Here is a 133,907-nt window from a genome sequence, read left to right on the forward strand (position 1 = left end):
CAGAACGTGGGCTTGCTTAGAGAGGGATATATAACACAATCTAAGGCTAATTGATCTTTTTGGCTTGATCCACTTAATTAGGTTCCATCAAAGGCTTGCCTTATTAAATCCGATTTGACCAAAATCGAAAAAAGAGATATTTGGCCTGAGTCGACCTGGATCAATCAATGTATCTAGTCCTAAATAAACGGACTCGGCCAACAATGGATGAATAGGGCCCAACAGGAATACAACCCATAATAGATGAGTAGGGCTCAAAATGAATGATCACGGCCCAAAATAAAGAATTGGGCCTCACAAGGCCCAAAAGGAATATGCCCCGCAATGGTGAACATAGCCCAAAATGGGTATGGCCCAAAAGGGATGAACATGGCTCATCATGGGTATGGCCCAAAAGGGATTAACAGGGCCCAATAAGACTCAAAAGGAATACGACCTATAGTGGACATGGCCCAATAAGGTGAACAGGGCCCAAAATGGGCATGACCCAAAGAGTGGACAGGGCTCAAATGGGCATGGCCCGATAGAGTGAATAGGGCACAACAAGGCCCAAATGGGTACGACCCAAAAGGGCCCAAAACGAATGAACTGGGCCTAGATGAATAATCAAAGCCCAATCACAACCCAAAACAGGGTTCTTCATCCTGTTGAGAAAACAAGGAAGGAGGAAAAGAAGGAAGAGAGGAAGGAGGGAGGAGGAAGTTCCGATGATGGCTGGGCCTGGGTGGCCGGAGGTTGACGGCCACCCGACCGCAGTGGCGGCCGGTGGCCACTGTGGTGGCCGAAGGGGAGGAACACTACCAGAAAACACGCGTATAGTGACGGAGATTCCCGTCACTATACCGTGTTTCCAGTTACTAATACGGAATTTGTGACCGGAGCTCCCGTCACTGAATTAGTTACAAAAACAAGCGTCACTAAATTCTCAATGACGGCGGTGATTCCCGTCACTAACCTTTGTGACAGAACCGCCGTCACTAAGCCGTTACAAATTCAAGAATTAAATATTTAAGAAATTATGTATTTTCCGTCACTATCCAGTTGCGGCGTTAGTGACGAAGGTAACTTGGTCACTGTTTTTGTCACAGAATACGGTCACAAGTTTGGTCACTGATCTGTCACAACCTTCAGTGACAGATTTAGTCGTCACAAACATGGTCACACATTTTGTCACTACATTTGTCATTAATCCCGTCACTGACCCTCAAGACAAGGTTACCGTCACTAATTTGTTACAAACGCTCTGAGCAAAATCAATTTTTATTAACCAAAATCCTGTCACTAAGTTTATGACTGCTCGTCACAATACTTGGTAAACAAGTTAGTAACCAAAATTTGGTCACTGATCACAATCTAATAACCTGGTATATTTGGTACATTGATTGGCTCATAATAATAATAATAATATCATTAACAGCAAAGTCATTCAACATTACGCAAAAGTCATTTAAAATATCATTCAAAATAGGCATCAACATGTCCTAAATCCATCAAAATCAAAGTCTAAAAATATGTCATAGAGATCAACAGAGATTTCATTCCTCCTAGGAATGCAAAGACCTATCATCTAAGGCAAAAGCAATCATAATGAAGCATGATCAGCAGAACCAGAATCACCATTACTCCCGTGATCTACATGCCTTGGTCCAAAGCCAATCTCTTCTCTCATCTTTTGAAGAACCTCCTCTTGCCATTTTTTCTTTTCCTGCTCAAGAATACGTAGAAGGTCTTCACGCGTGTACAGCTCTGGAGCTTGACTTGTAGAGATGGAAGAGGATGATGCTTGCCCAATAATTCCAGTGAGATCCTCTAGGGGACTAAAGCCATAGACATCTGAGGAGCCTCTGAGGTGGAGGCATCACCATATTTTTTGGAGTATTCAGCTGAATACTTTACCTGCCAGTTGATTTAAAAGAAGAGAAAAATATTATGGTGGATCAAACAAGAGATAAACATGAGCAAGCTCAATAATATTTATGAATCATAAAAAAATTATACTTACCATGACAGCTTTCTCTAAAAATCAAAAAAATAAAACAACATAAGAAAGCCTAGAAAATATTAGAGAGATGATAAAAAAGAAAACAACATAAGAAAAATAGGACCATTAAAAACACGAAAGGCAAGATCATAAAAAATGTAAAAGAAACAAAAACACTGTTGAAATATTTATGAAGATGAGAAGTTATCATAAGCATGACAAAAATAAATCATTCAATCTTGTCCCAGCATCATTGACATTAAAAAAGCATTCAATCTTTACAAAAAGCTGAACAAAAGAAATTAATCTTTACAAGTTATCTGTTCATTCATCTAATACCAGCAATATTCAAGAAGCATTTAATCTTTACAGAGACAAGGAATACAAGTCAAATCATCCAAATTTACATATGGAATACTATCTGCTTCACATAGAACAAATGTCAATATACATGATCGCCTCTGATGCTAAGAAAGCATGGTACTTCTTAGCAAGCTTTTTGACCAGCTTCTTGATTGCACACTGGAAATAAGTCACAACCATGAAGCAACACCACTTTCCACCACTTTCCATTTTTCCTTGCAGATGAACAATGATTGTAGAAATGAATAACATGACGAAGAAATTAAAATCCATGAACTTTACAGAGTCCCAACCCATCAACCCTCAAAATTACAACAGCTTATTTTTCAACAGAGCTTATTTTAAGATTACAACAGAGCTGGCAAATGGGTTTATTTTAGACATCAAAGGTCTAAAATCCATGAGCTTATTTTAAGATTACAACAGAGCTGGCAGAAGAAACCATCAAAGGTCTAAAATCCATGAGCTTATCTTCATATGAAATTACAACAGAGCTGGCAAATGGGTTTAAGATTTTTTAAACAGAGCTTATTTTAGACAAGTCTCTCCACTTACTATAATAATCTACTGATTCAACATGTAAGGTTGCAAGCAAGTTGGGCTGCAAATGGGTTTAAGATTTATTTTTTTTTGTTAAATAATTCATTGGGTTTTCAACTCGAGTTGCATCAAGAATAATCCCAGCATATTAAAATGGGAGGGGGGCTTCGACGGATCCACAGGCGGAGATGAACACATATAGTCTTTCTTTGTACGCTATGCCAGATAATGACTAGATGAAGATGAACACAAAGAGATGCAAACACAGGATCATGTATATAATCGAAAAGCGTGGCGATCAAGCGCGACGTCGGATCCACAGGCAGAGACCCTCGGTAGGTTCCTTCCCCCTTCCTCTTCCTCTTCTTCGTTTCTTTTATTTTGTTATCATGGGGTAAAAGGAAATGGGGTTAGGGTTTACCTCCCGGAAGAACCAGTTGTGGGTTCTGAAAACCCTAGCTGACGAGCAAGAAGGAGGGGGGCGTCGACGGGGTGATGTAGCCGCGATGATCTCATCCCGGGTGAGAAGGAGATGAACACAGGCGCCGAGCAAAGAGGTAATGAAACCCTCGGTAGCTTAGGGTTTACCTCCGGGAAGAACCAGTTGTGGGTTCTGAAAACCCTAGCCGACGAGCAAGAAGGAGGGGGGCGTCGACGAGGTGATGTAGCCGCGATCGGGAGGCGTGATGTAGTCGTGGTCTCTATCGACGGGGAGGCAAAAATGGTCGGCAAGGGGGAGCCGGAGAGGAGAGGCCGGAGGTGGAGGAGAGGAGAGGAGATGGGAAGCCGCGATGCCAAATCCCTAACCCTCCAATCGGGACGATGCCAAACTTTTAATCGAGACCGAGGATAGGGAAGTGCTTCGAGTCACAGCTCCAAATCGGGACTCGACTAAGTCGGTCTGCAAGCCAAATTTCATATCAAACTATTTTTTATCTATAAGGCTGATTGGACGGAACTTGCAGGAAAAAATATTTTTGAACTATAAAGTATGGTAGAAAAATCCCAGACCATCTTCCAAAATCCAATCCCATTGCAGGAAAGTAGCAATAGGGGTGCAAATGGGTCATAGCCGACACCATGAGATTTGAAAATGAGAAGAAGAAATTTGAGTTTTCTGGAGAGCGATTGGAATTTGGGTTATCGAAGAAATTTGGGCGGGACGGCGGGCACACTTAGTTTCATTTTGGATTTTCCTCCTTTTATCTTTTTTTTAAATTTAGAATTACTCAAAAATAATATTTTTAATATTTTTGGAATTAAAAATTAAATTTGGTGATGGAAATTTTTGTCAATAATCTGTCACCGCCAAAAATAATCTTTTAAAAATTTATAAATACTTGGGTTACGATATTTGTGACTGCTGAATTTGTCACTGTTTGGTTGCAATTTCGGTTATCATTTTGCTGACAGATACCCCGTCACTATGAGGGTCACTAAGTTTTGGCGCCCATCCTACCCACGCATTCTGTGACCGGTCTGTCACTAATCGGTCACTAAGTTTACATCACGGTGACCAAATTTCTGTCGGTCACTAATCAGTCACAAATAGTGACTGATAACGGTCCGTCACTAATTTGCCGTCACTATACGCGTGTTTTCTGGTAGTGAAAGAACCAAGAACAATCTCGGTTGGGTCCGAAATAGATTATCTAAGAATAGAAGAACAAGGAAATGGGAGCTCATCGGCGAGTCTATGGAGGGAACGTATCTCGGCCGAGGGTGGCTCAGTCCGGCGGTCAAGCGGCGAATCTCATGGTTGCGGCAACGATAGCTCGAAGTCGATCTCAAAACAGAGGAAAACATGGTTCATAGAAAGGTCTTTGGATGACGCTCGGTTGGGGTGGCATGCTGGCCACCGGAGGAGGAGAACGAGCGGGAGAAGAGGGAGGAGAGATTGCTTGGCAGTGATGGCTCGGTGGCAGAGATTTATAGGTGGATTTCGGCTCATCACCATCGTGATTCTTGTGGCGGTTGAGCGGAATCGACGGCCGTTCAAGAAGCCGCGGGGCGGCCGTGGGGCTGTTGCGGAGCACCCACCGGGCTGCCATGGAGCGCCCGCCGCGCCTTCGCTCCATCTCGCCCAAGAAAGGTCGAGCAGGGGATCGCGATCGTGATCTCCTATTTCGATTCTTCTATTGGGCCAAGGGCTAGAGTGGATTGGGCCTGCCGACTTCAACCCATAAAGGCCCTATTCTCACATTCTGCCCCCTCATCTCCTTAAGAGAATTTCGTCCTTGAAATTTGAGAGATCTAGGCCTTCCAAATGTAACATGCTTAGCCTATTGAGTAATATAAATTCAAGATCTGATTCTTCTCGATCATAATTAGTGTGATAGATAATTTTGCATCAATCATAAACTAGCATGATTGGCACTAGAGAAATGAATAACTAAAATCTAAGATTGAAATTATCATCTTGATGTAAGTTCACTTAGATCGGATTGGGATCAATTTAGAACTAGGTAGATTAACATTAATTATATTTAGGATAAAACTTGAAATAAAATGGATTTGATACACATATTATGGTAGGGTGTTGATCCACAAAAGATAATGACCAACCTTAGAGTCAAATCCTTATATGGCTAGAAATGTGATTCACAAAATGAACATGTAATGATGATTATTAGACAACAATGCTCTATCTCAAAAATGATTGACATCAAATTACAAGAGGAAGTCTGAGAAGGCAAAGTATTGATATCATGATTCAATATGTCACAAGGCTTAAAATTTAACTTAAATTTGTAAATCATAAAGAGGGAGCGAATGATGCATGATTTATTCAGATACTTAACAAATTAGACCATTTTTGATCAATAATTAACTAACCTTGGTCATGATTTTTTTTTCTTAGCATACCAATAATAAAAGAATCTACCAAAACATAGTCCACTTTTTTTTGACCAGTTTAAAATAACTTAGCTCACTATGCTTTCGCTGTGCAATTTTGATCAATATTTTTCAAAATTTCTTAATGATTCCAGATCATCCACATTTTTTTTAATAAAATTCAAACAAAATTTTATCCTTACTTTCCAAGTACACTAGATCATGATTAACCCGCAAGATAATTGTTATATTTGTACCATCGTATGATCAAATAATCATATACTAGATCCAATATAAACTAAGCCAGCTCTAGATTTTCTTGACAATAAACAATTTGCTATTGATTTCTCTTTTAAGAATATCAATTCTATGCCCCATAAATTAAAAGATTCTATATTAACTTACTCATGAGCATATTCAACTATCTCAAATATTTTCTTTTATGTTAAACTAATTTGGACCTCTCATGAAATCCCCCTAGCATTTCTCCTATGGTGATGCAAAATCCATAATCAACTCATGGCCTTGATTTATAAATATTTAACTTACAAAAATCTAATAATCTGGTTCAAAGATTTACAAAAAATTCCATCAAGATTATGCTCTATGATTTTACATTGAGATCAATTCCTCAAATAAGTAAAATATTTTTATTTGCAATACTGCAAACATTTCAAGATCTTGTAATTCTACTAGACTTAGAAAATCTACTCAAAATACCATAAACTCATTAACTATTTCATCCTTTTAGTAATAGTCCCCTTTTTTTATTTTATTTTTTATATCTCAAGCGCATCCATCTAGAAATTATCTTTGAGTCAATGGATACATTCAAGTAACTATAATTCAAAATGAATTGAGTCTTAATTTAAGTAGACGATTCCAAATCAACTCATATAAGTAAAACTATCTAGAAGAATTTACTCATTGCTCTACCAAATTATAAGACCTTAAATCAGCACAAATGAGTAAAACCAACTCAATCATCTCTCCAAGAGTTTTCTTTACCGAGATCTTTAGCATTTATCAAAAATCTTCCATCATAACCATGTAAGCCTCTAAAATTTAAATTCTTCAAGCAAATCTAGATTTTATCAGCAACTGCAGCAATATTGACAAAAGATCCTAGATCAACTTATAAATCCAAACTTTGAATTGAAGTTTCATATACATCACATAGTCTCCGATAGATATGAATAAGTTCTATGATTTGGATCCAAAAATGATAATTAAAATAATTATTGATTCTACCAAGATGAATACTTTACGATCTGCAATAAAATCAATTATTCAAGATTGATATTTATTCTTGAATTCTTTCAAAAGCATAAATTATAAATTTAAGAGCAAAGAGATCTGTTGTGGTTGAAATTTGGCCTGAGGGCGACCACGCCGGAAGGGAGCCGAGGAGACGCCGGCCGGGGATGGAGGAAGAGGGCTGCCTCCGGTGGTCCGGGGTACCTCCGAGAAGACGCTGGCTGAGATGAAGAAAGAAGGTCCTTCCTTTAGTGCCAAATGTTGTAGTTGAAATTTGGCCCGAGGGCAACCACACCAGAAGGGAGTCGAGGAGACGCCGACCGGGGATGGAGAAAGAGGGCTACCTCCTACGCTCCGAGGTACTTGCACAAAGCCTTGGCTGGGGATTCCGGCGAAGGCCTTCTGATGGCTAAGTTAGCCGAGCTTTTGGAGAGGTTCTTCATGGCTTAGATGGCCTCTTGTAGCTTAAAATAGCTTATAATGGCTTACCGAAGGCCTTTCCTACTCCCTTTTTATAGGGTGAGAGTCTCGGCCATTACCTAAAATTTCAAGTCGATTTGTGATCAGCTGGCCATCAATAGAAGACGGCGTACAGTACGGAGATCAATCATGCGGATGGAGAATTCGGGAGATATTTTTCCGGATCTGTTTTGAGGGTCCACCACGTCATTCTAAACGAAAGTGGTCGAGAGGATTCTTAAATGCGTCGTGTGCGCACTCACTTCAAAGCGTTACCTGGTGGTATGCGAGGGGCTAGTCATCAATGTTCTACCCCCCGAGACGGCTGTCATAATGACCAATTTTTAACACCGCGATCCAGGAGGATCTGCTGAGGGAGCCTCTAGGTCTACCACGTGGCACGATCTGGCCGCTCGGCGGCCTAGGCATGGGATCCGCAGGGTCTTCGACGGGATCAAGGTTGATAGGGCCGTTGTCGGCTTAGCCTCGGGCCAAGGTCGGCTCGGCCTTCAGCGGGGGCCGAGGTCAGCCTGGCTCTAGTCGAGGTCGGCTCGGCCTTCGGCATGGCTGAGGTCGACCTGGCCTCCCCCTTGAGGTCAGCTCGGACTTTGGCGGGCTGAGGTCGGCTTGGCTCTTGACGGAGCGTCGTTGCTTGGCTCTTGGCGGGGCCGAGGTTAGCCTGGGTCTTGGCGGGGCCAAGGTCAGCCTGGCTTTTGGCAGAGCCGAGGTCAGCCTGGCCGAAATTAGGAGACTCCATGCTGGAATAGAACAATCCATTTTGGCTCCCATCAAGATCTATACTAAAACATTCCAAATCCAAAATCAGCCAATGTAGGAACCAACATTTCAATAATCCTAGACATGAAATGTTAGATTTTTTTTTTTTTTGCACAATAGATAGAAGAACCTAATAACACAATAATATCCATATCAGTCAAAATCAAAAATACTATATTTCCAACTAAATTTCTCTTAACAAGAAAACCATCAGGAACTTTTCCAAATCAAAGAAATTCTATTTTTTGACCAACCCAAAAATATTTTAATCCACCAATATTCTCAGGGTTTAAAGATTGACTTTCTATCAAAATATCAATCTTAATTGTTTCAAGTCTCCAATAGAGCTGAAGAAGAACTCTTAAGTCTCATCCCCAAATATATTTTCCTTATATATAACAATTTCATGTATGATCCATATACAGATTTTAACATCAAAAAACATTTTAATGAATATAATAAAATCGTTCCAAATTCAAACATTAACAACTTTTTATGAACGAACTTTAACTTACTACCAAAATAGTTGACTTCAAGCTAGAAGTAGTATCACAGTACCCGATATTAAGTTGAACTTACAAATTAACTAATAAACAGATAATTATATTGTACGATAATGTTCCATAGATAATACTCCTTCACTTAATTTTATCGAAATCCTATTTAATCATAACCTGAAATGCAAATTACTTCATAAAAAAATCCCAAAATAGCTTATTCACACTTTGGCTACGAGCACAGTTAACTGGCATTTTGATTTCAATAAGCATCTCAAAAAAAAAATCAGATATAATAACACAAATTTATCAATAACAAAAGTACATAAAGACATTCGTCTCATTGTCTAATGTCTATCCATCTCTCAAATTTTCTGACGAATCCTAACAATCCTAAAACTCAAGCTCCATTCGACTATTTCAAACACAATCTCTAGTAATCTTAAACCTAAGCTTTGATACCACTTAATCTATCACGCTCCGAGTCCGGAACGCAACAGATGCCACATACCTGCATGGCGGACCGTACATGCATGCAATGCTGTAGATCATATCAAAGCAATGACAATTTCCTAAAATTTTATTTTGTTTAATAAATAATTTACTCAAAGTAAACTTCCAAAGTTTCAAAGTATCATGCGACAACATAAATCAATTACTCTAATTAGTCTTTCTAAAATGCCAATAACTGAAAGAAATCTTCAGAAATCTAGCACACTTCCCAAGTCCCGTGAGATCATGTATCTAAATCTGAAAAATAGAAAAATATGATAATGAGCTACACTAGCCCAGTAAGCAAAATAATATCCCAGAGTGGAATCAAAGCATGCTAGATATTTAATCAAAATACAAAATAATGACTGAAAAATAATCACAAATAACATATTTTACGTTTTGAAATTTATTATTATTTGCACAAAAACTCTGATACTAAATTCTCGATATAAATCGACTAAGGCCATATAACCCAGTGGCATGGGTTGCACAAAGTGTCAAATCCACTATTATTAACCACCGGTAGCAATGGTGTCCAAATCCACTATTATTAATCACCGGTGGCAATGATGTCCAAATCTACTATTCTAATCACCGGTGGCGCGGTGTCAAAATCAGTTTCTCACAGATACAAGTCGATAGGGTCAACGAATAATCCCCATTAGTGGGGCCAGAATAGATCATAGCAATGCTGAAAATACATACATATAGGCAAAAATAGATTTTTCATATTTTTTCCAATCACATTTTTCAGACTTCATGTAAATATTGGCCAGATGGGCCGACCTGGACCATAATCGGTGGCCCATCAGGAGACCCACTTGGTAGCTTCAGGAGGAAGATGGCGGTGGAGATCGCTAGCTGTTGAGGCGGTTATAACCGCCTAACAGCCACGATCACCATCCCTCTTTGATCTTGACCGAGGGCTATAAAAGCCCATAGATTCCTTAGTGAGGAACTCCATCGACCACCCTCTCACTGCCTTTTACTCTCTCTTCCTTCTGTGCAAAAGAGCCGGATCAGGAGCGGCGGTGCCGAAGGAGGTATCTCCAGCTCGACACCGCCGCTAAATCACCAAAGGAAACGATCAAGCCGATAGAAGAGACTTCTCAGCTCCTTCACGGGCCTAGGTAACCCTTAAACCCTCTCTTCCCTCATGATTCATGTTCTGTTTAGCTTAGATTTAATCTAGCTATGAGATAAAAACAGAGAAAGAAGGAAATAAAATAAAAGAAAAATAGAAGAAGAAGAAGAAGAGGGGAAGAGGAAGAATAGGAAAATGGAAGATGAGGAGGAAAGGAAGGGGAAGAGCTTACTTGGGGTCCTCGGCTATGGATCCGGCACGGTGAGCTTGGCCGCAGCCCTCCTTTGGTCACGGCGAGTTCGGGCATAGCCATGGCCGCGGTGGTGGGTTCCTCCCCCACCGCAGTGGGAATGAAGGTGGAGCCGCTGGCTCCGACCGCAGGCTTCACTAGCCTTCGGTCGAAGCTGCGGTGGGCTGGAGGCCCCTTCCTCTCTGGGGGTGGTTTCGAACCCCCATTCCCACCAAGGAGCAGAGGGGGCCGGCCACCGCAAGCGCGGCCACAGGCCTGGCTGCGGGCGCTGCCGGTCGCGGCCGACCTCTCCCGTGAGGGGGAGCCCGCCCTCCTCCCTTCGCAAGAGAAGAAAGGAGAAGAAAAGGGAAATCTTCCCTTTCCCTCTTCGCGGGAGGAGAAAATTCGCAAACTTAGGTTCGGAAAACTTTAAGGATTTCCGGGGAAAGGAAGGTTTCCCCTCCCCCGAACCCAGAAAGAAGAAGGAGAAGAGAAGAAGAAAAGGAAGAAGAAAGAAGAAGGTTCGGAAAGGATGAAGAAGGAAGAAGAGAAAAAGAAGAAAAGAAAAAGAAAAAAAGAAGAAAAAGAAAAGAAGAAAGAAGGAAAGAAAAAAAATGTTATGGGCTTGAGATGGGCCTGATTCCTGTAGTAGGCTTCAAATGAATTGGGTTTTAAAGGCCTGAGGCCGGGCTGGGTTTGGTCCGAGCCAAGTATTCTTAAACCCAAAACTAACTGGGCCTGAAGAGCACAAATCTTAATAGAAGGACTAAATTGAATATAGTTTGAGGCTAGGTTCCCTTTTAACTTAACTAGAACTAATAGGGTTTAATTATAAGTTAAAGGGCCTGAATACAAATGCGCCCAATAACTAAATCAAGCCCAGAATCTAATTAAACTTCAGGGCTGAATGCAAATGGGCCCAGACCTGAACCAGAGGGCAATTGGGTCTAAACCAGAAGTTGAAATTGGCTCAGACCTGAACCAGAAGCTGGTTCAGACCTGAATCAGATGTTGAATTAGGTCTGAACCAGAACTGAACTAGACCTGAACTCATAATTGAATCAAATCTGAGCCAGAAAATTGATTTGACCTGAACCAGAAATTGGGTCAGACCTGAACCAAAAAACTGATTAGACTCGAATCAGAAATTGGGTCAGACCCGAACCAGCAGGTGAACCAGACCTGAACTAGAAATTGGGTCAGACCCGAACCAGCAGGTGAAGCAGAATTGAATCAGAAATTGAATCAAATCCGAATCAGAAGTTAGATTAGACCTGAACTAGAAATGAAATTAGGTCGTGGGGTTGAACCAAAAATTGAATTAGGCTATGGACCTGAAAATAAAATTGAGTTCTATGGATGGGCTATAAATGACTTCAGATTATAAATAAATAGAAATTAAATGTGCAAGTGACATGTAAGTTAATGATATTGCTAGGTATTGGAGAATTGACATCTAAGCCTAAGATTTGGTGAGCAAATTAAGGTAAGTGACCCTGACATAATTTTATGTTTTATCAAATACATGTGGCTATTTGATTATGAAATTGTATATGACTATTTATGTTTTCACAAAATTAGGATTAAGTATGTGTTAGCAAGTGTTGCATAATTTTAACTTAGATGACATTCATCATGATTATCATGCTATGTATATAAATTTATGATGATATAGAAGTTGTATGAAAATTAAAGTTTGCAGCATGATCATGAATTTTATACATTATGAGGCTATTATTCACTTTTCAATATATCTATGAGATAAGATTTATGAAAAGCATGATATGTTTTAAGAACTCTCAGATTGCTAGGTAAGATCTCCGCTAGTGGGTAATAGTAACTCGGTATACAACCTTCGCCAGTGAGTAATAGTAACTCGGCATAAGACCCCCGCTAGTGGGTAATAGTAACTCGGCATAAGACCTTCGCCAATGGGTAATAGTAATTCAGCATAAGACCTTGCCAACGAATAAAAGTAGTTGGTAAAGATTACGACCCTGTCATGGGTAATAATAGTGACCATAGCTGCACTACCATCTAAGAGTACGGATTTCAAAGCATGAAATAATGGCTAAGTTTTTATGATGCATAACCATATTTATGAACTTGCATGATTGGATATGCATTGTTTTATTACTAGTTTGATTATATGTTGTATGAATTGCTTACTTTGTTACAACTACTAGTTTTTTAAAATAGTGCACTAGCATGCAACACATTATGCTTGATGTGGTAAGATTATGCATGGTTACTTACTGAGCTTTTATAGCTCACACCAATTCATTTATGTCCTTACAGATAAATAGGACTGCTAGGGGCAAGGAGCTTGACTCGCTCCAGGGTTTGAGATACACTGAATATAATTGTACAAATTTTTAGAAGCTCTGTATCGCTCCTTATTGTTCAAACATTTTATGACATTCATGAAAAATATAGTTCATTTGAATTTCAAATTTTATTTGGCTGCATGCTATTACAGGCAAAGGTTTGCAATAGCACGACCGTGTCATGATATAAATTCGGGGTGTGACACTTCATAACATATAACATAAATACAAAATGATTATTAACATATTTGACCCGATTAACTAAGTATAAAGCATATATCAAAATTTAATTAACTAATAATTATTTTATCAAATAATTTTGAAAACATACTTTGAAGTATTAGGTTTGAGGATGATAGTGGTATTTTGATGCTTAACACAACCATTGAAGAAATATCTAATTGAATATTACAAGGTAATATGATACATCATTACTAAGTCCGTCACTCTCGGTACATTAGTAGAATGAGATCAAGATGTATTTTAATGATTAATATTGAGATAAAATTTGCGATAAAAAAGAGATAGTGAATTCTAAATTCTAATTCGGCAAAGGTTCAAGTAAAACGTACTCTTAAGTGGACAATAGTAATTTTTATTGTTAAGAGTATGTAGCATCACCATAACATATATTCAAAATTGCTTGAAGAATATTTCATTGATTATATGGATGAATCTAACCCTAAGTTGCAGCAAAGTGTGGAATGAGTCGACCCCAAGATTGTTGGAGTCGACCCCGGCACATCAAGAACCATCTGGCACACTTCTGCAAAAATGGCACGGATGAACAGTACTTGGGTCGACCCAAGTAAAGGCTGAGTCGATCCCATCTTCAAGCCTCAAGAAAACAATTCTCTGGAATCCCTAAGAGGGTCGACCCAAATGGAACTTGAGTCGACCCAACCTTGAGTCGACCCCAACTGAACATGAGTCGACCCAAAGGCTATGTCATTCAAAAATCGGTTCTCTGGAATCCCTGAGAGGGTCGACCCAAGTGGAATTTGAGTCGACCCAAAAAGAGTTGAGTCGACCCAAGTGAAGGAAGGCTGAAATACAAAATTCTGTGTTTCCTGAGAGGGTCGACCCCAATGTTGCATGAGTCGACCCAAGTGAAAGTTGGGTCGACCCCAGTGAAAGTTGAGTCGACCTAAGCACGGGCAGAAGCATAACGGCTAGTTCTGCAGAAGTACTTTTTGTCCTCCCAACAGCAAGTAACGGCTAGTTTTTGAAATCTGACCAATGAGGGGTGTCCAATGGATGAGGAAAACTATTTAAAGGGACACTATTCATCAAAGAAAATATCCTTTTTGCGAAATATCAAAGTTTACACAAGAGAGACAAGTGCCCTAATCTTCTTCATCCAAGTGCTTCATTCAAGAGTTAAAAGAAAGTGGTTGAGCAGATTCCAAGAGATATTAAGAGCTTCATCCACCCTTGAAGAGTGAAGCATTCTTGACAAAGAAGAGATAAGTCTCATCAAGCGATAACTATATTCTAAACTCTTCTTTGCAGCTTATAATTGTTATATTTGCTCATCTAGGAGTTTCAACTTTCTTCTCCTTTTAATCACATTGTAAAGGTTTGTTGGTGAGCCCGTAAAACCAACGGTCAAGGTTTGTTGGTGAGCCCGTAAAACCAACGGTCTAGGTTTGTTGGTGAGCCCGTAAAACTAATTGTAAATGTTCGTTGGTGAGCCCGTAAAACCAACATAGGTTCTTGGTGATCCCAGAAAACCAAAGTGTAAAGGTTTTTGGATTGTGAGCCCGGAAAACAATCCAACTGTAATCCGCGGGATTATAGTGAATTTCCAAGGGGTCGCTTGGGGAGTGGACGTAGGTGCTTAGGAGAGCACTGAACCACTATACTTCTTGTGTTTTTGCATTGTGTATTGTTTCTAAATTTCACTCATTCATCGATTAACTAAATTAAGATAGTAAAAATTTAGAGAAACCAATTCACCCCCCTTGTTGGCTTGTCACCTTGGGCAACAAGTGGTATCAGAGCAAGGTGCTCACATAGTATTTATTGATCTCACAATCAAGAGACAAAGATCATGACAACCCAAGTAGGATGTTCTATGAGTGAGAGGCAATCTACAAATAGACCTCCTCTATTTAATGGCACTAATTACACATACTGGAAAGTTAGGATGGGGATATTCATTCAAGCTCTAGACTATGAATTGTGGTACATCATAACTAGAGGACCACACACACCCACAATTAGTATAGAAGGCACAATCATTCCCAAACCAGAAATGGATTGGAATGAGAGTGATAGAAGACTGGCACAACTAAATGCTAAAGCAATTAATGTACTTTACTGTTCACTAGATGTAAGTGAATTCAATAGAATATCTACATGCATCTCCGCGAAAGAAATTTAGGATAAACTGGAGGTCACACATGAAGGAACTAATCAAGTTAAGGAGTCAAAAATAAACATATTAGTACATAAGTATGAGTTGTTTAAAATGGAATCCACTGAGTCCATAACTGAAATGTTTACTCGTTTCACTGAAATCATAAATGGGCTAAAGAGTTTAGGAAAGTTTTATACTAACTTTGAATTGGTGCGAAAAATTCTCAGGTCTCTACCAAGAGTTTGGAAGGCCAAGGTAATAGCAATTCAGAAAGCAAAGGATCTCAATACACTGCAATTGGAGGAACTTCTAGGATCACTCATGACCCATGAGTTGACCATGAGGTAAAATTCAGAAGATGAGGTCAAGAGAAGAAAGACCATTGCCTTAAAGTCTACCACTCCAAAACTGGAAAACTGAATCGGAAGAATCTGATGATGAGGAGGAATTTGATGAAGAAGGAATGGCTATGCTTGGAAGAAAATTCAAAAAATTTATGAGGAAAGAGGAAATTTCATAAAAAGAAGCCCTTCTTCAAAGGTAGCTCAAGCAAAGAAAAGGGTAAGGACAAAGAAAAGGAAAAGGAAACACCAATTTGCTATGAGTGCAACAAGCCCGGGCATTTCATGATAGATTGTCCGGAATTGAAGTGGATGGCAAGAAAACTTAAGAAGAAGAACTTCATGGCTGAATGGAGTGAAAGTGAGGAGTCAAGTTCGAAAGAGGAAGATCAAAAAGAGACGGCACAAACCTGCCATATGACCAATGACGATGAGGTAGATTCTGAACTTGAATGTAATTTTACTGTTGAAGAATTGCATGATGCATTTTTAGAACTCATTGAAGAACACAAAAAACTAATCAATAAAAATAAAGTTCTAAAAGATGAAAATCAATCTCTTATCAAAGATAAGCTGAAACTATCTAATAACTATGAAACATTAAGTAGGAGATTCATAAATAAAACCAAGAATCTAATTGCTGAAAATGTCAAGTTAAAAGAAGATGCTGAAAAATACAAATTCTTAGTAGATAAGTTTACACTTAGCTCAACCAAATTAAATATGATTCTTGATAGTCAAAAAGCTGTATATGATAAAATTGGATTAGGATATAAAACAAATAGAAAACAAAAATACTTAAAGAATATATTTGTAAAAGCCAAAAATGAAAATATAACTTGTCATTGCTGCAATAAATTAGGACATAAAGCATATGAATGTAACTATAGAAAGTCCAGCAACAACAAATTGAGTAATAACCATAAGCTTAAATTCAAGAAAGTTTGGGTTCCAAAAGGAACATCAAGTACTAACCCTAAAGGACCCAACATAGTTTGGGTACCTAAAGCTTATTCTTGAACTTGATTGCAGGGGTGTCTTGCAGCTAATAAGGTGGATAAACGATGGTATCTAGATAGCGGCTGTTCAAGACACATGACAGGTGACGTAGAATAATTTGTCACCTTGGAATCTAAGATGGGTGGAGTAGTAACCTATGGAGACAATGGAAAAGGATTTATCATTGGAAAGGGTAAAATTTTTATTACTCTATTTACCTTTATAGAAAATGTCTTATTAGTTAATGGTTTGAAACATAACCTACTTAGCATAAGTCAATTCTATGATAAAGATTTTAAAGTCACATTTGAAGCCTCAGTATGCATAATCACAAATCCTAAAGATAACAGCATCGTACTTGTAGGGTAAAGGCAAAGAAATATTTACATGGTAGATCTTCATGAATTAGGCAAGAAAAAAGGATTATGTTTAATTACTAATGAAGAAAAGAAAAATGAAACAAGTTGGGTTTGGCATCGTAGACTAGGACATGCTAGTATGGACTTAATATCAAAACTAGTCAAGAAGAAATTAATAAAAGATGTGCCAAAATTGATCTTTGAAAATGACAAAATCTGTGGACCATGCTCATTAGGTAAACAAACAAAATCATCCTTCAAATCAAAAAATGTAGTATCAACCACTAGGCCTTTTGAACTCATACACATGGATCTATTTGGACCCACTAGAACCGCAAGTCTAGGAGGGAAGAAGTATGGACTAGTTATAGTAGATGATTTTTCAAGATATACATGGGTTTCATTTCTTGCACATAAGAATGAAACATTTTCAGCATTCTTAAAATATTATAAGAATATCATAACTGAAAATAAGCTCACCTTAATAGCAATTCGAAGTGATCATGGAACTGAATTTGAAAATCAACACTTTGAAGAATTTTGTAATGAAAATGGTATCTCACATCAATTTTCAGCACCTAGAACGCCTCAACAAAATGGAGTTGTTGAAAGAAATAATAGGACCTTGGCAGAAATGGCACGCACAATGTTGTGCGAGTCAAGTCTTCCAAAGTACTTTTGGGCTGAAGCTATAAGTACTGCTTGCCATATTCTAAATCGGGTTTTAATACGACCTATAACCAAGAAAACTCCTTATGAACTTTGGAAGAATAAGAAACCAACTGCTAAATATCTTAAAGTATTTGGATGTAGATGTTTCATTTTAAATAATGGCAAGAAGGATCTAAGTAAATTTGATGCCAAGTCAGATGAAAGTATCTTCTTAGGATACTCTACATCTAGCAGGGCATACAGAGTATTCAACAAAAGAACTCTTGTAGTTGAAGAGTCAGTTAATATCATTTTTGATGAGTCTGATAGTGAGTCTCCTAGGAGAGAAAATATTCTTGATGATGATGCAGGAATTATTGACTTTGAAAAATTGAATCTTGATGACGTGCCAAATCAAGAGATGGAAAATGATTGCGTGCCACCACAATCTCAAGACTTGCCAAAGGAATGGAGGTATGCTTATGGACATCCTAAAGACTTAATCATTGGTGATCCATCTCAAGGGGTAAGAACTCGATCCTCTCTTAGAAATTTGAATGATTATCTTGCTTTTGTTTCGCAATTGGAACCTAAGACTTATGAAAATGCTGAAAAAGACACCAATTGGATAAATGCTATGCAAGAAGAATTAAATCAATTCAAAAGAAGTAATGTATGGACATTAACTGAAAGACCAAAGCATAACTCTGTAATTGGAACAAAATGGATCTTCAGAAATAAATTAGATGAAAATGGGATAGTCATAAGAAATAAAGCTAGACTTATAGCTAAGGGATACAATCAAGAAGAAGGGATAGATTTTGAGGAAACATTTGCTCCCGTGGCTAGATTAGAAGCAATTAGATTACTTCTAGCTTTTGCATGTTTCATGGATTTCAAATTGTATCAAATGGATTTAAAAAGTGCCTTCTTAAACGGTTTTATAGAGAAAGAAGTATATGTAGAGCAACTTCCTGATTTTGAGAATCATGAATTGCCAAATCATGTGTTTATATTACATAAGGCATTATATGGATTAAAACAAGCACCTAGGGCTTGGTATGATCGATTAAGCAAATTTCTACTGAATAATAATTTCAGTAGAGGAAATGTAGATAAAACACTTTTTCTCAAAAAGAAAGATAAAAATCTGCTAGTGGTACAAATATATGTAGATGACATAATCTTTGGTGCCACAAATGATAATCTTTGCAAAAAATTTGCTAATCTAATGCAAGGAGAATTCGAGATGAGTATGATGGGAGAACTAAACTTCTTTCTCGGATTACAAATCAAGCAAACTAAGGAAGGTATCTTCATTCATCAAACTAAATACACAAAGAAAATATTAAAGAAATTTGGGAATGAAAATCACAAGGGAATAGGCACCCCAATGAATCCCACTAGTAAGCTAGACAAAGATGAAAAAGGAAAAAGTATAGATATAAAGCTTTATAGAGGTTTAATTGGATCTTTGCTTTACCTTACTGCTAGTAGGCCAGACATAGTGTTTAGTGTGGGAATATGTGCTAGATGCCAATCAGATCCAAAGGAGTCACATCTAAGTGCTGTCAAAAGAATCCTTAGATATTTGAGAGCAACCACTAACATAGGTTTATGGTACTCTAGAGATTCCTATTTAGACTTACTTGCATATTCTGATGCAGATTTTGCTGGTTGTAAATTAGATAGAAAGAGTACTAGTGGAACATGTCAATTTTTAGGAATAAATTAGTATCATGGTTTAGCAAAAAGCAGAATTCAGTAGCATTGTCAATGGCTGAAGCCGAATATATAGCTGCCGGAAGTTGCTGTGCTCAAGTACTATGGCTCAAGCAACAACTAGAGGACTATGGAATTAAACTAGATAACATTTCTATAAAGTGTGATAACACTAGTGCCATTAATCTTACCAAAAATCCAGTTCAGCACTCTAAAGCCAAACATATTGAAATAAGGTATCATTTCATTAGAGATCATGTTCAAAATGGAAATATATGTATTGAGCATGTATGTACTGAGAAACAATTAGCTAACATATTCACAAAACCTTTGAGTGAAGATAGATTTTACATGCTTAGGAGGGAATTAGGCATATGTGATCCTTTTGACTAAGGAGATATAAAAAGGAGCAAGTTGTATCATGATACTCTCCTCCCATTTCGAAAAGCCCATGAAACATTAGTCAAATTAGTCATCTATAGATTCCTTACTCATGTATCATTATCTCAGTAAAAATTTGTAAGGATTGGAGGAAAGGAAAACTTTTAAAAAGAAAAGGAAGAGAAAGAAAATTTTCTGAACTAGGGTCGACCCAAGCCAGAATGGGGTCGACCCAACGTTGAGTCGACCCAAGAAAAATATGGGGTCAACCCAACGACGGGACCCCACTTTTAAAAGGGGGACCCGTGAGCGACATTAGGGCACTGTTTCATCTTGTCCTCTTTCTAAAACCCTATTTTCCACTCTCCAATCTCTTCCAATCATCTCCAAACAGTAGAAGAAAGTTTTTCCAAGCCGTTAGATCAAGATCTTGAAGGAATGGGACCCAAGCGAGCCGTAGCCAAGCGATCCGGGAGAGTTTCACGGACAACCCGTGTTGAAAGAAATGCTAGAGAATCTTCTACAGTGCCTCCACAAGGTGAGATACGTGTAGAGCCTCCTCCTCCTCCCTCCCCTTCAGTCCAACTTGCAAAATATGCGGGGAGACTGGTTACCACGGAAAGAAGGATCCACTCCGAGTTCTTGGATCAAGAAGGATTCCGGTTGGGTGATTGGATCCGAAGGCAAGGATGGGAGTATCTTTGCTCCCTAGATGTGGTGATCTATCCTGGGTTGGTTCGTGAGTTCTATGCCTTTCTGAAAGTTGGAATGGGAGGGCTTATATCTGAAGTCCGAGGAGTAAGGGTTAGGGTTTCAGAAGAAAGCTTGAGTGAGTTGCTTCATCTCCCCTGCGAAGGAGCTACACCGGAAAAACCTGAAAACAAGTTGAGAGCTCTACAGTTGATCCTTGAGAACGATGATTTCGACTATTCCGAAAATGTGATAGCAAGCTCTCTTTCAGCTGAGATGAGGTTGTTGCACAACTTCATAGGTCGGATTTTATTTCCGAAGAGTGGAAGATTTGATCTCATTTCTGAGCGAGACTTGGTCATTATGGAGCACATTATTCAGGGCATTCCCCTGAACCTCCCAGCTATGATGATCAGACAGATGAAAAAGGTTATATGCAATTCGAGAGTCTCCTTGCCCTATGGTATGATACTCACCCTGGTCTTCCGACAGCATGACATATCAGTAGAGGGAGAGATCTCCAGGCATCTACTATTTACTGACACGTACACTGCACGATCTCTTATTTGCATGGGTTATGAGAAGGTGAACGGGCAGTGGGTGCGTGCAAGAGCTGAGATACATGCACTCGAGGGTGATGCACCAGAGGGTGATGCACCAGAGATTGGAGACCCCATCCCTGAGGATGAGGAGCCTGCGGATCATCCTACAGCACCTTCAGAGGCTGGACCTTCATCATCCACACCTACGGGATGTACAGAGGAGTTTTGGAGTAGGATGATTGAGCTTGTATCAGCTCAGGTGAGGACTCTCTCTGATGGGATATGGAGCAAGATGGATAGCATGACTGCTGAGATAGCGATCTCAGAGAGCAGGTAGGAGCATTACGGAGAGAGAGAGAGTCTCATGGTCCATCTGTGCCCCGAGCAGCTGAGTCAGAGGTATCGGCACAGAGTCATCCAGCTCAGCGAGGTCCACGCCAGACTCAGTCCTATCAGGCTCGACCTCCCCTCGCTACTTATGCTAGGAGGATGAGGACTAGATCACAGCCATTAGATACTCCCTAGGCTGATGTTAACACCTTGATTAGTACCTAGGATTTATCTAGTTCTCATATGTATTTTGTGTTGATCATGTACTTTGCACTTTGATTGAAAAACATTGTATTTTTGGTGTTAATATACTACAATGTTCCATGTTTGATCAGTAAAATCTGAATGTTTATTATTTACTGTGTCTACTTATCTATTGCCATGCACCTATTTGATGATAACAAAAAGGGAGAGAAGTAAGGAAAGAAATAAGTTGATAAACAAGATTGAAAATGATAATAGGAAAGATTATACACTTAAGGGGGAGTAATATGTAACAATGAAAAGGTTAAAGTCTCAAATTGAAATCAAATTTCAGAATTTGGCACGTACTTTTCATACCTCGATACATAATCTGAAACTCTTGTTTTATCTCAAATTTTTGAAGTTTTATCTTAACCAAATATAAAAGAAAGGGGGAGTAAATCAAAAAGTTCAAATTGGCAATATTTGGATGAAAAAGGGGGAGACTTCACTCTCAAACTTGAAAAGCTGAAATTCAGCAACTTGAGCTCTTCTAAAAACAGATTTTAACTTAAGTAACAATATGCTCATACTCAATATTTTGTAATCATCAAAAAGGGGGAGATTGAGGATGATAGTGGTATTTTGATGATTAACACAACCATTGAAGGAATATCTAATTGAATATTACAAGGTAATATGATACATCATTACTAAGTCCGTCACTCTCGGTACATTAGTAGAATGAGATCAAGATGTATTTCAATGATTAATATTGAGATAAAATTTGCGATAGAAAAGGGATAGTGAATTCTAAATTCTAATTCGGCAAAGGTTCAAGTAAAACGTACTCTTAAGTGGACAATAGTAATTTTTATTGTTAAGAGTATGTAGCACCACCATGACATATATTCAAAATTGCTTGAAGAATATTTCATTGATTATATGGATGAATCTAACTTTAAGTTGCAGCAAAGTGTGGAATGAATCGACCTCAAGATTGGTGGAGTCGATCCCGGCACATCAAGGAACTATCTGGCACACTTCTGCAAAAATGGCACGGATGAACAGTACTTGGGTCGACCCAAGTAAAGGCTGAGTCGACCCCATCTTCAAGCCTGAAGAAAACAGTTCTCTGGAATCCCGGAGAGGGTCGACCCAAATGGAACTTGAGTCGACCCCAACTGAACATGAGTCGACCCAAAGGCTATGTCATTCAACAATCGGTTCTCTGGAATCTTTGAGAGGGTCGACCCAAGTGGAATTTGAGTCGACCCAACTGAACCTTGAGTCGACCCAAAAAGAGTTGAGTCGACCCAAGTGAAGGAAGGCTGAAATACAAGGTTCTGTGTTTCCTGAGAGGGTCGACCCCAATGTTGCATGAGTCGACCCAAGTGAAAGTTGGGTTGACCCCAGTGAAAGTTGAGTCGACCCAAGCACGGGCAGAAGCATAACGGCTAGTTCTGCAGAAGTACTTTTTGTTCTCCCAACAGCAAGTAACGGCTAGTTTTTGAAATCTGACCAATGAGGAGTGTCCAATAGATGAGGAAAACTATTTAAAGGGACACTATTCATCAGAGAAAATATCATTTTTGCAAAATATCAAAGTTTACACAAGAGAGACCAGTGCCCTAATCTTCTTCATCCAAGTGCTTCATTCAAGAGTCAAAAGGAAGTGGTTGAGCAGATTCCAAGAGACATTAAGAGCTCCATCCATCCTTGAAGAGTGAAGCATTCTTGATAAAGAAGAGAGAAGTCTCATCAAGCGATAACTATATTCTAAACTCTTCTTTGTAGCTTATAATTGTTATATTTGCTCATCTAGGAGTTTCAACTTTCTTCTCCTTTTAATCACATTGTAAAGGTTTGTTGGTGAGCCCGTAAAACCAACGGTCAAGGTTTGTTGGTGAGCCCGTAAAACCAACCGTCTAGGTTTGTTGGTGAGCCCATAAAACCAATTGTAAAGGTTCGTTGGTGAGCCCGTAAAACCAACATAGGTTCTTGGTGATCCCGGAAAACCAAAGTGTAAAGATTTTTGGATTATGAGCCCGAAAAACAATCCAACTGTAATCCGCTGGATTATAGTGAATTTCCAAGAGGTCGCTTGGGGAGTGGACGTAGGTGCTTAGGAGAGCACTGAACCACTATGCTTCTTGTGTGTTTGCATTGTGTATTGTTTCTAAATTTCACTCATTCATCGATTAACTAAATTAAGATAGTAAAAATTTAAGGAAACCAATTCACCCCCTCCACTTGGCTTGTCACCTTGGGCAACAAGGTTAATTACCTCTTTTCGCTTTAAATCCTACTTCAAGCAAACATGTCAGATACACATGTTAATATCATTAAAATATTATTAATTTTAATATCGCTTCAGAAGTCAAAATTAAATACTACAGTCTCATGCCCTCAGATCAGTTCGGTCCGAGCAAGGAGGATTCAACTGGTCAGAGGTGAAGATCGAAAGTGGCCAAATTTAGCTGAGGCTGAAGTAATAGCTGGTCAACCGCCTGGGTACCGGGGCGGTTCGAGATTTTCAAACTGGGTCAACTTAGATCCAAGAGCTACAAGAAGAACATGGCTTACACTAGGATCCCTGAGCTAGTCTAGAGGGAGAAAAAGGAGGAGAGAGAATCTCGGCTCGGGTCTGGATTTGCTCTGATCCTGGTCTGATCCTGGTTCGATTGTTTCGGATTGACCATTAGATGAAAGGTCTAGATCTAGTCAGAACGTGGGCTTACTTAGAGAGAGAAAGAGATACACAATCTAAGGCTAATTGAATTTTTCGGTTTGATCCACTTAATTAGGTCTAATCAGAGGCTTAGCTTATTCAATCAGGTTTGACCAAAATCGGAAAAAGAGATATTTGGCCTGGGTCGACCTGGATCAATTAATATATCTAGTCCAAAATGAACAGACTCGACCAACAATGGATGAATAGGGCCCAACAGGAATATGACCCATAATAGATGAGTAGGGCCCAAAATGATTGATCACGACCCACAATAAGGAACAGGGCCCCACAAGGCCCAAGAGGAATACGACCCACAATGGTGAATATAGCCCAAAATGAGTTGGCCCAAAAGGGATGAATATGGCCCATCCTGGGTACGACCCAAAAGGGATTAACAGGCCCAATAAGACTCAAAAGGAATACGACCCATAGTGGACATGGCCCAACAGGGTGAACAGGGCCCAAAATGGGCGCGACCCAAAGAGTGGACAAGGCTCAAATGGGCATAGCCTGATGAAGTGAATAGGGCCCAACAGGGCCCAAAATGGGTACCACCCAAAAGGGCCCAAAATGAATGAGTTGGGCCCAAATTCAAACAGGGCTCAGATGATTAATCAAAGCCCAATCATAACCCAAAATAGGGGTTCTTCATCCCGTTGAGAAAACAAGGAAGGAGGAAAAAAAGGAAGAGGGGAAGGAGGCAAGAGGAAGCTCCGATGGTGACCGGGCCTCGGTGGCTGGAGGTCGACGGCCACCCGGCCGCTGGGGTGGCCGAAGGGGAGGAAGGAACCAAGAACAATCTCGGTTGGGTCCGAAATAGATTATCTAAGAATAGCAGAACAAGGAGAAGGGGAACTCACCGGCGAGTCTATGGAGGGATCGGATCTCGACCGATGGGTGGCTCGGTTCGGCGGTCAAGCGGCGCATCTCATGGCGGCGGCGGCGATAGCTCGAAGCTGATCTCAAAGTAGAGGGAAACATGGTTCACGGAAAGGTGTTTGGACAACGCTCGGTTGGGGTGGCATACTGGCCACCAGAGGACGAGAAGGAGAGGGAGGAGAGACGGCTCGGTGGTGGTGTCTCGGTGGCAGAGGGATTTATAGGTGGATTTCGGCTCATTCACCATCGCGATTCTCATAGCGGTTGAGCGGAATCTGCGGCCGTTCAAGTGGCCAAGGGCTGCCACCGAGCGCCCGCGGCGCCTCCGCTCCATTTTGCCCGAGAAAGGTGGAGCAGCACTTCTATTGGGCCAAGGGCTGGAGTCGGCTGGGCCTACCGACTTTAGCCCATTAAGGCCCTATTCTCATAGTATACAACCTTACTCCCATGTATGGAGAGATTGTTTCTATGTTTTGAATCCATGACACGTAGGTTCTGATTTTACCATTGTGTCAAAATTCCTCAATGAGGAAACCATAACTTGTTTGACCCTTTTCAACCAGCAACCATGTTATGAACCTTACAAATCGATGCTCATGAGTTTTATAATGCTGATAACCTCATCTATTTTTGTGAAACCTAGGGACTAGGCCTAGTCCATGGTGCGGACACCAGTGCCAGGTCAGCCAGTCGCCACAGGATCCAGCCAGCTTAACGGATTCCAGCCGATTCAGCCAACCTGATTTTATTTTAGATTGATTTATTTTAGTTGGATTTATTTTATGTTGAATGGGTTTGTTTGCATATTGTCATTTGGGTTTATTTGCATATTGTCATTTTAGGGTCTTTTTAGAATTATTTTATTTGTAGGGGTTTATTTGTTATTTTGTGACCCTATATATATGGGTCCATTCTCATGTTTAGGGAATTGATGAATGATGAATGAAAATTAGCCTCCTTGTCTTCTTCTTCCCCCTTCTTTTCTCCTCCTCTTCTTCTTCCCCCTCCTCTTCTTCCCCCTTCCCTCTCCTTCCTGCAGTTGTCCTGCATCGTATCAGAGCAGCCCGGCTTTGCCCCTGTTGCCAAAGCCACGATCCAGCCTCATCTTCCCTCTAACACACCACAACCAGTTCCCTCCCCGACACCACCGCCGAGTCTGTGAAGGCCCAGATCGCCGCCCGTCCGCGTCCGACCCTCCCTCTCTCTCGGTTTGTGTTTTCACCAGGAAAAAGGGGACAAAAACCCCTTTGCAGGTACCTTGTTCCCATGGCCACCCGTCACCGTGCTCGCGGCCACCGCTTCCATCCCTCACCGCCGACAACACCAGCGCTGCCGCTTTGATTCGCTGCAGGAGGTCGTCATGACCCCACGGAAACCTGCCGTCCTGGTGTCAACCGTGCGGCAACCGTCTTGACGGAGGAAGCTTTCGGCCGCGACCCCTGTGGCCACCGTCCGTGGCCAGATCCGGGAGTAGGACACCGCTCTCCCTCTCCGTCACTGCCCTAACGCCTACCTCCGCCGCTACAACCTGAGTCGCCCGCGTCTGCCGCCGACCGCCTGCATTGGGCCCACAGAGGAGACCGCCGCCGGGAAACCAAAGATCGGCTGCCACCGTCGCCGCAGAGCCGCGGTCGCGACCTCCGCCTCGCCCGCAGCCACCACCACGAAGGGCGGCACGTCCTCCCAAAATCGTCGGGAGGTTAAAGAAAGGATTAACGAGTAAGTCACAAAATCCGTTAACCCGAATCCAGTAGCCCAGATCCCAAAAAACGCTACGCACGCGACTTGCACGTGATGGACCCTTAATGGGTTTTTGGAGTGGGTCACGTCCGATGACCCGGATCCTAACGGGTCTGAGTTAAAAAAAAAAGAAAAAGAAAAGAAAAAAAGAAAGACAAAAAAAAACCCTACCTCTGTTCATCTTCTCCAACCGCACGCTGCGCCGCCGCCCTCGTAGCGCCGCTCCGCCCGTGCCGCCGCCGTCTTCGCTGCTTCGCTGTCGCCATTCCCGCCTCCGCCGCCCCACACTCATCGTCACCGCCTCATGCTCTTGCCCGCTTCCCCTCCGCCTGCACGCAGCGCCGCCCTCTTCCTCTACCGCCCGCACGCAGCACCGCCCTCGTGCTGCGACCGCTTCCGCCTCCACTACAGCGTCGCCTTGTCTCCCTGCCACCGCACTCCGCCCCTTCCTCTTCCTCCATTGCCGCTCACCGCTTCCGTCTCCTATGCTGCCGCCTGAGTCCGACCGCCCCGTCGCCTCACCCCCCGCCGCCGCCTTCTCTTTCCCCCCCTTCTTCATCTATCCCGACCACTCCTCACGGCACCTTGCCCATCGCCAACTCTCCCTCCCTCTTTCATTTCATCAAGGGTTTCAACAGTGAAACCCTCTCCACACTCATCTGGCTCATTCTCCCCCCCCTCTTCCCTCTCTTTCTTGTTAGGCCCGAAGACCCATCAGGCCCCACCACAGGCTGTTCTTCTTTATTTTGGGTTCGACATGCCCATTTTGACAGCAGGCCTGACGAGTTGCTGCGCACAAATCCAATTGGAACTCTTTGACGAGTCTACTTGCTACGCCGCACTTTTGGTCGTCGCCCCAACCCAGGTCTGGTTTCTTTCCTTACTGGAAATTCTATTTGTTTGCCTAAATTTAGTATCAATTAACTCTTAAGTGCTCTAATGATATTACTCCTTAAAAATTTCACAACACCCACTCTAGACAACACCAAAATCCTAGTAGTGGCCTATCTTTGTTATTAATTATAGGGCTACCTAATCTTTGAGAGTTCTTTGAGGCTCTGTGCAGCCCTGCAAGACACTGAAAACTAGTACTATTTGACTGCAACTAGTTGCCTGGATTTATTATGTAATTCTAAGCTGATTTCAATTGCTAGAGTTAGCTTTCGATTATATTGAGCATATACTTTGCAATTTCAAATTACTTTCATGCATTAGGTCTACTTAGGAACCTCTATAGTTGGTAGGATCATATATATCTTCATTTATTTTATGCATCTACGTAGTGGACATGGATTCCAAAATCGAAGCTCTATTAAAAGCTATCCAAGACACTAATGCCCAAGTCCAAAACACCAATGACCAAGTCCAAGCCAACAATGCCCAAATTCATGACCTAACCATAATATCCACCCGGTTAATGCCCGACTTGATTCAATTGAGGCTTCACTTCAGAGGGTTATTAAATCCAAGGAAGCTAATGCCTCCCATTTACCGGGTCTTGAAGGGGACGAAACCCTAAAACAAATCATAGAACAACAAAGCTCTGTTCGACAGGGCAATTTTGGTAATAGGTCTATTCCAGGTCATCATCATACCTACTCTCGTCCTAGAGGATCTGGTCCCTTTTCTAATATTGTTAGAGGTTACCGACATAACGTAGAGCCCAGAGAACCTCGTGATCCTGATAAAGATGTAATGAGAGGCATTAGGGTTGAAGCCCCCACTTTTGACGGTCATCTTGACCCGAAAGTTTTCTCAGACTGGTTACATGAAATGGACCACTTCTTTGAGTGGTACAATTTGTTTGAGAACAAGAAGGTCTGGTTTGCCAGAATGAGGCTCATTGGTCGAGCTAAGCTTTTCTAGCAAAACACTGAACATCTGTTAGCTAGGAGATATCAATATGTAATAACTGATTAGGTAGAGATGAAAGAGAGACTTAAGGAAAAATACCTACCTCGTAACCACCAAGATGATCTCCTTAATTGATGGAACACTAAATCCACATTTGTAAGGTGCCCTAACACACGGAGTACTTCCACGGGCCCTAATTCTTCAGGGCCCAAACCTTCTGTAGGGTCCACTACTCCTAGGCCCCCTTCTACTGCTCATGTCTCAGGCCGAGACACTAATGGCAAGGGAATCCTTGGTAAGCCTCCCAAACCACATTCCAAAATTCGGTATTACAAATGCCAAGGTTTTGGTCACGTTACCTCCCAATGTGCTAACAAATTTTTCGTCATTGCTCAGCAAGAGCAGGGAGGTGACATAGATGACTTAGAGGAGCAAATCTATGAACCAAACCTCAATGACATTCAAGACATTGAGGAAGAGTGTGATGACAAACCTGAAATCCTAGGATGCACCCACACTACACCTAGCTCGCTTGCACAGTCAGATAGCGAGTCTGACCAGTCCACCATGAGTATAGTTGGATATGCCCTCGCATAACTCATCGAAACTGATGTTAGGATTTCTGAGCCTGCATATGCATTTGCACAACACATTCATAAGTTGCATCAGGAAATCCATAAGGGCATCCATGCGTGTACTGCTCAATATAAGATGCAAGCTGATTTTCATGCTAAAGAATTTCAAACTTGGGGTTGCGTAATGATCCGTCTTAAGGAATTACAGTCTCTTAGTATTGGACCATTCAGGGTGTTGCACAAGGATGGCACTGACGTCTATACCATTGACTTTCCATTTGATTTTGGTCGTAGCCTTACTCTTAATATTAAAGATTTGGTTGCAATCCCTGTTGACTCTTTTGCTGCACCCTCTCTTGCGCCAGATGTTTATCCTATTATTGATTTCATGCCATCTGCATTTCCTTTTCTCCTCCATCAAGCACAAAAAGAGTATATTGATTCTATTTTAGCCGAGCAAATAGTTTTTGACAGTGATGGAGGGATCCAGCGTTTTCTGATTCGTTGGCGTGGACGACCAAAATCCGGTTACACTTGGATCCAACACGAGGAGAGACCGCCGATTGACCCGGACTTGTTGGAGTATTACCGGAGCTTTACCGAGCCGCTTTCTTCGAGGTTGACTTCTTTCCACACGGAAAGAGTTGGTGCGGACACCAGTGCCAGGTCAGCCGGTCGCCATAGGATCCAGCCAGCTCAGCGGGTCCCAGCTGATTCAGCTAGCCTGATTTTATTTTAGATTGATTTATTTTAGTTGGATTTATTTTATGTTGATTGGGTTTATTTGCATATTGTCATTTGGGTTTATTTGCATATTGTCATTTTAGGGTCTTTTTAGAATTGTTTTATTTGTAGGGGTTTATTTGTTATTTTGTGACCCTATATTTATGGGTCCATTCTCATGTTTAGGGAATTGATGAATGATGAATGAAAATTAGCCTCCTCGTCTTCTTCTTCCCCCCTCTTTTCTCCTCCTCTTCTTCTTCCCCCTCCTCTTCTTCCCTCTTCCCTCTCCTTCTTGCAGTTGTCCTGCATCAGTCCACTTGACTGGCCCAGCCATTTTTGGCCATGGGTTGTGCGTGCGACGCACGTGAGGGCAGTCGGGAGGAAGACTCCAGCTGGAGTCTTCTTCCTCGACCGCGATGAAGATTGAAAGTTCATTGTGATCCGGAGAGGCCGGATAAGGCCAGGATTATCTATTTAAAGACCTCCTCCTACTCCGAAATCACCCGAGATCGAGCCACTGATTCCAAACTCCTCTTTCAGTACTTCTTCTTCCTTGATTTGTCGCCGGAAGAAGCCGCCGGACCACCCCACCGGACCAAGGTATGTTCTCTTCTTTTTCTTCTTTCTCTCCTAATATTGTAGCTGGATTTGCCCTGTTTTGGGCTGACGAATCGTTGAAAAACTATTCAAAATAGGAGAGCCTTGTTTTAGTCTGTTTTTTCCTCACCATTAGCCACTGGCCACCATCAGTCGCCGTCCACAGTGGGCTACCGTGGGTCCCCTAACCCCAGGCACCCCCGCAGTCATGCTTTCCCTCTTCCTTCTTCTTCTTCTTCCTTGGCTAGAGATAGACCTTGTTCTCCTTTCCTCTTTTCTTTCTCTCTTCCCCACTTTTTCTCTTATTCTCTCTCTGCAAACTTTCTCTAGCATGCTTCCTCTCTTCATGATACTGGTTCAACCTTGGTGAAAGGTCTTGATCAAGGTCGTCGGGTGGCGTGTCAACCCCCACCCTGCCTTTGCCAAATATTATTAGATTTGATCGCCTCGATGTGTGTTGATCCATTAGTGCCTTAGTCCGAGCATGATTCGATGAATTTCACTTTCATCGGACCAATTGGGGTGTCAGACACTCTCACTTGGTCAGCCCTATGAGGGTATTGGAATTAGAATTTCTATTTTATTGAAATAATCATGATAAATTCTGATAATTTTAAAATACCAGGATCTTAGAAGGATTTTTGAAACTGATTGGACTGATACTTTGGATTTGCTCGCAAGGTAAGTAATGTAACTCTTTTTTCTAGATCTATTGGCAAATTATAGATATTTTCTTAAACGAATCATTCTTGATTTATGAAGTTGATGCATAGTATTTTATTATTATATGTGCCTCTTTCTAAAATATTGTATGATTCTTAATTGAATGTATTAATTTCGATATGGATTATGTTCGATTGATTTCGATATGGATTATGTTCGATGAATTTCGATATCGTTTGAATTTATGTATCTTACCATTTGGAACACTAAATATAAGAAAATGAGTTTTTGCTTTGAAACGATTTGGACTAGCAGCCAAGCTATGTATCGATACTCTGCTAGTGGGGGTTATTCACTGGTAGATCGACACCCCTGCTAGTTAAGGCTGCAAATGGGTCGGGTTGACCCGTGACCCGACCCGTGTAGACCCTGGTCTACACGACCCGAATTTCAGGACCTGCGGGTCCGGATCGGGTCCTAAAATTGGACCCGAATTATTTTCTGGGTCGGATCCGGATTTACCGAATGGACCCGATCCGATCTGAATGGACCCAAAGAGAGAGAGAAAGAAAGCAAAAGAGAGTTTTTTTTTTTTGTGTGTGTGGGTTGTGGTACTATTGGTTGTTTGTAAGTGTATCCTAAGGAACCTCGGCCCGTCAGGATTCTTTCTCGATCTACTACACTGTTGATGCCTCTGGTGTCTCGGTAGCTGGCTTTTTTTTTTTCCTTCTGTTTTTTGGTTTTTGTTTCTTTTAACTTTTGAAGGGAGAAAGTAAGGGAACACCGAACTGAATATGGGTCATGTGCCAGTTTTCTGCAATGGAATTGGATTTTGGAAGAAGGTCTGGGATTTTTTTTGTCCTCGTGAGAGGGGAGCTGGGAGACACCAAGTTCCGTCCAATCAGTCATATAGATAAAAAATAGTGTGATATGAAATTTGGCTTGTAGACCGACTTAGTTAATTGCAAGCCTTTCAAGTCATGGGTCACCCAGCACCTCATAATTATGATATGACTAAATTAGATTTGCCCAATTTTTTTTCAAAAAGCACAAAGAAAAGGAACCCGATTAGAATCCAGATCCGACTCGATCCGACCCGATCCGACCAGGTCGGATCTGGGTCCAAAATTAGGATCTGAACAAAAAAAACGGGTCGGATCAGGGTCACTTAGGATCCGACCCGACCCAACCCATTTGCACTTCTACTGCTAGTAGGGGTTATTCATTAGTATATCAACATTTAGCTATTACAGATTATTCATTGGTATATCGACATCCTATCATTGGAGGTTATTCGCTGGTATATCAATAACTTGCCAGTGGGGGTTATGCGTTGGCATATTAACATTCTGCTAGTGGAGGTTATACGCTGGCATATCGATATTCTACTAGTAGGGGTTATACGTTTGCACTTTGATGAGCTCATATTCTGATGTAGTCATAGGGTATAAATATGGTCATAGCTCATGGTTGTTGAGATGAACTTGATGATTTGAAAGATAATTGATTTATGAAACAAGATTCAAAATTTTAAGTGACTGGATGCATATTGATTTGGCTTTGAATTGTTGTATTTTGCATGTTTAATTTTAATATATTATTGTTATTATTATTATTTTATTACTTGATTTAACTAATTAAAGTGTTCATTGCTCACTGGGTTGTCTAGCTCATTATACGATTTCTTACTGTTTTTCCAGATCCAAAGAATTAGCTCAACCCGGGGAAGAGTGATTAGAGGCAAAATTTTGACACTTTATTTTGACTAGTTTCTATTTTAATATGATGTAAAATTTTGAAATATTATTGGTTTTGTAAGCATTTAATTGTGCTATTTAATTAGAATTTGAACGTTATTATTTAAATTATTTTTGCTGCTCGATTTTGATATCATGATGAGATAGATGCCTTGTATGCTCGTGAGGAGAGTTTCCTATAAGTGTGCGGCGGTTGTCGCGACCTCCAGCTTGCGATCTCGGATCGGGAGCGTGACAATTAATATGGTATCAGAGCATAAATGGATGAATCATAAGTTATAAAATCAGACATAATATGAGCTTAGGTGAGTAGATACTAGGGACATTGGGACGTTAGTTTATGATGATTGTGACAAATTATCCTAAATAACTTGAAATTGACTAACAAGCTTATTTGGGTATGCTACTATCTGATGAAGAAAGGTTAGGATGCCTCCATGTCGGATGAGAAAGACTACTAGTGGTGCTACTAATGAGGCACCAAACCAGCAAGATAGCAGCACACTCCAACAGGTTAGTGGCACCCCTAAGCAGAAAGGAGTTGTCAATCCTACCAAAAATACTCAGATAGAACAACAAGAAGTGGGCTCAGGCCAGGTTATGCAGACCGTAGTTGGTATGATGCAGATGCGATAGCAGTTGCAGCAGCAGTTGCTCTAACAACAATAGGTTCAACAACAGCAAACACAGTTGCACCATGCATACAACAGCAAGGACGAGGGGAGCCGTGCGAGCAGCGTAGTAACATAGCTGAGTTCAAGAAGCTGACTCCTCTAGCTTTCAAGGGGACTACGGAACCTGTGGAAGCTGACAATTGGCTTACAGAGATAGAGAAAACATTCGATGTTTAGATGTCGAGATGATGAAAAGATTCTTTATGCATCATACATATTGCAAGGTGAGGCATCCAACTGGTGGCGGATGATGGAACACAAATATGAGCAAGATAGAGAGTCACTCACTTGGGAAAGATTCAGCATTCTATGATAAGTATTTTTTTCGGAGTGTAAGGACACAAAGAGTAAGAATTTATTCATCTAAAACAAAGGAATATGACTGTTGTAGAATATGAAGCTAAATGTACCAAACTAGCTAAATTTGTTCCAAAGTTAATTGAGGATGGGTTAGATCGAGTGCACAAATTCGAGATGGGACTAAGAATCGAAATAAGGAAACAAGTAGTACCATACGAGTTGACTACCCATACACCTGTGGTAAATAAGGCCTTGATAATTGAAAGGAAAGTTAATGAAGAACATGCAGAAAGAGAAAGAAATCAAAAGAGGAGGAATAGGTCCAATGAATCCCAGAGACAAAGCAATAGAGAGTTCAAACAAGATATCAGCAAGTGACAACCCTAAGTAGATGAATAATAATAAATGTTCCAGATGTGGTGGGAACCATGCTGTAAATGATTGTCGCTGGAACACTATGAATGCTTGGTTGTGGACAGAAGGGCATAAAATAGCTGAATGTCCACAAAGGAAGGAGAATCAACCTGTCCAGACAACTAAACAAAATAAGAAGCGAAGTCAGAAACCTCGGACCCAACGAAGGGTCTATGTTTTCACACAACAAGATGCACAAGCTTCTGATGCGTTAGCGATAGGTATTAATCTAGTTCCAGTTTTTATTTTATTTATTGTTTAGCCATGCCCACTGCTTTTTGTTAAACGACTTATTATGTTGCTAGAAAAGATTAAACGGTTGCATACCATTTTTTGATTAACTATCAAAAGAAGCATATGAACTTTTAAATTTTGGAAGTTTTCATAAGAACTACGATATAGCAATGCATGTACTAATAAGTATGTAATTTTAGAAAAACCTAGACTTGACACGGGTATGTTGACGTTTAAATCAGAGTTGCGCAGTGAAAATATGGTGAATTGAATTATTTGACACTAGTCAGGCAAGACGACTTTGATTTGAGAAGTATTCTGACTTGATTTGGAAGCAGTATACTCTACTCTTTGATCTATAGGTGCAAAAATTTTGTGGACGAATTTTTCTTTTTTGGGAGCGGGAGGGGATGGGAAACCCAGGGACTGGGCCTGGTCCAGTTGACTGGCCCATCCATTTTTGGCCTTGGGCTGTACGTGCAACGCACGTGAGGGCAATTGGGAGGAAGACTCCGGCTGGAGTCTTCTTCCTCCCCGATCGCGATGAAGATCGAAAGTTCATCAGGATTCGGAGACCGGCCGGATAAAACCAAGATTATCTATTTAAAGTCCTCCTCCTCCTTCGAGATCATCCGAGATCGAGCCACTGATCCCAAACTCCTCTTTCGACTCTTCTTCTTTCTCGATTTGTCGCCGAAAGAAGCTGCCAGACCACCCAACCGGACCGAGGTATATGCTCGTCCTCTTCCTCTTCTCTCTCTCCTAATATTGTAGCTAGGATTGACCTTGTTTTTGGTCGGCAAATGGCTAGAAAACCGTCTAAAACAGCGGAGCTCTGTTTTAGTTTGTTTTTCCCTTACCGCCGACTGCTGGCCACCATCGGTCGCCGTCCATAGTGGACGGCCGTGGGTCCCTTAACCTCAGGCACCACCATAATCACGCTTTCCCTCTCCCCTCTTCCTTGGCTAGAGAGAAACCTTGTTCTCTCTTCCTCTTTCCTTTCTCTCCCTTTCCCACTTTCTCTTTCTGCAAAGTTTCTCTCTCCTAACTCATAGGCCAGACATGTTGATTGATCCAGGTTGACCTGTGCCATCGACAACCAATCTTAGATCACTGATTGAACTCGAAATGAGATTCTCTTTTCTCCATCCTTACTCTCTCTTATTTCTTTTTACTAGACTTTCTCTCTACTCTCTCTAGAGACGTTGGATCTAGCATAGTACCTCTCTTTGTGATTCTGGTTCAACCTTGGTGAAGGATCTTGATCCAAGGCCATCGGGTGGCGTGTCAGCTTTCACCCTACCTCTTACCAAATATTGTTACATTTGATCACTTCGATCTATGTTGAACTATCGGTGCCCTAGTCCGAGCATGATTCGATGAATTTCACTTTGTTTGGACCAATCAGGGTGTTGGAAACTCTCGTTTACTCAGCTCTATAAGGGTGTTGGAATTAGGGTTTCTATTTTATTGAAATGATCCTGATAAATTCTGATAAATATATCGACACTCTTCCAGTGGGGGTTATTCGCTAGCATATCGACACCCTGCCAGTGGAGGTTATACGCTGACATATCCACACATTGTCAGTAAAAATTATATGTTGGCATATCGATCTCAGTGGGGGTTGTATGTTGGCGTTTTGATGAACTCATATTCTAGCTTAGCCACAGGGTATATATGTGGTCGTAGCTCATGGTTGTCAAGATAAACATGATGATTTGAAAGATAATTGATTTATGAAACAAGATTCGAAATTTGAACAGACTAGATGGCATATCGATTTGGCTTTGAATCGATATATTTTGTATGCTTAATTTTAGTATATTATTATTATTTTATTATTTGATTTATTTAGCTAAAGTGTTCATTATTTACTGGGATGTTTAACTCATTATACGATTTCTTACCATTTTTACAGATCCGAAAAATTAGCTCGACTCGGAGATTTATTATAGGAGAGCAATTAGAGACAAAATTTTGACATCTTTATTTAGACTAGATTTTGTTTTAGAGTTGATAGAAGATTTTAAAATAATATTAGTTTTGTAAGACTTTTAATTTTGTTATTTAATCAGAATTTAAATATTATTATTTAAATTATTTCCGTTGCCTAATTTTGATATTATGCCTTGCATGCTCATGAAGAGAGTTCCCTATGAGTGTGTGGTGGTTGTCACGACCCTTGACTCGCGTTCTTGGGTCAGGAGCATGACAATTTGAATTACATGCAACAGAGGTGTGGGCATAAAAACAACTCCTAAACAAAACATAACAAATAATAGTATCTCCTAGGCAGCTATGAAGCTACATTTTCTGAAATATATAACAGACAGAAAAAGGAGATAGAGGAATTGTCATGCAATCCACACTCTAGATTTTACCTCTAGGATCCTGTATCCAGTATCTGTGCCCAAGATCATAAACAGAGGTGCCAACAACAAGGAATTCAGCTTCTTTTTCTCTTGAAGCTTACCAATTCACTGCCCAGAAAAAACGGCAAAGAGTGGCAAGGAAACATCAATGCCTTCATGACGGCCCACATCCAAGAAAATACTCTTTTAACTCCATTTTTTTTCCACCTTCCAAATTAACCAGAGAAGTGCTAAAGCTTGTGAGAAAACATCACTGGCAATATTTTCTCGTAAAAGCAAACAAGAAAAACATGTTAGTGACAGCAGTATATTCTCAATCAAATAGCTGTTGTATGATACTACTTAAAAATGGTTAGAGCAACCAAAGTGGATGTTCAAATAATTAATGAACATCACTATCTTTCACTTGTTTTTGGTACATAAAGCAGAAGTACTGTCCAAAGTCTTCAAATACAATATTTATATATGGAAGGAGATGAAATAAAATAAGGTTCAGAGAAAACAATCAACATAACATTAAATGCCAAATGACATCTTCTGAAAGGGAATTAAGCTTCTCTCTTCCTAGTGTCCCTTTAAATGCTTAACAACAACAAAAGCAAATCTATCAAGAGATTCATACAAAGCCACTTGATCATTGAATGTCTCGAAATCTTTGAAAAGTTTATCCAATGCATATGTTGTTTCTTCCGTTACTGGATTTTAGAATAGCAAGAAGTTCAATGCTGAAATCATCGACAAGAAAGCTGCTTGTACCATGAACGCTCTTAATTTATCCTGAAGCTAAATTTGCTGCTCATCTGACATAGCAAGAGAAAAATAAAATGAGAAAAACTGAATGCAAAATTCTAATGTGTATCCCTCCAGCTCCCACTTGACCGCTTATCCCTGAAAAATACTTGTGAGGATCATAAATTGGTTCCTAATAGTTTATGTGAACAGTGTAGTGTGACTACCATCTCCGGAAGATGCCATTGATTACCTTTAGCAACTGCTTTAGCGAGCATGGACAAACTGATCTAAAACTAATTTTTATTTCATTTGAGAAAGAGGGAAAGAGATGGGATTGTACCTCGAAAGGACTTGGATGACATTAAATTGTAGATGGTCTTCTAAAGTAAGAAAAGGAAGGAAGGCACGTGCTGAAGTTGCTCCTCCTCTCAGATAATATTTCGATATAGGGAATGCGCGAGACCAGGCACCAATATGGTCCTCCTATCTTACACTGCCTCTCTAGGTTGGGGCACCCTTTAATGGCCAGATACTGAAGTCCAAGGAGTCGTCGTTGTAGACCTTCTGGGAGTGATGACAGCCGAGGGCAATGGCTAATAGACAGATTCTGAAGGGCAGTGAGTTCTTGCATACCTTCTGGCAGAGATGACAATTTGCTGCAACTGATGATGTCCAGAGATTTGAGTTCTGTTAGGTGCCCTAGATCTACTTGCAGAAAAGTCAGGCTTGGGCAATCTGAAATGTGGACACTCTGAAGAGCAGTGGCATGTCGCAAGCCTTGCGTTAAGGAATTTATTTTCGGGCAACAGGATACACCTAGTGATCTGAGGGAAGTAGGCAACTTGGGCAATTCCAGCAGACCATCACATTCTACAATTTCCAGCTCTTCTAGGTTTGGTAGGAGCTCTCCATCCCCTGATGATGACGAGGATAATGGCAAAGGTGACGGGCCAACCAACTTGTTGCAACGATGGAGACGTAACTTCTTTAGTGAGTTCAAGCCACGGAACTCTGCCTCTGGCCAATAGACCAGATCATCACAACAAACCATCCACAAAGATGAGAGAGAAGTAAGGTTCTTCCAAAACGCCAAAGGTGATGATGACTGTTGTGATGGTGAGAAAAACCAATTGCAGTGTCTAATCACCAAATAATGCAGGGATGAGCTCAGCCCTCTAGTTTCCTCCTCCAGCAATGGTGCCAGATCCTCCGATGCAGTAATAGCTAAATTTTCAAGAGATCTGAAATACTTGAAAGACATTTTCTTCTGATCAGCAAGAGGAGGCGACTCTGTACCATTGCTCGTTTTATAGACACCAATGCTAAGGGAAGAGAGTGTCGTCAGACTACAGATCAAGCCCAACTGCTTATTAGTTCCTTTCATTTTTAATCTTTTGAGAGATGGTAGCTCTGGCATGGTCATCAAATTTGGGCAATCAATGATCTCAAGCTCAGCAAGGTAAGGGAAAACCAACATGACCTCTGCAGTTTCTTCAAACTCTGACCACTTCTCCAAGCTCTGCATCGTATGCAACACCAGCCTCTTCAGTAAGGGAAATGCTTGCACTGTGCCATTACTTGCATTGCCATAGATGGTGCTGCTGCAGATGTGCTTGACGCTATCCATCTTAATCACATAGAGAAATTTAAGAAAAGGTAGCTGCCACAAAGGTGGGAGATGTTGGCATCGTGTGCAAACTCCTAGATGGATTTCAACTACATTTTGCAGCAATAAAGAATCCATCATCCACGTTGGAAAGTTGACACCCCCGTAGCGCCATACTGTCAGCAGCTTTAAGCCACCATGAGGTCTAAGGGCTTCCAACACCTCTTCAGCTTTTTCTGCTGGCACAACATCTTCGAAACGACGATAGCCAAATTCTTCATGGCAGGAACGGGGTTCCCACTCAATCATATCCCAGCATAATATTAATGAGCAAAGGTTATATTTGGAACGAATATTAGCTTCTTTAGCATCTGCTGCATCCCTCACATTCCTCAAGTTATAAAGCTCTAGAAGGCCACCGAGATTTAAGCTATTCAACTCACCTATACGCCTTCCAGCATCATTGCCTACAATGTATTTGGTCAATGTTCGTAGGCTGCTCAATTGCCCGATACCTGCTGGCAGCTGTTTCAAACGACGACATCTGTCAATGTAGAGATGCCGTAGGCTACTCATATTTCTTATGTCTTCGGGCAGCTTACGTATTTCCCAGCAGTTAGAGAGTTTCAGAGTTTGTAGATTGAAAAGTGTGCTGGTGGCATCTGGTAATGCTTCAATAGAAGTATAAGAGAGGTCGAGGTATCTCAGATGTTTCAAATATGCAATTGCAAGAGGCAGTCGTGTGATAGTAGTTTTATGTAGATCCAATGCTCTCAAGGACTTCGACTTTGATGAATCTGCAGTCACTATTATACTAGTAATGAATTCTTTTAATAACGAGGATAGGAGAGTGCGAATTTTTGGACAATTATTCAAGTTCCTATGAATGTTCAATGGAAAAGTCCCGGATGCAGACAAGTGACGGGTTTTGTTAGATATATCTTCCCACCTGGCAGGGTCCAGTATGCTAAGGCATTCATTCCCCGTTATGGATCGTGCCAGCTCGTGCATGAGGTCATGCATCTTGCAAGTTGTTTTGTAATAAAGTTCACGCCTGAATACGCGATCATCGTACTCCCGAAATTCCTTGATATCCTGAAAGAAAGATCTCCAAGCCAACTCAGTAAAAATCTCATGCCCTTTGTCCTCCAACTCCTTTCTTCCATCGGATGGAATGAATCCGTTGGCCATCCATAGTTGAATCAACAGATCCTTTTCCATCTCATAATCCTTCGGAAATATGGCACAAAAGGCAAAGCATTGTTTTAAATGGGAAGGCAAATGACTGTAGCTCAACCTTAGTGCTGGCAAGATCCCATCTTCACCGACCTGCAGATCCCAAATCTCGCTATCCCTCGCGGACAACCATTCCCTTTCCTGGCTCTTGGAATGCATTAATCCCCCCAGTGTCTTCACTGCCAGAGGCAACCCACCACATTTCTTGACAATCTCCTTGCCGATGCTTACGAGATTTTGAGGCTCTTCTGCTCCCCCTTCAAATGCTCTCTTCCTAAACAATGCCCAAGAATCCTCCTCAGTCAAATACGGTAGGGGATAAGTGCCGAGGGTACCCATTATCGACGATGCCCGCTCACTTCGTGTAGTCACAACAATCCTACTCCCTTCTCCACCAGTTGCTAGTAAAGTTTTTAGCTCATCCCACTTTGCCTGATCCTCGTTCCAAATGTCATCTAATACAAGTAAGTACCTCTTCCCACTTACAACTTCTCGAAGGCGGCGTTGTAACAACTCCATGGTTGATAGCTCGCACTCAACCCCTGTGGCTGAAGCTATTATTCCTTTAGCAAGTTTTGCAACATCGAACTCATCCGACACACAGACCCATATTCGTGGCTGGAAATGTTTCTGCACCCTCTCATCATTGTAAATCAATTGGGCCAGTGTGGTCTTGCCCAAACCCCCCATCCCAACTATGGGAAGGACTGCAACATTCTGGTTGTTCTCATGATCCAGTAGCAACTTCACTATTTTTTCTATATCTTCCTCCCTGCCAATGACCTCTGACCCATCAACATAGGAGTGGGATTGTGGCCTGTCACTCGTTTGTGGTTGCGTTTTGACCGTGAAGCCAAATTTATTTCCCTCGTCTACTAGATTCTCTATTTCTTCAACAATAGCATTCAACTTTCGCCCCAGCTTAAACCGAAACCAAAGTGGATTATGAAAAGAAAAGAAGCTGCGCACCTTTTTTGTCATATCAATCTGAATCTCTGCCTTCCGCCGCATTGCTTCCACATTGAACTCATCCAGAATGTCGTCTGCTTCGTAGGCTGCATCCTTCAGATCTGCCAACCAGCTCTTCACAGCCGCATCCTTGACTTGTCGCTCCTCTGCATCTCCAAGTTTGGACTGGATTGCCAACAGCTTTCTTTCCAGCTTTTTTAGCTTCTCATGGATGCCCCACGTCACTCCAAACTGTTGGAGAACATGGTCGGTTGCCTTCTTAATCACCACCGATAGGAATGCTGAGAGAAGCACGTCAGGCATTACTCCAGGGTGCAAAGAGTCTCTCCGATTGATTTGGGAAGAAGAGTTGACGAATGGCAAAGAACGTGACCCAGTGGAAATGCTCTCCCTCTTTCCGCTTATCTATAGGTGCTCTGGAAGCTTTTCTTTTTTGTTCTTTTCCCTTCCCCTACTTGATGCGAACAGAAGAGTCAATCAATAGAACCTGTTAATCAAGTGTTCTCCATGTAATACTACAGTGTGACAACTACCCATTATTTCAGTTATTTTACCAAATTGCTGCCACGTCAAGGAACATTCAGGGCCACACATTACGTGATGTTTAGCTGAGAGATTTGATGGGAACAGAAATAGATGGCTCCTATTTTTATTATTTGGTTGAAGAAAATTTTATTTTTATTTCTGTTTTAAGAAGAAATAAAAAAATATCTTAATTTTTCAAAATATAATTTTAGTTTTTTTGATATTCAATTTAATATTTTTTATTTTGATTTTAATGATGAACTAAACATATCCAAAAATATATTTATTTTAATTTTTATTTTAATTTATTTTGATATTAATTCTATTTTTTTTTTGATTGCGAACCAAATGTAATCTTGGTATTACCATGATTGCTCTTCTTCCCGTCGCCAACTAGGAAGAATAACTTCTCAACAGAAAAAAAAAGAAAATTCCAAGAAAGAATATTGCTTCTTGATGGTGTCTTTTCCTCCCGTTAAGTCTTCAGCCTTGTGGTACTGGGCGGGAATTCTAACCTCATAGTCCCAAGTTCGAGTTGCTACGGCGACGATTAAAATGTGGCTTCGGCCACTGTTTGGACATGAGGTATAGGACCGCTCTTGGACTGCTAGTAGTCAGGGTGGTGCCAGGTATGACGTATTCACACGTGGGACTCGAGCCAAAGCCCAGAGGGTTAGCTGAGCTAGGCTCACGGATGGAGAAGTTATGAGTAAAACCGGTCGGGGTGCCCAACACACGGCCATTTCTGCCCGCATCGGCGGGGGCTGTTACGTGGGGATGGGCTTGTCCCTTTCTTTTCCTATCCTTTTTTTTTCAAAAAAAAAAAGAAAAAAAAAAGTCTTCACATTCGTTTGTATAAAAAAAAAAAAAAAAAGCTTGGTGTTTCTGGTGACTCTTGCCGCCGTGTTGTTTAAGTGAAGTGATAAGACGTGGCACTACCACCAGTCAAAGTCTGAAAACGGCCAAAAGGACTCCAGGAGTGGCAGCGGGCCGCCGTTGGTGTACTTATCATCCAACAAGACGAAAGATGCTTCATCCAAAAAATTAAAAAAAAACGGAAGACGCATGTCCTTACGGAATTTCTGGGAAACTTCCCTAGAAAGACGCATGTTCCTTTTTTATTTTTATTTTTATTTTTTTACAAATACATTTAATAAAATCAAAGGAGAATACTTTGGAGTGCCATGAGCAACTCCCCATTACCAGCCCACAGGATACTACCGAAGTGATTGGCTGCATAAGCAGCCACCCAATCCGCAACCCTATTAGCTTCACGGAAAACATGCTTAGCCTAAAAGGCCCTTCCGTTCTCTACTATTGCCCAGATATCTTGGAGCAAAAGGTGGATACAACCATTACCGGTTTGGCCCCCTCGGATCCAACTGATGACAGTGGTCGAGTCCCCCTTCAGGATGATAGAGCTGGCCCGTAAAACACATAGGGCGTGATGAAGGCCCGCCCAAGCGGCCTGCAGCTCCACACCCAGAACCGATATGTCGAAGAGTTGGCTGCCCCTGCAGCCACGACCCTTGCAGATGGGTCCCGAATAACAAAATCTGCACCGCCCCTCGTACCTCCATCCAAGACAGACCCGTCGAAATTGATCTTGAGGAAACTCGGGGGTGGGGGCTCCTAGGTGAAAAACACTGTACGGGATGCTGCCGAAGAAAAATGGGAACCCCATATCTCTCGAGCTGTCAAGGTTCCTTCAACAAGTATGATAAGATTGAGCTCCGCCGCCTGCACATGGGTACTTTCCACCACAAGTCTCGACGACATACTGCAATCGCCAAAGGTTCGAGTGTTCCTAGCCAACCAAATTTGGTAGGACATGCAAACCACTCGAGCCGTCTCCTGGTGAAGCAGTGGGGACTCCGAGCATCGGCGTGTGGCCTGTAAGCATAGGTCCCTCCGGCCCCGAACCTCATTCGGGATCCTTGCCAGTCGCTAAGTCGCCCTAGCCCATACGCACTGAAATAAGGCATGGCCCACCATCGCATCCACACCACAATCCCCACACACCGAGGAAATTCTCAGTCCTCGTCCACTAAGTATTGTTTGCGTCAGAAGACGGTCCCAGACCACCTTCCAGAGGAGCAGTGCTACCGTCGGGTGGAGTCCCAAGCGCCAGATCCAGGCGCAATCTGGCCCAGGCTCGTGCTTCCGCCGAAGAATGGGGGAAAAATCGTCCACCTTAATACTGGACTTGGTAGAGGTGCTCCAAACCCGCACGTCTGGACCTGCACACCCTGGTACCGGGAGGGATCGGACCCTCTCCGTCAGATGCCCCCCGAAAAGCTGAGCCAACCTAGTCTCGTCCCATGCAGCCCCTCCGAGGACAAGGAGATCGCAGACATGCAGGCCCTCCGCAGCCTCAACGCTAACCATAGTCGGCTAATGCTGCAAGGGGAGAGCATCAACCCACGAGTCCCCAGCCACATCAATACTGCGCCCATAGCCTATCAGCCATCTTGTGTGTACCAAAGCAGTAGGTAAATACCTCGCAATCTCTTGCCAAAGGAAGGAACATCTTTGCCCTCCTCGAGCTAGTGCTTCAGGGCCCACCTGAAGGGAAAATATCCCGAGTTGTCCGATAAAATCGAACGCCAGGCATGAAAATCAGTTTTAATTATTTTATTTTATTTTATTTATAACAATTATAAATATTAAATTTAACTTTTATGTAAAATTACCTCAAGCCCGCAGCGGAAGTTGGTCGAGGTAATCTGGATCTGGATCTGGATCTAGATCCCTGAAAGTAGCTCTGCTAGGCCTGGATTTGCAAGCCCTCTACTTTGCACGCACATCAAGCTTCGCAAAAAGGTTGGATGATGTATTTACCCGTGCAAAACAATCTTTTGCAAAAGGACCCTTGGAAGAAAGGAAATCTAGAAAAAGGACCTTCCTATTTCTTTCTTTCTTCTCTTTCTTTCTTTCTTCGGTTTCTTTCCTTCCTTTTCTTCACAATACGCCTGAGCCGAACTGATGCCCGTCTCTTGATCTTGATCACAGAGGGAATGGAAGGAAGGAGAGGACACCGGCCCTAGGCCGAACTCCAAACCACCAGAGGGAATGGAAGGGAGGAGAAAGGACTCCCTCTCTCTCTTCTTCTTCTTCACAGAAGCAAATCTCCCCTTCTGTCTGACGATTTTCTTCTCAAAAAAATTCTCATCCTCTCATCTTCAAGATGATACGGTGGCCTCAAATAGGCCAACGCTAAGAGAAGTTAAGAGGCGTAAATGGTCTAGCGTTATTGAATTCATTCATTATCAAATATGAATGAATTTGATAACGATTATTTCAAAAACAATCGTGGAATAAAACAGCGATTAATGTCAATTATTGCCAGATTTTAAAAATCAAACTGAACTGGAATGTTGGCGGTTCAAAACTGCACATTCCGGTCCAGTCGGCCGTCTGGCCGAAGGCCGGTTGGCCGTGCAATCGCCAGTCCAAAGGGTCACGGACGCGTGAAACAGAGCTTCACTGTTTCATGCGTCCCAGCCTCCCAGGTGAGAGTCGCGGCTCATAAAAAAGAAAACTAATGGTCCATGAGGGAAAGCGGTCCACGGGTCCATGAGTACCATTCACGGTCTGTAGCCACTAGCCACTCTAAATGGGAAAAGTCAGCTTGTGATACAAATAGGTTAGCCCATTTGATCATAAGTTAGCTTATTTGGTTCTAAACCAAATTTGCAGTCCATTTGAATGAATTTTTGATCCGAAAAAATTCCACATGAGTCTGACTCATGGGAGATTCAATTGGGTCTAGTTTCGGCTCGATCCAAGTCCGACATAGATCAGAACAAATACGAAATTAAATCCCAATTAAATTGTGATCTTGCCCAATTACACTAATTTAGACCCAATCAAATCCAATCTCAACAATTGAGTCCTGATCAAGTTCAATTTCATTAATTGAAACTTGATTGACCTGAAATACAGACTTAATTAGTTGTTCATCCATGAAATTTAGCATGTACCTCATGTTCAGTGCTAGCTGAACATAGACAGAACCAAATTCCAAATGACCCACAATTTAATTCTTAATTAAATTGAGTCAAGACCTTCCTACTTAACTTGACTAATGTGCGTGACTCCGATAGGTTCGAACACTAAGCCGGTAGTACATGGACTACTCCATGCACTAATCGAGGTGACCATCTAGCAATGATACCCGACGTCCGGATAGGTCGAATATGCAAAGCAACATTCAAGAACCTAGGCATATGGTTATTGCATAATTCATCCCTATGACCATCGATGCTCAAGATGACTTCAGAGTGGACTGTCGAACTCTGGGTCCGGTCATCCATAGTGTATTTCAAATAATCAAATCAAGTGACCTATCACTTGGTTTACCCTGGCCAAGGTTTTACTAAATTGAAATACAGTGAGACATCAACTCCTAAAATCTGGAGCGGTCAATCCCATCTTGACTCATACACAGACTTCGCGAGTACTTGACTGCACCTAGCATCCTTCCAATCCCTGAATTAGAAATTCAGGTCATCCAGTGCCTAAGTACAGTGAGTTGCTTGCAAGTCACCGTGACAGTCTCAGGTCTAAGGGGTACTTATGCCCATACGCTTTGCGAGCTAACTTCCGACAATGGAGTGCTACGCAGGTGAGTCACTGTTCAGTGATGATGTACTCCTACATCTCACCTGTATGCCATACAGTGTCTCCACACTCCTTGGTTTAAGAGGACAACCAACTAAATGACACACAACGACCTATACTTGACTTAGCTATTGTCCAATTGACACCTCATCATTTGGTCGCGAACTGGTTTAAGGACTAAATGATAAAACCTCTTTTATCTACTAAATTAGTCCTAAGGACTTCATCACAATACACAAGAGTTCAATTTGAAGATGTAACACTTGTGATGAATAGAAAATTGCCAGAATAAATTTTTATTCATTTTAATAAAATATATACATAATCCAATTTCTTACAACTAAAAAATTGGCTTTGGGACACAATTTCCAACAACTCCCACTTGGACTAAAGCCAATTTATACAGTATCTTATACCCATCTTCGATTTATGATAATCGAACTCCTTTACAGAAAGGGCTTTAGTGAATGGGTCAGCTAGGTTCTTCTTTCCATCGATCTTTTGAAGATTGACGTCACTCATTCCACGATCTCTCGTACAAGGTGGTAGCGACACAGAATGTGCTTGGTTCTATGGTGGGACTTTGGCTGCTTTGCTTGTGCAATGGCTCCAGTATTGTCACAATATAAAAGAACTGGACCGTTGATTGAGGGAGTAACACCAAGTTGATTTACAAACTTCTTGATCCAAACAGCTTCCTTTGCCGCATCTGATGCAGCAACATACTCTGCTTCGCATACGGAATCGGCTACTGAATGCTGCTTGGAACTTTTCCAGCAGACTGCTCCTCCATTCAGGGTAAACACAAATTCTGACATACTCTTACTGTCATTATGGTCTGACTGAAAACTAGAGTCTGTAAATCCCACAAGTTTTAAGTCAGATTCTCCATAGATTAACCATTGGTCCTTAGTATTTCTTAAATATTTAAGGATGGTTTTCACCACCTTCCAATGGTTCTCACCCGGATCAGACTGATATCTACTCGCTACTGCTAGTGAGTAAGCAACATCCGGTCTTGTACATGTCATGGCGTACATGATAGAACCTACTGCAGAAGCATATGGGATTCTACTCATACGCTCTCTCTCTTTGGAAGTTGTCGGACAATCTTTCTTAGAGAGAGAAATTTCTTGGCCTATCGGAAGACAGCCCTTCTTGGAATTCTCCATGTTGAACCACTTCAACATAGTGTCGATGTACGTGGATTGGGACAATCCAAGCAACCTCTTAGATCTATCTCTATAGATTTTCATCCCTATGATGTAGGATGCTTCTCCCAGATCCTTCATGAAGAACTGTGATGACAGCCAGAGTTTCACATTTTGTAATGCAGGAATGTCATTCCCAATTAAGAGAATGTCATCCACATACAACACAAGAAATGTGATCACTGAACCGTTAACCCACTTGTAGACACAAGGTTCTTCTTCGTTCTTAACGAAGCCATATGTTTTGATAGTTTTATCGAAACGTATGTTCCAACTTCGAGAAGCTTGCTTAAGTCCATAAATGGACTTTTGTAGCTTGCATACTTTGGACTCGTCTATGGATGTGAAACCCTCAGGTTGTATCATATACACCTCTTCTTCCAGCTCTCCATTTAGAAAAGCTGTTTTCACATCCATTTGCCAGATTTCATAATCCATATATGCTGCTATAGCAAGCATGATCCGAATAGATTTTAGCATTGCCACGGGAGAAAAAGTCTCGTCATAGTCGATACCATAACGTTGACGATACCCCTTGGCAACCAGACGGACTTTATAGGTCTCCACCTTTCCGTCTGCGCCTCTCTTTCTTTTGAAGATCCATTTGCACCCTATGGGTTTAATCCCTTCGAGTGGATCAACTAGTGTCCATACACTATTGATTTCTATGGATTCCATTTCGGATCTCATGGCGTTAAGCCATAACTCAGAGTCGGACCTCTGCATAGCATCCATATAGGTGATCGGATCCTCATTGTTCTCATCGAGCTCAATGGGATCTGCGTCTTGGACCAAGAAACCGTAGTATCTGTCCACTTGATGCGGTACTCTACCTGATCGCCTTAATGGTGCTTCTACATTAGGCTCCGGGTTTGATCTAATTGAATCCGGTTCTGTGGGTTCAATAGATTGTGTTAAATCTTCTACCCGCTGAACTTCACTAAGTTCAACCTTAGAGGCAACAATTCCTTCACTAAGAAATTTCCTTTCCAAAAAGGTTGCCTTAAGTCCTACGAACACCTTTTGTTCATTAGGAAGGTAGAAGTAATAACCCCTAGTTTCCTTGGGGTACCCTACAAAATAACACTTATCGGACCTAGGACCAAGTTTGTCAGTTTGAGAACGTTTAACATAAGCCGGACATCCCCAAACCCTAAGGTATGAAAGTGTCGACTTACGCCCAGTCCATATCTCATATGGAGTCTTCTCAACAGACTTACTTGGAACCTTATTTAGTATTATACACGTAGACTCTAAAGCATAACCCCAAAAAGATACAGGCAGACTAGTAAACCCCATCATGGATCGAACCATGTCTAACAGAGTTCAATTCCTCCTTTCGGATACACCATTGTGCTGAGGTGTTCCTGGAGGGGTCCATTGTGAGTGAATCCCATTCTCTTTTAGATAAGTCAAGAAATCACCGGAAAGGTCTCGGTCTGACCGAAGGATCTTAATACTCTTTCCAGTCTGTTTTTCTACTTCATTATGAAATTGTTTGAACATTTCAAATGATTTCGACTTATGCTTCATCAGATAGACATACCCATACCTGGATAGGTCATCTGTGAAGGTTATGAAGTAGGCATAACCACCTTTGGCACTTACGTTCATAGGTCCACATATATCAGTATGTATGAGGCCAAGAACATCGCTGGCTCGTTCACCCTTTCCAGAAAAAGGTGACTTGGTCATCTTATCCAGAAGACAGGATTCACAAGTTGGCAATGATTCACAATCATTGATTTCTAAAATGCCCTGTTGGGCTAACCTGTTTATCCTGTTTTTATTTATGTGACCTAACCGGCAATGCCACAAATAGGCTTCATTGACATTATCTAACTTAGGGCATTTATTAGAAGTGTACATTACATTCACAGGCAGTGATAGAGTATAAATGCCATATTTCAATTGTCCACAAAAAATTTTAATACAATTCAAAATGATATCACAAAAATTTTCTTTTATTGATAAACAATAACCATTTTTGGCCAAAAGGCCTACAGAGATGACTTTCATTAAAAATATTGGACAATAATGACAATCATCTAATATGACTACTCTAGATTCAAAAACAAGCCGAATGACTCCTAAAGCTAGGACTGCAACTGATCTTCCATCTCCAACGTTCAGGAATCTCTCGTCATTCTTGAATCTTCTACTAACTTGAAGTCCCTGCAATGAATTGCAAATATTAATTGGACTTCCGGTATCCAATACCCAAGTGGTAGAATCATAAATTGAAAAATTACAAGGTGTTATCATATAATTACCTTGTGCAGCAACTGTTTGCTGCTTTTTCTTCTTAGGCCTGTTTGGATCAAGGGACGCTATATAAGCCGGACAGTTCCGCTTCCAATGACCCATCTTCTTACAGAAGAAGCACTCTGCCTTGCTCTTATCGGCTTTATGCTTCTTAGTCTGGCTGGGCTTAGAGACCCCAGCACGAGCTTTCTGCACCTTCTTTTTCTTTCCTTTCTTAAAGGAAGAAAGTCTTGCAGAAGTCCCACCTACCACATTCACCGACTCCTTTTTGAGTTGGTGATCCTTCTCATAGGTCTGCAGTAAACCTAGCAAACCATGATAGGATACTTCAGGTTTAGTCATTCTATAATGACTAAGGAAGGTCAGGTAGGACTTGGGAAGTGAATTCAAAATGGCATCCTTGCCCAATTGCTTGTGCAAAGGAAAGCCAAGTTTACTTAGGCGATCGATTTGTTCGACCATGTACAATACATGATCGGTGACCGATGCCCCTTCCCTCATGCGGGCATTGAATATAGCGCAGGAGGTCTTATGTCGTTCAACATTATCAGGTGTGCCGAAAGACTCCTTCAACATTTGAAGGATTTCCACTGGCTGCGCTTCCTCGAATTTACGACTAAACTCGTCATTCATCGAGGCCCTCATGATGCAACGCATTGTAGTGCGATCGTTGAGCCACTTCTGATAAGCGTCTCTGATTGCACGTGGTGCATTGGCTGCAGGTTCCTCAGGTGCAGGATCCGATATCACATACAGGATCCGCTCATGCTCTAATACTATTTTCATCTTTCGATACCAGCTATCGAAGTTAGGTCCATTAAGCTTATCATTGTCTAATAGTGTTCGGAGGGATAATGAGTTAGCCATATCTGAAAAATAAAGGAAAAACCCAACTAATCAGTATATGATTTATTTAATCCTAAAGACTTGGACTTTAGTCTAAAGTTTTCTCCCACTATTTTAATCGAATTAATAGCCTCTACCTTTAATTCGAGGAATTACTTTAATTCCCTAGTGGGTACTAGAATCCGCATAGACTGCATACGAGCTCGAGGAAGGCTCGGCCAACCCATGTGCATCTAAGGGTAGGTACATTACCAATTATTTCTCTAAACAATTTCTAGCAATCAATTTTGCCCCAAGTGGTAATCAGTAGGCAGAGGCCTCCACTGAAAATCCTGGTTAGGTCCAACCATTAATGAACTAACTCGATTACACTACCTAATGTATGATCAGGCCCGAGGAAGGCTTGGCCAACCTAATCACAATTAGATAGCTCAAAAAGCTATCATATAATGAAGGATAATTTCAGTATTCAGAGGAACACCAGACGGAAGCGTCCTGCATGTTCAACTGTAATATTGGACCCATTATCATTCACCTTAATGGGAGGCTATGATCTAGTTATCTATTCGTCCGATTCCTGTCTAACTAAAAATATGCTAGACAGATCGTTGTTAGAACCGACGGACAAAAGTTAAATTTAATTTTACTCTTACCTGTTCTACTCGAAGAATAGTGGTTGTAAGAGGTCGATCCACAGGGAGGCGATTGGAGTTGCATAAAAATTAGAACATTCACTCGGATTCAAAATCGACTTTTGAATGATGGAAGAAAAACATTATTTTGAGGATGTTGATGGATTCTCTAGTCTACCGGAGAATATTTTTTTTATTGAAATTAACTAAAAGACAGGTATTTAAATTCAAAAAGCATTTATTTAATTAATCAAAGAAGAGTTTTGGCATAAATTAAAATGGATAAAATAAGAAGATTGAAGCGAACACAAATTGCATGAAGGAAGATTTAATTGTATTGCATAACAAAGAAGAAAGATTACAAAATTTGGAGAACGGAAATTAAAAATAATAGAAATTAAAAACTTTAGCATAAATAGATCTCTCTATTAAACTAAAACTAAAAACTCCAAGACAACATGCTCTCAAAATAAAACTCTTACTAAAAACATTGCTCTTCAATCAAAATAAAAATAAATAAATAAGAACAACATGATACCCAAAACAGAATAATTAAACACCAATTAAAAATATAACCTTTAAAAGAAAAACAACTAAAACAATAAAAAAAAACAAAAGAAATGTAATGCTCTGTTTTCAAATCTGAAAACAGAGCACTACTGCCGATCCTTTCTTCTTCCTCTCGCTCGACTTCTCCTCCCTCCTCTGTTCTTTGGAACTGATCCCCAACCGAGCTCCTCTCCTTTGGACCCGCCGGCCACCAGCCTTGGACCCGCCGGCCACCAGCCTTGGATCCGCCGGCCACCACCCCGAGAGCCCTCGCCCTCCTCTCTCTCTCCGTCGGCCTCTTCCTCTCCTTAAATAGGTCGCCCACCCCCTGATCTATAGCGACGAATCCCTTGATGGAGGGGTAACGGATGCAGGGGCTCTCGAATCCGAAAGAGGGGGATTTGGTGCGGGATCGTCGGGAAGCCGGAAGAGGAATCAATGGGCGGAAGAAATGGGACCTTGATCGATGGGAGGAAATCACGGAAGGGCTGCTGGGGGCTTGGACATGTGCTGAAACTCGGAAGCGGGATCATGGGAAGGCTGAGAGGTTGATTCGGGAAGGGAGGAGATGCGAAATTCCCATCTGGTTGGCCAAGGAATCGCTGGATTACGGGATGAGAAACGCGGACTTCCTTCTTCGGGCGCTGCTGGGACTGCTGGGAGCGTGATCGACGGGGTGCTGAAGAGGAAGGATGTTGATCGTGGCATGCTTGAAGATGGCGGCCTGATGCGGAAGGAAGGATCAGCTGGGAATCCGGAATGGGCGCACGTCTTGATGCATCGCGGGATCTTGGACACGGAAGGAGGGAGGAGCTGCAGACGGCGTGATTTGCTGGCACGGTGGCTGGCACGGATGAGGGACTGCCGGGGTCACGGAAAGGCAGGAGACGCGGGATCTCACTTCTGAATATGGGTCATGTGCCAGTTTCTGCAATGGAATTGGATTTGGAAGAAGGTCCGGGTCCTTCTCTTCCCTTCTGAGAGGGGAGCTGGGAGACACCAAGTTCCGTCCAATTAGTCATATAGATAAAAAATAGTGTGATATGAAATTTGGGAAATTCGTCATAGGTCATCTGTTCTGACTGGAGGTCAATTGCAAGTCTTTCAAGTCATGGGTCAGCCAGCACCTCATAGTTATGATATGGTCAAATTAGATTTGTCCAAAATTCTCTCCCAAAAACACAAAGAAATTGGACCCGATTCGGACCCGAACCCGACTCGGACCCGAACCCGACTCGTACCCGAACCCGACTCGGACCCGAACCCGACTCGTACCCGAACCCGATCTTCAACCGGGTCGGATCTGGGAAGGGATCCTTCTTTAGTCAAATTTGTACTTAATGTGCATTTTATCTCTAATTTATTAAAATCTGTGCCAAACCCAAATATAATATTAATCCAGGGAATTTATCATTATCGGTTAGCAATAATACTAATTTAGGTGACATGTAGGTCACACTTTTGTGCTCTCATCATTATCTATATAACTTTATCATTTTAAGGACCTAATAATTTAGAGGATTTTAATTGATATGTGACACTGACTGATAATACTAAATCCTCCCACCGACTTCACCAAATCATATAGAGGACTAGCTCTTATTGGTCTATTAGACACCTAAATCAGTCACACTGATTTCCCTTAATGGCATGGGTGAGTGCCAAGTCTCAAGGTACCTTAATCAAAACTTGATCGACCAAATTGGCCAGGTAAGAGAGATCATGGGAGGGTTACGCCATTAACCTCTTTTCTAGACACCAACTATGTTGGCCAGGTAAGAGGTAGCCCCAATTAAAAACCATGATCAAATGCCGACTTACCTTAGACACCAATTGGTTTATCAAGTTGATTTAGGTTATCCTTGGGAACTCGGGCTCGACCACTGAGCCACAATCAGATCCAATTAAAATGTTTGGATATGATAAACTACAACTATTGAGTTTGATCATTTTATAAACCTTGATTTAGTCTAGTTCAACTATTGATTAGATTAAATCATGTTTCTTAAGTTAGTCCATTTCAATTTGATTTCATGATTGGGTCTAACCTAGTCAACTAATCTGATTGTGCTAACCCATGCCCCAAATCTCATGTTCAAATTTAAATTTTAATTCGAATTTCAAATTTTTGAATTTTAAATCTTTATTTGAAATTCAAATTTTAAATTTTAAATTCAACATTTAATTCTTTATTAAATGTATTATGATCATGGATTCAAGGTGTCAATTTATTCCAAATATAAACAATTTATATTTAAACTTTGTGGTCATAATAAATTTAAAACTGAAATTTCATAAACATCAATTATGCATAATTTCACAAAAATAAACTATTTATTTTATGATACAAATTAATCTCAATTTTGTGCTAGGACAACCTTTTCACTATAAGGGGTTAACCTTATAGCAGGACAATCTTATAATTCAGCACAAGATTGATATTTTATCAATAAATCTAGATCTAATCTAAATTTAAAAATTAAATCATGCATAATTCTAGATATTATAAGCCAATTCCATCGGCCAACCTGGCTCTGATACCAGTTGAAGGGAAAATATCCCGAGTTGTCCGATAAAATCGAACGCCAGGCATGAAAATCAGTTTTAAATTTTTTTTTTAATTATAAATATTAAATTTAACTTTTATGTAAAATTACCTCAAGCCCGCAGCGGAAGTTGGTCGAGGTAATCTGGATCTGGATCTGGATCTAGATCCCTGAAAGTAGCTCTGCTAGGCCTGGATTTGCAAGCCCTCTACTTCGCACGCACGTCAAGCTTCGCAAGAAGGTTGGATGATGTATTTACCCGTGCAAAACAATCTTTTGCAAAAGGACTCTTGGGAGAAAGGAAGTCTAGAAAAAGGACCTTCCTATTTCTTTCTTTTTTCTCTTTCTTTCTTTCTTCGGTTTCTTTCCTCCCGTTTCTTCACAATACGCCTGAGCCGAACTGATGCACGTCTCTTGATCTTGATCACAGAGGGAATGGAAGGAAAGGAGAGGACACCGGCCCTAGGCCGAACTCCAAACCACCAGAGGGAATGGAAGGGAGGAGAAAGGACTCCCTCTCTCTCTTCTTCTTCTTCACAGAAGTAAACTCCCCTTCTGTCTGACGATTTTCTTCTCAAGAAAATTCTCATCCTCTCATCTTCAAGATGATACGGTGGCCTCAAATAGGCCAACGCCAAGAGGAGTTAAGAGGCGAAAATGGTCTAGCGTTATTGAATTCATTCATTATCAAATATGAATGAATTTGATAACGATTGTTTCAAAAACAATCGTGGAATAAAACAGCGATTAATGTCAATTATTGCCAAATTTCAAAAATCAAACTGAACTGGAATGTTGGCGGTTCAAAACTGCACATTCCGGTCCAGTCGGCCGTCTGGCCGGAGGCCGGTTGGCCGTGCAATCGCCGGTCCAAAGGGTCACGGACGCGTGAAACAGAGCTTCTCTGTTTCATGCGTCCCAGCCTCCCAGGTGAGAGTCGCTGCTCACAAAAAAGAAAGCCAATGGTCCATGAGGGGAAGTGGTCCACGGGTCCATGAGTACCATTCACGGTCAGTAGCCACTCTAAATGGGAAAAGTCAGCTTGTGATACAAATGGGTTAGCCCATTTGATCATAAGTTAGCTTATTTGGTTCTAAACCAAATTTGCAGTCCATTTGAATGAATTTTTGACCCGAAAAAATTCCACATGAGTCTGACTCATGGGAGATTCAATTGGGTCTAGTTTCGGCTCGATCCAAGTCTGACATAGATCAGAACAAATATGAAATTAAATCCCAATTAAATTGTGATCGAGCCCAATTACACTAATTTAGACCCAATCAAATCCAATCTCAACAATTGAGTCCTGATCAAGTTCAATTTCATTAATTGAAACTTGATTGACCTGAAATACAGACTTAATTAGTTGTTCATCCACGAAATTTAGCATGTACCTCATGTTCAGTGCTAGCTGAACATAGACAGAACCAAATTCCAAATGACCCATAATTTAATTCTTAATTAAATTGAGTCAAGACCTTCCTACTTAACTTGACTAATGTGCGTGACTCCGATAGGTTCGAACACTAAGCCGGTAGTACATGGACTACTCCATGCACTAATCGAGGTGACCATCTAGCAATGATACCCGACGTCCGGATAGGTCGAATATGCAAAGCAACATTCAAGAACCTAGGCATATGGTTATTGCATAATTCATCCCTATGACCATCGATGCTCAAAATGACTTCAGAGTGGACTGTCGAACTCTGGGTCCGGTCATCCATAGTGTATTTCAAATAATCAAATCAAGTGACCTATCACTTGGTTTACCCTGGCCAAGGTTTTACTAAATTGAAATACAGTGAGACATCAACTCCTAAAATCTGGAGCGGTCAATCCCATCTTGACTCATACACAGACTTCGCGAGTACTTGACTGCACCCAGCATCCTTCCGATCCCTGAATTAGAAATTTAGGTCATCCAGTGCCTAAGTACAGTGAGTTGCTTGCAAGTCACCGTGACAGTCTCAGGTCTAAGGGGTACTTATGCCCATACGCTTTGCGAGCTAACTTCCGACAGTGGAGTGCTACGCAGGTGAATCACTGTTCAGTGATGATGTACTCCTACATCTCACCTGTATGCCATACAGTGTCTCCACACTCCTTGGTTTAAGAGGACAACCAACTAAATGACACACAACGACCTATACTTGACTTAGCTATTGTCCAATTGACAGCTCATCATTTGGTCGCGAACTGGTTTAAGGACTAAATGATAAAACCTCTTTTATCCACTAAATTAGTCCTAAGGACTTCATCACAATACACAGGAGTTCAATTTGAAGATGTAACACTTGTGATGAATAGAAAATTGCCAGAATAAATTTTTATTCATTTTAATAAAATATATACATAATCCAATTTCTTACAACTAAAAAATTGGCTTTGGGCCCAACACCACCCTCCCATAGCGGGCTGCCATGGTCGAGCTCCAGATCCCATGTTGCTCCAAAAGGAACCGGACTGCATGCCGAGCAATGAGCACCTCCCGTCTCTTCAGGAGAGATGGAACCCCAAGGCCACCCTCACTGAATGGGAGGCAAATACTCCCCCATGCCACCAAGTGCACCCCCGACCACCTTTATGCGAGCCCCATAAGAAGCCCCGGAGTGGCCGTTCAATCTTCAGTAGCACTGTCCTCGGCACCACTGTGTTTGACATTAGATAAATGGGCATGGAGCTAAGTACATATCTGATCAGCATCAATCTACCCATCATAGATAGAGACGTTGCCCGCCATCCCTCCAATCTACTCTGGACCCGTTGCACCAACCCGATGCACTCAGGTACGCACAGTCTCCTATCTATGATCGGTACACTTAGGTAGCTCTAGGTTTCGTCCTGCTCTGGCATCTTCAGAATCCTCCGGATCCCCTGTCGAACCCCAAGCGACGTACTAGGGCTGAAGGAGATAGTGAACTTCTGGGCATTCACTCTCTGCCTCGACGCAGCGTAGTAGTCGGCCAACACCTTCCCAAGGGCCTGTGCATCCACCACCCGCGCTCTCGTCAAGAGGAGATAGTCATCAGCAAAGAGTAGATGAGATATCGGCTAGACCCCTGGAGCTGGGTCGTAAGCGTCCAGCTCTCCGGCGGCGCACGTAGCCCGTAGTGCTCGAGACAAGACATGAGAACAAATAATGAATAAGTATGGGGATAGGGGACACCCCTGTCGAAGCCCCATGGTGGATTGAAAGAAGGGGGACGGTGTGCCGTAGACCAGAATAGAAAACCTCGGTCCCCGAACACACCCCAACACCCAATCAATCTAGGTCTCGTGGAAACCAAGACTCTCCAAGGCCCACCTAAGGAAGCTCCTCCAGATTCTATCATAAGCTCGTTCCATGTCCAGCTTGACAAGCATGAAGCTTCGCCGCTTTGGGGCCTGCTGAAGATCCCACATCATCTCTTGGGCCAACATGACATTATCGGAGAAGTAGTGACTTTGTATTCTCCATGCCAAACTTTTGTAAGATTTCTCTGTATACTTACTTTGTCTAATGAAGATGCCTTCTCTTGTTTGGTTAATCTGTAGATCGAAAAAGAATGTTAGCTCACCCATCATACTCATCTCGAACTCATCCTGCATGAGCTTAGCAAAATCTTCACACAAGGTCTCATCAATAGCACCAAAAATAATGTCATCAACATATATTTGAACAATCAAGATATCAGAATTTTTCTTTTGATAAAGAGAGTTTTATCAACATTGCCTCTTGAAAACTTATTTTTTATCAAGAAGTTACTTAATCATTCATACCAAGCTCCAGGTGCTTGTTTTAATCCGTATAGTGCTTTATTTAGTTTGTAAACATAATTGGAAAGTGCATGGTCTTCAAATCCAGATGGTTGTTCTACATACACTTCTTCAGCAATATAACCATTTAAAAAGGCACTGTTTACATCCATTTGAAACAGTTTAAAGTTCTTGAAGCAAGTAAATGATAATGGCAGTCTTATGGCTTCTAATCTTGTTACAGGTGCAAAAGTTTCATTAAAATCTATTCATTCTTCTTGATTATAACCTTTAGCAATTAATCTAGCTTTGTTTCTTACCATTAATCCTTCTCCATTAAGTTTGTTTCTGAAAACCTATTTTGTTCCAATTATAGAGAAGTCTTTAGGTCTTTCAATAAGATTCCAAACATTATTTCTTTTAAATTGATTTAGTTCATCTTGCATTGCCATTATCCAATTATTATCTTGTTCAGTTTCTTTAATATCTTTTGGTTCAGTTTGTAAAACAAAAGCAAAATGATTAATTATATCCCTAATAAAAGATCTAGTTTTAACACCTTGAGTAGGATCACCAATAATTAAATCATTGGAGTGATGGGTTGCATACCTCCATTCTTTTGGCAGGTCATGCTTACCTTGCTGAGTTTGATCTTCTTCTTGATCATTTTTTTGTTCTTCATTATCTTGATCTACATTTTCTGATGCAAAGCCATCCTGTAGGGTTAAGTCCCTAATTTCTTTATCAAGCTCTCCTGCATCATCATCAGCATCTACATCCTTTCTTGATGAAAGATCATTAGTCTCATAAAAAATAACATGAATTGATTCTTCTACAACTAATGTTCTTTTATTGAATACTCTATATGCTTTGCTTGATAATGAATATCTTAGAAAAATACCTTCATCAAATTTGGCATCAAATTTTTCTAAGTTATCTTTTCCATTGTTAAGAACATAACATGTACAACCGAAAACATGAAAATATGCAACATTTAGTTTTCTATTTTTCATGAGTTCATAAGGGATTTTCTTTAAGATAGATCTAATAGTAACCCTATTAATGATATGACAAGCTGTGTTGATAGCTTCAGCCTAGAACTATTTAGGCAAATTACTATCACAAAGCATTATCCTTGCCATTTTTTCAAGGGTTCCGTTTTTTCTTTCTACAACCCCATTTTGTTGTGGTATTTTTGGTGCAGAGAAATTGTATTCAATTTTATTTTTTGTGCAAAACTTTTTAAAATTTTGGTTTTCAGATTCTGTACCATGATCACTACTGATTTTTACAATTTGTAAACCTTTTTTATTTGAAACTCTTTTATAAAATTTTGCAAATGCAGAAAATACTTCATTTTTATATACCAAAAAAAAACCCATGTAAATCTTGGAAAGTCATCCACAATTACAAAACCATAATATTTGCCTCCTAGGCTTGCAGTCCTAGTAGGTCCAAATAAATCCATGTGGAGGATTTTCAAAGGCCTAGTGGTGGAAATAATATTTTTAGATTTAAAAGTGGTTCTAGTTTGTTTTCCTAGCTGACATGCATTGCACACTTTGTCCTTTTCAAAGTTTAACTTAGGTAAGCCAGTAACAAGATCTTTTCGAATGATTTTTAAAATTAAGTCCATACTGGCATGAACAAATTTTTAATGCCATAACCAACTAGTTTCTTTACTCTTGGTATTCATAGCTACTAGACATTGCAAATTTTTCATAAGTATATGATCTAGATCTACCATGTACACATTTCCATGCCTATGTCCAGTAAAAACAATGCCACTGTTATGGGGACTAGAAATTAAGCACATGGAGAATTCAAAAATTACTCTATAACCTTTATCACCAAACTGACTAATACTCAGCAGATTGTGTTTTAATCCATAAACTAATAAAACATTTTCAATATAAGAGGATGGAGTGATTCGAATATTATCTATACCAATTATTTTACCTTTACCATTATCACCAAAAGTAACCACTCCCCCACTTTTCTTTTTGAGGGTGATGAACTGAGTTTCATCCGCTATCATGTATCTAGAACACCCGTTGTCCAAATACTATCTTCTGTTGGATCCTTGGGTTGCTAGACACACCTACAAAATATCAATCAGGTTTTTATCTTGGGTACCCAAGCTCTCTTGGGTCTTTGTAGATTAACAATAATAGTTCCTTTTGGAACCCAAATTTTTTTAATAGAGGTGTTTCTTACAAGATTGCAGGTTTTAGGATTATAAGGTATATATTGCAGTGTATTCTTGTTGAATTTAAACAAAATGGTTTAAGCATAAACAGATGACAGATTTTCAGAGATGTTTTTAATAGATTTCTTTTTCTGTTTATCATATTTGTAGTGAACTGTTTCAGAATAAACAGAGGAGGATTTAACAATCAAGTTCTTAAAAGATTTTTGCTTGTTCCAAGGATGGTATCCCAATCCAGCCTTGTCAAACAAAGCTCTTTGATTATCTAGAATTAAGTTCAGTTTTTCAGAGCTGAGGGTAAATCTTTTAACAAAAGATTGTAACTTATTAACTTCTTTGGTTAACTTTTCATTAATTATGAACCTAACTCATTGAAATTCCATCCAGTAAAACGGAAGAATTATCCATTTCTAAAATAATAGATAGGAATATCGCAAATAGAGCCATTGCGACCCCCATAAGTGGCGTAGTCCCCCAGCCCGGTGCTACTTTACCATATTCCGAATTCAATGGTTTCAATAAATTCCTCCATCTCGTTCGTACTTTGGATACCCGTATAACCATCAAAGATCGTTGAAGTGACTAATTCCTGAAAATAGGAGGCGTTGAGGACAAAGAAATTGTTGGAGTTACCATTTCCATCTAGCACTAATATGATTGATTGGTGTTAAAAAAACCTCTTGCGGGAAGGCTGGCTAGAGATTTCTTGTAAAAATTATTAAAAAGTTCTCTGCTTAATTCCCTTTAGAACTCAAAGACTCCACTTATGCGCTAGGGACTATCTGGAAGTTCAAGGCGGGCTTACACTGATGACGTCCTTATCTTCAGCAAGGCAAAAAGCTTAAAGCTTTTTGAAAATCCATTGAAAGATCTGGAATAGCGTTATCAGCCAGAAGGATGAAGCTTTTCCAGGAAGAAGTCGAGTTCCTTGGGCAGAAGATCGAAGAAGGAAGAATCAGGGTTCAAGATCACTCCATGGAATTCTCTTTAAAATTCCCTTACAATCTTACCGACAAGAAGCAACTCCAGAGGTTCTTAGGATGTCTGAACTACCTGTCCTATTACTTTATTACAAGAACTTGGCCTACGACCGAAAGATCCTATCCAATAGGCTGAGGAAAAATAAATAGAAACCCTTATCTTATGAGTGTACCGATGCCGTCAGGAGGATCAACGAAAAGGTAAAGAAACTCCCAATTCTTGCCCTGCCAGATGACAATAACGAGAAGGTGATCGAGACCGATGCATCCGAAGTTGGGGCTGAGTCCTTAAACAGGTACATGATCGAAAGGAAGAGGTAATCCAGTATGCCTCCAGCGCGTGGAGTGACGTCAAGAAAAACTATTCGACAATCCAGAAGAAAGTTCTAGCAGCCTTGAAGTCCATTCTAAAGTTCCAAATCTACATCCTTAACCAGAGGTTCCTGTTGAGAACAGATTGTAAGGCGTTGCTGAAAGCAGCTCATTATTTTTCTAAAGTTTAACATTGCTTTCAGTAAGAAATTGATTTTTCTGTTTTAATTCTTTATTTCTTAAAACAAGTTTTTTGTATTCAAAGAGAAAATCAAAAAAGGCATCATGAAGTTCTTCAAATGAAAGGCCGGTTTGAGTTGCAGCACATACCTCATCTTCATGTGCCATAAAGCATAGATTTGCTATTTCTTGTTGTTGTTCTTCTTCTTTCGAGCTTGTTTCGTCACTGTTACTCCAAGTGGCCATCATGGCCTTCTTTCTATGCCTTCTAGGAGCCTTCTTAAGCAAAGGGCATTTGGTTCTGAAGTGATCCGATTTGTTACACTCATGACAGATCACATGCTGCTCCTTTTCTTTCTCTTTACTTTGCTCCCCCTTGATCATCGGCATTTTTCTAACGCCAGATTTCTTCTTTCTGAAGAATTTTCTAAATCTTCTTGTGATCAAGGCTATCTCCTCACTGTCTTCAGATCCAGATTTTTCGCTTTCATCTTTAGCTTGAGTTGACTTTAGAGCAATGGGTCTGCGCGTCTTTGACTCGTCCTCTTCTAGGCTTTGTTTCATGAAAAGTTCGTGAGTCATCAGTGAGCTTAAGAGTTCTTCCAGCGGGAGTGCATTGAGGTCCTTGGCTTCTTGGATGGTAGTGACTTTTGCTTCCCAAGCTCTTGGAAGTAACCTGAAAACTTTTTGGACAAGATCACTATTAGTATAAGATCTGCCAAGGCTTTTCAGACCATTAATAATATCAGTGAATCCAGTAAATATTTCAGATATAGACTCACTGGGTTCCATTTTAAACAGTTTATATTTATGCACTAACATGTTAATTTTAGATTTTTTAACCTGGTTAGTGTCTTCGTGTATAACTTCCAGCCTATCCCAGATTTCTTTTGCAGATATGCAGATGGATATACGATTAAATTCATCTGCATCTAGTGAACAATATAAAACATTCATGGCTTTTGCATTCAGCTGAGCCATTTTCTTATCATGATCATCCAATTTTCCTTCAAGTTTGGGTAGTGAGATGCTAGCAATAATTTTCGTAGGTGTGTGTGGCCCATTGACTATGATATTCCATAGATCATAGTCAAGTGCTTGGATGAATATGCGCATGCGTGCTTTCCAATATATGTAGTTGGTGCCATTAAAGACTGGTGGTCTATTTGTAGATTGCCCTTCAGCAATAGAGGTCCCTAATCAAGCTGCCACGATCTTTAACTCTTGATGGTTAGATCAAAAGAGGTTAAGTACCAAGCTCTGATACCACTTGTTGCCCAAATATGCAGCCCAAGAGGAAGGGTGAATTGGATTTTGAAAACTTTTTAGCTAATTGCAACGGATAAACTACAACTCCAATTTGAAAGCTAAAAGTGGTGAAGCAAAGAATGAATGTTGGCAGAAGCAGAAATATAAAGAGACAAGTGCACACACAAACACAGATAGTTTTATAGTGGTTCGGTGCAACCCACACGTACAATCACTCCCCAAGATTCTTGAGAATTTTCACTGTAACCTTCCTGATTACAATGCGGCTGTTTTCCGAGCTCACAATCCAACTCGTTATTTTTTTGAAATCACAACGAACTCAGTCGGTTTTCACTGGATCACCAACCAAAACCTTAATCCGTTTGTTTTTCGAGATCACAAACAACCCAGCTGGTTTTCATAGGCTCACCGATCAAAATCTTAACACGTTTATTTTTCCGAAATCACAAACAACCCAGTTGGTTTTTACAGGCTCACCAACCAAAATCTTAACCCTTGTTGAATCCCCTAATTTAACAACTTTCAATTCAGATTTGGAAGAACCTTTATCAATTTCAGAACAATTGAAACTGTTACAGCAGAATTAAAACTAAGTAATAAATATTGTAACAATGTAAATAAAGCTTCAAAATAAATAAAACAATATATGTAAATCTGAAGCTTTGAAGATGGTCATTGGCTACAACTGAAAGTCTTGATTGCACAGCAGCAACTCTCTGTTGAATATCCCAACTATTTTCCTCACACAATGATTTTTCTCTTTGACAGCTCTCTTGTGAGAATTTGATCTTTGGAAGCTTGGATTTTTTAGTTTTGGATTTTCTATCTTGTTCCCCTCTCTTTCCTCCTTGGCTCTCCTTTGAATTTATAGGCTACATACTAACCAGGAAGTACCAAATAGCCGTTACACCAAGAAACTATCCGTTGGCATACAGCAAAAGTACTGTTGAAAGTAGCTATTGGAGCTGTCAGGACAACCGAAGTCGACTCTTCAGGTTCAGGGCTCGTCCCATGTACTGAAGGGTACGGCTCACTAAGCACAAGAGACGGCTCTTTCCTTCAAGCCACACAAAATTTCTACACTGGCCTCAAGGGTCGACTTGTCAATGTCGGGGGTCGACTCATGTAGATAATGGGTCGGCTCTTTAAGTACAAGGGTCGGCTCATTCCTTCATACAGATTTCCTGCATTGGTCTTAAGGGTCGACTCTTCAATATCAGGGGTCGACTCATGTAGTCTGTCTCAGGCGGTGATTATTCTCTGTCTTTCTTGAACTACACAAGGGTCGACTCAATTACTATGAGGGTCGACTCATGAAGTTTTTCTCAAAATTTTCAGAGATCTTTGATTTTGTTTTTCTTGATCCTTTCGAGTTTGTAGGTGTAATTTTCGTCTTAAAATTTAAACCTTCACATTTAAGCCAACATCATTAGAATACACATTTAACTCAATTAATTTTGTGATCATCAAAATTCATCCTTTAGGGTTAACAATATATTATCAATGAAAATTGTCTTCTAGGACTTCTTTGAAGTGTCTCTAAAATGCCTTAATAGATTCGATATGCTCCGGTTCTCCACGACATGAGTTCCCTCTACGACGATGCGCCCCTGCTGTGTCAATCACGAGCCAAAAAGCTCCCGCGATCGCAGGCGCCCCAATCTAAGTGGGGGCGCCCTGCAGAGTCAACTAAGAGCCAAAGAGGCCCATCGATCGTTGGCGCCCTGATAAGTCCTAAATAATACATAAATTATCCTCTTTTTCATATCACTTATTATTATTTTAATACACATATTTTATAAATTTAACTAAAAAAATGTATTACCTTCATCATTGCATTTTAATAAATTATTAAAGGTAATTCAAGTTTTACTTATTTATTTACTGATTGAGTCTAATGTGTGCAGGTCCAATCAAACTCTACCATATTCCGTTCACGAATTAGTCCCATCAGTCTCTATGTCGCCCCACGTGTGAATTAGTCTCTCGTCCATGTTCCAATTTCCTTTCCTCCCACGTCGCACTCGTATACACCAGCTGTCTCCTCCTTCTCATGTCCGTGGATCAATCCTCAGCTTGTATGCATGTCGTTCGAGTCCACGAATAGAATTGGGTCACTCAAAATAAAGCTCGTTCCCAACATCTTCCCACACCCAAACATAACCCCTGTTTCGCATCCAAGCACCGTACGTGTCTTCCATCCAAAGACTTCCACAAAATCCCAGTGGAATCTCATCTTTCGGAACAGCATCCCCATCTTCATCAGAGCCGGATGAGCATCTCGAGCGTATTCTTTACATCCCGATCATCTCCCATGGATAAACTCTAAAAACCCAGCACATCCAACTTCTTCCCTTCCGTATCTTCATTTCCAAAAACCTCCACGGATCACGTCCACAAATAGAATCCCCTGTTTCAAAATCCATTCCTCTTCATTCCGTTCATCATCCACTTCACCCGAACCAGCCCAGCATTCAGGGATTGATCCCAGCCAAACCGAAAATCAAACTCAAAGTCATTCGTATCCCCTGCTTCTGAAACAGATCTCAACTCCCTCTTCACCCACGGATCACTCCCTTCCCAGCTCCCATGCATTCAAGACATTCATCTAAAACCAAGCCTCATCCTCTTCTCCCGTATCCAAAACAAAATCCCATGAACCCAGCAACCGTATTCATCCTCATCTCCCGTTCGCATATGCTGTGATTCTCCCCTGTTTCACGTACATCTCGTTCGTGAGTTCCTCCCAGAACAGCCGAGATCCTCTCCGCTTCATTCCTTCCCACAATCAAAGCAACCCGCTCTCATCTCTGCTTTGGATCCCATCTTCTCCGTGATTCCTTGCTTCCGGATTCCTCTCAGCCGTGAGCGCCATTCCATGTTTCCCACGTCTTCCACATCATCCTCATTCGCTTCCTCATCTATGAATCAACTCCCCTGTTCTGGATCAACCTCATCCGCAAGCCATTCCGCGATTCTACCAGGCATCCGTTCCCCGTTATGGTCCGTGATCCACTCATCTCCCAGTCCATCATTTTCTTCTCCGAATCCCCTGCATCCTCATCCCGTTCGCAATCAAGCCAACCTTCTGCCGGATTAATCCCAAATTTCTTCCTCATATCCCATTCGGATTAACTCTAGAATGGATCACATCCTTATCCCATTTCTGCATCTCCGGATTTTCCCAGCATCTCCCGCTCAAGTGAATGAGTCCATGCTTAGGAAAGATGCGGATGTGCTGCCACCTTAGATTAGGGTAGACATTTCATGCCAACTGAAAATGGATTATGCCTAAATTACTTTTGTGAATTTCTATTCAAATGCTTATTAGGCTTGTAGCCAATTTGCATGTTAATCCAAGAACGAAATAAATTATAAATAACCCTTGTTCCGATATTAGTGGTGAATTTCTTGCCCTAGATTCCTCCAAACTGATATCATTTTTGTTACGCCCCGGATCCGGATCCGTGACACGACCGTGCTATTGCCGACTACCGCCCATAATAGCACGCAGCCTCATACCTAGGTAACAGGGTAGTCAAAACCAACCGAATCTTTTCATATGAAAGCATTCTTAGTACAACATGCTGGTCCAGTACCCAAATTACAGAGCTTCTATGTAGTTTATGTACACAAAAGTATACTTGCTTTACCCCAAAAGAAAGAAGCCCTGATACCAAATTAACGTGTCTCTGGCAAGCTATCAGTGGTAAGGATCTGAAAGAAAAAGTAAATGAACGGATATGAGCTACACGGCTCAGTAAGTAATCATACGTAATCTTACCGGATCGAACATAACGGTAACCATGTTTATGCAGGGTTTGAGAAGCTGACATGCATATTTATCTAATCATCATCATGGACATAATATGTATGCAATTTAAAGGAGATAGCGGTTTATAGCAAAAATACAACATTTCATAAGGATATATTCAAAAAAACCCGTTGTAAAACAATGTATGCTTTGGCCAAGCACGTTCATAAATGTCACGGCCCGCCTGCGCAGGGCACGTGACTATCGGGGCCCACATGAGGGGGAAACACGGCGGCTCCCCTGCCAGATGTTTGGCCGGTTCCGGGGCTTCACGCAAGCGTCCTTCACCCCTCACCGATTTTTGTTTCTCCCCAAAACGCATCTGCAGGATTTAGAAACACCGCCTCATATACTCAGGCTCTGAAATGAGCCTCATGATCAGCTTCAAATATCATTTTCATAAAGTATGCATATGAAACCGTGCCCCAGGCATGCCTGTGGTCGTGCTCTTAAATGCTACTGCGAAGTCATTCTTGGCCACTGGCGAGACCGTGCTCAGTTATTAGGCGGCCACTGGCGGGGCTGGCTCAGTCATTCTCGGCCACTGCAAGGCCGGCTTCAGTACATTGGGTCAGTAGCTCTTAAAGTTCATAAATAATGCTTCGTATAGGTAGTACACTCATAGATGCTACGGCGAATTCATTATTGGTCACTGGCGGGGCCTGCTCAGTTATTAGTCGGCCCACTGGCGGGGCTGGCTTAGTATTATCGGCCACTGGCAAGGCCGGCTCAGTTGCATTCGGCCCGTAGCAATAGGAGTTCTTAGGTACCCCTTTACAAGCAATATGCCGCTAGAGCAAATCATTATCATTCTTTACACCTCATGCTAATAAAAATCATAATATGGAATTCAATTCATTTTGCATGTATCACAAGAGCTATGAAAACATAATACGTGCATAACTATGAATTATGTGACCGACATGTACCACCCATGTTCATATTTCATAACTCATATCTTAGCATGTAATGTAATCCCAGTTTTTGTAGGCATAACGGAAATAAAGCATATATCATCATATCTTGTGTAACTAAGATGTCAGATACACATATCGTTCTTAGCCTACAGTACATGCATAACATGTTAAATTTCATGTATGATCCATAAAGATTAGGGCAGGCTACTTACATACACGATTCACAACAAGATTAAAACAAGTTACTTACATACATGATTCACAACAAGATTAAACAAGTTACTTACTTTCTTCACAAATCATGTATACAATTCAAATTATATGAAAAACACTGGTGGTTCATCTTATAAAACGTAATACAAGATCTACGATAAGATTAAGATAGATTACTTACAGTGATTCGTTTTCTCCCAAGTTTCTTACGTCCTGGTGACGGATCCTGAGTCACCTAAAATCACATTATAATGAGCATATTATTTCCTTTTTACTTGTTTGGATCCTACCCGAATTTAGCCCAAGTCTAATGTGTTCATATTGGAGCCTTGATTGGGTCCATATGGTTTAATTGGCCTTCTAATTGGTCATTAGGCTTAATCCCAAGTTTAATTGGGTCTGCTGGAATTAACTCCACTCAACTGGGTTCGGACCCAAATCAATTTGGGCCTAATTTGGTTCGGATTTGACCCAATTTGTAATTTGGGCTCGTCCAGACTTAGCCCAATTAAATTGGGCTCGGGTTCAGGTTCAATTGGGTTCAGATCCCACTCAATCCCTCATCCGGGTTCACCCAACTAGTTGGGTCCGGTTTAATTGGGTTTACTTAACCATTTCAATTTTTTAGGCTTAACGGGTTGCGGGTTCGGATGCGGATCCGACCCGCGAACCCGCTATCCGGGTTTTCCCCCCCTTCCAGAGGCTTCGCCTCTTCGTTTTCCGGCTCCCCTCTCTCTCTTCCGGCCGCTCTCTCTCTCCTCTTCTCTCCTTCGTCTCTACCGACGACCTCGGTTGCTCCGGCCGGTCCTTCGGCCTTCTTCTTCTCCTCCGGCCGGATCTACGGCCTCTTCCTCCTTCCGACCTTTCCCTCTCCTTCTCTCTCTGTCTTTCTTTCTTTCCTCTTTGTTTTCGCCGAACCCTAGTTTCCGGCCCTTCGTCCCCCTCCGAAACCCACTCTCCTCCCCTTCTTCTCCTGCGGCAACCGGGGAGACGAGGCTCCCCCGATCCACCGACCGAGGTGGGGTTTCCCCCCGGTGCACCGGCGGAAGGGAAGGCCAGCCCTTCCTCCCTCCGAAGTGATGCCGGAGGGGGAAGGGCTCGGAGATGGGTCGGGATCCGGCTATACCCGAGAGCCTCCACCCGCTCCGTCCACGGCATGGCATGGCCGGAGGGGATGAAGCCTCAAGGTCCGGTGAGTTCATTTTTCTCTTTTTCTTCTTCCCTTTTCCTTTTCTTTTCTTTGGTCCTTCCCTCCGGCACCACCGCCTCTTGCCGGAGAGGAGGCAGTGGTCCGGCTGGGCTGGCAGCCTTGTGGCCACGCCGGTTGCCGGCTCGACCTGACCGGCGGCCCGGGGCTGCCCCCCGAGCCTAGAGTAGCCGCAGCCGAGGCTGCGGTGCCCTGCAGGCGGCTCGGCCCGAGTGGTCATCGGGCCTGGCCTTGGGCGCGGCCGTTCTCAGGCCGGTCCGGGGTCTATGGGTCCGGCCGAGACCCTTTCCCTTCTGCGATTTCCTCCTCTCTGTTTCCTTGTTGAGACAGAGGGGAAATCCTCCACAGAGGGTTTCTCCAGACTTTAAAATGTTATTAACAGGGGGTCCATACCTGGTTTTAGTCGGTGTAGTCGGGCAGTGCTTCTCCCTGGTAGTCCCCCCTTTCTCAGAGCTTTAGGGCTCCTTGGCCTTAGGCTCCAGGGCTTCGGCTCTCTCTCTCGTTCAAAGTTTAGGGAGTCTGTGACTTGGGGTTGCCGGCAGAGGCTTAAATAATTGTTTAGAGGATGAAACCCCCTCTGAGAGGTCCCATCCTCTCCTTTCCTCCATACTCCGGGACTGGCTGCCGCCCCCCTGTCTCCGGCGCGCCGGCATCGGCTGCCAGCAGGGTGAGGTACCCTTCCCTGTCGGTCTTATCCTTCGTTTTTTTTTTTTTAACCATTATAATAAATTATAATAGTACTGCCCACAGTAAAATTTGGGCCAAACCCTTAACTGGGCCTATTTCTTATTGGGCCTAGTAGGTTGTGGGCCCGGACATTACATCCTACCCCCCTTAAAATAAATTTCGTCCGCGAAATTATACATACCTTAAGGTTCAGGCTTTAAAAGTATTCAACCATCGAGTCACCTCGAGTTCTCAGTTAGTTCCCTCTTAAAATGCTTGCTGATAAGATTTTGGCAAAATCATGGCATCTCAAAACTTGATCCTTTCCATTTATGATATAGGAGTTCTTTTGATCTCTTCCAAAAGAAGACTAATCTTCCCACCTTAGATTTTAAATGCTATAATCCTTGGCCCAAGAAATTAATTGCTCTCGATTAAGTCCACACAACGGTCGTAATCGGCTTAACAAAAATAGGTGAGAGCATTAGCATCAAAATACTTTTCATAATCTATAATCTTCTTTCTTCTCTTAACCTTGCCTACAATTTTATGATCAACTTTTATCCTAGCAAAACTTCAAACCCCTTTTAGATAGGTAGATCGAAGATGTCATAGCTAGGAGTAGGGAACATTTCAGGTCTAAGCCCAACCAAGGCACCATCAATCCGTTAATACTAAATTTAAGATGCCAAGATTCTCCGGAAGTTGCCAATAATAGAAAAACTCACTGGTGAAAATTATACAGCTCTCTCTCCAGATTATTCATAGAATCAACATCTTAATTCTGAATAAGAAGATCAAGTTTCTTTGTCAAAATATCAACTTCTCTTGATTAACCGATCTATCACAAGATTAGATCATAAACAACTCTAATCCACTCTGGATAGAAATTCCTTGTAGTCTACTGACAACCTCAATTTCTTTCAATCAGATGGAGGGTTGATATTAATTAAAGAAACTCAAGCTTCAAGTTTAGGAGGACGGAGGTTTATATCAGCATATTCCAGATCTGAGATCAAAATTGATGATCCGTTAATTCTACTCTCAAAGATGCTAAGAATTTCTTAGCATGACATAAAACTGGAGAATCAAAGGTAGCACAGCGATACCCCAAAAAAAATCCGATCATTTTCTTTTCATTTATCAGGAAAATCCTACTACAGAAGAAAACAGATCAAATCTTTTATTATTAAAACTTTCCGAATCAAAAGAAACACTTCTGGCCAACTTAGAGAACTAATTCAGCCCACTATGTTTTCGCTGCGCACTCTGATTCAAAACATCAATTTTTTTTTTTTTTTTGAATTCATTAATAACTTTTGATCGCCATACTATTTGTCTACAACAGAACTATTTAATCCTTCATGTGTATTTGCACTTCAAATCTTTCCTCCATCTAGATCGTATGTTACTTAGCTAGAACTTCCTTTTACCTTTTCATGTGCGGGCTTGAAAGAGAGACTCCAATTCCAATAATGGAACGAGTAAAGAAGGGTATCCCAACATAAGATCCCCTTAAATAAGTAACAATGCTTTAAATAAATTTTACATTTTCAGCAACTCCATTCATATAAAATGAGCCAAAATATTCTTCAAGATTGGAAATTATCCAGAATTTACTAAATGACTTCCAATCAAATACCAATCTTGCATTGTAAATTTGAAAAGATCTAATATGTCACATTCCAAGTAACAAAGGAGAAACTCTTAAATGTCATTCTCAGATATATTTTCTTTCTATACATAGTTTCATGCATAATTGTCATAGAGATTTTACCTCAAAGAATATAAAAGCTTTCCTTGTCAAGCCTTAAACAACTTATGAATGAACCCTATCTTGCATCAAAATAATTAACTTCAAACTAGAAGTATTATCCACAGTACCGGTATCAAGTTAAACTTCCAAAATCACCTATATACTAATACACAAATAATCACCATGTACTTTAATATTCCATAGCTAGTACTCCACTTAATATCAGTCAAAATATACTTTAATCATAATCCAAAATACAAATTACTCCATCGAGAAATCTCCAAACTAGCTTATTCTTATTTTGGCATGGCTTGCTAGCATTCTGATTCAAAATACCAAAATCCTTAGTAATCTTAAGTCTTGAATTCTAATACATACCAGTCACAATCATGCCCCTAGAATGGTTGTGTATTAGCCTAACTTCTCTCTTTTTGTTGCTCATTGTCACCTATCAAAATATTTGTGTCAAACAATTTTCGTGATTGACCGATGATACGACTAATAAAATCTTTCTTTCTTTCCAATTATGCGGAATCTCACCGAATGAGACTTAACTACCCATTCCCTTATTAAAACTTAAAATTTTTACTCATGATTAACCTATTGCTCTAATACCACTAGAATGTCACGCCCGGATCCGGATCCGTGACACGGCGTGCTATTGCGACTACCGCCCATAATAGCACGCAGCTCATACTGGGTACAGGGTAGTCAAACCAACCGAATCTTTTCATATGAAAGCATTCTTAGTACAACATGCTGGTCAGTACCAATACAGAGCTTCTATGTAGTTTATGTACACAAAAGTATACTTGCTTTACCCCAAAAGAAAGAAGCCCTGATACCAAATTAACGTGTCTCTGGCAGCTATCAGTGGTAAGGATCTGAAAGAAAAGTAAATGAACGGATATGAGCTACACGGCTCAGTAAGTAATCATACATAATCTTACGGATCGAAATAACGGTAACCATGTTTATGCAGGGTTTGAGAAGCTGACATGCATATTTATCTAATCATCATCATGGCATAATATGTATGCAATTTAAAGGAGATAGCGGTTATAGCAAAATACAATATTTCATAAGGATATATTCAAAAAAAACCGTTGTAAAATAATGTATGCTTTGGCCAAGCACGTTCATAAATGTCACGACCCGCCTGCGCAGGGCACGTGACTATCGGGCCCACATGAGGGGCAAACACGGGGCTCCCTGCCAGATGTTGGCCGGTTCGGGGCTTCACGCAAGCGTCCTTCACCCTCACGATTTTGTTTCTCCCCAAACGCATCTGCAGGATTTAGAAACACCCGCCTCATATACCCAGGCTCTGAAATGAGCCTCATGATCATGCTTCAAATATCATTTTCATAAAGTATGCATATGAAACCGTGCCCCGGCATGCCGTGGTCGTGCTCTTAAATGCTACTGCGAAGTCATTCTTGGCCACTGGCGAGACCGGCTCAGTTATTAGGCGGCCACTGGCGGGGCTGGCTCAGTCATTCTCGGCCACTGGCAAGGCCGGCTCAGTTACATTGGGTCAGTAGCTCTTAAGAGTTCATAAATAATGCTTCGTATAGGTAGTACCTCATAGATGCTACGGCGAATTCATTATTGGTCACTGGCGGGGCCTGCAAAGTTATTAGTCGGCCACTGGCGGGGCTGGCTCAGTCATTATCGGCCACTGGCAAGGCCGGCTCAGTTGCATTCGTCCCGTAGCAATAGGAGTTCTTAGGTACCCCTTTACAAGCAATATGCTGCTAGAGCAAATCATTATCATTCTTTACACTCATGCTAATAAAAATCATAATATGGAATTCAATTCATTTTGCATGTATCACAAGAGCTATGAAACATAATACGTGCATAACTATGAATTATGTGACTGACATGTACCACCCATGTTCATATTTCATAACTCATATCTTAGCATGTAATGTAATCCCAGTTTTTGTAGGCATAACGGAATATAAAGCATATATCATCATATCTTGTGTAACTAGAACATGTCAGATACACATATCGTTCTTAGCCTACAGTACATGCATAACATGTTAAATTTCATGTATGATCCATAAAGATTAGGGCAGGCTACTTACATACACGATTCACAACAAGATTAAAACAAGTTACTTACATACATGATTCACAACAAGATTAAAACAAGTTACTTACTTTCTTCACAAATCATGTATACAATTCAAATTGTATGAAAAACACTGGTGATTCATCTTATAAAACGTAATACAAGATCTACGATAAGATTAAGATAGATTACTTACAGTGATTCGTTTTCTCCCAAGTTTCTTACGTCCTGGTGACGGATCCTGAGTCACCTAAAATCACATTATAATGAGCATATTATTTCCTTTTTACTTGTTTGGATCCTACCCGAAATTTAGCCCAAGTCTAATGTGTTCATTGGAGCCTTGATTGGGTCCATATGGTTTAATTGGCCTTCTAATTGTCATTAGGCTTAATCCCAAGTTTAATTGGGTCTGCTGGAATTAACTCCACTCAACTGGGTTCGGACCCAAATCAATTTGGGCCTAATTTGGTTCGGATTTGACCCAATTTGTAATTTGGGCTCGTCCAGACTTAGCCCAATTAAATTGGGCTCGGGTTCAGGTTCAATTGGGTTCAGATCCCACTCAATCCCTCATCCGGGTTCACCCAACTAGATTGGGTCCGGTTTAATTGGGTTTACTTAACCCATTTCAATTTTTTAGGCTTAACGGGTTGCGGGTTCGGATGCGGATCCGACCCGCGAACCCGCTATCCGGGTTTTCCCCCCCTTCCAGAGGCTTTGCCTCTTCGTTTCCCGGCTCCCCTCTCTCTCTTCCGGCCGCTCTCTCTCTCCCTCTTCTCTCCTTCGTCTCTACCGACGACCTCGGTTGCTCCGGCCGGTCCTTCGGCCTTCTTCTTCTCCTCCGGCCGGATCTACGGCCTCTTCCTCCTTCCGACCTTTCCCTCTCCTTCTCTCTCTGTCTTTCTTTCTTTCTTCTTTGTTTTCGCCGAACCCTAGTTTCCGGCCCTTCGTCCCCCTCGAAACCCATCTCCTCCCCTTCTTCTCCTGCGGCAACCGGGGAGACGAGGCTCCCCCCGATCCACCGACCGAGGTGGGGGTTTCCCCCCCGGTGCACCGGCGGAAGGGAAGGCCAGCCCTTCCTCCCTCCGAAGTGATGCCGGAGAGGGGAAGGGCTCGGAGATGGGTCGGGATCCGGCTATACCGAGAGCCTCCACCCGCTCCGTCCACGGTAAGGCATGGCCGGAGGGGATGAAGCCTCAAGGTCCGGTGAGTTCATTTTTCTCTTTTTCTTCTTCCCTTCTTCCTTTTCTTTTCTTTGGTCCTTCCCTCCGGCACCACCGCCTCTTGCCGGAGAGGAGGCAGTGGTCCGGCTGGGGCTGGCAGCCTTGTGGCCACGCCGGTTGCCGGCTCGACCTGACCGGCGGCCCGGGGCTGCCCCCGAGCCCTAGAGTAGCCGCAGCCGAGGCTGCGGTGCCCTGCAGGCGGCTCGGCCCGAGTGGTCATCGGGCCTGGCCTTGGGCCGCGGCCGTTCTCAGGCCGGTCCGGGGTCTATGGGTCCGGCCCGAGACCCTTCTCCCTTCTGCCGATTTCCTCCTCTCTGTTTCCTTGTTGAGACAGAGGGGAAATCCTCCACAGAGGGTTTCTCCAGACTTTAAAATGTTATTAACAGGGGGTCCATACCTGGTTTTAGTCGGTGTAGTCGGGCAGTGCTTCCTCCCTGGTAGTCCCCCCTTTCTCAGAGCTTCAGGGCTCCTTGGCCTTAGGCTCCAGGGCTTCGGCTCTCTCTCTCGTTCAAAGTTTAGGGAGTCTGTGACTTGGGGTTGCCGGCAGAGGCTTAAATAATTGTTTAGAGGATGAAACCCCCTCTGAGAGGTCCCATCCTTCCTTTCCTCCATACTCCGGGACTGGCCGCCCCCCTGTCTCCGGCGCGCCGGCATCGGCTGCCAGCAGGGGGTGAGGTAACCCTTCCCTGTCGGTCTTATCCCTTCGTTTTTTTTTTTTTAACCATTATAATAGTACTGCCCACAGTAAAATTTGGGCCCAAACCCTTAACTGGGCCTATTTCTTATTGGGCCTAGTAGGTTGTGGGCCCGGACATTACAATTTTAATTGCATTTTTTTTATTAAATTGCTTAGTTTAATAGTCTTCACAAATTCATCCTTTTAAATATTTTATTTTTAAGAAAACAACTATACCCCAATCCCTGCGGATCGATACCCGTAATCACTATCCTATCAGATACGTGCTATTGCGTGGTCTTTAAAGTTGACTATCATGCCCGATCTGAGTGAGAGCGCCTGCAGAGTCAACTAAGAGCCGAAGAACCCATCAACCGCAAGCGCTCCCGATCTAAGTGGGGGTGCCCTGAGAAGCAACTAAAGCCGAAAAAGCCTACGACCGCACGCGCACCGGTTTGAGTGGGGCCCGTAGTCCAACAAGAGCCGAAGAGGCCCAATCGACCACAGCAAAGGATGTCCAATCCCAATCAGCGCCCTGCATATGACCGCGAGTCAAGACCCCTCGACCCTCAGAAAAATATTTGAGGGCGATCCGACCTTGATTCGAGCAGCCAAGTTAAAGCCACAGAAATCTACAAAAGGCAAAAAGGCATAAAAGCCAGACGGTCTTCTATCTAAAAGGCAAAAAGGCACCAATATACCCTGCCACAGTTAATGGTGCTGAAGCATCATTCATGATAAAGGTTCTATTTTCTTTCTAGTGATCTGCCCTTATCCTTTCTAGAGATAGAGAGAGGAGAGGCTGGAGAAGATGGTTAGTGAAAGCTAAAGTAAGAAGCCTTGACCTACCCACCCCCCCCCCCCCCCCCCCCCCATTTTGTTCACTGGCTAGACTATGTTCGAAAGACATGCCGGTGAAGAAGCAACAAACATGCCAAGCGGAGATCTTTAAGGAGGCGTTAATGGTTTGACTTTTGAGCATTCCTAACAACTTTTTAGAAATAAGTTAGATACTTTCAGATTCTCCAAAGATATTAAAGTAAAGAGTATGTTGTACAAGGAACCACGTGTGGTTAAGCAGGCCCTTAATTTGGGGTCTATCTTTTAAGAAAACCAAACATTATGTATAACCCCTTCACATTTTTATTACATAAGACTTTGTAAGACATTTTTTTCGTCAATTGCATTGAATGTTAGAGAAACAAATGACCTAAATAGCCTTGTGATGACAATTATGTGTAAAGTTAGTAAGGGTGAGTCATTTATAGCTGCCCATTGCAAGTGAAAATTTTATGTAGACACCATAACCACATACAGGCTTGTACGACAATTTAAGATACAATATTGGTACGCCTGGAAAAAAGGTCGGTTTGGCATATCGATACTCGGTATTCCTCAATATCGACTCTTGGGATACTTGTACGGAATGTGCCCCCAAAATGGGTGTATGCACCGACACGGTAAACTTTGGATGTAACTGTAAATCTGTGGCAAGGTGCATAGTTGTAACTTGCAAGTGGACTGAGATTGGCCTATTTCTTACTTAAATTAGTTTGAAGAGTTAGTGGGCCTATCTAGCCCTATTTGTTCATACCAGGTGTGCAGCAAAAAACAAAAGTCGTACTGCATAGTTGCATACAAGGCCAAAATGTGTTTGATCCAATATCTAATACATCTAGTACAAGGTCATCTTATAGCTGCCCATTACAAGCGAAATTATGCATAGATACCATAACCATAACCATCCAGTCTCTTCCTAACTATTTGGAGTTGGCAACTTTATGCATAGATTCATTTTAGAAAATGTGACTATAATTGAAAATTAGACAGAACAATCATACTTGAATTTAAGCTGAGCAAGATAGAAATTGGAGGGATCATCATCAGAGCACTTGCTTGTTGTTAGGAACTAAAGGTGGAAACAGGATTAAAAAAATTCATGATCTGTATAGTTGCATTAGGACTTCTCATTTAGGGTGTTGGAAGGGTGTTACTAGAGACGCTGAGGCATCAGAACTGGCGACTTCAGATAGATTTAGATGGAGCTTCTAGTATAATCTTGACAATGTATTTGATGCCTATGGGCACTGGTTTATACTAAGATTCATTCGCCAACTGTTGGGGAATATAATTTTTGCAGGTTCTTATGACAATGTTTTAAGTCCTATTTATTATTGACTAACAGAACCAAGATTTGCAAACTTGGAAATGGACCTTGCATGCTGATATAGTGTCGATACATCTAGAATAGGAGTCGGTTTGGCGTACCCATACTTGGTATGCTCCCAATATTGAGTCTTGGTTTGTTACTTTTAGGCATGGTACTCCTGTTACGGGGTTGTATGCACCAATACGATGAACCTTTATTAGAACTATAAACTTATGGCAAGGTACATAGCTACAACTTGTAAGTGGACTGAGATTGGCCTATGTCTTGTTAAACTAGTCTGAAGAGTTATGTTGGCCTATTTAAGCTGTAACTGTTCATATCAGTCTTGGATTGAAAAATCAAAGCATAATGCATAGTTGCATACAAGACCCGAATGTATTTGATACAATATCTAATAGATTTGCTTGGTTTTGCTGTCACAGAAACTTAACTGATCCTAACAACAGAATTGTTGGCGACATGCCTGTCTTGCTTTAATATGATAATTACATGTACTCTTTGACAAAAATGGTTTGATAATTTAAAATGTACCTGGAGGATGTTAGGCAAGTTCTCTGCACATGAATTTATGTGTGGGCTTGAATGATCAGGAGCAACATAAAAATTTTTGCTCGGTCAACGTTTCATATAAAGGTCAACACTTTTTTAATATATTTATGTGGGTGTATAATTTATACACAATCTTTTGGGAAAGTCTCTATAATGAATATTTCTTTTTTGTTATATAGGAGAGTCATTTTTTCTTGTTAAGTTGCAAAGGCAAGGGTTTTTTGGTGTACAGCCATACATCATCAGCATCCTAGGACCCTTCACATTGTTCAATGACGCAGATTTGTCAGAAGTAAGCTTTTCTCATCTTCTGGAAGTTTAAACGATATATGATAGCTTTTTTATCTTCTTTTTGAGGTTATAAATGCCTATTATATATTTTTTACATCTATTCTGATATCCAACCCAAACTCCTGAGTGGCAACTCATCTGTTTGTCTCTGCATTGTCCACCTCCACTTTCCATTGTTCTATAGATATTCTTGTCTTTAATAAACATACCCTCTTGATTTTAGTTCTTGCTCTCTAAAAGAAGCAAGTACACCAGCTAAAAATGAAAATGCGAATATCTAGTTACATAGAAATCAGAAAACATAAATCGATGGTGATCATAACAATCTGTTGCTTCCTCTTGCATGGATACCTATTCTAGTATTGGTTACTGGCACTCTTGGGGTCCCATGTGCACTGCACATGCTGTGTTCTCATCTAAGAAAACCTGAGCCACCAACACAGCAGAATGTTTGTAGGTCTTCGGTCAACAATAATCTGTTATATCCGAGTTTTGGACTTCTGCTTGACAATCATTAGATCGATGATCCGATAGTTGCAATAAAAGCCAAAAAGATCTTACAGTGTCTTGGAATGCATTAAGCCCCCCAGTGTCTTCACTGCCAGAGGCAACCGACCACATTTCTTGACAATCTCCTTGCCAATGTTTACGAGATTTTGAGGCTCTTTTGCTCCCCCTTCAAATGCTCTCTTCCTAAACAATGCCCAAGAATCATCGTCAGCGAGTTTCGAGTGTACCTATTATATGAATTTTTACTGTTTTTATAAATCCGAAGAATTAGCTGGACTCGAAAATTTATCATGGAAGAGCGACTTCAGACAAAATTTTGATATCTTTATTTAGACTAAATATTAGAGTTGATACAAGATTTTGGAATATTATCGGTTTTTTAAAAGTTTTAATTTTACTATTTAATAAGAATTTGAACGTTATTATTTAAATTATTTTTGCTTCGTGATTTTGATATCATGATGAGATAGATGCCTTGCATGTTAGTGAGGAGAGTTTCTATAAGTATGCGGCGGTTGTGCGGCTTGCAATCTCGGGTCGGGGGTGTGACAATTTGAATTACATGCAACAGAGGTGTAGGCATAGAAACAACCCCTAAACGAAACAGAACAAATAACAATAACTCCTAGAGAGCAATGAAGCTATATTTTCGGAAATATATATAGGACACAAAAAGGAGAAGAATTATCATGCAATCTACACTCTAGATTTTACCTCTAGGATTCTCTATCCAGTATCTGTGCCCAAGATCAGAAACAGAGGTGCCAACAACAAGGAATTCAGCTCCTCTGTCTCTTGAAGCTTACCAATTCACTGCCCAGAAAAAAATGACAGAGTGGCAAAAATACTCTTTTAACTCCATTATTTTTCCTCCTTCCAGATGAACCAGAGAAGTGCCAAAGCTTGTGAGAAAACATCACGAGTAACATTTTCTCATAAAAGCAAAGAAGAAAAACATGCTAGTGAGAGTAGTATTCTCAATCAAATAGCTGTTGTATGATACTACTTAAAAATGGTTAGAGCACCCAAAGTGGATGTTCAAATAATTAATGAACATCTCCATCTTTCAGTTATTTTTGGTACATAAAGCAGAAGTACTGTCCAAAGTCTTCAAATACAATATTTATATATCCGATGACATGAAATAAAATAAGATTCAGAGGAAACAATCAACATAATATTACATGCCAAATGACATCTTCTGAAAGGGAATTAAGCTTATCTCTTCCTAGGGTCCCCTTAAATGCCTAACAACAGCAAAAGCAAATATATCAAGAAGATTCACGAAGCCACTTGATCATTGAATGTCTGGAAATCTTTGAAAAGTTTATCCAAGACATGGTATGTCGTTTCTTCTGCTATTGGATTTAGAATAGCAAGAAGTTCAATGCTGAAATAATCGGCAAGAAAGCTGCTTGTACCATGAACGCTCTTAATTCATCCTGAAGCTAAATTTGCTGCTCAGCTGACATAGCAAGAGAAAAATTAGATGAACAAAACTGGAGGAGCAACTTTAGTATGTATCCCTCCAGCTCCCACTTGACCTCTTCTCCCTGCAAAATACTTGCGATAATCATGAATTGGTTCATAATAGTTTCTGTGAATAGTGTAGTGTGGCTACCATCTCAGAAAGATGCCATTGATTACCTTTAGGAAATGCTTTAGTGAGGATGGACAAGCTAATCTAAAACTTGCTACTAGATTCTTTCAGCAGGAACGAGAATGCAAGGGAACATAAATAATTGTACTCACTAATTTCTATTTCATTTGAGAGAGAGAGAGATGGGATTGTACCTCGAAAGGATTGGGATGACATTAAACTGTAGAAGCAAGAAAAGGAAGGAAGGAATGTGCTGAAGTTGCTCCTCTCAGAGAATATTTCGGTACTGGGGATGCCTGAGATGAGGTCCCAATACGGTCCTCCTCTCTTACACCGTCTCTCAAGGTCGGGGCACCCTACAATCTCCAGACACTTAAGGCCGGGGAGTCGTCGTTGCAACCTTCTGGGAGTGATGAAAGCAGAGGGCAATTGCTAATACACAAATCCTGAAGGGCAGTGAGGCCCTGCATCCCTTCTGGCAGAGATAACAATTTGCTGCAATTGATGATCTGCATCCCTTTGAGTGCAGCGAGTTGTCTCAGCCCTTGTGGGAAAGATTCCAAGCCAGGAAGGCCTCTGATAGACATCATCTTGAGTGCGGTTAGGTGCCCCAAATCTACTGGCAGAGAAGTCAAGCTTGGGCAAAACCAAATACGGACACTCTCAAGAGCAGTGGCATGTCGCAGGCCTTCCGTCAAGGAATTTATTTTGGGGCAGTTGGTGACAAGCAGTGATCTGAGGGAAGCAGGCAACTTGGGCAATTCCAGCAGACCATCACATTGATAAATATTCAGCACTTCCAGGTTTGGAAGGAGCTCTCCATCCCCTGATGATGACGAGGATAATGGCAAACGTAAGGGGCCAACCAACTTGTTGCAACCATAGATAACCATATTCTTCAGTGAGTTCAAGCCACGGAACTCCGCCTCCGGCCAGTAGACCAGATCATCACAATGATAAATCATCAAAGATAGGAGAGAAGTAAGGTTCTTCCAAAACGCCAAAGGATGTGGTGGTGAAAAAATCCAATTGCAGGATTCAATGCCCAAAGAATGCAGGGATGTGCTCAGCCCTCTTGTCTCCTCTTCCTCATCCAGCAGCGGTGTCAGATCCTCGGATGCCGTAATAACTAAATTTTCAAGAGATCTAAAATATCTGAAAGTCATTTTTTTCTGAACAAAAGGAGGCGACTCTGTACCATTGCTCGTTTTATTGACACCAATGCTAAAGGAAGAGAGTGTCGTCAGATTACAGATCAAGCCCAACTGCTTATTAGTTCCTTTCATTTTTAAACTTTTGAGAGATGGTAGCTCTGGCATGGTCATCAAATTTGGGCAATGAATGATCTCAAGCTTAGCAAGGTGAGGGAAAACCAACGTGACCTCTGCAGTTTCTTCAAACTCTGACCACTTCTCCAAGCTCTACATCGTATGCAACACTAGCCTTTTCAGTGAGGGGAATGCTCGCACTGTGCCATTACTTGCATTGTCGTAGATGGTGCTGCTGCAGATGTGCTTGACACTATCCATCTTCATCATGTAGAGAAATTTAAGAAAAGGTAGCTGCCACAAAGGCGGGAGATGTTGGCATCCTGTGCAGACTCCCAGATGAATTTCAACTACATTTTGCAGCAATAGAGAATCCATCATCCACGTTGGAAAGCTGCCACCCCCGTAGCGCCATACTGTCAGCTGCTTTAACTCACCATGAGGTCTAAGGGCTTCCAATACCTCTTCAGTGTTTTCTGCTGCAAAACATCTTCTTCGAAACATTTATGGGCACTTTCGCATAGCAGTATGGGATTCCACTGAATCTATCCCAGCATAATATTATGAGCAAGGTTATGTTTGGAACTAAGATTAGCTTCTTTAGCATCTGCTGCATCCCTCAATTCCTCAGTTATACAATCTAGAAGGCCACCGAGATTTAAGCTATTCAACTCACCTATACGCCTTCCAGCATCATTGCCTACGATGTATTTGGTCAATGTTCGCAGGCTGCTCAACAGGCCCGATACTGCTGGCAGCTGCTTCAGATTAGGACATCTATCAATGTAGAGATGCTCAGGCTACTCATATTCTCATGTCTTTGGGCAGATTACGTAGATTCCAGCAGTCAGAGAGTTTTTAAAGTCTGTAGGTTGACCAGCATGCTGACGCGCTTCAGGTATTGCTCTTTATAGAAGTACCAGAGAGGTCGAGGTATCTCAGATGTTCCAAATATGCAATTGCAATAGGCAGTTGTCTGATAGTAGTATTATGTAGATCCAATGCTCTCAGGACTTCGGCTTTGACGAATCCGCAGTCACTGTAATACTATGATGGCATCCCTTTATCGAGACAGAAGAGTGCGAATATTTGGATAATTTTTCAGGGTCCTATGAATGTTCAAATGACAATCTCAGACGTACACAAATGACGGGTTTTCTGAGATATATCTTCCCACCCGTCTGGGTCCAGTATGCTAAGGCATTCCTTCCGCATAATGGATCGTGCCAGATCGTGCATGAGGTCATGCATCTTGCATGTTGTTATATAATAAAGTTCATGGCTGTCTCTGCGATCTCCCGCGTATCCCCCTCCTTCCAAAAAAAGCTTTTCCTGATATCCTGAAAGAAAGATCTCCAAGCCAACTCATTAAAAATCTCATGCCCTTTGTCCTCCAACTCCTTTCTTCCATCGGATGGAATGAATCCGTTGGCCATCCATAGTTGAATCAACAGATCCTTTTCCATCTCGTAATCCTGCGGGAATATGGCACAAAAAGCAAAGCACTGTTTTAAATGGGAAGGCAAATCACTGTAGCTCACCTTAGTGCTGGTAAGATCCCATGTTGGCCGACCTGCAGATCCCAAATCTCGCTATCCTCACGGACAACCACTCCCTTTCCTGGCTCTTGGAATGCATTATCCCCCAGTGTCTTCACTGCCAGAGGCAACCCACCACATTTCTTGACATCTCCTTGCCGATGCTTACGAGATTTTGAGGCTCTTCTGCTCCCCCTGCAAATGCTTTCTTCCTAAACAATGCCCAAGAATCATCTTCAGTCAAATACGGTAGGCGATAAGTGTCGAGGGTACCCATTATCGACGATGCCTGCTCACTTCGTGTAGTCACAACAATCCTACTCCCTTCTCCACCAGTTTTGTAGTAAAGTTTTTAGCCCATCCCACTTTGCCGGATCCTCGTTCCAAATGTCATCTAATACAAGCAAGTACCTCTTCCCACTTACAACTTCTTGAAGGCGGCGTTGTAACGATTCCATCTCTGATAGCTCGCACGCAACCCCTGTGGCTGAAGCTATTATTGCTTTAGCAAGTTTTGCAACATCGAACTCATCCGACACACAGACCATATGAGCAGCGGCTGGAAATGTTTCCTCCACCCTCTGATCTTTGTAAATCAATTGGGCCAGTGTGGTCTTACCCAAACCCCCAATCCCAACTATGGAAGGACTGCAACATTCTGGTTGTTATCATGATCAAGTAACAACTTCACTATTTTTTCTTTATCTTCCTCCCTACCAATGACCTCTGACTCATCAACATAGGAGTGGGTTTGTGGCCTGTCCCTGTTTTGGGGTTGGGTTTTGACGGTGAAACCAAATTTATTTCCCTCGTCCACTAGTTTCTCTATTTTTTCAACAATAGCATGCAACTCTCGCCCCATCTTAAGGCGAAACCAAACTGGATTGCCAAGAGAAAAGAAGCTGCGCACCTTTTTTATCATATCGATCTGAATCTCTGCCTTCCGCCGCATTGCTTCCACATTGAACTCATCCAGTATGTCGTCTGCTTCGTAGGCTGCATCCTTCAGTGCTGCCAACCAGCTCTTCACACCCGCTTCCTTGACTTGCCGCTCCTCTGCATCTCCAAGTCTGTCCCGGATTGCCGACAGCATTCTTTCGAGCTTTTCTAGCTTCCCATGGATGCCCCACATCGCTCCAAATTGTTGGAGAACATGGTCGGCTGCCTTCTCCATCACCACCTGTAGGAAGGCTGAGAGAAGAACCTCGGCCATTACTCCAGGCTGCAAAGAGTCTCTCCGAATGATTTGGGAAGAAGAGTTGACGAATGGCAAAGAACGTGACCCAGTGGAAATGCTCTCCCTCTTTCCGCTAGATCTGTAGGTGCTCTGGAAGCTTTTCTTGTTTGTGCTTTTTCCTTCCCTGCTTGTTTAATCAACCGCTTTGCATGTAGTACCAGTATTACAGCCACCCATTATTTCAGTCTTATCTTACCAAACTACATTGCTATCACATATGTTAGAAAAGATAATCGAAAGATGTTTGGCTGAGAGATTTGATGGGAACCGAAATAGATGGCTCTTATTTTTATTATTTCGTTGGAGAAAATTTTATTTTTATTCCTGTTTTAAGAAGAAATAAAAATATCTTAATTTTTCAAAATATATCTTAGATTGTTTGATATTCAATTTAATTTTTTTTTCTATTTTGATTTCAATGATGAACTAAATATATTATTTTAAATTTTATTTTTAGTTTATTTTTATTTTAATTCTAGTTTTATTTTGATTGCGAATCAAATGAATCTTTGGAAGTGGCAGCGGGCCCACCGTTGGATTTCCTTATCATCCAACAAGGAAAGGAAAACTCCTTAACAAGCCCTACTGCTAGGGTGTTAAAGATGGAGTTTTCAAAAAGAAAAACAAGGTGAAAGATGTTTCTATCAAAGAAAAAAGAAAAAGTCCTTACGAAATTTCTGCGAAACTTTCTTTGGCGCTGTCATGATAGCTTCTCTCTCTAAAATTCCGACCTACGCGTCGATCGCAACAATAATTTTGCGAAAGGGACCGCAATTCTCACGTGCCTTACATGTGAGGCAAACTTTGTCTGTACACTTCTAAGTGATCCACATCGGCAATGACAGTAATGATGCTCGGGCAGTTATCTTCACTATGGCTAATAAATTGAGGTATGGAGATCTGTCTGGTTTGCCAACAATGGGTTGTCATACTGTTGCTTCTTGTTTTTTCTTTTCTGGGTTTTTTTTACTTTTATCTGATTGTGAAGATGAGCAACTTGAAGAGAAGAGAGATTTAATAATCAAGAAGGTTGAAAGACATTCACATCTATCGCAAGAGCCGCTTAGTAAAATTATTTTATATTTAGATGTTTCTCCTTGGTTTTTTCATAAATGTCCATGCTTGGAACTATGATATTGATAGCTCTTGTTTCTGAAAGCATTTATGTTGAATTAACCTCCCTACGAGAAAAATGGTTTGTTGATGGGGTAATTATAAATTTTAATGTGTAATAACCAACAGTCCCTGATGGGATGTAAGAATGAGAGGATAGGCAGCCTGCTGGAGGCTTGAGGCCTAAAGAAAGAAGTGTATAAATATTTAAGAAACAAGAGTAAAAATATTTAAGATTGAGGCCTCAATAGTTCATTAGCAATATATTGGCAAGCAACGTAGGTATTATGATGATCTCTCACCTCTTCTTCTTCTTCCTTTCTTCTTTATTCTTTTTTTTCTTCTTTCTTCTTTCCTAACTAAACAGAAGAGAAAGGGGTGGCTGGTGGTTGTGACTACAATGATCTGGCAAGGTGGCAGTCGGTGGTGGTGACGGTCGGCAGCGGTGGCCGGCCGACGAGAAAATCCAAGAAAAATACCTGAAAAATAGATGAATCAGATCTTTCCTTGATTTTCGGCCATTGGCCACTCATCGGTAGCCACGACTCCATCATGGAAGAGAGTAGAGAGGCCGTGGGACTCAACCGGAGATCCGGTGCCAAGTAGTGGTTGTGCTGGTGGCCGGAAAGAGGAAGAAAAACTTGAACAAAATAGAGGAGAAACAGGGTCTTCTTTTGTCAGTCTATTTCTGGCCGATTTCTCGGTCGGCAGTCGCGGTTCCTAGTCATGGGAATAAGAGGAAGGAAAGGAGAAGAAGTCTAGAGCCTTACTTCGATTCCGGCGACGTACGACAGCCCCGTTTTCCAGCGAGCACAGTGACTAGATGTCGTGACTTTGAAGGGAGAAAGAGAGTGAGATGGCCATGGCACTCCATAGTGGCGGGGTTATTGATATTTTGAAGAGGTTGCAGAACACCACTATTTAAACTGATAACACCCAATGGCTGTTACGGTGGACACCTTGATTGGGAAGCAGGTTACAGGACCCAAGAGACGGGAGGCTACACCATGAGAAGTTTGGAAACACATGTTTGTAGGGGTTTAGGTGCATGCAGCATGATGCTATGTGGGGAACTTTGTACGTATTCTTTATTTAATGCTTGTGAAATTTTTAAGGCAATGTGAGCGTTCATGTTCCTCGAGCGACATGGATATTGGGTCTGCATTACCATTCACAATTTTTTGGGATGATCTCTCTGTGAGTTCAACTGGACAGAAAATGCAGTATTCTCAAATGTTTATTGGATTCACCATCAACAGCCTCCAAGCGATTGGTTCTTTACTTCTTTAAGCCGCAACCACAATTTGGATCACGAGAATTTCTGGTACAAGCAGTAGGGTCCTATTGATCTACTACCATAAACAATCGCTTTGCATCAGAATTTTGAATCTGTTGCCTGTTGTGACCGTTTATGTGTGCCGTAGTCCAAATGCATATAGTAGTATTAAACTGGTATATGCAAAAAATCATAGAATATGATTTTTTTGAGCTTTTCTCTTTGTCAGGCAACATGATAATAATATAACAGCCAATGTAACTTACAAGTACCTAATCCCACATTTTTAACTGTTTGATTACACCTAAATGGAACTGCAAAAACATAATTTAATTAGTTACAAAGTTACAAGAGTTAACATGTTACACATAAAAAAAAACAGCTCTTCATGCTCCAATGAAAATGTCAAAAGAAAAAAAATCAATATCATCGGTCCAGCTCTGCTTGCCAAAGCTCCGTGGAGGCGCGTTCTCTATGCCATGCTTTTAAACAAGAACTTCCATCTCCATGGACTTTCTTTGAGCAATTAAATACATTGATGTTGCACCTGGAACGATGTGTTAGTGATGATATTTAGAATCCTATCAGGTCAAGAGCAGTTAATGGATTACTGGCAGCAGGTTGGAATAAGACGTGTCATTTGAAATAATTGGCACAGATGCTACTGTAATCTCTTCTTCTTCCTTGTTTCAGGGTTCTCATCAAGTATAACAATGTCGTCGTCAACATCGTCATTGTCGTCCTCAACTTCTTGAGGATTTACTTGATCATTGACATCACGGCTTGAACGAGGCGTGATATCATGAACATTGTCTGTTATTTCTGACATTTCAGATAGTTTTCTCTTTGTCCCAGGTTTTGCTGGAGCTATCCCAACCTCATCAGAATTCTCTACCATTTCTGTGACAGCTGGATGTGCAGTCGATGTACTCTCGCCATTGCTTACAAGCCGAGTGTCTTTCTGGGTAGGAGCTATCCATCCAACCAAGACCAACCCATCAGGTTCTTTCTCCTCATCAAACTCCTCCCTGCAAATATCAGCACAAGACGTAGATTAATGACCAAAGGAATTTCTGGAAAAAGAAGAATGCCATTTTATCAGATCAACCTTATACTAGCTGCAAATGTAGATCAACTACAAATGCAGTTAAAAGACAAAATGCAGCTAAAAACAATCAAAACTCCTAAAGTACACAGAAAGATACGGTCAATACATTTCTCATGCCACTAAATATTAACAGCTTGTAAATACATAAACTTGGAGTAGAAAAAAGAAATATATGTGGATGATCCTCCTTTCCACTCTTAAATTATGTTTCCATTTGTTACCTCCCCTAATACAGTCACCAACTGAAACAGCAGTACGGTTGAAGTAGATTAACACTGACCAACCCAGTGTCATAATCTCCAACCCTCATTTGACCAGTTGTAATATATGAAAGCTACTGTTCACAAAATCTTCTAGATCCTCCGTGAATACTTTAAACTTGATAGAAGTGGATGCGGATGCAGTAACAGATTCAGGTGGGGACATGAAGTTCTCTTTTAAAAACTATAACATGGGAATTAGTTTATGGGGAAATCACCAAGGACGTGCACCACCTTAAGTGGAAGATTCCTTCCGCTAAAGATGAAACAATAATTCTATCTGGAAAAGAAAATGGTGCATATATTTGTAAGGTAGTGTTATAATGCTCTTACAGGAGCAACTCCAAAAGTTGCTCCCACCGACAAATGAGAAATTTATCCTCATGTATTGCACTAGTTAGTTTGCATCCATGGGGTTTGTCATTTGGTTATAGTTTACATTCATGGGGTTCTTTCATCATTTGGTCCATTGCATCAATGTCACAAAAATACCCGGATGCATGTAGAATTATAAAGTAAATACCTGGGGTGTAAATTTGTCACTTGCTGATAGGAGCAACTTTGTAAGTTGCTCTGCTAAAAGCATAATGATTATCCATATATGAATGCACGTAGGTATTTATGCATAAACACATGTATGTCTGCATGTATATATAATGTATGTGTGATGACAGGAAAATAAGCATATGAAATATGGCAGCCACACTACCTATATAAAGAACAAAGACATAAATGATATGAATTTCATAAGTGCTACTAAAGATTGAGAAAAGTCCAAGTACCCTGCACTGCAAATCTACAAAAAAATAATTTAAAATAAAGCTCTGAAGAGATGAATCTACAAGTAAGACAAAACAATATTTTCATCTCAATGTTGAAGCACATTGCAAGTCGAGATTGGAAAATTTGTAACTCTTTCATATGTATCTTGGGAATACAGATGCAAAGAAGCAATTACGTCAGTCATACAAACAAATTCAGAATATAAAGAGGTGTCAAAAGAACATTTGGATATTTCCAAGAAGTACAGCACTAACACATGGATATCCTAGACATGTTCATGAATCTTGGATTGCTCTCCAAATCTCAAAGACAGAAATTTGTCATGTTGAAATAGCAAGCAGAACAAAAGAATAGTGTACTGCATTACACTATTGTATACCATGAATCTTTTTGATATTTCTTTTTCGAAGTACTTCGTCATTCTTGTTCATTTCGATATGGAACTATGAATACCATGCATTCTAGGGTTCCAAAACAGTGCAATATACAAATGATAGCTGCTGGATGTATTTTCCGAGTGACTAAATTTTCCTAAGCAAAAAAAAAAAAAAAAAAAAAAAAAAAAAAGTGGCTAAATTTTCAGCAAATTTTTACTTTTTTATTTTATTTTTTTGGATATTTTCATCACTTTTCAATTGAAACAGCAAAATGCAGAAATTGCAAAAGAAAAAAAAAAAGCAGCCTGGCCAACATACTGAAATTTAAGTTTTCAAACCTTGATCAAGAACCAACCTGACCATAACCATGAAACAACTGTACCTTCATTTCATTTGTTGTGTACTTCAATTCCTCTAACCTTTCTCAATGCAACAATATGTTCCCAATTTGTCTGGGAATTTTGGAGTGCCAACACTTCCAAAATCTTGAATACCTCAATGCCTCTATGGAACTCAAAAACTGGATTATGCTTACATCAGCTAGAAGCGCCAGCACTTAGAATGGATTTTTGAACTGTCTGATCAAAAAATCCCTTATTGCAATCCATGAAATTCAAATTCTCACCTATTTTACTACTCAGCAATATAATCTAAAGTATCTAGACTATTTTAGCAAAAGTATCGAACTTATTTTTCCTTGTGTTTCCTTCTCTTTAGTGTTATTATAGCATCAGTAATTTTTATGACACAAGTGTCACTGACTGATCAATTTACTCTGGTAGTATGAATATTTTGGCATTCTATCATATGAAAGTGTTTCAATGTCAAGAATTAGATAAGGATTTGGCAGTACAATTGCGGACATCTGCATATTTTGCATGGGTGCTAAGTATGTAAGTAATAAACTTTTCCCTTTTTAAAATTTGACAAATGCTAAAGCAAATGGATGTGAAAACCGCCACACAGAATGAACCATGCTAAAGCCCCACATGTTTGCTGAATAACTCACTCAAATAAATAAGTGTTTTTAGTTAATGTTGCATGCAGATGATCTGTGCCTACATGCATGCATGCATTTGTATGCACAGCACACCTCTTAGATTCTTATCTTCTTGTTAAACATCTGGGTTAAATAAATTGACATGATATGATATAAATACAGACCCGAACAATGTCTGAGCGGATAATATTACCAAATTAATAGATCGAAATATAATTTCTAATAAAAACACCTACATTACGAACACCATATATATAGCTTGATACTAATAAAAATTATTTATTCTCTGTCTCTATGTTTCTTAAGATATAAGCTATTAATATGAAATCAGTCTTCATGGTTCCATAACCAAGCTAGGTTTGTATTGTATTTAACAAGAGGAAAAGTAAAGTTTCTAATAGTCTGCTTGGTAATTTCTGTATCGATGCTTTGATTCTATCACCCATGTGAAACCATGACACCTACAATTGAAGCACCATCATGCCTCTACTATTGAAGAACACATGCAAGCAGATGCAGATGCAGTTATGGGGCAACAAGGACAGCAAAATTGCCACCTACATGTAGAAAGTCTCAGACATCCTTATGTTTGTCTCCAAGAGAGAAATTTGTTATTAGAGATGATACCTGCTTAAGATATCCCTATTTTAGACATCCCTGATTTAGACATTCCTTGAGAAATATGTTACCCGAGATGACTACCATCAACCTGTTTCATTAAACTTGAATGACATAATTTATTCATATCCGTGAGTTATAAAATTGTCTCTTAAGTCATCGATCATAATGATTTATTGGCACTTATCTGCTTCATAAGCTTGACTCTAATTCTTACAGAAATGTCTAGATTTATTTCCCCATTATTTTCTATAAGAACATAAGAAAACCGAAAAAATGGTTGCATGATGTCATCTCTAGGTCATCAATTTTTTATCATGTCTGCGTTTAGACAAATTTGGTGAATAGTTAGACCCTTACTATCTAGGTAAGCAATTAAAAAAAATGCTTTTACCGAGCCCTTTTCAGGGGAAGAAGAAACTTCATCCAAATAAAACCCTCCAAAAAATTTCCTTGTTATTTTGTATTTTTCTTCCTTCTTGCCATATAATTCCTACATATATTCGAAATAACATGTCTACAAAGACCCCTATTTACCTAAATCTCACCATATATCTATTTATCCAAGTTCGACTACAGCTTGTGTGTGCTACCATTAAGCATATTAATATAAGGTACCAGGGCAGAGGCCAAACGAACAAATAAGACGATCGAAATCTAGTGACTGCCTAAAGACACATAAAAAGGGAAGAAAAGGCTTATTAAAACAAGGTAATGCTTAAAGAACAGATGCAAGCACTGAAGAAAGACCTGTGCTTGATGTTTATATTGCATGACAATTCCTGCCGAAGATCCTCAACTGTGAGCACAGTCCCACTGGTAACTGGAGCAGGAAGTTCTGCTAAGGCCTGCACAAAATAGCCATTAAAGAATATGTTAAGGACCATGATAAAAATAGAACCAACTAAAGAAATATTTTAAAAAGAAAATAAAAGAAAGAGACCATAACCTTGTCAATGTTCAAAGCATAATTGGCAGCAACATCTTCTTCTAAATCATCACCAGCCTCAAAAATGAGAGTTGAGCCATGCATTATCATTGGTGAATTCATGCCCAGTTTGTTTTTTGCTATCTTCTCAACAAAGTCCCGTAACTTTGAGGTTCGAGTGTTTATCTCCAGAATTAGGGGTGTCTGTTTCATATCATGTTATACATAATTATAGTACAGCATACAAAAAGATATGTGCACACGAACACAACAAGATAAACATATGCATACACAAATATATCATAAGCTATAAGAATACCTCAGAACAGACATAACATGATTTATTAGCCTCAAATGGCTGTACTGGCATTAAAAGCATCTTTCTTGATGGGTGTTCAAGACAATATGTCATCCTGAAAAATATAACGAGTATAATAGATAAGCATATATCTATCCAGTGAAAGACTGTTATTATATGCAAGCAATCAGAACAAATAAAAGATAGACACACATTCCTCAAGCCCACTGAGGAAGGTGAAATACTTTAGAAAAAATGGAAAAAACGGAATAATACCAACTGATTAGACTAAACACAGCTAATGTCAAACAACACACCTCATGTGAGGAGAAGAATTATTACTAAATGTAGAATCAGCAGAGCAAGATAGCACAAAATAGGTTCAGGTATATTAGGACACACCTGCAGTTCTCAAAATCACCCTGGAGAATCTTGATTGCTTCAATTACTATCAAACCAGCAATAATAGCATTTGTTGTTGCCACAGCATGAACAATATTGCCAGCAATACCTTTAGCTTCAAAAAGACTATGCAAAGAAATTCCAAAAGAAGATGCCCTGATATTTGCTGCAGCAGTCACAAATTCTACAGCCAATTGGTCATCTTTGTCAAAAGTCAGATTCCCAACATCCTGAAAACCAAAACCAAAGAGAATGTAAGGTAAAACTATGACATAAGAACTAAAAAGAATTTCCTGAGAGAAAATGGAGATGGACCTTCTGTCGTTTTTCAATAAATAATCTCAAGGCCTCCAAAAAGATCCTTGAATTCTCAGAAAGACTCCAAATATCCTGAGGATTCTTTAGACCAAGAGACAACATAGAAGACACCACTGACTCCTCAGTCACACAGTTTTCCAAACTTCCATTTTGCTGGATAAGGTTGTCTGGCAATACATCTCTGACATAAAGAGGCCTAGGTTTGTTTCTATTCTTCCATGTTTCTTCATTAGCTAATGCAATTTCAATGTTATAACCGAAAACATGATCATAAATTTTACGAGCATACTGTTCAGGATCCTCATCTGTCCTTCGCTCAAACACATCTTCTGTAGGAGCTGTTAAATTGGTGCCATCATTGGAACGCACATTAAGATCATTCTCCTGATTTTTATCACCAAACAACTTCGCAAAAAGCAGGTCCTTTGCCCAAACAATGCAGTGAACAAACTGTCAATGTAAGATACAGATTTCAATATTACACCAGGACAATATAGAAATTATTAAGAACTAGTCAAGCATACAGTATGAATTTTCAAAAATCTAGCAATTAGAGTGAAAATAGAAAGCAAGATCTTCATTATCCATTAGTTCATGACTTGAGATTCTACAATTTTGAATTAAGCACATTTTTAAAGACTTAACTAAGGAAAAATGTTGCATGCACATAACGCATGAGCTTGTTATTTGTTGCACTTTAAAGTACCTTGGTTTATTACCTATTATTAACTATTTAGTACTATTTTATTCTGTAATGAGACTGCACAATGTCGTAAACAGTCTGCATGAGTGGCACCAGTAAGGTGTCTTGCCTATAGGTTGTAAATTTAATAAAAAAATTATGATATCTTGGAGCACTAGCCATAGTACACTCACTTCAAAATTACCCCTCAAATTTCATATTATCAAACCTGCACCACATCTCATGACCATCGCAAAAATTTCAAGGACCTACTCATCCATCAATATATGGTGCTGGCATTGGACGGTGTTGCAACAACGCTCCAACCAGTGATCACCAAAGGATCAATCTAACATGTACAGGACTCAGCATGCAGGACATCAACCAACACAAAATCACATCCAACTCTAATGCACTTAGCACCTTGTGCTTGATATTTTGTGGGGAATCAAGATCATAGACGGATATCTGCTTCATCACCAGCATCAACCTTTTAAACGAAAAAAAAAAAAAAAAATCAGATGCTAAACTGTAGTTCCTGAATTAAGTAGCCAGAATCAAAATCAGGTGTGGGAGCAAGTCCATGGTGTAGGCACAAGGAAGCGGATATTTTAGAAATGCTGTTATTAAAAAAGCACTTAGGAAGTGGGTGCAAATTTGAGATTCCAGAAAGATTCCTAAGCGTGTGCATTACCCTAGGTAGAAGATACTAACTACTAAGGCTTTGAATCAAAAACCGGGCCACACTCTCATCTCCAGCCCTTTATATCCCCTTAGAAACAAATGGAAGGCCTTTTAGATCTTCTCCACCCTCCTATGGTGATTAATGAAGCCATTACGTCCTTATCTAGGAGTTACATTTATTTTGTAGACATATGCATTTCCTTTAGAATAAATTTGAGCCAATTCAGCTTTGGAACAGATTCTTTCAAGCCTAACCCACTTGTCTACAAAACTTGTTACCTCTAATCGACCTGATGTAAGGTTTTTGTAGAATTTCTATTTCTTGCTTTAGCCATTTATTCTATTATTGTCCATAAACATAAATCGCTTGTCATGGACGATAAATCCCCTCTAAATATTAGTTACTTCTAGCCTTAAAAGCCTAATTTTTTCACCAATCCCAATCATTGGCATCATATATCTTTTTCAGGCCCACTCATCAATAATTTTATATTTCGTTATTGTTTTTGATATATGGTACCTGCATTTGGGGTCTACCTCCTTCTAAGAGGATTCATGTGCCAACATCAACATATAGTGGCCCCTGGGGAACTCTAACATGATCAGCATGCCTTCATTCTTGATGATTTTCCTTCATAGAATAATTCCATAGTTTCCTGGGCACACATTTGCTTTCATGGAATTAACTGTCTTTTACGAGTTGCATGACAAAAGTCTTCTCTTCCAGTTCCTGACATCTAGAAACCTATCATCTTGCCATTCAAAGGAACCGCATTCTCCTTCATGGCTATCTCGTAGATCACAACATAATTTACTAGTGCTGGATCTTTTTCTTTCTTATTAGAGTTTTTCTTGCTCTTTTTATTCAACTTCTTCAAGTCCAGGCGAATCTAAATGAAGCAATTTTTTCCAGTTTTAAACCAAAGTATTTAAATACCGGTGGGACAAGAAGGGGCGTCCCACAGTCTTGTGTGTTGATACAAAGCACCATCCCAAGTGTCAGTACAGCACGAGGTGGGAAGTAACTAGGACAGAACATCCACCATTCTGGGGTGTTAGGGTGTAGGTCTTCACTCTATGGAAAAATCGGGACAGCCCTGTCCCATAGTATTTAAAACCTTGCTTTAACAAATTGTTACACGTGCTGCAACGCCTCTAACGGACATAGCCACCTTGTAACAAGGCTTTATAGCCATCATTCCACTTACATCCCTTGTGCACAACATTCTGATAATAGTCCACTATTGACTCATGTAACTCTTGATCTTTTGACATCACTGGCATTTTAAGGTTTCCATTTTTCAGTTTGATCTGCTTTCATGTGCCTTAAGATCATTATTGTACTTGTTTAAGCCTTAGAACTTGTTCAAGCTCTTCTCTCACCTCAATTCAACCAATATCTTCGGCACATAATGCTCTTTGTCACTTCTGTCTTAATCCTTGGTGTTGCTTCATGGGTTCACTTTGTCTCGATTGTCGCCGCACAATATCCTTCAATGCACCATGTGCATTGTCCTTTCAGATCATGGTCCTAATCCACCATTGCCGGGCCTGTAACAAAGTTAAGTTTTGGTCCCATGATGATTCGTTTCAGTGAAACTTTTTTCCACAATAAATCAAGGTTTGAGAACCCAACCATAGTGCAGTTTGTATCACCCCATACCAAGCCCGCGATACATATTGAAACATTATCGACAAACCATGAGTTGATATAGGGGCGTGATATTGTAGGGTACCATACCAGTACATGGCTATTATGCACTCATACTTCAGTGTTTCAAAAACTATGAGAAATACAAGGCCTCAGACTGGTGGACAGATATCGAACAAAATAGATCAATTCGCAAGAACAATAATGAAGAAAAGGAGTGAGGGTGGACACAATATCCACTTGAATAGACTCAAATATATGCCCAACTCATAAGCACAATAAGAGTTACCAGGCTAGACCCTGTTAGAAATTACAAATGATACGCACAAGACAAATGTACTGAATTTAGCACAACCAGCAAGCCTGAGAAACAGATGCCCTATCTGAAAGACCAAAGCTAAGAACTAAAGCTACAATTTCAACAAAAGCTTTCAGCTGGTATACTAAACATTCTCCACAAACAGAAAGAAGGCGGTAATGATATGATATTGATCTAAAATTTACCAGATGGAAACAATCCCTTATTGGAGTTACATTACAATCTGAGAGTCTGACTCTAAAGGATACATAGGTAAGGAAGTGCCTTAAACATTGACAAGCAAACCATAATCTGGAAATAATTTTGAAAACTTATACAAGTTAATAGTCGCACAAGTTATGGCACGAGTACCATCCAACTAAGAAGATCCGATGGATCATTTTGGTGCATGAATGCTAGAATGCAAAAAATGACTTCAGGCATAGAGATAATATCATGAAATAACTATGTAATCTGTCTCCTAAGACTTGATTGCTGACATTTATCAGGAGTTGGATACGTGCACTAAGTGCTATAATTCAAAACAGGATGCCCATTTCCCACTGTAACTGGAAAGAACAGAGCGTACAAGGCAAATTCTAGCAGGCTAAAGGAAAGGGCTTCGTGGATCCTAAGATTGTTTCCTCTCTCCAGAGATGTGACGGATATGGTATCATTTTGTAGAATTTAGCAGCCAAAAACCAACTCCAATCTAAAGGAGGTGAACTGATATTTGTAATCAGGAACTCCGTATTCTAGGGCCTGAAGATGACAATTCAACATGACTAAGCTTTGTATACACTTCAGCACTACATCAAACTTATCAAAAGAAGACTGCATGGACAAGATTTAATTAATGTAGATAGTAATTTGCCTTCACGTGAATGACCTAATTATAGCAAAGCAGATAAATTGCAGAGTTTCTGTGAGAACTGATATTCAGGTCTCCCACATGTGATTCAAACACTCTTTTAAAGAACTGATGAAGCAATTTGATATTTTGAAATAAGGGATAACAACAGCTAGAGAAAAAACCCAAAATTGCTTTACATACTAGGATTAAACTCAAGGTTGTTCCCCTGATTTTCCTGAGTATAATATACTATAACAAACTATAATGGGCCCTTCCAAAAAGGGTTGAGCAATCTAGAAATGCATTGACTTCATGAAACAAGAAGAATGTGTGCTTCCCACAGTAAATTTCTGTAAGTTTGATCCAGAACAGCTTAAGTGGAGGTTCAAAAGAACCAAATGGAGTTTCATAACCCTTTTTTTCCTCCACTTTCTTCATTGACCAGCAGTTTCTCTTCTTTTTTAAAGGGGCGTATGGTCGATAGGAATAACAGCATGGTTCAAAAATAATGACAAAGAAATAAAAAGTCTCTTGCTGTTCCTACCTATGTTTTCAGTCTCATCATTCGAACCCCATACCATTAACTTGTCAGTACAGCTTAGCTCAATATGGTATTGCCCCATTAATTAATGTAGATAGTAATTTGCCTTCACGTGAATGACCTAATTATACCATAGCAGATAAATTGCAAAGTTTCTGTGAGAACTGATATTCAGGTCTCCCACATGTGATCCAAACACTCTTTTAAAAACTGATGAAGCAATTTGATTTTTTGAAATAAGGGATAACAACAGCTAGAGAAAAACCCAAAATTGCTTTACATACTAGGATTAAAGTCAAGGTTGTTCCCCTGATTTTCCTGAGTATAATATACTATAACAAACTATAATGGGCCCTTCCCAAAAGAGTTGAGCAATCCAGAAATGCATTGACTTCATGAAACAAGAAGAATGTGTGCTTCCCACAGTAAATTTCTGTAAGTTTGATCCAGAACAGCTTAAGTGGAGGTTCAAAAAAACCAATTGGAGTTTCATAACCCCTTTTTTCCTCCACTTTCTTCATTGACCAGCAGTTTCTCTTCTTTTTTAAAGGGGCGTATGGTCGATAGGAATAATAGCATGGTTCAAAAAGGATGACAAAAAAAAAAGTCTCTTTCTGTTCCTACCTATGTTTTCAGTCTCATCATTCGAACCCCATACCATTAACTTGTCAGTACACCTTAGCTCAGTATGGTGTTGCCCCATAAATATCGACATACCCGCCACTTTCTTTGTCACCAGCAGTTTTTCTTCTTTTTAAAGGGATGTACTGTTGATAGGAATAGCAGCATGGTTCAACAAGGAAGACGAAAAAAAAAAGTTTGTTGTCGTTGCTACCTATGTTTCAGTCTTGATATTCGAACCCCATGCCAGGAAATTCAGTACAGGTTAGATCAATATTGTATTTCCCCATATCAACACATGGTACACTGTTGGAATCAAGAGAGCAATTGAACCATGTGTCATACAGAGCATACCGAGCCTTCATAGTGTACTGGCACTGTACCAGGTCGATACAGTATCGCCCTAGACCGGCTGGTACAGATCGGTACTGCAAACAAAATTGTGCGCAGCAAAACTCCATCCGCACAAGGAGAAAATGTTTTGAGTCTGTAAAGTCCATGAGAGAATGAAGCAAGGGAAATATGTTGATTTTGCAGAAACAATTAGGGAGTTTCAATTGATCCTTTCATCATTACTGCTGTTGCTTGGTAATCATGAGAATAAAGAGAGTAATAATAAATTCTTTAGTTAGTTGTCTATCATGAATGTACTTAGCATGTCAATTTCATCTAAAGCTGAAAGAAAAAGTCATCTTATGTTTCCTCAAACTTGCATCAAATGAAACAGAATCTATATGGTACACTCACACTAGCAGAAACCTCAAAACTGGCAGATGTAACACCCCAAATAAACACATTTTTTCCATGTTCAACAGATAAAAAGACGAAACCAGAAACCATGTTAATCCATTTCCGCAGAGAAAATTTAATTAGTTGTATCAATACAATATCATTATATCACTCACCTTCCAACATAAGTTGCATGTAAGTATTTGAAGGTCATTAGGCTAACAGCACCCATTAAAATATAAGACCCAATGATTCATTATAAGAATTTTCAATTACATATTGCAATACAAAAATTTGGAACAAGCATTCTTTTGAAACAATACTTTGTTTGTAGCAAAATGTTCCTAAGCAACAACATACTTAAAAAAAACAGTTTTACTAGAAAAGCACACAGGAATTAAGATTAGGCATCTAGCCGTAGTCACTGATGAAGATCAAACCTTTGAAGGAGTGCTGGTGATGGTGCAAACAGGATAGGTCTTCGGGGTTGGTTTTGGTTGGCATTCATAGCACTCTGTTTTACCCTTGACATGGACAGTGACCTGCTCCAATCATATTTTTAATATATATAAATAAATAGTTAGATCCACTAAGACAAAATGATACACAATCAGAATCACTGTATTAGATTGTCAACAAAAAACATTAAATTAGTTCATACAAAATTAATCAGTGTATACAGAATCAGACGCCTAAGCCAAGAACATTAAACCAGCTCATAATTCCATATAAGCAATCATGAACTAGAAAAGTTCAGAAACTTCAGAAGTTACCGAGGAGTATAGTTCTTAAAAACAATCGTTTACAACAAAAAACTGAAAACATGCAGTTCAACAACAGACTGGAATCATACTATCTTTTTAATATGATGCAACGAAAAGACAGTGAGAACATACTTCACTGGATAAATGAATATAATAGTCAGGCAGGTTTGATGGAATGTTAGACTGTCAGTCTTTGGGAAGAAAGAATGAACTCTTTGATGGAAGAAAAAAAGGAGCCTATACTACTGAGCAACATGAACTTGAGAGAAGTACGGATTGGAAAAACAGAAGCATGCCTTAATCATTTATCAACTTAGTAAGAAGAATATCGATCAAATGTCACATTAAATTGGCAGTGTAGGAGGTAAAGAAGTCAGCTAGAGTATGTCTTTAATTCATAAAAAAATCTGATAAAGCAGTTTCCATTGCACGTACTGTCATCTGCAGATTGTAAGGAATGTGAACATGCTCAATTAGGGAGGAAAGGCCCTTCAGCCATAAGTAACATAATAACAGAATATTCACCGCATCAGCAAATTCTAAAATGTGCAAAACAGTTGGCCATCAATTCTTTGCTGTTTAATGGATCTGACGGGCCTAGCTTCCCAACAACTCTTGATCCAGAACAAACTTGGGACGCAATGCTTGCAGCCATCAACACTGCCCGGAAGACAATTTCAATATGCTTGCATGTTCTTTAGATGAAACAAAATAAAGAGGAAAGCCTGATCAGATTCGGATAAGAGACATGGCCTTCATTGATTTTTCTAGTCCAAATCTTATATTGATTTCTTTGTTTCTTAACTGAACTAGATCGATCATTTTGATCATGTAGTGCAACCTTTCCACCTGAAATTGACTTATAGCTATATTATTGGACTTCACCACCAGCATTTAGGATTTTACTGCATTATGTTCAACAGTATGTAGAGATCTTACAGTGTCTTTAGAACTTTGTGAGAAATTGGACTTCCTAGCATCCGTTCAATGGCAGACTTCACATTTGATTAGAGTGGTAGATGATTGAGAACAACAATTTGCCTAAGGCCTTAAGTCATTAGAGCAGAAGAGTGTAGCAATGAAGTTTTTAATAAAAAGAAGTTCGTAAAGTAAGATAAACAGTCATCATCACGCCGACAAAGATCATTAGCATAACTTGAAACATGGATCCTACTGCATTGTGCATTGTAAAAATCAAGACTCTTATATGTCAAAAAGGACGAGATATCTTTTAAGGCTCAGGTCTCTGACAACCCATATTCAGGAAGAAGATTTTGCGCTATATAAGTTGCAAAATGACAGAACATAAGCAGGATTTCTACAGGCATTTGTTTCCAAGGAAACAAACAGTTTTAATAGGAATTGTGCTTAGAGAGATCCAATTATGCTTTTTTATTTTCTTTCAAAGATGAACAAAAGAGATCATTAACAGATGTGTACTGTGAAGTGAAGACACTCCAATCTCTTTTAAATTTTATTCCATTAAACAACTCATATAATCTGATTTTGATTGAGTAAATCAGGCTCATACCAAAAGCATAATTGTTGAAAACATCAAAGCAAGTTGTAATGTCCCTTGAGTCTTGGACTTAAAGATGGAGTACCGACATTCTGAAGTCTTGTATATTTGCCTTTTACTTCTAATATAAGAGATATATATTAGATCAATGATGAAACAAAAATGCTCAAGAAAATTTTGAAATAAAAAGCTTTGAACCAATGGAAGAAGACATGAAGAACGAACTAGAAGTATGATATGAATGGAGAACAAAGAAGTATGATTTAAAATATATGAAATATGTTAGGTACTACAATGGAAGATATTAAGCTCAAGGAAGATAGCTATTTTTTTCATGCTATGAATATTTAAAACTTGAATTATTTGAACAACGAAGATAATGTTCATTTTTCATTGTTAAAATAATGATTAAGGATATAGTTTCTTGTAAGGCCATCATAAAATAACCTTATCTAGCTAACAGCCCTGAAGGGGTGGATGGGTATAGGGTAAAAAGTGGGCATTAGCCCCTCCTCATCTCACAAAGAAACAAAAGGAAGAAGAAGGTGGGGGGGGGGGGGGTCGCGGAATCTTATGCATAGCTGATATAAATTTTGGCTTCTTTTGGTTGCAACAAGAATTTGCACACCATTTACCAATGCATAACTACAATTATTTGACTTCATGAAGGCCTCTCTAGCTTCCCTTGCTAACTAGCAACTAGTAAACATCAAATTAAAATTAAACGTCAAACAATTGCAACAAGAGCAAGCTCCTTTGATGAACAAGGCAACAACCCTTAATTTACAAGTAGTTATGGCATAGGACCTTGTAAGATTATGTAGAGACCTAAAAAACATGTACATGTGTACAAGTAGACTGACAACTAACAAAAGATAGCTGTGTTCAAAGTAAATAATATATAAAAGTCAACAACTTTGCAAAATACATGGTAGGAGTATACTTTAAAAAGTTAAGACATCTAGGCTTATTTTCTTGCATGAAACTTGAAAGCCAAGATTGACAATGATCAGAATATTTGGAAGGAAGCAATTTGCCATCAACATTTTAAAGGTTTGCCACATAGGAAATTGACTTACATGCTTTTTTACAATATTACTTTGTTACATTTTTAAGGGAATGAATATAATAATTGCACAGTTGCCAGCTCTAATCCTTCTTGGTCAAGTGAAAAGATATTAGTGCTTCATATTTGAAAAGTAATTATCAGATTTGTTAAGCCTGGTATACATTGTTGAATCTTTCCTTATCACCGTAGACTTTAGGGTCAATTAGTTAGTTAACAAGATTGTCTAAATTTCATGTCTGGGCCTTTACAATAATATACTTGACAAACTGTTGTAAGCTTAACTTGGCAAATCAAGTTTGTTTCTTAATCTTTGAATAATCTTCATTCCACCTATTTAGCAACAATTAGACACCATTTGTAGTATAAATTAGTAAAAACACTAATTGCATTGCCACAAAATATTATCAACTTACAATGTTTACAAGTGTCAAGCTTTTGTAAATTCTATTCCACTCTTGGCCATGTCCTGCATGACAAATGATTTTCAACTACTAGTATGTTGAAACTATATATAAACCCCCAACCAAGACCATTTAAAATGACAAAGTGTATTTTCTATTACTGTTTCAAAAAATTATCCTAATAGAAGCCAATACAGATACAACAAGAAACATATTTTCATGAGGAAGTTATATAGAAAGGATTGCCTAAAACAGGTTATAGAAGAAAAGTTGGCCAGAAAAAGATCTGTTAAGTTTGACAATCATCAGTTCATTGTGTGTAACTAAATTATGTTAATCATATCAAACCATCTCAGTTTGCCTTTTTTGCACATGTCCTGGACAATATAGCTATACTAATACGAGATCATTATAAAGAATGGCTGTCCTGAACTTAAGCTGATTGCAATTAGCTTGGACAAAGTTCAATGGTAATGGTTAGGGATCTCCCTCAGCTTCAGACAGAAAATAACACTTAACTTTTACTACTCTTCCGATATCGTATTTTTTGTTTTCTGATATGTTGTTTTCTATAAACATTAAACAACATAATTGTATCCACTGTGACCATGAGGCAGCAATAATCAAAGCCTTAGACTCAACAAAAAGAATAATCAAGTCTCAAAACAGAAGCAAACCTTTATTAACATGTGACACTCAAAAGTATCCTTGACAAAAACTAGTCTACAAAGTTCAATCTGATAATGGAATGCATGCATAGGGTGTATTAATGCTATAAAAAATTAAATAACAAATTAAAAAGAAAAAGGAAACATCACTTAACCTGCCCCAGAAACCCTGTGGTTCCACTTTCAACCAAAGGAACTTCAGCAGCCAAGCAAAGGCGGTTAACATGTCGTCTAGCATCTAAGTTATCAAGACCATTCAAAACCACATTAAATTGCTTAAAAAATTCCACATTGAATTCAGGATCCTTGACATTTGCATGGTATGGTGTTATATTGATGTGAGGCCTAAATTTTAGGACAGCGTCTCGAGCAACCTGATATCAAGAACATTACTTGGAAGCAGTCAGAGCAACCTTGACACAAGGCACATGAGAAGCGTCAAGTATGATTTAACACAAGAAAACATATCAAACTTTATTCTTACTTTAGCCTTAGATTGCCCCACATGACACTGTCGAAATAAAAATTGTCTATTTAGGTTACTGACTTCAATAGTGTCCATATCAATCTGCAAATATCAAACAGAGTATGAGTATAGACAGTAATACCGCATGAACAAACATTCTGCATTTTATATGAAATTTAAAATGAAAAATATATCCAAGCAATCTATAACTGTATAAAGTAAAAGATAGCTTTGCCGTGGTCGTCATTAACATGTCGTCACAAGCACATAAACAAAGATCACTTTTCTGCCAAATTTATTTTAGACTATTCTGTATGTTGCTACAATTCTATTATCAGAAGTTTATTGAAGTGAAGAATAAACAAAGATCACTTTTCTGCCAAATTTATTTTAGACTATTCTGTATGTTGCTACAATTCTATTATCAGAAGTTTATTGAAGTGAAGAAAAGAATGATCTGCTGCTCCATTCTGCAATCTGGATTTTACTGAAGCAAAGGTTAGCCTACTGGCCAGTATATACTCAAAACAGCATGTCCATGGTCAACAAAGATAATCAACAGAAACAAAAATAAATGGAGAAACATAAAGGTGGAACCAAGTAAAGAAAGAGAATAATCATGTGGATTCCAGCTAACTATTAATTACAAACCTCTAAAATGTACATTATAAAGTGCAGCCTGGCTCTTTTATTAAGCTCAGAAAAAGAACTTATGAATACAATTAGATTGATGTTTTGAATAGGACTTGATCCACAGCTTTACTTTAAAGAAAGAACGAAAGGATATATATATACACAAACAAGGTCTGACGAACTGGCCCGTACCGGCCGGTTCAAGCCGTATCGGACCGATCTGGCCTATAACCGGTACGGGCCGAACCCAGCCGGCACTGGGGAAGACGAAGAGTCAGAGAGAGAGAGAGAGAGAGAGAGAGAGAGAGAGAGAGAGAGAGGAAGAGAGGGAGGGAGGAGAGGCCTCTGCCGCCCGCAGAGGGCCAAGGAGGAGGCGGAGCCCAAGGCCGCGTCCCCTGGCCTTGGCCTCCACCGCGCCCCCGTGGGCTCCGCCCCCCCCGGCCTCCGCTGGCCCTCCCGGCCTCCGCTGGCCCTTCGCGGGCGGCCTCTCCTCTGCTCCCTCCCTCCCCCACTCGCTTTCTCGTTCTCTTCTTCTTCTCCGGCTCCGGCGGGGAAGAGTGTTCGGTTCGATACCGGTTTAAACCAGGCCAAATCAGAACTGTACCGGTCCGATAGACAACCGATACGCCTACCGGTATGGTGAACCTTGTATACATATATATATATATATATACATATATATTATTTTAATACACTCCTGATATTGCCATACTAGTCATCTCCAGATCAAGGTAGGCTGATGATAGGATAAATGAATGGTGCATTTAAACTCTGGGTTTGGTTTATGTCATAATATGCACATTCATGAAATTTCCAAAAAGACTGAAATAGCTCCTGCATTTCCATCAAATTACTAAACTTGATAATATCCAGATGCATCAAAATGGACCCGACAGGATGATTAAAATCAAAGGGTAATTATCAATATGTAGTCCATATTTCATATCATGCATTAGTAACCAACCAAAATATATTGCCTGCTTAATCTTGTTGGACTTATTTAGTCCTATCCCTTAGCCCTTTCAACTAGAGTAGTCAGTTGTAAGAATTAGATCATTGTTCTCTTGTTCTCTCACACATTAGATCTTGACACGTGATGAGCATAATATAAGTTGCTTGATTTGTAAAATCATTAATAAACTTTTTGGTTAATTCAACTTTTTGCTTTTGTGTATGCCTACAAGTAGACATAATTCGACTTCAGTTTGGTACATCTCGCTCATATACTACATTGAGCTAGTAATAAAATTTGAAATGCGAAAAGGCTTCTAAAGCTTGAAAGCAGGTGCAATGGATGCAAGGAGAGTGCAGCGCCTAAAAGATGATAGTATTCACTTTCAGATGCAGGAGAAACTTCAGAAAAAGGTGGCAGTTCACTGTTTTGGAACATAGATAAACCCATTTGAGGAGGAAAAAATATATATTATCTAAAAGGCGTTAATCGTTCCATATCTGAGCCTTGGGCAAAAGACTGGCATTGCTTTACAACTTCAATCTTCAACCTCATAGCCATACTTCTTATTGATTTCAGAAATTCCAATACCCAATTTTTTTAGGAGATGTGTTAAATGCCCAGCCTTTACCAGGACTATATGTATCTTCAATTTATTTCAGTTTTGTTACTTTTAGGAGAACTTTTGGAAGAGAATTCAGGAGATATTTGATGCCACTTATGGCCTTTCAGTTTCATCTTTCTTTATCTTGGTCATTCTATGGTAAGTTTTGGACACCAGTAGTTTCAGCAAAGGTGGCAAATTTGACCTTAGCTTGTTTACCTGATCCAACCCAAGACATATGAGCCACCTAATCAATCAGGTTGTGTATGGGGTCAGTAAACTTGTTTGATTGGTGAATCAATCAGGTTCAAGTCATAGGGTTCTGAACCATCGGGCCAAAACTTTATTTATCTTTAGCATATTATATTTGTAATACTATATAAATAATTAGAATAGAAAGGATAGAACAGGGAATAGCACCAATTAAGTTAAAAGTGATAGAAGCTGATTGTGGTTATTTAGGCATTTACGATGTCAATCTAAAAGGGCTTCAATGGAAAGGTGTACTTAATTATGGAAAGAGGATTTAAGACAAAGGGGAAGACCATGATAGAATGGATGAGAGTTGTGAAAGAAAAAAAAAAGATATACAGAAGATCAAAATAACATCAAACATAACATTAAATAAGAATGATTGGTGTATGAGGATTCATCTAAGTAACCTCAAAAATTTGGGACAAGGCATGGTGCTCCTCTTCCTTGCTCTCCCTTCTCTCCTCCCTTTCCTCTCTCATCTTCTTTCCTCCATCTCTCTCTCCTTTCCTTCTCCTTTATTCTCCAGCTCTTCTCTCATTCCTTTCTTCTCCTTCCTCCTATCCTCCTTTACTCCACCTATTGCCATGACCTCGCCCCACCACCATAATAAACCCATCCAAGCTCTACGTCACCAGCCCACCATCACCTGCCTCCTCACCCCATGAAGGTCTGACCACGGGGCTGTCACCCAGCCCAATGGCTACATCCATTGTTCTATCCATATTTTTCTTTGCTCCTCTGTTGCATTGTGGCTGCCCTACTCAGACCTACCACCACCCAGACCTCATCATAATCCCCCTTACTAACAAAGCTGCCCTCATCACCTCACTACAAGATTAAGTCATTGCCAAAGCTGTCTACTACCAGCCCACCCTATTGTCAGAGTTATGGAGTCCCCATTCACCCTCTCCTCATTCCTTCATGACTCTTTCTCTCTCACTTTCTCCTCTCTACTACCCTTCTTTGGTTCAGCTCATCTAGGATCAACTTGCGAGCAAGTAAAATTACTCTATACTAGTATTAATAATGGAGAGCAACCTAATCCAAACCAGATCAAACCCATTTTACTACAATCTCTAAGTTTGGGCATCCAAATCAGAGATTAGTAACATAACAGCCATGGTTTAGCTTACTCTTTTCTCTCTTCCTATTTTTCTCTGCTTCTTTATTCTATTCTTCTTTGTAGTTCCTATTGTTGTTGGTGAGTTCAAAGCTTAATTTGTATAAAATAATTCATTGCTACTACCCTCTCTACTGTTGTACTTAATGTGATTTAGAATATATTCAAAGTGAGTATGATTTGATCCTTGCATGTAATTAGTTTAATCTTCATCTTTCAACAGCTGCTGCAACATTCTTTTATGCTGTTTTTTTTGTAAAAATGATCAAAATAAGCAAACAAAAAAAATCAGATCCAAACTGATTTAGGACTCCATTTCTTTTGCCAATTCTTAATTTGTTAAAGCCCCCATAGACGTATTTCCCTTCATTTCTTTCAACCTAAAATGCAGAACAGTAGCATAAAAATCAATTAACACAATACTGAACTACACTCTTAAGCACGTAAGTCCTAAAAAATCCCCACCAATCTCTCTTTCATCCCTAAACTATATTATGTCCTGTCTCAAGGTTCTATATAACAATTCTGTCATAAATCCTTGTGATATCCTTTTCTTTTTGGCCTAACAGCACTCTTATTGAACCTAGCTCCTTAGGATCCTACCTCAGCTAGTTCTTAAGTACCAACTCTCTTTACGCCCACTTAGTTATGAATTTCCTATTTCACCTAGGTTTATCATATCTTTCATTAAAACAAAAAAGACAGATTATGACTTAGTTTAATGTCATTATTAGCATCTTGATTATTAAAACAAAAAAGACAGAATAATTTAGAAAATGTTAGCTCTCCTTCCAGGTGCAAATTTATGCAAGGCATCTGTAGCTATCTCATTTAAGGCCCTAGCAACTTCTTCAAGCAATCTGGACCTTAAGCTAGCGTAACCAATTTGGGCAATTCAGAGCAAGGATTCACACCCCAACATGTCCTGGCATGTCCTGGTAGTACCATACCACTCCAACAAGAAAATGATACAAAGATGGCCCCAAGACAATTGATAGGGATAGAATGGGATGGTTGCATCCTGACACTTCAAATAGTGATCCATCCTAAGACACAATTTTTCCCTCTTCATTCTTGTTAATATGGTTGTTCTAGTCCATCCCAACTTATCCTGATACCACACCAACCCAAGACCAAACCAACAAGGGTACTAGTATTAAGGCTTTAATCCTGCATTTGAAACCTAAGACAGGTGATTCCATTGTCCTATAATAGTGCTTGTGTAGGTGTTTGAACCAAGCAACTTAGGTCTAAAAAAGTAGGTCAGGTACCATGTGAAAAATGATTCAATTGCACCTCTAATGATAATTACTCCATCCCCACACATGCCCTAGAGGCAAACGTAAGGAAATGGTAAGAGAGAGAAAGAGGAGAAGGAAGTAGCAAAATGGTTCGACCTAGGACCAACAACGACTCTAGCACAAAATGGTAAAAGGCAACAAAACTCAAGCTTTTTTCTTTTTCCCTTCCCTCCTCTCTTTTTCTACTTCTCAATGTCTTTGCCATGGGAAGGACACTAGCTAGTACTACAGCAGCTGATGTTGCATTTAGGGGCTACTATTATGACTATTGTCATTTGCAACTCTTGTTGCTATTTTACTTGGCCCTGCATAGAGGAACAAATGTTACCATGTTGACCTCTAGGTTGCAATGATGACTAGGTTCCAAAATCTAGGAGTTAGTCGGAGCTCCAGCCACCCATCTGTTGCAACAACCTTACAAAGAATTCAGAATTTATGACAAATGTAAGATTATAAATTGTTCTAGATGAAAGAGTGGTAAAATTGCTAAAATCCTTATTAAACTTCTTCTCCCACAAACATGGCTATTTCAATTTACAAATGAGCCATCACTACCATGGTTTATCTCATAAACTACAGTACCCATTTGATCTAGGAACCCGCCAAATGAACATATTTATTTATTCTCGTCCCAACAAAAAGCATCTTCAGACCCTCAACTGTTCATACTTCATCATGAATATGTTAAACATGTAGGCACATAAGTTTGTTCATAACTAAAGCTATAGGTATAAAGAATCTCTCCCTTCTAACTAGTACCTATATCTCTTCTAGCATGTCACCTTCATTAAAGGATTGCCATTTTTTCAAATCCTATCGTTGGTCCACAAAATTTTTTCATGTGTTTTTTTGATTTCCACTTCTCCTTCAATTCCTTATGCTTTTATCGAATGAGCACTTCCTCTTTTGTCACCCTCACTCGTTTTGTAAGAGATGTATTTTATATCTACTAGGTGCCACATACATATAGGTCCTTCACACTGTATAAATCTGCATCACCTGCCAATCAGCCACCATTGAAAATCTACATGTGTATCACACTGTCCCCTACTAAGCACAATATATTTGTAATAAACTAGTACTACAAGTAATGGGACGTTAAACTCTATTTCTAAGAACTGCATTTCATTGTCATCTACAACTAAGTCGTGTGCCATAAAATCCTAACTTCATGTACCATCCACCACTATACAGAATTAACGCTCATATAGCATTCTTTTTTATGGCTATCTTTTGCATTAATATCCCATCACATTCTTTCCCATTTTGCTATATTTTGCCTTCATCTCATTACATGACGAAATGCCTCTAGACCTTTTCTTCAGGACTTATCTATGGAAGCGCACATTTTTTCCTTTGGAAAGAAGCGTACAATACACCTGCTTGATGAAAAGGTCCTAGAATCATAGGAATTTCATGGGCCCTACTGGAGTCTCACAACATAAGCATAACAGCCCCTTGCTGCCAAGGCAGCAGGTGGAAACCTAGTCCCACTTACGTTAGTAACTGAAACAACCTGGAACAGGTTTCTACAACCTAGTCATTACATTTCTACAAGATGTTTTCTTCTCAAGTTTCCAATTTTAAAACAAAAAGTCACATTCAGCATATAAAACATTTTTGTAGCATATCTCATTCACCATCCCAGCAATCCTAACCTCTCGAAAACCAGCAATTTTCCTCATCAAAACACTCTGTCACTATTATAGTTTCCAACGTCAAAAATTCCGCCTCCACGGTCTTCTAAAGAGCTGGTCTGTCGTTGAAACTTCACCCACAAAAAAATTAATCAACAGCAGTAAAAGCCAAACAGTAATCATAGAATCATAACCCCAGCAAACAGAAAAAAATAATGCTTAGTGGTACAAAGAGATTCTTTTTCTTGTGCTAATACCCTAGGCTACCAGAACAACTAAAACCCTTCAAGAACACCCAAAACCCATCTGAGGAAAAAAGAAATAAAGGGCACTGGAAGCAAGTATTAGCTGCTTACAATGTGAATATCCTGAAAACCGGAGAGAGCGAGGGTTTTGAGGAGCTCGCAGCCAATTCCGCCGGCCCCCACCATCAGCACCTTCGCCCCCTGCAACCACTCGTTCGAATCGCCTCTTCTACTTCAGCTCAAATCAATTCCATAAACAAAACAACGCCCGAGAAAAAGAGCGATACCTTAATCGCTTCCAACTGCGACCCCGAAGCCATGAGAGCGACCGAGAGCAGCGCAGAGACAGCGAAGGAGAGGGTTTTGATGGCGGATTATAAGAGCAAGATGGAGAAGAGGGGGGGCGAATCCAGAGGGCGAAGCTCAGAAGCCCTCGCGGCCGAGGACTTCTCTTGATTTCGGGGGAAAAAGCGAGGGGCCCGCTTCGGTTCTTTGAGAAACCGGAGGTGGAGACGGGAAGTTTAAATGGAACCTTTCCTCCTCGCTTGTACCTTTCTTTTACGCTTTTTTGCCGACGGAGTAATTCCAAAACGCGCGTGTAGGATATGGATGGGAGGGATGGATGCTATACATAGCTGGGAGTTGGGTTAAATGGTCCATCCATGTGAAATTCTTAGTTAAAGCCCAATGGAGATCAGATTTTGTCATTTTGATGTCGCTATTGGCTAGACTTTGATACAAAATTTTGCTGACAAAAAAAATTATGCCATACTTATATTAAAATTTGTGGAATTTGCATCATCAATCAATTTATATAAACAGACGAGATTGATGTTTCTTGTATGTTGCAGTTTTCTCGAAGTAAAATACATTGTTTCATCAAAATAATACAGTTGTCACATCTGGTGATGCAAAGCAAAGTTATTTTCTTCGCACCAAAATAATTAATTTACTCCATGGCTATTAAGATATTAAAAAAAATAAATTAAGTTACTTCTAATTATAGGAATTATATATTTTGGCTATTATAACTTATATAGACATATAAAGGATAGGTTTAACTCCTTTAGATCACATGTTTATGATGCCAAAAAATATTCGTTAGATGTTTGAAAGTTATATCTTTAGTCATTATAGAGTTAAACCATCCTTGCAAAATATCAGATAAAGTTGCAAAATCACCGAAGAAATCGGAGTGATTGCTCTTATGCCCGCCACTTCTTATTAGATTGATCTTGTTTCCTTTATCAAATGAGTAAAGTTTTGGATTCATTAGTATGTTTTGAAAGCAATTGTACCAAATGCATGGTCTTTTGTATTTTTTGATGTTTAGTGGTTAGCGAGAGCATCATTTTAGCATAGAACAGATGTTAAAATTATTTAAGACGATCCGTTTTTTTGAAAGATTAATACATGAAGAATAGTCTATGAGCACTAGGTTTGATGAGGGCACACCAGATTTGATGAGGGTTCAAATCTTGGTTCAACGGGGCAGACATTGGATTTGACCTCGAATGAAGATAACTTGTCTACAATCCTTAATTTTTGCTTAGAATTGATATTAGTTTGAAGCAAATAAATCGGAGCATAAGATATATGATTCCATGTATGCTACTGATAAGGTGGAACTCCTATAGACATCTAATACCGACCAAGAAGCTAGCAGTAATAACATAGGGGTTTAAATTATGTTAAATTTCTCTTTGGCTTAAATTTACACTATGGTAGCGTAGGTATAAGTTAAACATAGTGTTGGTGCATTTTAATATTAAAGTTTAATATTTATTTCATTTATGAGGTTCACGTACTTAATGACTCATAAATGGTTCATGTATTTGGGGAGATGAAAGGTTTATGCATGTATTTGGGGAGATGAAAGGTTCATGTATTTGGGGAGATGAAGGATTTATAGGAAATAAATGGAAAGAATTCACGAACCCTTTTTGAAAATGGGAATTAATGTCTATTCGGTGGGGGAGTTACTCTTAAGATTTTTAAGTACATTTATGTTTTTATTACTCTCATAAATTTAAAGTTACAAACTCTCTATATAAACCTTTCTCCCCCTTCATTCCAAATATATACAATATCATTTTATTTTACTCATAAAAATATTTTGAGAGAGTTCTTGGCAAAAAAGGGTGTTTCTTTGGTGGAGCTTTAGGCTTGACTACTTGTGCAGAGTTGTCCATGCTATATGATGATTGTCGGGCTGTTGTATCGTGGAGGAGACAAGCCATAGTATTTCCTGCTGCACCGGGTTCTAGGCTTTGCCAACCGCAGAGGGCTTGAATCTCCTTAAAGAAAGCAAGATTTTCGTGCCTCAGTCCGATTGGTTTCGTCCTCTTATTTTATTTTCCCCCAACAATTTTAAGGAGATTCAAATGGAAATGGAGCCAATCCCTGAGAAGCATGATGGTAATGTTGGAGATCTTAACAAGCCCTTCCGTTTCAAGGGGGCCCACTTCAAGAGACGGAAAAGCAAGGTGTTGTTCTATTTGAGTCTTGTCAATATTTCCTACATTCTCACCGAGAAAAATCCAACCAAGATCTCAACCGAGGAGATGACGGATGAAGAGTATCAAGCTCATCAAGAGAAAGTGGACAAATATACTTGAGATGACTATAATTGTCGATGTTATCTCTGAAATTGCCTTGCCGACAATTTCTATGATTATTACAATAGTACTTACTCTTCTGTAAAGAGCATTTGGAAAGCTTTACTGAGCAAATATGATACAGAAGAAGCTAGTGCAAAGAAATATACAGCAAGCCGATTTTTTCGTTTTCAAATGATGGATGAAAAATCTATTGCTGAGCAAGCACAAGATTTTCAAATAATCGTTGCAGAGGTTAGATCTGAAGGCATCAAGATTAGGGATAACCTGATTGTAGCTGGTATTATTAACAAGCTACCACCATCATGGAAAGAATTTCAGAAATCTATGCGCCATAAGCAGAAGGAGACGTCCCTAGAGACTTTGATCACTCGCATCCGAGTGGAGAAGGAAGCTCGAGGCCAAGATGCACTGATTACACAAGAGGGTAATGAACATTCCACCACCAAGGTAAATTTAATTGCTTCAAATGATGCTTTGCCTAAAAATGGTCATTTGAAGCCAAAAAAAAATATATGAAATTTTATGGCAAACCTCACAGTAGGAAAAATCCGAGTCAGAAAAATAAGAACCAAATACCCCCTTCACAAAACCATTCTTTTGGTGCATGTTTTGTTTGTGGCAAAAGTGGGCATATTGCTCGAACTTGTAGATTCCAGAAACGTCGGCCTCTTCCTCAAGCTAATGTAACCGAGGAACCTCTTGTAGCAATGATTACAGACATCTACATGGTTCAGTGTGTTGAAAGGTGGTGGGCAGACTTTGGTGCCAATAGGCATGTTTGCTATGACAGAAATTGGTTCAAGAACTACACTTCCTTCAAGGATGATAAGACGATTATGCTTGGTGATTCTAGCTAAATAAAGGTCCTTGAGAGTGGTGAGGTTGAGCTGAAATTCACTTCTGGACGTGTGCTACTCTTAAAAGATGTGCTTCACACTCCGTCTATAAAGAAGAATTTGATGTCGAGTTTTCTACTCAACAAGGCTGGCTTTGAACAAACTATAGAATATGATCAATATGTAATTACCAAGAACGGAATATTTGTGGCCAAAGGATATGCATGTGATGGGATGTTTAAGTTGAATATTGAAAATAATAAAGCATCATCGAGTTCTATTTATATGCTTTCTTCTATGAATTTTTGGCATTCTCGTTTATGTCATATAGATAGTAGATACGTGGGAATCATGAGTAGTTTGAGATTAATTCTGAGATTGACAAAAGATTTTAAAAAATGTGAAATTTGCAGTCAAGCAAAAATCACAAAGAGGCCTCATAAAAGTATTGAAAGAAAAACTGAATTATTAGAACTCGTTCATACTGATCTTTGTAAATTTGAAGGAATTTTAACCCGTGAGGAAATAGATATTTTATCACTTTTATAGATGATTTTTCAAAATATACTTATCTTTACTTATTGAAAAATAAAAGTGATGCTTTCGAAAAATTCAAAGATTTCCTTCGAGAAGTTAAAAATCAATTTGGTCGAAAAATTAAAAGATTTCGAAGTGATAGAGGCCGTGAGTATGAATCTATGGGTTTTAATACTTTTGTGCAATCTTTGGGAATTATCCATGAAACTACTCCTCCATACTCTCCTGCATCTAACGGTGTAGCTGAGAGAAAAAAATATAACTTTGATTGATTTGACAAATGCCATGTTAATTGACTCAAGTGCTCCCTTAAATCTTTGGGGTGAAGCAATTTTGATTGCATATCATGTGATGAATGAAGTGCCTCATAAGAAAACCAAACTCACTCCTTTTGAGTTGTGGAAAGGGTATAAGCCAAATTTGGGATATTTGAGGGTCTGGGGCTATTTGGCTTTTGTAAGGCTAACAGATCCTAAAAGACCAAAACTTGGTGTTAGAGCTACCACTTGTGCTTTTCTTGGATATGTAGCAAATAGTATAGCCTATAGATTTTTGGATATAGAAAATAATGTACTTTTGGAGTCAGGTGATGCTATTTTTCATGAAGATAAATTTTCTTTCAAAACTAAAAATAGTGGGGGTCAACATTTTAGAGAAAATATTTTATATGAGCCTAGTTCTTCTAATTCTTCACAAAACCATAAAAATATTGAAGTTAAGCTGAGAAGGAGTAAATGAGTTAGAGTTGAAAAAGATTTTGGCCCTGACTATTATGTTTTTAATATGGAGGAATTTCTTTAACTTTACAAGAAGCTTTAGGTTCACCTGATGCTATTTTTTGGAAAGAGGCTGTTACTGATGAGATGGATTCCCTAATTTCTAATCAAACTCAGAAATTAGTAGATTACCACAGGGTTGTAAAACTATTGGTTGTAAATGGGTCCTCCGGAAAAAACTAAACCTAATGGTTCTATTGATAAATTCAAGGCCAGGCTTGTAGCAAAAGGTTTTAAACAAAAAGCTGCCCTTGATTTTTTCGATACATTTTCTCCGGTCACTAGAGTTACATCCATTAGATTATTAATTTCAGTGGCTGCAATTCCTAATCTGAGCATTCATCAAATAGATGTAAAAACAGCATTTTTAAATGAAAACTTAGATGAGGAAATTTACATGGATCAACCCGAAGGCTTTGTAGAGCATGGTCAAGAAAGTAAAGTTTTGAGCTTAACAAATCCCTATATGGCTTAAAACAAGCTCCTAAGCAGTGGCATGAAAAATTTGATTCTTGCATGATTGAGAATGGCTATAAACCAAATGAATGTGATAAGTGCATATATTATAAATCTTGAAAAAAATGCGCATGTTATTGTTAGCCTCTATGTAGATGATTTATTGATTTTTGGCTCGAGTTTGCATGTTATAAATGAAACAAAAAAATATGCTTTGTAGCCATTTTCAAATGAAAGATCTTGGTGAGGTTAATTTTATTTTGGGAATGAAAATCTCAAAAACTTGTGATGGAATTTTTCTTAATCAGTCGCATTATATTGAAAGAATTTTGAAAAAATATAACTATTTTGATTGCGAGCATGTTGCTACTCCTTTTGATGCTAATATTCATTTATTTTCTATAAAAAATGAGATTGATGTGATTAACCAAAAGGAGTATGCTAGTATTATTGGGAGTTTGCGTTATGCGACTAATTGTACTAGACCTGACATTGCATATGCAGCGAGAGTACTTAGCAGGTTTATTAGCAAGCCAGGTAGGGAACATTGGCATGCCATTGAGCAAGTTATGAAATACTTATCTGGTACCAAAAATTATGGGTTGTTTTATAAAAAGTATCCTGGTGTACTTGAAGGTTTTAGTGATGCATATTGGAACACATTATCAGGTGATTCTCTCTCTACCATTGGTCATATTTTTACATTGGGTGGTGGTGCTATATGTTGGAAATCTAAAAAGCAAACTATTATTGCTAACTCTACTATGGAGGCTGAACTTATAGCTTTAGCTTCAGCTAGTGAGGAAGCAAACTGGTTGGAAGATTTGTTGCATGAAATTCCTCTTTGGGAGAAACCAGTTCCACCTGTGATAATTCATTGTGATAGCACTGCCGCAATTGGTAGAGTGAAAAACCGTTATTATAACGGTAAATCCAGGCCTATCAGGAGAAAACACGGTATTGTAAGATCTTATTTGAGCAGTTGCATAATTAATGTGGATTACATTAAATCTTATGATAGTCTTGCAGATTCACTGACTAAGGCATTGTCAAGAGAACGAGTCTGGAATACATCGAGGGGGATGGGACTGAAGCCTATACAATCAATAACCACATGCGGGGATACCCAACCTGGAGATCAGAGATCCTGAAAACTGGGTTCAATGGGAAAAACGAATCATATGGTGGTCGAAAGAAATGCACAATTTATTTTTTCCGTCCCTATGGTGTAGATGCATTTATCCTGTAATGAAAACTCTTAGTGAAAATCTGTAGCCCGTATGAGTGGGGTGTCAGTATTACAGGAGCACCCTTGACAGATTTCACTTATGTGAGCATAGAAGTGGGGCCGCTTCCCATGAGAATTGGGCTTATTCTCAAAAATGCTCATCAAACTGGGATAGCACATGGCTGTAACGTGCTGGCTAATAAAGCTCATGTCAATACCTGGATTATTATGTGTGAGCAGTACTTCTTTATATCCCCCAAGCAGTCATAGTTCAAGTCTGAGACCACTATTGGCTCTGGAGTAAATATTGTTGTTTCACTAAGTGAAGGTTCAATACAGAGCACACCTTTATAATGCATAATGATCTGTCTTTGCCTAGTAATTTCTCTAAACTTTGGTTTTAATATTAAAATGAGTGGGAGAATGTTGGTGCATTTTAATATTAAAGTTTAATATTTATTTCATTTATGAGGTTCATGTATTTAATGACTCACGAATGGTTCATGTATTTGGGAAGATAAAAGGATTCATGGGAAATAAATGGGAATAATTCATGAATCCATTTTGAAAATGGGAATCAATGTCTATTTGGTGGGAGAGTTACTCTTAGGATTTCTTGTTAGCCACATTATTTATTCGTGTTAGACCTTTGCATAGAGCTTACACCAAAAATACAAAAGATTAGATTTTAATCAAGCTATAACATTTTTCCAAAAAAATATAAAATACCTCTAAAGCGGTTAAAAGAAATGCTAGAATTCATTCTGAAAGCCAAGTATCATTTCAATGGCAACGGGAGATCCTATAACCAGCCACGAAATGCATCAGCCACTACAGGATAATATAGTATTCTCGACGCTTTTTGGAGCCTATCCCGATGCTAAAATGCGTTGCTAAAATATCTTCTGACGCTTCTAAAAGCGTCGTAAAAGCGTCATCTATTCAAGAGTGGGAAAAACTTTTGCCGACGCTTCTCCAAAGCGTCGCTAGAGGGGGATCTGCCGACGCTTTTCCAACGCGTCGCTGGAAGAGAGGATCTGCCGATGCTTTTCCAAAGCGTCGCTGGAAGAGAGGATCTGCCGACGCTTTACGGCGCGTCACTACTGCTTTTTTAGACAAAAAAAAAAACCATTTGCGGTCTGCACATTCTCTTCCATCACTAATGTTGATGGAGTACAAACAACCGGAACCGTAGTGCTGATGGAGCACAAAGAGAAATACAAACAACCTTCCCGATCGGTATCATCATTCCATCCGTGTGGAGTGGTTAGGTTTGGCTATATAAACAGCTCTTTCTTTTTCAGATCCGCCGATGTGGGACTAAAATGAGGTAGTGTTTTGGCTTCCGACGACGCTTTCAACGACGCTTTTAAGCGTCGTTATTTAACAACGCTAAATAGTATCGTTAAAAGTCTTGTCAATTACATATTAACTTCGACGACGCTTTTAAGCGTCGTCGTTAGCCGACGCTTTTAAAAAGCGTCAGCAAATGTTGGCGGGGAAAAATTTTTGCCGACGCCTGGAATAAGCATCGGCAAATAAGAGTCGGAAATTTTCTTTTTTTGTGTAGTGAGCTGTGTCGAAGAAAATTTGTATTGCTTCGAGGTTGAAAAGAGAGAACTTCAATTGGTCAGTTGGAAGGGGTGATTACATCAAATGCGATATAGATTGTTGGTTTGCAAAGAAACCTCTATCAAGAATGCTTGTTTACTATAATATTGAGTTATTGACAGCCCACCCCCCTGTTAATTTTTTTACCATAGAGTCAGGTGATTGGAATTCTAATCCGGTGGATCGGTGCTTTCCTTCATATATTCTAAATCTTATTAAACAAACTCCCATTGCCGCGACTCAAAAGGTGATATCTATTATGCTGCAGCTCAGGTTATAAACAAAGGGTGGACGTAAAGGAGGTAAGTAATGTTAAAGTGTGTTAAAGTGAATTTTGATGAAATTAAGGCTGCAGGTGCAAGGTTTGTTATTTGGAATCAATTGGAAGAGTTCTTTATGCGGCATCTATTCCCATCCTTATAAACTTAATTTGCTCCCATTGCTGAATTAATGGCTGCATGGCTTGGTCTGAAGACAGCAATCAGCATGTTTCAGAATGATAAAATTATGCTGGAAGGAGATTCGAGTACAGTGGTAAAATGGATCAATGACAAGGAGTCTTTGCAGCATCCGGCTTTGAGGAATTCAACAGTCTGCTCCACATTGTCCAGCTTTTCTTGCCATCATGTCCTTCAGGAAGTGAATCTAGTGGCTGATCGATTGGCTAACGTGGCATACATTGATCAACATCAACAGGTTTGGCGAGAAGATCTTACTCCACTTACTCTAGATCTGAATCAGTTCATTCATGAGGATGATAGGGGCATCCTCTTCATCCAAGGCAAAGCTATGGAAGGCTGTAGTTCCAGAAAAGGCAAAATTATTTATGCGGTTGGCTTTGAAGAATAGATTGCATGCAGGAGAAGTTATGGAAAAAAAAGGGGCTGGGCATTTAGTTCAAGATGTCCATTGTGCAGTGTGACAATGGAGACCATATCTCGCCTATTTATCAAATGTCATCTCCCAAAAAGCATTTGTTACTCCCTCAAAATCTATCTTAATATGAGAGGTTGGCCTTCAAATCTCCAAACCTTAGGGACAACTTGGAGGGAAAAGAAGATCCACTCATCCTTCAAAAGAGCATGGGACCTATTAATGATTGTACTTTGTTGGGAAATTTGGCAATGAGAGGAACTCTCGTATTTTCCTTAGGAAGAGCTCATCGGTCCATGAGGTGTTGTGCAAAATCCTCCACACCTTCAAGCTTTGGAAAACATTTGCTTAGCCAAAATGTTTGAAGACCACCAAAAAACTCATGTCTATCCTCCCATCTCTGATGCTCACTCCCCAACGACCCTTTGTAACTTGCTTTCTTTTCTACTCTACACCTTTTATTGTATAAAAGTAATTTTATTAATAACATTTGGGGAAGTGACTTACTTCCTCCATTGCAACTCATCGTAATTTTGCTCATTGGTGGCTTTGACCATGTATGATAGCGAGTAGTAATGATGGCCATGAGCTTGGACTACCCCTATCCACATATTTGAAAATAAGAGAGATACATGGGTTTTTGTTCCAATCAATATTTTTAAATAATGAGAGATTTTAGGACCTTTAAGTTGAGAACGCTATAGGGACCCCCAAAAAACTGAAAATAGGGACATAAAATGATATTCCAACTACACTATGAGTTGGATGAATTTCCTGGCTTTTTATAGACTCTAAGTCATCTCCAATAAAAGAGAGTAAAGTGAAGAGAGACGAGCACAAAATTAACAAAATTACATGGGAAATGGGAGGTGGGATCAGGGAGAGGGGTCATGTGTTGTTGCAAGGGGGATTGGTCTTTTCTCCATATACATCATGGAAAGTGATTTCCATGGATCTAGGGGAACCATGATCCTTGCTCAAGTTCAACTGTGTCAATCTCTACCCCTTTTAGGCACTTTACTATCCCCCTAACCAAAAAAAAAAAGAAGAAGAAAGAAAGAGAAAGATGAGTGGCTATCTTAGTTGCAAATTCTATGGGGAACATGGACCAAGCAAAAACTGAGAAATATTGGCACAGGTAATGAATGAAAATGTCATTCTATGCATTGTTGACTAAAGTAGGGGCAATTCAATATGCTCATCAAAATACCTTTTGCGGCCTTAATTTAGAAATGGCATTTGGAGGCTGAGTAAAGGTCAAAAAACATGACATGATAACCTTGTTCATAAGACCAATGATTCATTCGATAATAGGGTTCTATCCTGGAGGACAAGTTTCTCCTGATTGAGGGAGGATCAAATAGGGAATGCATCAGCATTTAGGCATCGCCAAAAACATCGGAGGATTCCGGGAATCTAGCACGGCCCGGAGGTCTTCGGATCTCCTTTCAGTTGCCAGGCCGTATAAATACTAGCATAGGTAATGGCAATGTTGGCAAGGATTGGATTTATGTGGGCATTGCGTACAAAGAGAAGTCAGATGCTGGTGCATCCATGTCAAAGTCTGCGGTATGTTAATGATGTTTATGAAGATGCAAGTTAATTAAAAACATTGGAGAGGAAAGAACCTATATATTTCACTAGTTTTTATACATCTTTTTATTTTTGACATAGTTGGCCATATCATGCTATTTTCAACTTATAATCTTAATAATGCTGATCTAAACCTAGCAATTTCCCATTCTCAAGTGTCTTCTTTCGTGCCAGTTCAGGATATATTCTTATGAAATAATTTCTTTAAAGTCTGAGAAGTACTAATGAGCTAATCAAGGTCTGGAGTATCCTACATATTTGACCCCTTCTTTTTTTCTTTTTTTTCCTGGTAAGATTATATATATCCAACCTTGAGCTGAATGGAATGATCATTGTGCCTATGTGCACCAAAAGAAAGAAATATATATATGACATTAGCAGGTATTACATTTTCACTTGAACATAATTCCCTAGAAACTTGAAGCTATTCTCCATAAGAAGTACTAAATTTTTGCTGCATAAAAATTTTATGATGTTGGATGATCATTTGAATTTCATCAAGCAACCTCTTTCGACATGTAAGGAGATCTTATCGGCATGCAACTGCTGACACAAGCAAATCAAAAGCTACTTAATTACCCGCACAATTACCCCATGCCAAGCAACAGAATTGATGCTTGTTATTTCTCATTCATCTCAATATAGAAAGCCAACTACCTGTAAAGTTATAAGAAGCAAATGAGCCTGAAATAGTGTTTGTATTTCTTTAAAAGAGCAAGAACTAGAAAACAGCAGCAAGACACAAGGAAGAACCAGGAGGTACACTCTAATTAACAAAAGGATATTGTTCATATCGGATGGCGCAATCCACAAGCGATGATCTCGCACCAATTGCCATCCCACAGGTGGTGTTCATAACCCCCTTGGCTGACCGGAGGCATACCGAGCAATCGCCGCCGGCGAGGTTGGCCTTGCATGCCGCATGGCCGTAGGCGAAAGCGTTGGGGAAGGGAGAGACGTTGTAGTAGTCATGATCTTTGCGAGAGGGCGTTACTGCAAGAAGGTCTGAAAGGACATAGGCTAGACTGATGGTGAAAGGATCGCCGGCAGTGTACGTGCCGGAGTTGCACAGAACTGAAGTGATATTGGTGTTCGGCGCGCTGCGAACCGTGATGCTCCACAGTATCAGCAGTGCTGAGATGGTGAGCGGCAATTTGGAGAGGAAAGACATTTCCTTTGCTGAATTGGCTTGGTAATGGGATTGTGCAGTCTTGGGAGGAATTGGCATTGGATTCTTATCGGCTTCTCCGCCTTCAGCGGATGGTCGTCGTTGTAACTTGACTTGTGTGGGGCTATTCGGTGTTGCCGTTTCTTTTGTCTCCTTTTGCTTGGATGGAGTGGCTGGACGCCACCCTCGGCCGGCCATGGTGAAATAGGCATCAATGGCAGAGTATAAAGAAATGCTCATATTATTAATGCCATTTAATAGTTGGTCGGCTGGTTAATTCCTTGTAGTTTTGATGCATATGTACGCACATACATGCATACACACTATATATCTATGTATATATATATAAAGAGAGAGAGAGAGAGAGGACTTGACCATAGTTGCGTGGATCTTGACTTAGCTCCGATCAAGGTTTACACTTGACAATAGAAGTCCCATATTGATGGTCGAGCTATTGTTTGTGTATCCATAAATTGCTTACAGAACAAAAATTATGTGATTTGGAATTTTCTAATCTATATATCAAATGATAAAAAAAATATTTAAGTTAATTTTACTTTGACTATTTAATTTTTTGACTACTTGATGCACAAGCTATGAGTCTCTAAATCATATAATTTTTGGTATATAAGCAATTTGGAGATAGTGGATCACATCCAACTGCTTGGATCATCGATGTAAGATCTCCATTATCCAATATAAATTTGATCGGATCTGAGTGGAGATCCAACCGAGTGCAACCAAGTCTATTAAGTTTAGTTTATATATATATATATATATAAAAGAGAGATAGACTAAACTCCGTTCCAATATTTGAAAACAAATCCAGTTGTCTTTAAAGTTGTCCGATCCTACACCAATCCCAAGGTAACAAGCCCTAGTTAATAGGTTAATGGAGCTATTAAAGGAAAAAAGTATTAATTGGACGGAACAGGCTACCCATGTCGAAGTCTACCCCTTAGTACTATCATTTCACACATACAAAAGAAAAATAAATAAAATAAAACTCACCCCTATGACCCACTTTATTACTATTTAAGAGGAAACACAAATCGGTCATAGATAAACAGAAATCTGTACTCACCGGCAGAAATAAATAAAAATATCTAAAGAATAAATACTAATCCCTCCAAGATAGACACAAATTTTTTAGGATAAACACCGACTTTATGTGTATAAATAAAAACACGGCAGAAATAAATAAAAACTTGACGCCCCACCCTTAGTCAATTCCAGGCTCACTCACGATAAACAGTAAAGATTGAGGATAAACACAAAATTCAGATGCAATAAATACAAAGTAGTGCAAGGAAAGGGTAGTTCTAAATACACCCCCCCCTATTGCTCAGGACACCCCCCAAAAATTAAAAAAAAATACCCAAACTAACCTTTAGTGTAATTACCATATTGCCCTTGAAATTTTCTCAGTACACCCCCTTCCTCCTCCTCCGTTTCGTGCTCCGTTCGGCACTGGATCGCCGAACAAAATGCTTCTGTTCGGCTGAACGGTGCCGAACAGAAGGCTTCTGTTCGGCGATCCAGTGCCGAACAGAAGGCTTCTGTTCGGCAACCCTCAACCGAACAGAATCCTTCTGTTCGACGGAGGGAAGGGGAGGAGGGGTAGGAGGGTGGGGAGGAGGCGGCGGAGGGGGGAGGGGTAGGAGGGGTAGTTGGAGGAGGGGGAGGTGGAGGAGGAGGAGGAGGAGGGGGAGGTGGAGGAGAAGGGGGAGGAGGGGTAGGAGGAGGAGGAGGAATGGGAGCAGGGAGGAATAGGGGGTGGAGGAGGAGGCAAAGAAGGGGGAGAAGGCGGAGGGGGATGCAGAGTAAGAGGGGATGGGGATGGGGGGCGGAGGTAGAGGGGTGGAGGAGTAGGAGGAGGGAGGAGGGAGGAGGAGGAGGAGGGTGAATAGGCGGAGGAGGAGGGGAGAGGGATGAGGGGGAGGCAGAGGTGGGCGGGAAGAGGGGGAGGGGGAGGAGGAGGATGAGGAGGGGGGAGGAGGAGGAGGCAGAGGCGGGGCGGAGGAGGAGGGGAGAGGGATGAGGGGGAGGCAGAGGTGGGCGGGAAGATGGGGAGGGGGAGGAGGAGGAGGCGGAGGGGGAGGAGGAGGAGGGGAGAGGGATGAGGGGGAGGCAGAGGTGGGCGGGAAGAGGGGGAGGGGGAGGAGGAGGATGAGGAGGGGGGAGGAGGAGGAGGCAGAGGCGGAGGGTGGGGAGGTGGGGGGTGGGGAAGGTGGGGGTAATTTAGGAATTTTTAATTTTTTAGGGGTGTCCTTAGCAAATGGGGGGGGTGTAGAGAGTATTTAATTTTTTTTTAATTTTTGGGGGGTGTCCTGAGCAATAGGGGGGGTGTATTTAAACAGACAGACCACCGATTAGCAGAAAATTGCGAGGGTGCTCACAACCTTCCTATGTTCCTTTCCAGAAATAAACAGAAACACAGAAAGAATAAACACTAACCCCTCCTCAATAAGCACACGCCCTCCAGCATAAATATCTAGTTTGCGGAAATAAACAGAAACATCACGGAAATATCAGAGACGTGGGTCCCAACAATTACTAAAAGTATTTTTTTTTGAAATGTAGTGCACTAGTGCTACTGTATTGAAAAGAGAGGTGAAGAGAATATACAGTACCCTTGTGGTTGCCGAGCGACAATCTATTGATTCTTTAACCATACAATCTACATGAAACTCCGTGGATTCTCGGAGTATATATAGCACTTTGGAATTGAATTAGATGAGATGAGATAATGGAGATGTAAAACTTTGTAAAACCATGCAACCTAAGTACCGATGGCGGCTTGGACCAGTACGAAATCGGTCCCGTACCAGTCCGTACCGATTCCGAACCGGTGGCGAACCGGTTCCGTACCGATCTCGTACCGGTTCTTCAACAATAAACTACCGGTATCGGATTTCACGCTGATCCGATACCGGTTCCAGTCCGGACCGGTACGACATACCATGATGCAACCAAATGTTTGCGAATGATGGACATGGAGATGGAGTCCATACCTAGAGGGTGTATCTGGAGTCAACAGACAATTCCACAATAATGACATAGCTCTAGATATAGAGAGTTGGGTTCCAACATCAGATATTTTGGAATGGTCAACTAAAGAAGGTGGCCAACTATTCTTCAAGGCATCAAAGATGAACCACTCGCCAGGATAATACACACCTGGTCATCCTATTATGAACTATTCAAACTAAAAATCATTTATCTAATTAATCTAATGCACAGTTTAGAGGCTTAATATATCTTTACACATTTGGAACAATACTAAGAACATTTTGAAGAAAAAACAATGAAGCATGAATATATAATCTTCTCAATGATCTTAATTAACACCCTAGTATAAATTAATATCATTCCTAACACATTCTAAGGATCTCATTAGCAATAACTTATCCTCTTATGTGAGGTCCACTTTTTTTTAACATGGGTGCGTGTAAATTACAAGAATCCATTTGATTTCACCAATTTCATTACCCATAAATATGCAGCATTTAGATTTTTCTTTAACCACCATATTTTTTTGGATCCAGTTATACAGAGTATGAGTTGATGGTGTACACTAGAAACTCTGCTTTTCTAAACTGGACTTCAGCTAAAATTGGAAGTACCATCTTCGAACTCAGACTATACTCAAGATTAATTACCAAATAAATGATAACCTTATTACTGATACCACTGAAAGGGGAGTCTCAACTCCTACATGGGTTCGGTCCTATTAAAAATAGGGTGACACCCATGTATACCTATCAGAGCACGCATCTCTATACGCCTCCGGATGGAGAGCCACGCTTCGTCACACGATCACGCGTGAGAGTTCCCGGAGATCGGTCACAACTCTTGGACCTTTGCTCTGATACCACTGAAAGTGAATCCTAGGTTCTTCGGTGTTAAGCATGCTGATTTTTTTTTTTTTTTTTTGAAAACCATGGCTGAACCTGATCGGGTTGCCTACGTACCCCTTCATAAGGGGGATCAAGCCATACGTAGTTCTTTTTAAGTTTCAAAAATGCAGCGGAAAAATGAATCAAACAATTTAATTCATGCATGCTTACAAGATCAAATCTAGAAATCAGCACATTAAGAACACATAGGATTATGCCGGAATCGTTTAAACAATTATGCTAAAACTTTCATGCATGATTAACTATCAGATCTGAAACTTAAAAACTCTATTCCAATTAATCTCCGAATATCCATTGAATGGATTCTAGAGATATCTCCGTGAGGAGCCCCAAAAGAGGGTAAAACTTCGGGGAATCGGACCTAAATCTTGACACCATAACAAAAGATTAATGTAGGATTAATACCTTTTATGATGGATGAAACTTGTGGATCTGATCCTTGACTTCGCAGCCACGCACACGAATGGCCTCTACGAGAAGTCCACGCGAAGTTCCTGAAGAGATCCAATCCTGCGGAAGTGCTAGCTTGCGCAGAATTTCTTGAGGCTGAAATTTGATCTTTCCAATGCTATCAACTTTTGATCCGCCTTCTTGGAAGAACTTGGAGGAAAGGTTTCAAGGGATTTAAGAGGACTTAGATCTGATCTAAAGACTCTTATCAGGGATCCCTAAAACTAATGGCGCGATGAACTTAGAGGAGGAAGAAGTCAGCTAGATTGAATGCAGAATTTTTCATGCATGAACTAGGGTTCCTCTCTTTTTTTTCTCTTTTTTCTTCTTCTTTTTCTCTCTTTTTTCCTTGAATTCGACCACCAGCTGATGGAGGTCCTTTTAATGTTGCTCTCCTACCTAACTTCATGCCAACCATCCCATATTTGTGGAGGATTTTGTGGGGTTTTGAATTTTGAATTCAAAATTCAAGTTCATGTGCCATTACATGATGAAGCTTGATCTAATCTAAACCATTCATCATGTTGCCACTTCCCTCTTTCAATTTCGAAATTCCCATGCCCCCAATCAGATTAGAGGGTCACGTGGTGATTTTGTGGTGATTAAATTCGAAATTCAACCTTAATTAGAAGTGAGATAAAGATAAGGATGACATATGTCATGAAGAGAGAGAATTTGATCTTATCCAATTCTTTTCATGAATTTATCTCTTCATTTCGACCCATCTAATGATGAAAGAGGTCCCTGATGTTGCCAAGTATCCCATGGCACCATTAAATAAATTAAATTAATTATTAATCATATTAAAAATCAATTTATGGCGCCTTGCATGGATATGTGACAAGTGGATTTCAAGATCCGAACAGTTTCAAATCAAACCCATTTAATTTAATTAAATCCTAACAATTAGAATGATCCAATTACCATGGGTTGAACCTAATCCAATTAGGTCAATCCCTAATTAAGCACAAATTTAATCTAATTTAATTTGGTCAACCTAAGTCCTCTTGATTCAGACCTAATCCAATCAGGTCAAAAAATCCTGATTGAGCCCAGAATTGAATCTAATTCAATTTGGCTCATCCTTAGTCTAATTACTCAATCCAATTGAGTCAAGCATATTAGCCACAAATCCACTTCTATACTCAAGATTAATTACCAAATAGACAGCTTTTTCTCAAAGTTGATTTGAGGACCATATAAGATCTACTAAGAATATAAGATGAATTTATGATTTCCGAACCATGTATCATCAGCACCACAAAAGATGATCATCATCATAAAATGCAGTTCTAAAAACGATCAAGACCAGATCCAGGAATCCTGATTCTTTCAGACCCCTTCAGCACTAACTTTATCCAGAATTCTTTCCAAGAAATCAGCTACCAGAACAAAAAGATAATGCAATAAAAGATCACCTTGCTTTAAGCCCTCTCCTGCTGGTGATCCAATAACCCACACACTGCCAACTAAAACTGTTGATTTGTTAGACTAAGGCAAGATAAGGTGCATCCATGCCACTTTGTTCTAACACCTCTCTTAGGTAGTAATTCAGTCAAAAAGCTCTAACTTAAGCTGTCAAAAAGCTCAAAGAGAATTTGAATTTATCATAATATGTTTTCCATACCACTTTATTAATCTTTCTATGCTTACAAAGAGAATGAATTATTGGAGCACTAGCAAAGCACTCTGCTATATATTCCTTTTAAAAATTCAAATTGGTCCACTAGCCTTGGTTTTTAGGATCAAGAAGTGCTTTACTCAAAGTGCGCAATCCACTATTAGTCAATGTCTTCACCAAAGATATCTTGAAGTGAGAAAAGAGAGAATATTACAAGGGAGATCAAAGATATCTCTAATTTTTCCTCCTTTTATTTCATCTCTTAACCATGAATTGCATGATCTTGCTAATCATTTAAATAAATTCTTTCCAGGTAGCCCTGGCTAAGCCCTTTCCACTTATTGGAAGTCCTGAGCTCGATTTTGACAGCATCTATTTACATCTATGATTTCAGTACTACTACTATGGTATGAGCTTGGGGTTCGGTTTTAGGGCCTTGTCCGACCCATGATGACTTGTTAGGGTTGGGGCCCCAAGCAAACTTGATCCGGTTATAAAATTTTTATTACCAAATCAATTTAATTTTTATGGCTTTAAGCAATTTGGCAATGGTATGCCATACCGGCCCAAACCAGATGGTATGAAACGTACCATACTAGTTCGGTACCGATATTGAATATGGATGGCATACCGACACAGTACGCCAAAAAAATTTCGTACCATACCGTACCGATATTGTGCTAATATGGCACTGGTATAGAATACGGTACCAAGACGGCGAACCTTATTTATACCTATATGCACATAATACACAAGTGCCTATACACCTGACATGGTGTGCGGCTCTTGTTACATTGGATGATAAGACATCCAGGATGGCTTCATGAGCGTCAGACCTAACCTGCCTTTGTTAAAAAGTGAATTCATTTAGTCTAACACTTTTCACAAAATAAATGCTAATTTGTATCAAAGTCATGTAATGATTAGTTTACTTGTTGTTTTGTTTGGATTTACCAATTATTTGTAAATTGGATTTATATAGGGTAAGATGACAAAATTCAATTTGATTTGTTTATATGATTTCAATACAAAATTTCTAATTTAAGAAAGTTCTTTTGTAAGAGAATTTGGGCTATTTAAGGCTAAACAAAAGCATAGATAGAATTAAAGTATTCTAGAAAAGACTAGTGCTAAAAGGAAAGCTAGGCATATTTATTCCTAGAAATTTTTTAATTATTTTATATTTTTGAATTGGGATAATAAAATTTCTATATAACCATACTACATAACATTATAGATATTCGTCAAACACGGTTCTAGAATTCAATTATCACCACATTGTGAATGTATTTTTAAAGATTTTTTTTTTTTCAAAATATGCTAAAACTTAGCATTGCCAACCTTTTTTTTCTCCTTCTTCTCCCTTAATTAAGAGTAATAGTGGGAGCATTATATTATACTTACTCGAGTCGAACACTTGGCAAGCACCTCTCAAGATTTAAACCTAGAACTTCCTTCCAAATGAAGGATGCTGCAACCTTTGGGGTACAATACGGTTTGAATACCTAATTGAAAAGCCTCGAAGGTTAATTCAAATAGGTCAGCCAATTTTTAAACATCTGAAAATGTCGTACTGTGCTAGGAGAAGATATGAGAGAAAGTTTAGTGAACAAAATTCTCTTGCAAAAGAGCCCTCTTTGCAACGATATGGAAGAGAGACTTTCTTATAAAACCAATATGCAATTTAAAATATTCCACCAAAAAGTTCTACTCATCTTATTAATTTCAAGGATGGGGATTCTGTCAACCAATACCAGCTATGGATGCAAATAGGTCGGGTCAGGTGGGATCATGAGTGACCCCGAACCAATCCAGTTTCTTGTTTGGATTCTAATTTTGGACCAGATTGGGTCTGGCCGGATCGGGTCCACCGCTATAATTTTTGACCCAACGAGTCATTCGGGTCGTGTCCAATCTTTGTATAACCCGAACCTAAATCAAAAAATTTGGGTCCAGTTCGGGTCTGGATCAGGTCCAATTCGGGTCAACCCATCCATGGCTTCAGAACTTGTGTTTGCACCTCACGAGCTTCAACAATTTTACAGATTTAGGTCGGGTTGGGTCGATTCGTAGGACTGAAAACCACAATTATCCAAATTTCAAATGGATCGGGTCGGGTCGGATTTGGTCTGAATTCAGTAAACCCAGACCCGACCCGAAAAATGGAATGGGTCCAATTTTAGAACCTGACCCGGCCCTACGGCTCATCCAAAACTGGTCGAATCGAATATAAGCAGGTCGGGTTGGGTCACGGGTCAACCCGACCCATTTGTAGCCTTAATACCAGCTCATTGAAAAGGAAGTCCTATTCTTTTATTTGGCAATAATCCAATCCCTTAATTTTATAGCCTAAGTTACTTATGCTGCTTTAAAATTACCTTATATATAAAAATAATCAATTTTAAGCATCCCTACTGAGCTACAAGTGAATAAAAAAGTAGCCAGATCTTGGACTTAAAAAAAAAAAAGATGAGCACAATGTTGGGCTTAATAAATCCTATACAATAATAATTTATGAGCTTAGTTACTAAGTTTGCACTGGCCCAATAATAATTAGTTAACTAAAATGCCAATTATAAAATATTAAACAATTTAACTAGAGACTCATCTAGGAATTCATATGGAGCATATGCAACACAACTATTTCTTTGAGAGAGCAATTAAACATAATGATTTAAATTAAATAATACTTAGGAATGAAGTCTTCACCCACTCATTTTGATTTTCTGATGGATGTGGCAGCATGTGAACTGGAGTTGTCTTCACGGATTTCTGAAATTTTGGAAGTGTATTCCAACTTGTCTTTCTGCCTGCTAAGCACCTAATTGAGAAACAGTACATAGAAACAGCGCATAAGCATAATATTTTCCCTAAATCATGCTATATAGATTCTCAGAGACTTTAAAGCTAAGTACACAGTGTGCTGTTATGCACTTATGTTCTATTATTTTTTCTATTCCCAGCTTTTCCTTGAATAGAACATCTTGTACATGTAACGTGAGATCTCAATGATCAACTAGGATCGGCGCAGCCTGCACACTGCAAAGTGCTGTACATTCTTGGATGGCCACCATCAGAAGATGAATGACCATCAGACAAACATGTGCCGTATTGAATATGGTAAGCACTCATAGCCTGCCTCGCTTAATGGCCATCCATCTTTTGATGTCGGCCATCCATGACTGTGCAATACTTTATAGTGCTGCGCCATATGCAGGCCCCTAAGAAGGTTTTTAGCATTTCTTGAGTTTTCCATGGGTTCTCCAGATACAATGTTAGCTATTGGTCTAATTATAGGGTCAGTGCAGTGCAACAACGGTTCATTTTGCTTTTACTTCTCAAAAGTATCCAAACCTCAAGCAACTTTCACCAACATGTGGGGCCTAAGCATGTTGCGTAGAGCTAAAAGCTGGCATCTAAATGTTGATGTATGACACTAAAGATGTACATTGATGTAAATCTATGCATGAATCCTGCAAAAGGAGCAATACATAGCTCCAGAAGTGAACCTTAGAAAGTGTGTTATTCCATCTGATCTTAAATATTGAATTGGTGTTCCATGTGCTTTACTAGTTAACCAGGCTGGATGGTCAAAAGCGAACATATATAAAGCTCTCAGTCTGCTCTTCTTGGACACACCCAATTCTTAGTCATCACCACTAAAATACTGAAACCATGCTCAGAATCAAACATGATGCTCGTCCCAAGGCCCACATCCACCGCAGCCTTGGCCGACCACCAGCGGCGCCGCCATGCGATGACGCTTGCTCCACACTGTTGGAAGCAGACAAAGACCTTTGTGACACTGTCCTTCGGGCGAGATCTAAAGCTATAGTTACATGGAAAGGTTCTCTGTCGCCTTAGAAAATCATACCAGACCTCATCAATGTATCTCTCTCTCTCTCTCTCTCTCTGTCATAAAGCTGGAATAAAGGAGAATAAGGAGGACAAGATCTACCGTCTACGTTTCAGTACAATGCCAGCTTATTCCTATGCGACACCGACTCGGAGGAGGAGAATTTCTTATCCTGCATTGGGTGTTCACAATTACTAAGATCGTAGTAGGGAGTTTGTCACATAATTGCACTCCGGGCCCATGCCAGCAATGGTGGCTTTAGAGGTCACATGATGCTCATAATTTGGCAATCTCCAGCTGTTTGGTCTCCGTGACCCACCCCACTAGGATGGATATAATTCTGTGTCACATTATTCGCTAGCTAGCTAGTTTCCAAGCTTTGAAGGCACTCAAAACTGAGTGCAGGGTGGCCATTAGGCCAGCTGGGTGTGATCTGTTATGCTGCTGCTCAACAGCTAAAAGTGATATTCCTGGGCTGCCAAGTAACAGTATATCATCAAAGCTTGGGGATAGGAGGGATATGGGTTTGGCTCCTTGCTCCCTGCATGCACCCACTAGTAACCACAATTTAAGAAATGATATACTTTTTCTGGGAAAAAACAGTAGTAGTAATCGAAGAAATGGAAAAGAAGGTGGATAACAAATCTAAGGAGGCGCCTCGATGACTTGATGAATGAGCATTGATCGATGCTAACATACTCTAATGTGGATTAATGAGGGGCTAACTTGTCTCCTGAACATTAATGAGGTCGATTACAAAAATTTGCTGTCGATATACAAATTAAAAATTAAACAAAATTTCTAGCCTTTTTTGTTAATAAAAATTATGTTAATAGAAAAAGTTGGTATCTCCCTACTTTCTCTCTCTCTCTCTCTCTCTCTCTCTCTCTCTCTCTCTCTCTCTATATTTATTTTTATTTTTTTTCTGTGCACACACACACAAACTGAGCAAGCCTTCGAACCCGAAACTACAAACATAATGTTCCTCCAATTGCTAAACTCAAAGCTCAAAATATTCTCTTTTCAATCTAAACTATTTTGTATATATATTTTTTTTTTTTGCACTTACTGGTCCGCAGCACCATTGGCCTCTAGCTACAAGAGTTAGATCG

General features: G+C 40.1%; 5 protein-coding genes and 1 long non-coding RNA gene across 6 annotated transcripts; all 6 read right to left on the reverse strand.

Moving 5' to 3' along the window:
• Positions 1 to 1,089: 1,089 nt before the first annotated feature.
• Positions 1,090 to 15,543, reverse strand: LOC120112874. Its single transcript, XR_005514511.1, has 3 exons — positions 15,533 to 15,543; positions 14,061 to 14,062; positions 1,090 to 1,833 (listed from the first exon to the last, which is right to left on the reverse strand). It is a non-coding gene; the product is annotated as an uncharacterized LOC120112874 (long non-coding RNA).
• Positions 15,544 to 37,351: 21,808 nt separating this feature from the next.
• On the reverse strand, positions 37,352 to 41,898 carry LOC103697020 (putative disease resistance protein RGA4). The gene is made up of 2 exons (XM_026801100.2): positions 37,999 to 41,898; positions 37,352 to 37,726 (listed from the first exon to the last, which is right to left on the reverse strand). Exon 1 carries the CDS (start codon positions 41,770 to 41,772, stop codon positions 38,020 to 38,022), a length of 3,753 nt encoding a protein of 1,250 aa, XP_026656901.2. The 5' UTR covers positions 41,773 to 41,898; the 3' UTR covers positions 37,352 to 37,726; positions 37,999 to 38,019.
• A 38,511-nt stretch (positions 41,899 to 80,409) lies between these two features.
• On the reverse strand, positions 80,410 to 82,840 carry LOC103699392 (disease resistance protein ADR1-like). The gene is made up of 2 exons (XM_026801844.2): positions 81,227 to 82,840; positions 80,410 to 80,985 (listed from the first exon to the last, which is right to left on the reverse strand). Exon 1 carries the CDS (start codon positions 82,355 to 82,357, stop codon positions 81,389 to 81,391), a length of 969 nt encoding a protein of 322 aa, XP_026657645.2. The 5' UTR covers positions 82,358 to 82,840; the 3' UTR covers positions 80,410 to 80,985; positions 81,227 to 81,388.
• Positions 82,841 to 84,475: 1,635 nt separating this feature from the next.
• Positions 84,476 to 85,051, reverse strand: LOC120112938 (putative disease resistance protein RGA3). Its single transcript, XM_039133155.1, has one exon. It carries the CDS (start codon positions 85,049 to 85,051, stop codon positions 84,476 to 84,478), a length of 576 nt encoding a protein of 191 aa, XP_038989083.1.
• Positions 85,052 to 87,664: 2,613 nt separating this feature from the next.
• LOC103697019 (SUMO-activating enzyme subunit 2-like) lies at positions 87,665 to 111,762 on the reverse strand. The gene is made up of 11 exons (XM_008778781.4): positions 111,537 to 111,762; positions 111,361 to 111,450; positions 104,521 to 104,604; positions 104,192 to 104,410; positions 100,056 to 100,157; positions 93,554 to 94,006; positions 93,239 to 93,468; positions 92,858 to 92,951; positions 92,560 to 92,742; positions 92,361 to 92,458; positions 87,665 to 88,492 (listed from the first exon to the last, which is right to left on the reverse strand). Exons 1-11 carry the CDS (start codon positions 111,567 to 111,569, stop codon positions 88,126 to 88,128), a joined length of 1,953 nt encoding a protein of 650 aa, XP_008777003.2. The 5' UTR covers positions 111,570 to 111,762; the 3' UTR covers positions 87,665 to 88,125.
• Positions 111,763 to 122,459: 10,697 nt separating this feature from the next.
• Positions 122,460 to 123,132, reverse strand: LOC103709445 (antifungal protein ginkbilobin-like protein). The gene has a single exon (XM_008794767.4). The coding sequence runs from the start codon at positions 123,006 to 123,008 to the stop codon at positions 122,547 to 122,549; it is 462 nt and encodes a 153-aa protein (XP_008792989.3). The 5' UTR covers positions 123,009 to 123,132; the 3' UTR covers positions 122,460 to 122,546.
• Positions 123,133 to 133,907: the final 10,775 nt, after the last annotated feature.

Source organism: Phoenix dactylifera, chromosome 13 (genome assembly GCF_009389715.1).
Source record: "Phoenix dactylifera cultivar Barhee BC4 chromosome 13, palm_55x_up_171113_PBpolish2nd_filt_p, whole genome shotgun sequence".
Taxonomy (NCBI): domain Eukaryota; kingdom Viridiplantae; phylum Streptophyta; class Magnoliopsida; order Arecales; family Arecaceae; genus Phoenix; species Phoenix dactylifera.

What these genes read in the sequence shown, in the direction of transcription:
- LOC103697020 (XM_026801100.2), bottom strand. Translation starts at nt 41,772, where the DNA reads ATGCCTGACGTGCTTCTCTCAGCATTCCTATCGGTGGTGATTAAGAAG.
- LOC103699392 (XM_026801844.2), bottom strand. Translation starts at nt 82,357, where the DNA reads ATGACCATGCCAGAGCTACCATCTCTCAAAAGTTTAAAAATGAAAGGA.
- LOC120112938 (XM_039133155.1), bottom strand. Translation starts at nt 85,051, where the DNA reads ATGGCCGAGGTTCTTCTCTCAGCCTTCCTACAGGTGGTGATGGAGAAG.
- LOC103697019 (XM_008778781.4), bottom strand. Translation starts at nt 111,569, where the DNA reads ATGGCTTCGGGGTCGCAGTTGGAAGCGATTAAG. An exon ending in TCACCAGCACTCCTTCAAAG is followed by an intron (nt 94,007 to 100,055) that starts GTTTGATCTTCA and finishes TTACATTGACAG; the next exon opens with TTTGTTCACTGCATTGTTTG. An exon ending in TTATTGAAAAACGACAGAAG is followed by an intron (nt 93,469 to 93,553) that starts GTCCATCTCCAT and finishes TTTGGTTTTCAG; the next exon opens with GATGTTGGGAATCTGACTTT.
- LOC103709445 (XM_008794767.4), bottom strand. Translation starts at nt 123,008, where the DNA reads ATGCCAATTCCTCCCAAGACTGCACAATCCCATTACCAAGCCAATTCA.